The sequence below is a fragment of the Lissotriton vulgaris genome, chromosome 2_1 (genome assembly GCF_964263255.1).
Source record: "Lissotriton vulgaris chromosome 2_1, aLisVul1.2, whole genome shotgun sequence".
Taxonomy (NCBI): Eukaryota; Metazoa; Chordata; class Amphibia; order Caudata; family Salamandridae; genus Lissotriton; species Lissotriton vulgaris.
This window is the reverse complement of record NC_141687.1, coordinates 1918963576-1919107754: the sequence shown is the minus strand read 5'-3', so window position 1 is coordinate 1919107754 and position 144179 is coordinate 1918963576.

The window sequence follows — 144179 nt, the reverse complement described above, 5'->3', positions numbered from 1 at the left end:
TTTGGTATATTTCCTCCATAACGTGCTGTACATTATGGGGGAAAGACCAAACTTCACATACATGTCCCTATTTGGCGTCCCTTCCGGGGGAGCCGACTGTGATTCTTCAAGTACCAACCGGTCATTTCCAAAACAGCAGCACCACTTACGGCATGCGCTAAAAACAGGCATGTTAAAAATAGTGCAGAATATGCAATATTATAATTAAAAATGGCACTTAAAATGTTGCGCCGCTCAAATCCAAAGTTCAGTAGAAATATCCCCACATTGCCTGCCTATATGTGTTGCAACGCATATATGTACAAATTCAAACCAAACAATGTGACTAGTTACCTCAAACAAACAAAGAAATCAGTCGCGGCAAGCGTATCCTAAAACTGCCTTGCCAATCAAGATTACCAAAGGCTCACGGCAAGTACCGTACAACCATTCTTACCAATCAAGAGTGTCCAGATTCCAACTGCCAAGTTTCAAATTCGCCCAAATGGCCACTACACGGCAAACCAACAGAAGAGGTCTCAGTTGAAGACCGGTGCCACCCAGATGGTCAGATCGGAAGGGAAGGAAGAATACCTCGGGATGCCAGGACTAAAAGGCGCCGCTGGCAGTGATCACGTCCCCGGCAAGGTTCCAATCCTTCGTCACGACCAATCCTTCGAGCTTCCGAGTCATCGATGAGCCCCACGTGACGGGTACCAATTGATGAGTACAGGCCTCAGCACAAAAAGAAGGGGCTCATAAGTAGGCGGTTACAGCTCAAAGCATGATTTACGAACATATATGGACATTTCTTGAACATGATCGATACATAGGTGGAGTTAACGGTTCTTGAGACCCGCTGAAATGCACATTCCAATCTACGATAATCAGAGACAGATGTGACTTCTACTGAGCATACGCTAGACACGCACGAGGAACTATTTATAGCCTGTTGCTGGGCAAACTCCAGGGGTGACAATTAGTGAGGTAGGACTCGCCTCGTGGCAAGCACATGGCAATGTATAGCACACAAGATGGACGCCAGAAAACAAAATGGAGTCTGGCCGTATTTCAAGTATGAGCGGAAAAACTAGAACAAAGACACGATAGCATGTCTTCAGTGAATGCTTAATACTATCGCTGTTTTATCTATAACACCGCCGCGATGTGAAAAGGAGCATGTCATGCATATCACTGCACTGCGTGGCAGGCACTGAACATTGCAAGCCAGCTGGTACAAGGACATGCAGGGGGGTACACCCACACCCCCAATACATTGGGGGCCCACAATGGGCCCCTGGAGACATTTTCTGCATGCCTTTCCATGGCGATCCCACTGCCGTGGAAAGGCTGGCTACCGCCAGCATCATCATCATACCGACGGAGCTTGGCCCTGCACCAAAACCATTGTAGCAGTCCAGTACCACCCGCTAGGCAGGTTTGCGGACTGGTACCGGCGGAAAAGTGGCGGGCGGAAAAAGTCACCTCCGTGCTAATGGGACCGGTGGTTTTCTGGGTTGCGTCCTCGGGTGGATGTCCACCGCCGGCCAGGTGGTTGCCACCCGGCGGCGGCCATCCTTCCGCCATCCTAATAAACCCCTAAGTGTGTGTTCAGCTGTCCAATGTGAACTTGAAAAGTCTGGATGGTTCAACCCGTTCTGCATAGTCTGGATGTTTGTTCTGCCAAAATTTAGGAAACACAATATTCATTGGAGTTTTTTCAATGGTATTGGTGGTTGAAGAAATGCACACTTATCTTGGAAATGTGTCACAAGGCTTCTGCCTTCACTTGACAACTTATATCTCAAGAACAGGACATCAAGCTTTAAAAAAATGTACATTTAAATTTGTAGGCCATGCGAGCAAATCCCAAAACTATGTGATATACTGTTGCCAAGTGAGTTGATAGGTCATCATCTGCCAAGTATATGTCATCAACTAAGGATAATGTCTGGTTGTCAAAATCTTTATACGGTTCTATTACCTGGGCTGAAAACAGCCCGGGCCATTCGTATACCCTTGTAGCAATTGACAGAACTGTTTTTTGAGAACCGAGAGTGCTGAATGTCGTCAAATACCTGCTTTCAGGTGCCGTGACCTGCCGTGACCTACCTTTCTCTCGGAGCTGTTGTGACTTGCCTCTCTCTCGGCTAGCGCTGGGACGCCATCGGCTAGCCATACGCTCTATAAATATCCATAACAAAACATAACATATTTAGCAGAATCAGGCATTTGAAATGTGTAATGTGGTTTTGTGTTTTATACGCTCTATATTGTGCATTAGTGTCTTGCTCTGCATGTTTCGTACAACAAATATTCTTGTAGCACTGTTCAAGGGTCTGTAATCTAAGACTAGACAACATGAATGGTGTGGTTTCATTACTGGAAATAAAGGATTATTCATAGGGCAGGTGCAACTTTGTATTACAACTTGGTATTCAATGTGTGTATTTCTCTAACTTGTTTTTTGCCTCATGTTTAATGGGGTATTGTCTTATTGGTTGTGGGGTAGACCTCACGGGTATGATGCGATACGGGGATTTGTCATCCCAACCCACATAGTTGCTGTATAATGCTGGAGTTTGCGCCAAAGCCAACTCCTTGGTGAATGAATTTTTAACTGCATCTGGAACGAGGTAGGAAAGGGTCGTAAAATTACCTTTTCCTCTTTGGGGCAATCCTTGACAAATTCTGGTGGCCAATCCTTTCAGCCAGGAGGATGTCAAAGCCGAATGACAAGTTCTTACAAAAGAGAACATTTAAGGTACATGATATATCTCTCTCTATCAGGAGTTGCAATTCCTATAATTGACCAGGGACACTCAGTCTCTGGTCCGGTGTTTCCACCTGGATGTAGTCACTCATTGCTACTGCTGCCAGACACTCCATAAATTCAGTTGAACTGTTGTGACTTCTGCCGTGCTGTCCAGCATGGTCAGAGCGCACTCACCGTTCAGAAGCAGAATCATAAATGTCTTGGGCATGCTTGAATTTGATGCCAGCTACCTTCTTCTTTTTTAGTTGGGCGTTGGACTGTGTAGGTTTGTCTTCCTTTGTTATTATAAAGTCAGAAGAGCATTGTGAGCACTTCTTCTGTTTCACATACTCCTCTGATCTGCATTTTTCAGAAGATTCATGAAAGGAACGAGAGGAACATGTGTCAGTATGCTGATACCTATCAGGTATTTTAATTGTATCACTGGACTGGTATTCACAGAATGTACTTACTACTTTTGGCATTCACAGAATGAACTTACTACTTTCGGTATTCACAGAATGAACTTACTACTTTTGGTATTCACAGAATAGACGTACGACTACTAACTTTACGTCCGCACCCGGGCCGTAATTTCCGCCTCCGGGCTGGAATTTATGACTCTGTGGTGAGATTTAGGATTCCGGGCCGGAATTTACGTCTCTCCATCAGAATTTCCAATTACGGGCCTGAATTTCCGATTCCAGGCGGAAGATACGAATTATGGCAGTTGATCATGTTAGCCAAGGGTAAACACCTGTCCAAGTGTCTACCACCCCCCACCATGGATCAGCTGACACACTGCAGCCAATCGCAGCCAATAGCTCCATTTTGCCATGATGAATGTTGCAAGTGCCTACCATCCCCTACCACGCTCCAGCTGAAGCCAAATATTACTTATTGACCTGCACCACAAAAACACATAAAAGCAGCACACATTGGAGGAACAGGTTTGGCCACAGAGAGTTCATGTCCACAACGCTCACACTGCCAGAGAAAAATGGAACTAATGAAGTGAAAGAGGAATTTCACTGCAGAGGAGACCACCATGCTTGTGGAGTTCATAGTCAGGCACCACAAACGCCTATATGGACTCCCACCCTACTGCACCAGTGGGACACAGAAGGCAGCCCTAGGGCAGCAATTAGCCTTTGCTGTCTCAGCATTGGGGGAGGACTGGCGCACAGTACAGGACATCAAGAAAAAGTGGCAGGATGAAAGGCAGAGGGTGAAGGAGAAATACTCCAGGATCGAATTAAGCAGGATCCTCCCTGCTGCATACCCTGGACCCTGCATCCATCTCACCCCACTGGAGGAGGATATCCTCACCACAATACACCCCTACTTGGTCCATGGGCTGCCTGTCAGTGACGTCCACTACGTGGTACCAGGTAAATTGAATGAAAAGAAAAAGTGCATGAAAAGATTGTCTGTGTTGCACTGTCATTGTGAGTAAGGAACTTGTCCAAAGTGTATATAAAAATATAGTCAGTCAGAGGCTCATGTATCAACCACAATATGTAGAACCACAAGTCCCAGAATCCTTTGCATTAGAAATGGCTAATCTCTCCCCCCTTTTGAAAACATGGGCACAGTACTGCTGCCGTCCATACACAACCATGCTAAGCAGCAATTGACAAATATTAGCAGGGAAGCGCCAGTACCAATGTGACATGCCATTCAACCCTTGCGCAACCACGGATGTGTCGCATTTACATTGCGGTGCACTGTGGCGCAGGGATAGACAGATGTGTGTTGCATCTAATGGTGTTTAGGGGGATGCTTTGCTGGAGTTGTGTCACAAGTGTGATGCAACTCCAACAATGTCCATGGAGCACCCATACCTCTCGTGCTGCGCCACTCCTTACGTCTGCTTCAAGCAGGCGTAAGCTTGCTTCACAGCAATTTCTTAAAAGTGAATCACTTTTACACGGCATATCCTAACGGAATGCCCACCCTGCCTACATCAAAGCTGACGCAGGTTCCATGTTGCGCAGGGCCTCACAACGTGACGCTTCACCATAGATGCATCACGTTGCGAATAATTAAAAAATGTTTTGTCTGTTTTACACCACAGCAGTGTAAATCTTTTTCAAGGGGCGTGTAAACCTGACACAAATTATCGAAGAAGTAAATCACCCTGTGCCAGCCAAATCACAAAGCAGAAGATGAGAGAATCATCAGATCAAAATATGTCATACACATATTCTGTTGTCCATTTCCCACTCTGCCATGCCATTACATCCCCAACACACCACTGCTCCTACCTGCCCAGTCTGCGGCAGTACTTAACAACACGCAGAAGATAGGAGGAAATCCCTGAAAAGTTCCACAAGCACATTTCCCTTTTGGTTACTTTTCTCTCTTCTCACTTATTGACACATCCAGCCAGAGCACAGACAACTGCAGTAGCAGAGGTCACCTCATCTACTGAGAGGAATTAACAACGTACAGAGGAAGGCATTACAACCTCAATAACTGGTAAGTTGAACTGGCCAGGAGATGGTCAAAATGCATACATTGTCACAAGACGACTGAGGGACAAATAGTGCCCACCTACGAAAGTCAACCAGAGATGCAAAAATTGCTTCATTACAATTGGAGTTGTCAAATGACATTCACCTTTACCATATGACATTTGTGAACAGCGAAAGAAAAAATATAGCATGTCTTGGCTCATCATGACTTTATAATTGTGGTAAGTAAAATGTGTTTCACAAACAGTACCAGACCAGGGAATCTAATCCTGTAATCGAGTACCACAACTAGTCAAAAGGGCGTGCCCACTATATTGTAATAGTGTCTGTAGACCTAACCAAGAAACCCTATTTGCCCAGATATGGAAATGATGAACAAGCAGTGAGATACCAGTCTCAGTAGTATTGACAATGCATCCACTGTCCAACTTCAAATCTTTCCAATATACATTACATTGCACAGTCAGCTAGTCATGTACTTCTTACATTGGATGGATTATTTGTTGGGCATCAACAAAACACGATAGTAGACCTTACCTCTGGATTCGTAGGCATGTAATTGTGATTTAGGTTGCATCTAGGTAGTAGGCCCATTCTAAGTCATATGTGGGATCACTCAGGACATTATGTATGACACACTTCTGCAACGGTGGTGCCCACAACTGCTTGTGCTCGTCCTTTGTGTTAGAAATTGAGTGCATCACATGTGGCAGAAGAAATGTAAAGTTGCAAAACACACTTATCATTGTAGGTACAATGCGGTCCTCCTAGAATCAAAGACGCACAATGACTTCTGCTACAAGGTTGGACATGACATTTGCTCATGGACCACACACTGCTCCGGTGCTGGCCAAAGGTAAGTCAACCCTAGAATATATCTGGCTGAATGCTCATTAAGTGGGCCTTTTACCTCCACCGTCTGTTGTATGTGTTGCACAACACTGTTGTTCTGCAAACCAATATGCTCACATATGGCATTTCAACACATGGCAGATCAGACCCTGTTGGCAAATGAGAGGCCGACACAAAATGAATGCCAAGTGAGTGCAGAATGGACATACAATAGAACAATGTGTCATATGAACTGACCAAAACACAACAGGCTTGCAATTCAATGATAAGATAAAACCCTAGTAAAATATACTGGTTAAATCAAGATGAAATTGGTATGGCTGAGGCACACACTGATGCCAGTTGTGTACCTTTGAGATGGGTGTAGGGGCGGCTAAGGTGAATCTTCATGCAGTTACACCTGCAAAATGACTTGGCTGAAAAGCAACTTGATAATTCAGTGCAGGCGGGAAGCCTCAAAGCTTCTCACCTCATCTGCAATATGTGATCATAACCAAATGTTGTTTTCTTCTTGCCTCCCTTCTATCGTATTCACATGTATAGGTGAGTGTTTGACATATGAGGTTTGGATGTCTGCTGAACAAGACACCATCCGTTATCAGCTAAGTAGTACCATGATGTTGGCAATAGAGTATGGGAACAGAGGACACTCAAAGGATAGACATAAGAAATCTGTGTTCTCTCATTCAAAAATGAGCTGTGTGACCTCATAGGTAGGGAAGCACAAATGAGCAACATCATGGCCCTGACTACTGCACATCTCACACATGAACTCCTTTCTGACTTGTCAACAGACAACATTACACTCATGAAAAATGTTAGTCTCAATGGTAAAGGTGAAATCAGTGTGATGCAGATGAGTCCGGGTCACTCATCCCCTTCCTTGAAATGTTAGTAACCTTCTCATACAAGTTTGTCAGTTGATGTGTCATATTATTAAAATCAGTGCTGCATGGAGGTAACAGCTGACAAATGCTGCATGTGAGCAGGTGCCCACATGTAAAGTCCATGAGGTAAACCTGCTGCACATTGTCCTAGATTATCCGCAAATGGTTATTGAGAATGACATTTTGGCTCATAGCTACAATCTGTTGTACTAAAATATGGACATGTATGTCTCATCACAGCTGCTGACAGGATGATACCACTGCAGCGGACAACATCCTGGCTGCAGCAGTGAAACCCTTGCGGGCCTGTCCCTCAGATAAATCTGGCATGAGGTGTATGGAATCAACAGTTGTTGTTTACAAAGTGAAATACAAATCAGGAGTGTCACATGTGTCTGTCTGTCCATTGGTGATGCAGATCATTGAGAATGTTGTCTCTACCCTCTACAGCTATGTCTACCACATCTATGAGGAGACAGGTTCAGCAGGATACACCAGGGGGAACGCGAAGGGACAGAAAGTTGTGGCTGGAGCTGGTAAGTTTGCTAGTATTATGAACATCTCCGTGTAACACCTCAGTGCTATGGTGTGAGAGGTCATTTGTGGTGGTACCCTAACCATGTCACATGATCCTCATCTGCTGATGCAAAGTGCAGTTAATACAACCCTGGTGTTGCACCACATGTAATATCAGGTAAATCACTAATAAGGTTGCAACCTCTGTGTTCCAGATGATGCTGAGGAAGAGGATGACTGACCTACGACCAGTGCTGGCTGATGGGGAATCAGAGGGGAGAATCCCCTGAACCTCCAGCCAGTAATGTCCGCAGCAAGTCATGCTCAAGGGGAGGACGAAGATCATGAGGACGTTGACTTTGTGGATGATGATGACCACATATCTAACCACTCCTTGGATAACGATTCTGCTGTCACTGCATCACATCCTCCGTCAAGCAACATTTGTCACCTCCTCCCAAACAAACAATACCATGTCCTCAGCATATATCAAACCAGCCACCGCTCCCACACATCCAATCACAGATATCACTCCCTCAAAATCTCACTTCCTGGACCGACATGGTGGTTCCCCTACCCGCTCTTCCCTACAAAGTATATCCCTGCCATTCTCTCCACCATCTGTGGGAAGTACCAGCCCTGTTGCGGTGCAGGTATCCCCTGGGTACCATTCTCCTGCCAACAGTCTCCCACCTGCCACCCCCTCTGGTGTTGGACCTGCTTTCCATCCCTGGCAGACACCTGCAGAGGTGGCTTGCACCTGGCGATGGTGGCCAGTGGGAGCAGGACTTCTTCAAACAGAAGGCAGATGTGAGGCAGGATATTCGTGCCATAGGGGCTACCCTGTCAGACATGTCTGGGTCCCTGCAGGACATGGTCCAATTCCCTCAGGTGGTGGACAGGGTGAGCCAAGCTTTGGATAGGATGGATAGAACTTGGCAGGACATTTCCAGGAATATGACAGACCTGATATCCATCCAAAGGGAAGAGAGTGCAAGACACCATGCCTTGGCCATGAAGATGATGGAGGGCATGTTCACACTCTACAGTTGTCAGGGGCCGATTTACAACTTCTGGCGCATCTCTGCTAATCAGCAGAGATGTGCCAGAAGTGTTGCAATGCATGTGCCCATCCGTGCGCCACCACTGATGCGCATATACAGTATGGCGCTTGGGTGGGCAGATGAGTGACGCATGCCTGGCGGAAAAGCGGCGCATTGCTGGAGTTGTGTCACAAGCATGACGCCGCTCCAGCAAGGCTCGGGGGTGCCCTTTCTCTAACATGCTTCGTCAATCCTTACGCCTGCTTCAAGCAGGTGCAGGGCTGTGACGCAGCATGGCCCTAAAAGTGACTGAGTGAAATCTTGTAGATTTCACTCAGCCACTTTTAGGAGGCCTTCCTGCACTGGAACGCCCACCCCCAGTGCCAGAACACCTACTTGTGGTGCAGGGCTGTACAATGTGAAGCATCTCCCAGATGCATCACGTTGTAATTACCCCACGGCAATGGCCTTGTAAATCTGCCCCTCACTGTTTATGGACTTACATTACATGTATGTTCACTGTCATTTACTGAATTGAGTCTGACATGGACACCTCATGTGTATTATTGTGGCTTACGCAACTGTATTGTCCAACCCTCAACCTTGGCATTCTTGTGATATGTGTGTCCTGTCACTGCTACACGTGCCAGTTCAAAAACCAGTACACCAAAGGAGAACATGAAGAGTCCAGATTTAATTGAATTTGGCCATTGCAGCTATTTAACGTCTGGATAAGTGTCATCTGCTTTGTAGCATTGTATGGGACAATGCGAATGCTGAATGTGGGTCACACATCCACATAGGGTTTGGGCTACATCTCTAGCTACATTGTGAGTCTAGCCTTTTGCCGTCCCCACACATCATATGACAATCCAGGGCCACATATTGGCTTTGTTGACTTAAAAGGTAGTGCCGTACACCGGTGAACGGTGGTGGGTGATTGTGATAGCTACCTGTACTTGTGAAATGTCACACAGGCCACTGAGGGTGAGATATCTGTCAGTGGACACATCTTGCAAAATTAGGAAAACTTAGGAGTGATGCAAGGATCTGAAAGTCTGTCTTGACTCCATGGCACATGATGATCTGTCTCAATTGGAACCCAAACTCTACAAATGCAATGCAAGTCACAGCATCCTATACCCTTTGGCCTGCCATGCACACACTGGACAGTGTCTTTACCATTGCTCATCCAATGCACACATCAGTTATGATTTCCTTGGTTCAATGGTAGTGGTGCTGGCAGAGCAAAATTCAATATGAATGCACAAGTCTGGCTCATTTACCCAGTTGTCATGAAGAAACTACAACTCCCAAAATGCACTCTGCCCTGTAGAGTCCATATGCCACAGTGTGCCTTTTTACTCTTGGTGACTGCTGCATGGACACGGAATTGGTGAATGGAGGCATTGGACACACAATGGTACAGCACTGTTTCACTCACATCATACTCCCAGACACATTTTGCATATGATGCACTTACTAGGTCCCTGCTGCTCATGCTCCTCCAGCTGAGCATGAAGGGTTGGCCAAGCTGCTTGCAGGACCTCCTGTACAGTGGGGAGAGGCGATGACGATGCACATGGTGTTGGGAAGACAGGCTCACCAGCTCCGTAGCCTTGTGGTGGGACCAGCGCTTTAGGTCCTCCCATCGCTTGCGATATGCCCTAGCACTCCTGGTGTACACTCCCACTGTGCTTCAGCGCTCGCCGATGTTGGCCCATAGCCTTGAGGTAATTTGAATTTTATGGTCAAGAAATGTCCCCTACTGTGTACCCCACCGTCTCCATGTACGTGCTTCAAGTACATGTAATTTCCCTCCATGACCAGATATGAAGACGGAAATACATTTGCGTCCAACGTTAACCTGTCCTCTTTCAGATCCACCATGAATGGATCGATATTTCAGTTCCTAAGTATGCCTTGCCAACGTCTTTACATGGTGCACTTTCACATTTTCCTGGCTCTGTTGAGCTAGGCGCTGATTTCTGCCATCGAATCCTTTCTGCTCTCTGCCTCCTGAAAGCTGCAGCCTGGATCTGCATCCCTGACCTTTACCTTACTCCCTGCGTGGCGAGCGGTGCCCGGCTCGGCCTGCTTGCCTGCCAAAGACAGTATTTTGCCTTCAAGTTATCTGCTCCGCTCCTCGAAAATACATTCCTGTCTAGTGACATAGGTAAACATATCCTCAGCTGCAGAGCAAAGGGCCCGGCCTTTCTGTCTCCTTACAAGTAATTCATTTCTCCCGTTACCATGGTAGGCCCATGGCCCCTCGCATTACACGTAGACACGTAGTCACATATGCACGCACTAGCAGTCAGTATAGAATAGCCTCTGCCCGAGAGACCTTTCCTTCTAGATAATACAGTTCTCCAAACACAAGATATCAGATATGATTGGGTTTAGGTTGTTCTGACATCCCAGACTTCTGTCTCCCCTTGCAATGCTAAATGTCAAGTCCCCTGCACTCTCCAGTTCCACGTCAATCACACGGCATGTTGCCTGCGCGCGCATCCCAGCCATATATTTCTGCTGACTCTGCAGGATTCCTCTATGGATCCACCCACCTGTGACACTTTCATGTGACGTTTCTAGCACACACCTCCATGTACGCCCTCATGCACGCCTTCTGTTACGCACATGTGTTCTTATCTTGTTTCTTTCAGCTGTTACGCCTTCTGTATCCATCACCATTGTATACATTGACTATATATATTGTGCACTGTTAATAAAGCATTGTCTATCCCTTCCTGAACCTTCGTGGTGATGGAACATGATACCATGGTTTGAACCATTCCATTACATGGAATAAAACCCTTATAACTCAGACTTCACGGACTCTGCCTCTCATTTTGATTGAGCTATTTTATTGAACTTATACCGCATAGAAATTAAGTATACAGTAAATATTTATTTACCACATAATTTGGCGCCCGAATAGGGACCCCTCCCCCACCCCACGCGCCGGCGATGCGTCGCAGGCACTGCCCCCTGCCACAGCCGTGACGGACAACTACGCGTACCCGCAGGTCTTCCTGTATCTCCCTCAGGCCTACGGAGGTGACGGAGACTGTGATCGACATCCAGACGAGGCGGTGAGGAGTGCGGAGGATCCCGACCAGAGCCCAGCCGAGAGAGCAAGGTCCGAGGTGTCTAGAGGCCCACCGGTTCCGAAGTACCTACGTCACGAGTCGAGTCGAGTCCAGTCCGGTCCAGTCCAGTGTCGAGTTCCGAGGCCTTCCGTTCCGTGCTTCCTGGTGAGTACCGTTGCTGGGGACGCATCTAGACGGGTGCATTAATTTGTGTCCGGTCAAGACGGGTTTGGGTACACAGACCCGGTCTGCACGGTTTTAGCAGTGTATCTGTGCTGTTTAGCAGTACATCAAGTTGCTATAGAATTTCGTTCATATTCAGTATTTGTTCAAAATGTTTAAATGTGTTTTAATGTCGTGGTATGAGTGATTGTTTGATCTTCATTACTGTGTTTAGTGTATAAATTGTGTTCGAGTTCGAGTAAGTATCAAGGATCGAGTTTCAGAATGCCACTGTTCGGTAAACTACGTCAGATAGGAACCAGAAAAGGGATATTAGAAGAAGCGATTCCTGTCCCACCTAGGGACACTCCAGGACATTTTATGTATCATAAACATGGCTTAGATGCCATACTGTATCTAGACTTATGGGTTGATTATACTAAGAACTTAGACGAGAAATATAGATGGCCTGTTTCAGGAACATGGGATGCCGAGTGCATCATGAGAATAAAAGAAGCGCTCTGGAAAAAGAAAGCCAGACAGTCACAGAAAGATGCCATAGAATTGTGGCGTAAAGAATCGCATAGACGCACAGAGAAAGAATTCAGAAAAGCAGAGAAACATAGAGAAGATTCAGAAAAAGACAGAGAAAAAGAATTAATAGCAGAAGCTGAACGTGTTAAAGCCGAACAATTAGACTGACAACGAAATACCCTTATGAATGGCATGTATCCTCTTCTGGCCGAGGGCCTACCTAAGGCCACCCCGGAAGTGCCAAGTACTTTACCGCCACCATTAGTTCCGATTAAAGTAGGCCATAAGAAAACTGCAGCAGATATTTTTCTTTCCTCCTATTTAGATGATGTCGCTCCAGCATATACTAACGTACCCGTACCACCCGTTAATAATGCACATCTGCCCGCTCCGGCTGATCAACCTGCTGTTCATGTTACTACCCCCCCCCCATGCTCATGTCACGCTTCCCCCTACTATTCCCCCTGCAACTGTTCCTGGCGTTGGGCCTGGGAATCCTTTTCCCCGGGGCCCATCTACTGTACATACTTTACCAGCTACGATGGCTGACGGTCAAGCTGACGGTCACGCTTCAGGTGGTGCAGCAGGAGGTCACTTTCGGACCCCGCCACCAGTACAGCGATTAACAGTAAGAGAATTAGCAATGCAACGCACTCCGAAACGAGCAACAACTGAAAAACTTAAAGAGTATCTCACAGACTGTAGATATGATCCAGTACCAGGTAAAGATGGTCGCATGATGCTAGCATCGCTACGTATACGACGAGCTTCAGACTATTTAGTGTTATTGCCAGAAATGACGAACCATCTAGATAAAATATATCACTTTATACAAACGGGAGAGGGTCCTGAATGTATTTCCGAGGCAATGGCATATCAGAAAGTAGACACTCAAGGTTTAATATTACGATTCCTCATAAACTGTTTCATAAGAGAACGAGATCGGCCTGGTGTAAACAAAGAAGAGATGGATATACTAACTACATGGGGTCAGAATATAGCAGACGGAAAACATGATAAACAGAAGTGCATAGAGGCCATGTACAGAAAGATCCGTAAAGACATAGTGATATTTCATGAAAGAGAGAAAGCTACAAGGGAAGCAGATACAGACAAGAATGAATCCTCAGAGGAGGATGAACCGGAGAATACAGGAATAATAGCATATGTAGGTAAGGGAAGACCCCTTAACAAAACAATACGTCCAGAAAGTAAGAGACTTTTTCTCTCTGCTATGTCAAATCCGAGAACTCCTGAACATCTATTCCAGGCTACCGATAAAGTACTTCAAGAACGAATGGGGTACCATGTACTCAGTTCTATGGATGAACAAGAACTAGCCCGGTCAGCAGTACAATGGGCTGACAATTCCAATATATATAGTGATGATGCAGTAGCGCAAACTTTTTTAAACCTCTCCCCAGACGAACAGCGATTAGCTGGTATGTACATGATTCAACATCTCATTTCGTTGTACAACGGTCAACATTCTGATCCAGGTCCCCTACCTGATGTATTAGTAGAGTTACTCACGAATAAATGGAGAGGCCTAGGTACCGATTTAATTAAAGTAATTTTAGAACATCGACACAGATATAGTGCCTTCCTGAATCCACAGTTTGCTTCAGCTCCACCCCCAGAAAGGAAAATGTTTTACATAGACAGACAGAATCCTTTGCGAGAAGTTCATCCAATCCGGAAACCGGATGACACACTAGAACGCGTGTTTGTATACACGCCCATAACTAAAATGGAATTACTGGAAATGAAGAAAATAGTGCCTAGTCATGATAAAGATCCAGCAGGATTTCACCGTGAAATAAAAGACATGCTTCTCATGAGAGATTACACGTATTCCGATATTATGAAAATACTGAAGGTACTATTGCCTGCTGGAATTTACGAGAAACTCAAAGAGAAAGAATGGGAGGTGGGAGATAAAAAGATTAATTGGACAGAATTAGAAGACGAGGATAAAGGTCGAACCCCAGGTTTAGGTCTTGGGGAGAAAACTAAAGCATTACCAGGATTATTAGTACAGGTTTTGCCAAGATTATAGAAAACTAAAAAGGAAGACTGGGATGCAATCTCAGCCTGCAAACAGAAACAAGACGAAGACACTAGTGATTTTTATTCTAGATTTGAGAAATGTTTTATCATTAATAGTGGCATGAAAACAAGTAGCGAGTCTTACCCGCATCTTTTTGTAACCAAATTAGTTGAGAATTCCTTACCCCAGGTTAAGAACCGTGTACTGAAAGTCGAGAGCACATGGCAAGCAAATACGCCTTCCCAGATGTTACAAATGTTACAGTACCACCAGAACAGAATCAGGGAGGAACATGATCATGAACAGAGACGTATGAAGGACACGAAAATGAAAATGCTCGTTGCTCAGTCAGTTCCAGCTGACGGTCAGAAAAGGGGTATGACACAGTCCAATAATTCAGCGGTTCCAGTTAAAGGGACATGCAACTATTGTAAACAGCCAGGTCACTATGTAAATGATTGTACAGTTCTGAAACATAATATAGCAACAGGAAAAACTAAAGAGAGACCACGTCCTCCTAGACAGGATCAGGTTCAACATCAGGTCCAGCAACACAATCCACAGAATGTACAGCCTATGCGTGTTCCACAACAGACAGTACAGACCGTAGCGGTACCACAGCCACAACCGATTGCCGCGACACAACATGTCACACAGCAGATGTACCAGTATGCACAATCCGATTACCCCGATTACCAGCAATATACATGAAACAGCCTAGAGAGGGAGGTTGGCTTGCCTCTTATTGAGATTCCTGTAGATCAAGAGGGTCCATATGTACATAGTCAAGTATTAGGAAAGGACAGAAAGTTTTTGATTGACACAGGGGCAAGCAGGACAACTATTAGTCATAACGAGGTTCCAGGGGCACCCCTCTCAGGCTCGCAGAATGTTTCCCTTGGATTTTCAGGAAAGCCTATTGTTAATGAAGTATCGAAACCAGTTCCCCTTGCAGTTGGTCCGTTATCACGGACAACAGATTTGTTGCTTACGAAATCATGTCCTGAAAATCTACTAGGTATCAAGACGCTGAAGGCTCTAGGAGCAGTTATATGTTGTTCTCCGGAAGGAGTTAGACTGTTTTTACGTGACTTTAAGGGTCACTATGTATTACGAGATTTTGATGCTAGATTGAAAAATGTACCAGAACATTTGTGGGCACAAGGCCCCACTGATGTAGGTTGTATGCATATTACACCATATCGAGTTACACTCAAGCCAGGAGTTATATTACCCCGAATCCGACAATACAAGTTACCACCTGATGCTGTAGTGGCTTTACTGAAAATCATTGACGAGCTCATTGCACAAGGAGTGGTTGTAGAAACCGACTCGAATGTTTGTAATTCCCCTATCATTCCGATTCTTAAACGCACTGATCCAAATGCACCTCCAGTTTATCGATTAGTGATCGATTTACGAGAATTGAATAAATGCATTGTACCACAGTACCCTGTGGTCCCAGACATTTCGTCTTTATTGACTACTATTGATTCCGAAGCGACGTTCTTTACTGTAATTGATCTCAAGAACGCCTTCTTTAGTGTCCCCATTGATCCGGAAAGCCAATACCTTTTCGGATTCTGTTTAAATGGCCGTAGCTTCAAATTTGCACGCGCATCTCAAGGATTCACAGAAAGCCCCAGCATCTATAGCCAAGCATTGAAAAGACAACTTGACAGTATCCACATGCCTGCTAACACTGCCCTGCTACAGTATCTCGATGATCTATTGATCACCGCCAGAAGTGAACCAGAATGTGAACATGCTTCACTGACAGTCTTGTATTTCCTGGCTGACAAGGGACACAAAGTGTCCCCTTCGAAGCGGCAATTCTGTGCCCAGCAAGTGGTGTACCTTGGGCACTTGCTGTCCAAGTGGGGTAGGCAGCTAACACTTGATCGTATTCAGTTAATTGCACACTTACCGCAACCCAAGACACAAAAGGAGGTACGGGCTTTTATAGGCCTCACCTCTTACTGTAGGCAATGGATTCCTCAGTACGCATACCTAGCCAAGCCACTTATACAATTGACAACACAGGAGGCAGCGTCATCGACTGTCCTCCCTTGGACTCAGGAACATACACAAGCTTTTGATGAATTGAAGAAAGCTTTATGTCAAGCACCAGTTTTAGCAACGCCATGTTACAACAAACCTTTTACACTCTTTGTTACTGAACGTGATGGTACAGCATTGTCTGTCCTCACACAAGATCAAGCAGGTTCACACAAACCGTGTGCTTACTTTTCCAGTACATTAGATCCAGTAGCCCAGGCTCTGCCTGCGTGCTTAAAATCAGTTGCAGCTACAGCTCTAGCAATCAGACAAAGTGACTCCATAGTGTTAGGACACCAATTGACAGTACAAGTTCCACACTCTGTGGAAGTTCTTTTAAACAGAACACAGACTCAGCACTTGACTATAGCACGACTGACAGGTTATGAATTGACGTTATTTCAGCCACACATAGAAATCAGACGCTGCAATATCTTAAAATCCAGCTACACTGTTACCATCAAACAAGTCAGACCCTACTCCACATGACTGCGTAGAGATCATTAATGCAGTAACAAAGCCCCGACGAGACTTGACAGATGTCGCATTGACCAATCCAGACCTGACACTTTACGTGGATGGTTCATGTATGAGAACAAGCACAGGAGAATTAGTGGCCGCGTATGCAGTGACCACTGAAACTGAAATCAAAGAAACACAGCGTATTGATACACTGTCTGCTCAAGCTGCAGAGCTCATTGCTCTGACCCGAGCCTGTATAGTAGCTAAGAACAGGAACGTTAACATATACACAGATTCACGTTATGCATTCGGAGTTGTACACGACTTCGGAGTCCTCTGGCAAGAAAGAGGGTTTTTGACCTCTCACGGAGCCAAGATCCAGCATGGTCCCCTCATTCAAGCTCTGTTAGAAGCAATACATTTGCCTTCAGCCATAGCCATCATGAAGTGTAAGGCACATACTAAAGTCATAGACTCTATTTCCCAGGGTAACGACCTGGCAGATCGAACAGCGAAACATACAGCTCTGACTCATCGACATGCAACTGATATGACAAAGACAATAGTACCGACACCGACACATTTCATGACAGTTAAGGATCCCGCACTAGATGTAATTGACATACAGACACATGCTACTCCAGACGAAATCAAGAAATGGACTGAACTAGGAGGGATCCAGACAGACCAGGGATGGATGACGAAGGGAAAAGCCACATGGTTTCTCCCCGACTCTATGGTTCAAGTTATGATTAACACAGCACATAGTCCAGCACACTTAGGAGAAAAAGCCATGTTAGACAGTTTACAGAACCTTTGGTACAATAAACATTTACGAGCAGCAGCAAAACAGAAAGTGCGTACTTGCATGATCTGTTGCCAGTTCAATCCAGGTAAAAGCATTCCCGTAGAGCAAGGTGGATTTCATCCTCCCGATCACCCTTTTGAAGTCCTCCAGATGGATTATATCCAGATGGAACGTTGTCGAGGATTCAAGTATGTCCTCGTAGTTGTATGTGCACTTTCCCGATGGACAGAAGCATATCCAGTCCCAGATTACACTGCTCCGACCACTGCCAAGCAGTTGGTTCGTGAATTCTTCCCACGGTACGGTTTGCCCCGTATCGTGTACTCAGATAACGGTCAGCCATTCTCGTCCGAGCTTATGAAGCAGGTATCACTCCTGCTAGGATATCAGTGGAAGTTTCACTGTGTCCGACATCCCGAGGCAGCAGGTCTCGTAGAGAGACATAACCAGACCCTGAAAACGCGCCTTGCTAAGATTTGTGCCGAGAAAGGTGTAGACTGGATAGTTGCATTGCCAGTTGCACTCTTTTACATGAGAATGGTAGCTCATTCCAGGACAGGGCTATCCCCGTACGAGGTGGTCTTTGGCAGGCCACCAAATATGTGGGGGACGCCTATACCACGAAAGATTACCGATGTTGATAGTAATATGTTGACAGATTACCTTGCCTCCTTGATGTCTGCACTACAGTCATGTCGTTCACAGGTTGCAGCAGCCTTTCCCGACAACACCGAGGTGAAGCCACACAAGATCGTCCCTGGAGACCTAGTGTTTGTCCGGAATTTTGATCGGAAGAGTCCGTTGGAGCCCCGCTGGAAGGAGCCGAAGATTGTTTTGTTAACCACAAGGACTGCGGTAAAATTGGAGGGCCGCAAGGGATGGCTCCACTCGAGTCATGTGAAAAAACATTATGGACTGCCGCCAAATACTGACTCCCAGCCCTGCCCCATTCCAGAGACTGATACTAAACTCCCCCTGTTAGAGAAAACTCCTCAGCAGGAGTACAAACTGAAATTGAGATCTAGCAAGTCAGACAGTTTAATTGTTTAAGTCCTCCACTAGGTGAAGCGGTTAGACAGGTTCCTGACATGTACAAGTTAGATCCCAATAGAGAGAGAGATAGACAGAAACAGATCAAGAAACGAAAATATTGTAAATCTCTCCGAAGCCATTGCACTGTTACATTATTGATTATGTTTTTTTCTGAGTCTTACGATTATTGTTACAAGCTTATTGTTACACATTTACTTTCCTATTGCTACACGTGCACATTCTTCCTCAAATGACACTGTCGAGCATACTTTCAGTGAACTGCCCCCTCACGAGTTATCTTACCGACTTGCGCTGCGCAACAATACTTTCATCAGTATGTTACACCATTCCCATCAGACCAACAATGCTACTAATTGTTGGATATGTGGCCGAATCCCTCCCTATCAGAACTACAAGGGAGTTCTGCCCCTCTTTCCGTATCCGTTCACACACAATGGTTCCTGTGGTGCATGGTTCAGTTTAATAAATTCTGTAGATTCCGATTCCATAGTTTACCAAGGCAATTGGGTGTGGGGAAATCTGAACACAGTTATGAATAACGCATGTTTCCCAGACAAAGAAGGTCTTCCACAAAGGACAGGGACCGATCTAGAAAACTAAGTGTATGGATTAGGTAATTTTACACTTAACCTCATGATTCTGAATGTCCAGTCCGAAACCAAACCAGACTTGCCCTCTATGTTAGTGTTACCAGTCAAAGGTGAATTATGTGTCAGAAAGAAGGGTTCAGTACATCTAGGTCATAGTGAATGTACTACTGTGATCAAATTCAGTGATAAAGGCAAGTCTACATTCAAAGCTTCCCGTCATTCATATTTTATTTGTGGTCAGACAGCCTACATACGTTTACCTCTAGATTGGGATGGGACATGTTACATTGCATTTCTTTTGCCACCAGTTTTTCTAGCTCCACCTGATTATCATAGGAATTCCCATCTAGTACATACTAGACACAAGAGAGAACTCCCGATTGTCGACTATACTGAAACCGCATGGGAGCAATACACAGACTTCAATAAAGGTTTCTTTCCTTATTTTGGCACTGTCTCAAATAGTAAACTGATACGCAGATTAACCAGAACCCTTGAAGCAGTAGTGAATGAAACTACTTCCGCCCTAGGCAACTTAACAGAGGAACAGTCTGCAATGAGACTTGTTGTTCTTCAGAATCGTCTTGTCCTTGACGTCATCCTGGCCGATAGGGGCGGAGCTTGTAGAGTCATCGGATCGAGTTGTTGTGTTTTCATTCCAGAAAACGCACCGTCAGTGTATAAAGCCATTACCCGTCTCCATAAGATAGCTAATCAGATACATCAAGATCCAGGCACCTGGACTTGGTCCGGCTGGCTCTGGAGTACAATATCAGCATGGGGATGGAAAATCCTGTCATTTCTAGGAGTCATACTACTCATAGTGTTCAGTTGCTGTCTCTGCTTACAATGTGGGCCAGCGATTTGCGGCTTGTGCGCCACATCATGTATTCCCCGTCCAAATTCACGTTCTAAATCCCGCCTGAAAAAGGATGAGCAAATGATGTTATATGAACAGATAGATGGACTAATGAAGATCGATATATCATGAAGGGTCCGTAGGGGACAAGGAGGGAATGAGGTAATTTGAATTTTATGGTCAAGAAATGTCCCCTACTGTGTACCCCACCGTCTCCATGTACGTGCTTCAAGTACATGTAATTTCCCTCCATGACCAGATATGAAGACGCAAATACATTTGCGTCCAACGTTAACCTGTCCTCTTTCAGATCCACCATGAATGGATCGATAATTCAGTTCCTAAGTATGCCTTGCCAACGTCTTTACATGGTGCACTTTCACGTTTTCCTGGCTCTGTTGAGCTAGGCCCTGATTTCTGCCATCGAATCCTTTCTGCTCTCTGCCTCCTGAAAGCTGCAGCCTGGATCTGCATCCCTGACCTTTACCTTACTCCCTGCGTGGCGAGCGGTGCCCGGCTCGGCCTGCTTGCCTGCCAAAGACAGTATTTTGCCTTCAAGTTATCTGCTCCGCTCCTCGAAAATACATTCCTGTCTAGTGACATAGGTAAACATATCCTCAGCTGCAGAGCAAAGGGCCCGGCCTTTCTGTCTCCTTACAAGTAATTCATTTCTCCCGTTACCATGGTAGGCCCATGGCCCCTCGCATTACACGTAGACACGTAGTCACATATGCACGCACTAGCAGTCAGTATAGAATAGCCTCTGCCCGAGAGACCTTTCCTTCTAGATAATACAGTTCTCCAAACACAAGATATCAGATATGATTGGGTTTAGGTTGTTCTGACATCCCAGACTTCTGTCTCCCCTTGCCATGCTAAATGTCAAGTCCCCTGCACTCTCCAGTTCCACGTCAATCACACGTCATGTTGCCTGCGCGCGCATCCCAGCCATATATTTCTGCTGACTCTGCAGGATTCCTCTATGGATCCACCCACCTGTGACACTTTCATGTGACGTTTCTAGCACACACCTCCATGTACGCCCTCATGCACGCCTTCTGTTACGCACATGTGTTCTTATCTCGTTTCTTTCAGCTGTTACGCCTTCTGTATCCATCACCATTGTATACATTGACTATATATATTGTGCACTGTTAATAAAGCATTGTCTATCCCTTCCTGAACCTTCGTGGTGATGGAACATGATACCATGGTTCGAACCATTCCATTACATGGAATAAAACCCTTATAACTCAGACTTAACGGACTCTGCCTCTCATTTTGATTGAGCTATTTTATTGAACTTATACCGCATAGAAATTAAGTATACGGTAAATATTTATTTACCACAGCCTGGCCCGGGCTGCAGTGCTCAGCTGGTACTCAGGGTCCCCATATAGCTAAGGAAATTTGTCCAGCACCCCCTACAACAAGATGTCAAATTCCTTTTCGGAGAAAGGGGTTGATCTCTCTTCATACTCCTCAGCCATTTTGGGGGAAATAAGTGTGAAGAGAGCAGCATGATGTCTGAGGATCTGATCAGTGATAGAGGATGACTCAGAATGAACACAAAATGGCTACCAACTACTTCCTGTGATGTATTTCCTGTCTCCCACTTCCTGTATAACATTGCCTGTAGGAAATTATGTGTTCCAGTTTATTTTCGGATATTACGGCCCGAAAACGTAGGTTCCAGGTCCGGAGCGTTGTTTTCGTGCATGGGCATTACTCCGCAAAACCGAAAATTGCGTTTTTGGACTGTAGTCTCCGAAAATGACCCAGAACTTCATACAGGAAATGTGATACAGGAAGTGGGAGACAGGAACTACATCACAGGAAGTAGTTGGCAGCCATTTTGTATTCATCCTGATCCATCCACAATCAGTAATCAAATCCACTGCCATTCTGCTGTTCGTTTGTAGAAAAAACTGAAATGACAGTGCAGGTGAGACTCATGAATATGTAACAAAAGGGGGAACAGACCATTTAATGACATTTCTGCTGCATGGACAGGGGGGTGGGGGGGGGGGGGGGGGGCTGACACAACATCAAACCCCAGTTTCATTTTTTCCTACTTTGCATTATGGTACATGTAGTCCATATTGAGTGCTCATTATCAGAGTTGTGTGATGTGTTACGTCACATTGGGGTGGAGCAGTGTGGATACATCACAGACACATGAGGGCAGATTTACAAGCCCCGTATGCCACTTTTGTGCCACAGTTGCATCCTTTTTGTGAAGCAGCCGGGTATTTTCAACATGACGCATCTGGGAGATGTGTCACGTTGTAAAACCCTGCACCACAGTTGGGCGTTCCATCGCAGGAGGGGGTGTTTCGGCACAGGAACGCCTCCTAAAAGTGGCTGAGTGAAATCTACACAATTTCACTCAGTCACTTTAATGGCCATGCTACGTCAAAACCCTGCGCCTGCTTGAAGCAGGCGTAAGGATTGACGCAGCATGTTAGGCATAGGGTCCACCCGAGCCTTGCTGGAGCTGTGTTGTGCTGAGACGCGACTCCAGCAGTGCGTCACCTTTATGGCAGTAGATGCGTCACGCATCTGTCGATTCTTGCGCCATGGTGCAAAGTGTCTGCCGTGACGCACAATAACTGGCACATACCTGCTAATATGCAGGGATGCACCAGTTATTGTAAATATGCCCCATGGTGCCTTATTCACCCATGAAACTTCACTCACATTCTGGACCCATAATTTGTGAGGGAATCAAATCTGTTGAGGTCACAGGCCTGAGAATGCAAGGGTTATGGCCTTTTGTGATTAAGTGACCCATCCTCATGAGGTCCAGGTATGTCTCTCAGGACATGTATTGTTTGTCATCAGTGTGAGTAGTTGTTTTTATGGACGTCTACTACACTGATCACTGACATTGGCACATGACCTGAGGCACACTCCACCTTTTGACTACTGTCAGCAGCTGTGATTTACATGCAGTTAGTGTGGCTTGCAAAGTCGTCTCAGGGTGGGATTTATTGACACAGTCGGGTCTATCCAAGTTTCATCATTGACAACAGACAGCAAACCTCATTATGTCCATGACACTACAGGTTGCTCATGTGAAAAACGTGGCAACGAGCTGATCACGGACTTGCATGCACTGACGTTGGTTATGTGCAATGGCCCGGTTTCCCAGATTCAGAGCTAGCCGAGGTGCCAGAGGTATGCGTAAGCCATGCGTTAAAGCAATGTTGTGCAAAACACAACAGGCTAATATGATCTTGATTATCAAGAATGAGAATGGACACTTGTATCTACCATAACCATTGGTTATGTGTTGACAACCCTCATAGACGCTAAGGTGTTAAGCGTGCGGTTTATCTTTTGTCCGCCCCTTCTCTTGCGTCATGGCATATTCATCGGGTTGACAAACGACGTGCTATATGCCAGCCTCACAATGATCTTGCACACAACTTCTGGGGAGTACAGCAGCACACCCCCTGTACGGTCGAGACATCTGAATCGCGACTTCAACAGACCAAAATGCACTCTATGATGGCTCGAGTCTGTATGTGCATAGGACATGATCTACACGTTAGTACATGCGGGGTCTGTTGGGCCATGATTCTTATTGTGCAATGGTTAATATTGGGGGGCATTCAGACATTTCAATGACACATATCACTAATTTTTAGTGCTTGGTATATACCCAGTAGCCACATGTTGCCAAATTCTCCAGTAGCCTTCCGCCGGGCAAGATATGACATGCGGAATATGAAGCTGTCATGGATACTGCCTGGGAACACTGCATGCACATTGATGAACCTCCCACTGGCATCACAGACAGCATGCACATTGATGGAATACCATCTGTGTCTGTTGGAGAAAATGTGTGCAATGTAGCGGCGTGGCTGAAGGGCCACATGGGTGCAATCAATTGCACCCAGCACACGTGGGAATTGTGCAAGGAGATAGACATCTTTTGTTGCCCTTTGTCTCTTGGCCAGTGTATGTGGCATTTGTATGTGGTTCGGGGCCCTAGTAGTGATGCATCTCAGTACCTGATGCAGGCACCGCGACTGGCTCACCTGAGAAATGCCCACATGGCCACTGGAGACCCTTTGGAAAGACCCAGTGGCAAAGAAATGGAGAGCAGAAAGGATCTTGAGATATGCTATTATTGCATGTGAGCAGCAGGTCACAGAGTCAAGTTCCTGCTCCCACTCACATACCATATCCAAGATGAATTCTGGAGGGGAAGGGTACCTGGCCCTTACATCTTGGCTGGACATTCCAAATCGGTTGATCCTCTGTCTGAAGATCCTCTCTGCTCTCCTCCTCCTCCTCAAGTAGTTTTGCCGCATGACAAGGGGCAGTGCTACAAACAGATTCAGTGACATCCTGAAAGGGTTTGTTTGTGTCTGCTCTGCATTTATACATGCTGCAGGGCTAGGATTGGCTGCAGTGTGTCAGCTGATCCATGGTGGGGGATGTTGTGCACTTGGACAGGTGTTCCCCCTTGGCTAACATGATCAACTGCCATAATTCGTGTCTTCCGGCCCGGAATGTAAAATTCTGGCCCCGGAATCAGAAATTTCGCCGTAGAGCTGGAAATTCCGGCCCGGAGGCGGAAATTCAGGCCTGTGTGCGGACGGAAAGATAGTAGTCGTAAGTCTATTCTGTGAATATCAAAAGTAGTAAGTTCATTCTGTGAATACCAAAATAGTAGTAGTTTAAGATGAAGTCTTAAGTTCATTATGTGAATCGGGCCCCTAATCTTTATTTTTCTTACTATCCCACTTCTTCTTAGAAGACTCAGTTGCCTGCTTCAAGTTATCCTCTTAACCTGCGGTTTAATAAGTCTGGCTCCCAAATTGTTGATACATAGGTTTCCTCATTAATTTTAGGTAATTCGCACTCCTGGTCTCCTCCAGAAACCTATGCGAGTCTCTCGCGTATAGTCAATGTTGCTGTTTTTCATTTTATATTACTTAGCATTATTGCGGATACTGCAGCAAAGTTGCCCATCAGTCTAATTCCCAAATCCAGGGCAGGGACTTCTCCATACTCATTTTGGATCTCTTTAAGCCCCACTGGCAAAACACTAATGAGGGTTTACAGTGTGTTCTAGTATATACTGCAGCAAAGACTGTGCCCCAAGTGTTGTAGTCTTCCACAGGGGGAGCCATCCACATTGGCAGGCATATTGTGAGAATACAATGTTTTTCTTGGGGTCCCGTATGAGGAAACACTGCTTCAAGCTGATTATTTTTTTCTGCAATCCACAACAGAATCTCCTCCCACCTGATAGAACCTTATCCTTGACTGCATTGATGATCAATGGTCAATTGACTAATTTCAAGCGTGGCCAATTGTGGTTGCGCAGCTTGAGCAGCCCCTGCGGGATTTATTGTCATTGTTCGCATTGACATATTACGTCAAACATTTGTATATTTTGATCAGTGTACATAGATCTACTACTGTCAGATTTGCTATATCTGGGTATTATTTGTAATCAGCTAAGACTAGCCAGGTTGCTCCCTCATTGCTGAGGGGATGGGTATAACATTGTTTCTTATATGTGATAGGTCGCCTTTAAAACAATGGTTTTCTTGAAATATTATTGGTATTTCCAGTGCTTTATAAGCTGTGCAGGTGTTAACACCTACAACCATAGTGTAAGCATGAACATGTCTTGATTGTGCATTTACTTCTAGGAATGTAACCCAGTAATAGAATACCTCTGTCCTGCTCACTTTGTGGGCCTCTACCACGAAGGTTATGTCTCGACTTGTAAGGGGGAGCCCATGTTGTTGCAGCATTTGTGTAACTGCATGTCTACAGTTTACTGCTATGTTAACTGGTGCTGCATTAACCATTTTAATATGATCAATTCCGAGAGGGTACCTCTGTGGGGTGATCCTTTGAAAGGATCACGCTTGAACAAGATACATCCAATACATAGGGGTTTTCTATTCTGCAGAGGAGGATTTGTCCCTAACACGATGGACGTCTCCTGTTAGTAGGTGGATATTGGGACTTGGGTACAAAAAAAGAAAACTACTTTGGCGATCCATTAAATAAGAACACACACTAAAATGTTAGTGGTCCATGTCATACGGCTTATACTTTTTCAGTATAACTGTGTTTGTTGGACAACATAACTGTGCAAGACTGAGTCTACACACACACTCAGGATATGTTCGCCTTTTTGCTGCTAGCCTACAGTGCACCATCTGTACCCCTAACCTGGGAAGATAAAAGGTGGAACGTTCAACCTCAGAGCATGACAACCTTGACTCCCCAAAGAAATTTTGGAAACAGGTCTAGAATTCATGCATACCCAAAGAAATCCACAAGAAAGACACGACATGGCGTTCCAGTATTTATTGGAACATTATGATTCTTATGTAAAATAAGTGCACTGCAATAATCAATAGAAGATAACAGAAAAGCTTAGTCAGCATTACCATAATGGTGAAGAAGATTACCAATTCAATCATTGTGTTGTTACATAGAATATATATATACAAGCGAATACTTAACAAGTCATGGGTAGCTGCAAGCATTGGGGACGTAGGGCACTCAGCCCTTTATTGTCAGATGGAGTGTCTCCATGCCAGTTACGCATCACAAGCCAACTCTCAGGTAAAGAGAGGGTTGACTTAACACGCACGTGTGATCACGCGCGTCAAAAAGCGATATTGCCCTAGTTAACTGAGGGCCCGCTTTGAGATGTAGTAACGCTAAACTTGCCCCAATGCAGCAAAAACCCATGGTTTGCACTAAAAAGTGATGGCCAGAAACCATGTACACTACATGTCCCAGCATGCCTCACAAACAGGGGCGTGCTTAACAGGCCTAAATGTATTGAAATAATGAAGGGACTACACACTATAGATACCGTGAACACGAACTACGGTTCGAAACGCGTAGGTGTTTTGTCACGTTTTGAAAAATAAAGAAACTGCAACATAACCAAGGCGAGTGCGGCGAGTCATTTGGTATTCCATGCAAATTGGGACACTGCCCTGGTCCCGTCGCTGGCACCGGCTGAGAGGCGCTCCCGCTGCGACAGGACAACTCGTATGCGATATATATATATATATATATATATATATATATATATATATATATATATATATATATATATATATATATATATATATATTCAATGAAAAAACCATTGGTTATATAACATATATAGTTAGGAATTTGCATTTACAAAACCTTATTTTACTCGCATAAAACCATTGAAATTCCATATATAGTTAGATGCGCTAACTATATATCGCGCACCCGCAATCCACTGCTGATGATGTCACATATTACATCATTCATGACATGGTCAGTGACATCACTGATGACATCACTGATGACATCTCAAATGACATCACTGATGACATCACTGATGACAACATCCAGTGACTGTATGTTTCTGTAAAGTTAAAATATGTCTTACATATTGAAGAATGAGTGGATGTATAAGTGTCTGGATGAAGGATTTAGTAGGTGCATGACTGACTGTATGAGTGAGTGATTAAATGTGTCTCACTGAGTGCATGGGTTAGTGACTAAACTGTCTTAATTTGTGCATCATTATGTCTGTTGTTCTGTAAACTGTTGCATGTGTTGATAAGTAGCTATATGAGTAACTATATGGGTTATTGATTGGTTGCCCGACTATTTGTATGGGAGACTGAGTATGTGTGTGAGTGGCTGGGAGGTGTGTGACTCTGTGCATAGATGTGTGAACAGCTGATTCACTAGATGTATGGGTTCAAAACTGCATGTGGAAACAACTGTATGGGTGGTTGACTGTGTGTATGAGTGTATTGGTGAGTGAATGGATATCTCAGTGCTACATGTCAAAGTAAGTACATATGTAAAAGACAGTACATGTGAGAGTTGACATATATAAATAACTGTGCATAAGAGCCAGTGAATGTGTGAGTGGCTGTATGGATCATTGTGAACTTGTATCAGGGATTGTATAAGAGAGAAAATATGTGTTAGTATATATTTGAATAAGTAAAGTTTGTATAACTGTATAGTTCAGGAAATGGAGGTGTGATTGATTGTTTGCATGACTGACTAGTTGTGTGAGTAACTCCATGGATGAGTGACAGTCTGTGAGTGTCTGTTTACACTGATTGTATCTAAGGTTATATTAGAGTCTGAAGAGGTTCATTGTATTATCACATGAATGATATCATGAGTGATGTCACCAGTGATGTCATTTGAGATGTCATCAGTGATGTCATCAGTGATGTCATTTGATATGTCATCAGTGATGTCATCAGTGATGTCATTTGAGATGTCATCAGTGATGTCATCAGTGATGTCACTGACCATGTCATGAATGATGTAATATGTGACATCATCAGCAGTGGATTGCGGGTGCGCGATATATAGTTAGCGCATCTAACTATATATGGAATTTCAATGGTTTTATGCGAGTAAAATAAGGTTTTGTAAATGCAAATTCCTAACTATATATGTTCTATAACCAATGGTTTTTTCATTGAATTTTCAAGGTTTTGTAAATGCAAATTCCTAACTATATATGGACTATAACCTATGTTTTTTTCTGTGAATTTCAATGGTTTTTTAATAGCAAATATCAAAAGCTGTCAAATGTGAAGTACGTGATAGGTAAAAACGTTTTCGTGTTTATGCACGCTGATGTGCTTTGAACGCTGCCCCTCCCCTCCCTTCTTTTCTCTTAGTAGTACTCTCTCTTTGCAGATAGTGAACGGTAGTTAACGCAGACCTTTACCCCCGTTGTAATCCGTCGTACCTGCTTGTCTCTCCATTTGATTGATTGTTATCCAAGCATTTACTGTTTTAGAATTGGTTCTCTTTGGATCATTCTCTATTTACAAACAAGCACAAAGTCGCAATACTCTGTTTAGTCTTTGCAGATAGTGAAAAATCGTGTAAAAAAATAAAAGTAATCGAGCAAAATCAGTAGACCACTAATTCGATCTCTTTTTGACCTCGGTAAAATACAAACATTAGGAACAACCCTTCATGAGAAATACGAAAATAGTGAAATGAACTGAGCTCCACACCATGAGGGCTGCAAAACAGCTCGACTCCGCCACCCACCCCGCCCAAAATAACGACAAACCCTATGCAAATATTATAAATATAGACAACACACCAGCAAAGAAACAGGGTAAAACATTTTATTAAATAACTTTTTACATAACTATTTTATACTTTTTATTGCCCGATCCGGCTAGCTCAATTGATCGAGCATGAAACTCATGCACTGATAGCAAGCGTTGAGAGTTTGTAGAACGATGGCTTCAGATTTTCCACATACGGTGTAGTAGCGCGAACTGGGAGGGGGCGTTTGGATCCTGCCCCTTCCCCAAATAAGATTTTCATACGTGAATGTTCGTTCATGCTTTTTGTCCCTGAGTTGCTTCGATGTCACTGCCTTACACAAATGGCATAAGTCCTGGATGTTGAGTGCCATACTTCAGAGTTCTAAGCAGCGCTTGTAACACTGTTTAAACCTTATTTGCACCTGCTGCAGCTTCACTATTCAAAGTAAGTGGGGTCCGTTTGTGGACCTGACTGCATTGGAAAACAATGTGATACGGTGCCTCCCTAAACCGCTTGACGGAGGCCCCCGAGGGGCGGTGATATGGCGCGGACTGAGAGGGGGCGCTTGGCTCCTGCCCCCTCCCCAAGTCGTGTTGCCCTGGTGTGGCCTGAGATCGCCCCCGACATAGGCGGCCGGCTCCCGGGGTCCGGCAGAATTTTTTCCCTTTTGATGACTCTTCCATTCTGGACCTTGTCCCACAATCCGTTTGACCTGAAGACACGCTGTAGTGGGGCGCCCCTTTACCGTTTTAGTTGCCATTCAGCCCGCTTTTGGTACTCTGTGCCTCTTCCGCCATTCAGCTGTTTACCGCCCGCTCTTGCGACTACAGCGTCTCGCTCACCATGTAGTTGAGTTGCTCCCGCTCTTAAAATTTAACCGAACTTTTTGGACTGCTGAAAGCGGTTGTATTCCGACCGCTGGTTGGTGGAGAAATTTTGACTATATTCTGGACCTGCGTTCTCGCGTAATGCGTCATATGACGCGCCGCGTTAGCGCACCCGGAAGTGCTCCGGTGCGCAAGGCACAGCTTCCCGGAAACGATCCAGAGCGTGCCGCGCAGCGCGTAACGTAAGCATAACAGGTCATGTGACTTGTTAATAAAACTTTTCATTGGTTCATTTTACTTTTGTTTTCCTAATGATGCAAGACTAGGTCATGTGACCTAAAAATAACACTTTTCATTGGATTAAAACATTTTTTTTCCCAAACGATGAAAGCCCCACCTTGTTTCTGGATGTTTCAGACTGAAGCTGGCGTCACCATGAGAGCACCACCATCTCGTAGCTCCGTCGTGGCCATTCCGCAAGCAATCATGGCAGCCGCTCCCCACCGGAAGCCTGCGGGAGTCGAGGGCCCCCAAGACTTTTGTACAATCTTCAAGGCTGAGGGGACGCTTTCGAGAATGGAACCCAAGCCCTGGCAGACAAGCGTCCGAGTTCCAAGGTGTCCCAGGGCCATTTTACTGGACCAGGCCCAAATCCGAAGAGCCGGCCGCCATTTTAAGAGTCCTGTGGCAGCCGCCTATCGCTGCACCGCAAGAGTGGGAGCAACTCAACTACATGGTGAGCGAGACGCTGTAGCCGTAAAAGCGGGCGGTAAACAGCTGAACGGCGGAAAAGGCACAGTGTAGCAAAAGCGGGCGGAATGGCGACTGAAACGATAAAGGGGCGCCCCACTACAGCAGACGAGCCTCCGCCATGTGCTTCAAAACTGCATACGTATCTCGTGATATCAAGGTTGGGCAATCAGTACACAACAAGCAGTTACGAGTCCCATTTACACCGGCGCCATTTTGGGCGCGGCCGGGCAGGTCCAGGATCTAGTCAAACATAACAAATGAGGCTGACGTCTCTGAAGCAGTTGATGCACAGCAGGACATAGCAAATAAACATGAAGTCTCTAAAGCTGTTAACTCACTACAGGACAAAACAAGTGAACCTGAAACCTCTGGAATAATTGTCGCTCAAGAGAACAACACACAAAACTCTGTAGAGCCTGAAGAAAGAAAAACAGAAGGGCACTGTAGTTTCAGACACACTTAACACTAATGACTTAACAAAGATATCGTCTGTTTATGAAGCAGTTATCATATAAACAGAATTGACAAAGAAGTGTGCAGACACCAATGCTATTAAGAAACACAAGGAAATCCCTAACGCATCAGCATACTCGGAAGAGGTTGACACAGATAACATCTTAAGGAACAAAGAAAGACAAAATAAGGATGAGGAAGTTATCACTTTAGTTTTTTCATCAGCTAGCGACAGCAAGAAACACATTGTAATGGAGATTAGAGAGGCTACGGATGGATAAATAAATATAGTGCTGCATCGGGAATACGGACAACCCTATTGATGTTGATTTTTCATTATTGATTATTGTAAAGAAATGGCGACTCCCCCCTTTAGCAAATTAGCTAAATCTTTGCGTAATTTGGACATTAAAGTTATATTATTGTTGTTGTTGTTGTTATGGTTATAGTTTTGTTTGTAGATGTTTTCCCATTAACAATCCCAGTTCCATCACCCGCCCAGGATATCACCACTGTTCCCCATGTCATAAAACCTTAGGATGTTCAATAACTGAAACAGCTAATATGGGTTTACTTACAGGGGACATCTTTTGTTCTGTTTTGTAAAGTAAAACTATTGTGAACGCAAGTATTATACATAGTAAGTGTTTAATATAGCATTTGTCAGTCATTGGTTAAGCAGCTAGGACCTGTTCACTCTTGACACCCCAGGTGCTGTGTATGTTGCACTATAGTGCTGCATCGGGAATACGGACAACCCTATTGATGTTGATTTTTCATTATTGATTATTGTAAAGAAATGGCGACTCCCCCCTTTAGCACATTAGCTAAATGTTTGCGTAATTTAGGCATAAAAGTTATATTATTGTTGTTGTTGTTGTTATCGTTATAGTTCTAGTTAATTTCCATTCAGAGTGTCCTACACAGCACCACTCTAGGTAAACACTACTTTATGTAAAACCTGGGACATAGCATTCATTGAAACTATAGTTGGTCACCATGGGGTTTAAAGAAGGGATGGTTCTTCACCTGGGTGCCTTCCACAACTCAGCACGTTGTGCTGCCTTGGGACTATTCGCACAAAAGACAGCTTCTGACCATTGTTGTTTTTTTTAATCAAAAAATGTTTAAATATATTTACAGTTTTTGTTGCGTTCGTTATATTTAAAAGTTAATAAAGTTTTATAATCCAACTTTCTTGGAGTACTATATTTTTTTTAAAAATCGGGTGAATGGGGCCTTGAATCGGGTTATTGTCATGTGTGGGCTTTGCAAGTGTACTGCTACAGGATCGGACATTTCAAACTCAAATGCACGTTTTTTTTCTTACCTTTCCGAAGCATGGAGCGCAATAGCAGGCAGAGAAAGGGTGATGCACGTGTTGAACACTGCCTGGCTTGGCAAGTTGCTGCCAGTGCCCCCCCGCCCGCTCCTGAAAGAGGGCACAAACACACCGCCGCCCCGAGTACTTCACAAATCTTTAAAAGACCATGCGCTTGTTCATGAGGCTTAAATGGTTTATCACCCCTTCTAGAACCCCTGCATCGACCCTCTGACGTTTCCTGGAAGAATTAGCACGTAACACAATACCAAACCCTGTCAGCTGAAACCCCCGAGGAATCGTGGGGCATATTATCAAGGGGCTTTATTTCCGCTTTTTTGGCTTTAAAAGCCAAAAAAAGGAGATAAAATTATCTCCCTATTACCAAGCTGTCGCTAACACCAGTTAGTGACAGCTAAAAGGAGATAGCGACCATCTTGGGCCCCGCTTTGCATGTCAGTGATATTTATCACTAATGACATGCAAAGTGGGCGTGCCAAGATGTTAGCGACTGGAAACAGTCCCTAACCATCGCTATCTCCTATTACCAACTTTTGGAGATATTCGCGCTAAGCGCGAATATCTCCAAAAGCTAACACCTGCCCTGAGCAGTTTTTAGCCATGTTATCCAATGGAAGGTGGATAACATGGCTAAGAGCATTTGCTGGATAATGCATGAATATCGCTGACTTTTCAGCGATATTCATGCATTGCGGCCGTTTTTTATCGCATTTGCGATAAACCTTGCTAATAGCAAGGTTTATCTGCGATAAAATTCGCCGATGTGCGGCGATAATGTTTGTCTCTAAACAAGTTAGAGACAAAAATTATCGCTAGTTGTTGGTAATATGCCCCCGGGTTTTTCCTTGCAGGAATCGGGAGGCGGAAGACTAGCACTGAAATCAGTAGTCTCACGCCTGAATCGGGAGGATTGGTATGTCTGGATTCTCTACAGCTGGGGCCATAAACTACATCCGCAGGGCTAGGTGATAGGCTGGGTCCGGCCTGGACAATCGGACACAGAGGAAGAGGAGTGTCAGAGGGTGCGGTAGTGAATAGGGTGAAAGGGAGGTGTCGGGCGGGCACAGGGTGTGATTCTCAGGGAAGAGCAGCGCAGATGGGGGAAGTATATGGCCCATGCATGAGAGAGAGAGCGGGGGTGACCAGTGCGTGGGGGAGATGCTTGCGAGGGTGGGGAGCCGTGCTGAGAATCGACGGCGTGCAGAGAGTGGGTCTGGTCAAGGCATCTAAAATGGCTGCCGTGCACGACAAAATTGTGGCATTGGACAAAAAGGCAAGATGGCGCACACAATGTTTATCAATAAGGATTCATTTATAACAAAATATTTACTCGCAGTGACAAAATGGTGGTCAACACTTCCTGATTTCCATCGAATCGAACGTTAACAGACGTCACGCAGCAAAAAAAAAAAAAAGCTCATGCACAGCCGCTGGAAGACATGTATCAACATATTCAGAAAACATAAGGGGTCAGGATACTTCTCCCGCACCCCCTTATACCTAGTAATTTAATTAAAACGAAACACAAAATGGCGAATTCCCGTTTCGCTACCAGTTTGCGGCCCAGTTCGCGGCTCGGGAAGCGCTTCTACCGTGAAAAATATATATTTTTTTATTTTCCCCACGAGACCCTTTAATAACCCCAACATCATTCCTAGGGGGTCAAGAGAGGTATACCTTGCCCCCTTTCATTAAATTCCCCCTTCGTTTTTCACCTCTTCTTCTCTCTCGATCCTACCGAGAGATAAGATGGCGGCCGCTCCGGACTGTTTAGAATGTTGACAGACACCGGAGGGCCAATCAGCTTCGCATCGCAAAGTTCCGATACGCGAAAAGTTCGCTAACCGGATCGCTGCCCGGAGCGCTGTTACAGATATATATCTTGATTTAAACGTTAATTTCTCAAAATCCACTGAAGCACATATATTGAGACCTAGCAAAGGCACATCGGGCTAACAGTCCCTACAATTTTGCCAAGTTTCGTGGAAATCCATTCAGCCGTTCGAGCTAAAAGTGAGGCCAACCGCCCTATGGAAATTAACATGGGAAAAACGCGTTTTGGGACCCCCCTTTTTTCTCGGCCCCCCCTTGACAAACCCCCCCCCAAATTTTCAAGGGCTGCTCAGAAACAAAATATGCCATTTTCCTGAAAATTTCAGCCGATTCCGTCCACAAACGCCAAAGTTATTAGACATAGAATTTTCAAAAGTTCCATAGAGAATTAATCCTAACTATATATACCTACTGGCGATAGCCAGTAGGTGATATATATATATATATATATAGTGTGAGTTCTGCTCCTACCTAGCGCTCCCTATCCTAGTGTACCTAGGGTCTGTAAATCTGCCAGAATCCCTGCAGGGTGATATAACTCCCGTTCCCTGTGGGTAATTGTCATCAGGGAGCCCATCTTGGTGGCGAGCTAGGCATCATCCCTTGCAGGAGGTAAACAGAAATCAGCTGGCCTGGAATTCTGGCTGGGGCCACCTCAGCAGTGCCAGTGAAATGCTTCTCTAAATAAACAAGCATTTGCAAGGCAATAGGTCTTGTATTATTAAAGTTTGAGCTATTGGCATTGCTAAATAATGCAACACCAATTATTCAAACTTTAATAATGCAAGACCTATTGCATTGCAAATATTTGTTTGTTATGGAGGGTGGTAGGGGGTGAAAGCAATACGGACATGGGCAGAGGGGTAAAAGGCAGCATGGACAAGGGAGTTAAAAGCAACATAGATAATGGGGGAGTGAGGGGTTAAAAGCAACACGCACAATGGGGTAAGGAAGGAGGTTTTAAGGCAAACACTGACAATAGGAGGAGCAAGAAGGTTTAAAAGCAGCACAGACAAGCGGAAGAGGAGGTTAAAATCAACACGGACAACTGGGTAGGGGATGAAGCAAAAGGACACGAAGAAGAAATAAAAATAAACATGCTACCTCAATTACTGTGAACAGAGAAACAACACTAATCAAGATTAAGCAATTAGTACTTGGTCCATGCTTCACCCCAAAGAAGAGGATGTGATAGCAGCACTTGCCAGCCAATTAGGAGGCAGCAAATAAGAGTGACAGTAAAGTCAATGAATGGTAAGAGTGACAATAAAGTCAACAAATGATAAGTAATCAGTGGGCTCCGAGTCTCTTCTTCTATAAAATATCTCTTGCAAGCAAGAGCACATGTTCTTTTGTTGGCAAGGCTTGAAATAGACCTTAAGAATCAGTGGTAAGTTCATCACTGAGAATGAGGGGACAAGATTTCAATTCGCACCATGTAGCAGAAAAAAGGAAATTGTGAGGGCTCACGTACATGCAAGGAAGGTGTGAGGTTTATGAAATACAGATGCATACTTGGTACTGGTATGCAAACGTGTGTAATAAATCAAGTAGGAAAACAGTCTCTAGTGGGTGGCAGGAATACCCACAGCTGGAGAATGAGGAAAGCCAGGATGTAAGAGAATCCTTAATTGTGTCAGATGCCCACAAAAAGTTCCATTCCATTCCACCTGCATGTTCCCTAGCGCTGTGCCAAATCTGTCCGTTGTGTATGTGGTGTAGCTTCTTGAACATCTCTACCAACAGCACCTAATACTGTTGCGATTGAAGCCAGATCATATTTCTGTCTACATGACTTGTCTGATTATTCATGTTGCTCTGCGTTTCAGTTCACAGTGAGAAAGGGACATATGTTGGGTACAAAATTGAGTTATATCTGGGTTTTTCCCCACTTCGGGAATCCGGGGATCTCCCGCAAGGCTCAGCGTGGCCCCCGTGTACATCCATGACAGATCCGTGAATCTTGATGCACAATGAAAAGGAAAAAAACCTTTCAGACCCACTCAGACACCCACACATTAGTCCCACACCCATTTACGGACCTGTAGAAACAGTCAAACACCCGGTCCCAGACCTACGCAGGGATTTACACACCCACTCACAGAGCCATGCAGGCACTCTCTGACCCACTCACAAACCCACATACCCACTCATAGACCTATGCAGGCATTGACACACCTACTCACAGACCCATGCAGGAACTCACAGAACCACTGAAATACCCACATAGGAACTTACACACCCACTCACAGAACCACACAAGCACACACAGACCCACTCATAAACCCATGCAGGCACTCACAGACCCACTCACAAGCCCACAATGACACTCACACACCCAGTTACTGGCCCATACAGCTACATAGACTATTATCTGCTGCATAATCAGTAGATTGCAACAAAAAATAATGTTTATGGTTCAAACAGATTAGAAGTTACTAAAAACATGGAGATGTGTTCCCTCACAGTGGAAAGTCCTATCTTATTGCTGTATTTGGATGTTAAACTAGTCCTAATCAGGTGAACTATTTTCCCAGACAGTGTCACCATGTGTAAAAGTTGCAAAATAATGACGTAATACTATCAGAAAACGTGCCACATTACTAGGCCTGGGTGGCAAATTCCGTTCCGTTTGCGGAATTTGCAGAATTTGGGTAATTTCGCGGTCCATGGAGAACGCGAAATTGCCCAAAATTCTGCGCTCCGCGACTTCGCGAAATTTCTTGCTTGTTCGTGTTCTCATATGCGTGTTCGAGAGCTATTTTCCCCTGAGCACGCAAACAGCGATTGCGAAAAGTAAAAAAGCATCGCGAACAAGCAATTCCGCGTGTTTGCGGAATTTCTGCGTGTTCGTGTAGATTTTTTACAGTTTCGCTGAGATTTGCGTAACGCCATTACACAAATTCCGCCCACCCCTACACATTATGCTGCATAAATTTGCCTTTTCTTGCTGTATAATTCAGTAAACCCTGCTGCATAATTTAGTCATTCCTTGCTGCATAATTTCTGTAGCCCAGGCTAAAGGACACCATCTTTGGACAGGGAGGTGAATGTTCAAACAATGTAATTTGGCTCTTGTTACTTTTTTCAGTAGCTTATATAAAATGCAAATCTAATTTTTCAAAACACATAAATAGAGTATGAAATAAAAGTGAGGCGGCCTACGCAAGCACAGCGGAGGTTAATAGGAATTTTTAAAACCTTAATAGTGGATGCCTGCAATGATCCAACCTAAGCTGGGTAATCATAATAGAGGGCATCGAGGGAGGGATTTGTGGTGTAAATGAGACATAATTTCAGTCTTGGGTGTTGTCATAAAAACAATGCTCGTACACTCTGCCCCCCAGCGAGTGTCACATCTGTCACTGCTAAATCTCGGTAACACCGTCAAATCCACCCCCGGCAGCGATTGTTTCTGTGCGTACGCTCCCCGAGGGCCCGAATCTTGTGATCGCTAAACACTTAACACTCATTTCAAATCTAAGAGATACTAAGGAGTCTCAACAGGTTTGCCAGGCCCACGTCGTGATTGGACGCTGCGAGACGAGAGGTACGCACGCGGGCCTTGCTTTGTGCAAGGGGGCATTAGCTTATCGACTTCCAGCTGGGTCCAATCATCACCGGGGATGGCCACAACAAAGGTGCAAAAAGCCTCTTTCACAATGAAAGCAGCTCCGCAGGGAGCACGCGCATAAAAAGGAGCTTTGATGGAAAAATCTGAACAAGGGGCTCGGAGAATCCGTCTCAGCATAGTTACGGCCATTATCAAATGCTGTCAGTTACAATGCAAATCTAATTAAAAAGGCTTTAAGCATGGCCCTTAAATAATGAAGGAGGGCGAGAGATGGAAATCCCAGAACATTATTTACTGCAGTTTCGTTCAGTCCCAGTTCTAGGCTTACGTCATGTACACAAAAGGTGTTGCATTAATTACTATGTATGAGAGATAATTTGATTCAGCACCAGATCGACGTCAATACTATTGTTCATTATAAGATTGCAGCACAGCGAAGCATGCAATAGTTATGTCAGAAAGAGCAGAATCGCCTAATTACAGCTTACTCATCCGCATTAAGCAACAAGCCATGACACATCAGACATGCCCCAAACTCCCACCAACGCCGGCACCAGAGCAGAGATAGGGCACAAAAAGCCAGCGACTGATTCTCCTGACAGCTATCACGTAGGATTGGTAACAGCATGCTGCATCAGGGAAAAACAGACCACTGCTGCTCCCTAACGCGCAGCGCCAGAGCGGTGGTACCAGGAAAAAAAAGAAGCTTGTGAGTGGTGTGCACCAGCGCCACAGCGAGACGTGCTTTCAATTATCGCACCCGTGTCTATGCACAATAATTGAAACCACATGGCCTATTGGTGTCTATTACGTGCACCAAGCACATAATAGACACCAATAGGCCATGGGCGGATCAATGCGCCCGCCTTTGACCAATTGCGTGCAGTCTTTAATAAAAAGGCGCACGCAAAGGTCAACCAAGTAGCAGAAAAGGAAGTGCACACGCACGAGCCTGTGCAATTCCTAGGTTAGCTACCAAACCCCGTTTTTCCTTTACAAAATGTCTTGCGCTGCGCGAGGACTGCTGCTCAGTGCATCGCTGGGCGTGAGACCTAATAAAGGAGTTTGGTTGTTTATATGATAAACATCACCCTTGTTGCCCTGAAGAAGATCCAGTCAGCCTGTCATTATTGATTTCACCCTAACAAAGCTGTCATCGACTGAACAATAATAAACAATATCATTTTGCGCATTTAGCTTTCGTACAGAATGTTCAAGGCTCTGAAAATGCATGTACAGAGATGTGTAAATGTAAGCAAAGCTATTTCATGGAACATTACCTGTACAAGCATGCAAGTAAAAGTGTGTCAAGTGTCAGTGTTCAAGAAAAGAGGTCAAGTTTAAACATGAACACATAAAATGGTGGTGTTCCCGGCCGGGCCTCATTTGACCACATCACAAACCCCCTGTACTGAGACTGAAGTCAGGGCAGGCCGTAGGACCTCTGTGCACTTCAAAGGCACCACTAGGTATAAGAACTGGACTTCTGACCATACTAACTCAGTCCACTTAAAGACCTATAGATATTCTGCCAGGAAGAAGGACTTCTGTGCTGCTGAAGAACTGCAACTCTGCTGGACTGCTGCTCTGAAAGAACTGCTTCTCTGCTGTGCTGACCTGCCTGCTGCCCTACTTGCATTGGTTAGAAGGACTGGACCCACATCACTTGAACCCAAAACCAGAGTCACTCCAGGGGTTTGCTGGCTTACTTCCCGAGTGAAGTCTCAGGCACATAAAAGACTTCCAACTCACATGCTACAGTTTCTGGGCTCTGCCATCTGATAGTCTTGCCCTGCCAAGTAGTGCTAATCCAGTCCTGGGCCCTTGGAAGTGGGTATAAAGTGTTGTTTGAACAGAAATCCATGCATCAATGCCTTTGTGCCTCTCGGAGCCAGTGGATCACCCTCGACACAGATGCATTGCCTTGCTGCGAGGATCGAGGACATTGCATCACCAACGGTGCAGTGCATTGCCTCCATTCCCAACACATCTCTGACTTGCACTATAATTCAAGATATTCTTTAATAATGCATTGCTCTGGTTCTAATTATTGGAGATATGTTATTTTGGAATTGTTTTATTCAATACATTAAGCTACATTCTTCTAACCAAGTGTGTTATCTTTTTGTGGTGTTTTCACTGTGTTACTGTTTTTAATTTTTTAACAAATACTTCACACATTGCCTCTTATGTTAAGCCTAACTGCTCCTTGCCAAGCTACCAGAGGTTGAGCACAGGACAATTTAGTGTGTGTGGTGAGTAACCCTGACTAGGATTGTGGTTCCTGCTTTGACAGGGTGCATACCTCTGCCAACTAGAAACTGAATTTCTAACAGTGTGAAAAAGAATGAATATGCACCAGCTTTTTGAGAAGGAAAAGGAACTTAAGGACCTTGGATTCCCATCAGAAATAAACTGGTAGATTGATTTAGGAACATCTAACTCAACAACATTCTGAGTTTTACTTTATTTGCAGTCATATATGCCACAAGCCCAGCACAAAGGTTTTGGAGCATGTTAAACCTGTTACCCTTAGCATGTGCTCTTCTCAAACTTTCTGCCGGCCCCCTTCATTTTTTTGCTGATGTCATTGTTGCTGGCCTTAGGACTCTGGGCACTTTACCACTGGTGATCAGTGGTAATGTGCATGTGCTCACTCCTTAAACCATGGTAACATTGGCTTATCACCAACGGGACTACTTAATTTACTTGTAAATCGCTAGTAAAGTAGAACTACATGTACCCAGGGCCTGCAAATTAAATGCTCTTAGTGGGTCTGCAACACTGATTGTGCCACCCACTTAAGTAGCCCCTTCAAACAAGTCTCAGTCCTGCCATTGCAGCCTATGTTTTCAGTTTTAAATAGTCCTTTTGGCCTGGCAAAATAAACCTTTTGCCAAGCCCAAACATTAATTTTTAATACATATGTCAGCATTAGGGTGGGCCGTGAACAGCCCGGAGGGTAGGATGTAGTGTGTTTAAAAAGTAGAATGTATACTTTTAAGTTGTATATATCCTAGTAGTGAAAAACATATACATCTGTTTTTCACTTCTACTAGACCTATATCCCCCATAGATTAACATTGGATGTATTACATTTAATAGATTGTAATTTCCAAATGGGAGCAGGTAACCAGTGCATGTTTGGTGTCTTTGGAATTGTAATTGAAAATCCTAACTTAAGGTGAATTTGGACTTTAATTATAACTTTGGAAATGCCACCTTTAGAAAGTTTGTTAAAAAAGAACAAGGGTCACCCTACTCACAAGGAACCAAGGTATCAATTATACAAGACGGAACAACAGTTACTGTGGACTATATGCATAATATTTGATATTTATGAAGCTGAATGGCATATTCTCATGGGAACGATTGTGAGCGGGAGAATCAAAATCATACACTTAAAGAATTTGTGTTAAAATTCCTTTATTTTCCTCTTTTCCTCCTATATTCTGTTTATCTTAAAATTAATAAATTAAATAATAGTGCGCCCTGAATAGAATTCAGTTTTGAAGAGGATTGCTACACGCACAGGCTTATCTCCTCAAGCGATGTCTGGCATGTCGCACCATTGTGGTCCTGCGGGCGCGGCTTTATAATAAATTCGGAAAGCCACTCGCTGCCTTTGCTACTCACGTACGGATCCTGCCACTTAACGGCCCCAGGGGAGAAGGGTGCATTGCCACCTTCTCTCTGCGTCCTCCATCTGACGTCGGCAGCCCTGTTTCGACATTGCTCATAAGGAGTTCCATTAGCCCGCATCTGGCGAGTGGCGTTTCACCTAAAAGCTGGTTAGACTACTGTTTTTTTGTACATAGGTAATGCTATATGGTGCATCTGACACTCTATTTTTGGCTTCACTAGACAACATTTTACTTTGATGATTAATTACCCATAAGGGTTGACGTTTGGGATCCCGTCTGACCATGGTGGCCATTGTAATTGGGAAACATGAGATGACTTCTCTCACCTTCAGGTGAGTAGAAGTAAAACTCTTTAGATAATTTGTCATTCTAAATCGGCTAGCATTCACAGCATTAATTGTTTCCTCCATATAATTTAACATTTCTACTCCTAGATGGTACTCCTACATGGTAATCCTTAATTTCTTTGGAATTTGGACACTGTAACTCATATGCAAAAAGGACCGTCAGCCCCATTTGCTCTCATATTGGGTGATAGCTAGAATGGTCACACTAGTCATTTTTAGTGAGATAATTCAAATGGCACTATATATAATTGTTCAAACATTTCTCTTCTGTTGTTAGAGCACGGCTGGGCCCCATGTGAGTACATTCATCTCTTACACTTTGTCTTGTGCCACATTTTTAATGGTTTGTACTTTCCACACTGACAGTCAATTATTCTTGCTTCAGGTAAATCCCCCAGTTCACATTACTACAATATAGAGTTTCTCTTTGATTTAGCAGACTTAGGGCCATATGTAGGTAAACATTGACAGATTCTAAAATACCGAATTTTACTGATTCAGTATTTTAGAATCAGTAAGTTCTATGTAGGAAAAAATTCGCTAAATTTTACTGAATAGGTAAAATTTGGTAATTACCAATTCGGTATTTACCGATTCGGTAATTCCCATTCATTCCTATGGACCTGAGAATTACAGATTCGGTAAATACTGAATCGGTAATAGGGGGAAGACTTACAAGGGTGGCAGGGTGGAACATTGACACCCTGTTGCACCCCTGAATAGAGCATGGGTGCACATGTGGCACACATACATGTATGTCTGCCACATGGCACTGTTAAAAATTGTTAAAAATTGCAAAAAATAGCTTTTTTGACGGTTTTCGATATTTACCACCAACTTGTAGTTGGTGGTAATTAACGAATCTTGAAATGAGAAAAGCACTCATTTGAGTGCTCCCTACATTAAGGATTCGGTAATTTACTGATTCCTTAAATTACCGATTCAGTAAATTACTGAATCTTTCAATTTGGCCTCCTACATCTGAAAAGCCTAATACTGGTCGGTAACCGACCGGTATTATGCTACCTACATCTGGCCCTTAGTCATTATTTTAGTTATTTTAATTCTGTTGTCCTGCATTATTAGGTCCTGATGAGACCCCCCCCTATTTGCCTTTGCCGCTGAAATGCAGTCGACACATATTTTAATCGAACCAACTTCCAGCCTGTAGCACTGTGTTAGTTGGATGTCAATAATTGGTATATATGTACTTTGGGTCGTTTTGTACAAACTGAAACCTACTGTATGTCACAAACTGTCAACTTTTTTGAAAGGGTAGGTTCTAGTTCACTTCGGACACCGAGCATATTTTTTAGTATACTTTACTACACAAAGTGCACAAAAAGTAAAGAAACTTGAAATTCTTGGTGTATATGCTTCTGATTCTCCCTCTGACAATACGTTTGATGAGTATATGCCTTGGAGATTTATAATTATCAAATAATATGCATATAGTCCACAGGAAGGGTTGTTTCTTGTTGTATAATTGATACCCTGGTTCCTTGTGAGTAGGGTGACCCTTGTTCTTTTTGAAGATACGTTTAGAGCGGGGGCTGTACCGCAAGGGTTTAATTCTGGTCAGGATTTTTCCCATTACCCTGTACATTAAGGGTTGTACATGTCCCTCTTTTCTTGGGAAGGATGTCAGACAGAGAAGCACCATTATACACAGATGAATACATTGCAAAGATTATGAGTGGTCTGTCGTTGTTTTCTGCATAAACCAATAGAACAAGAACAATAGGTCTTAAACAGTTAATCTTAGAGAAACTTGAAAATGCTAAAAAGAAGCATGCAAGAACAGAGATACATGTACAGATGCTTACTGAGTACCTAAAAGATGGGATTATACCACAAGGTCTACTAGTAATCAATGTACTGGGGATCTTTAAAGATGACCAGAAATTTAAAGGTGGCTTTTGCCATATTTCCACGACTTGCTTGGTCCACTAGATGGTGCTAGGTGTGGTGACTGCACTGGAACATGCAAAGGCGGAATTGAAAGAAATAGAGGAGCTAGAGCGAGAACTCTTAGAAGGTGAAGGAGTGGCAGAAGCCAAAGACTCTCTGACAAATTGAATTGAAGCTTAGACAAATTCAATTTGTACGAGCTTAAGAAAAAGGCTGACAAAGTCACGAAAGACATAAAAATCACAAGGGAAGATTATTATACCACTACAGCCACCCACAACAGACAGAATATGTGGGATAGATTTGGAAAGAACCATTCAATCATGTTTTCGGAGTCATCAGGTGGCTCTGAGGACTCAGACATACAGGCAGGTCCCAGTCGTACGGATACCCACCCAGGACAGCCTTTGTTAGAGAGAAGCCAGAATGGCAGAGGCAAAGTGTGGTATCAGTAGCCGAGCGAGCGCCAGACCAGGAGAAAACTTTATCATTGGTGACCACAGACATATTAAAAATGAATGAATACAATTCCAATATGAAAGAGATATTTATTTTTAATTTGTCACACATCTGCTTTCCTCTGCAGATATTTTGTTACTGAACAAAGGTCTATCCTACATTATTACAGAAAAGACTAATTTCTCCACCTTGAAGACAGAGTTATTCCAATTTGTTCACAAAATAAGATTAAAACTCTTTTTCATGGACAAAAAGGAGCCAATACAAGATTCTTTCACAGGTCTTCAACCAACGTCCAGTTTCCATCCTATCAACTCAATGATGTCACCTGAATTATTGACTTTTGAAAAACTAATTTTGAACGGTGCAGACGAACTGAAATCAGAAAAATACTTTATCTAATACAACATCTCACTAGCTGAAAGTCGAGCCCTACAAGAATTAAAGAATGACAAAGCCATAATTTTAAAACCAGCAGATAAAGGAGGTGAAATTATGATTCAGGACCATCCAGATTATGACACTGAATTAAAAAAATAAATTGCAGACACAAAACATTATAAGAAACGGGCCTCACATCCCTTAACTATGACCAGGACAGAAATCCTGAAGGTCACCATTGAGGGCAAAGAACAGGGCTATATAACAAAAAAATAATTTTACCATCTTAATACGGATACACCCCGGACCCCGGATCCCTATAATTTACCGAAAATTCACAAAAGTGTTACAAATCCACCAGGTCACCCTTTTTTATAGGGTTGTGGGTCGGTTTTAGAACCAATTGGAAGGTACATTGACTTTTTCATTAGGGACTTTGTCCCCATACAAGAAACTTACTTGAGAGACAGCAGTTTCATGATAAATCTTATCGACACAATGCCCATCAATATTGAAACAGATTGGCTTGCCACGTTAGATATATCATCTCTATATACTAATATACCACAGGAGGAAAGCATCCTGTTAATAAGAAACCTGTTGGACACACGCAAACCCCCCAGAGAAGTTCCTACTAGTTTCACTGTTTCTCTTCTTAGAATTGCGTTACAGCATAATTACTTCCTGTTAGAGGGTGACTTTTATCAACAATGCTCTGGGACTTCGATGGGGGCAGTTTTTGCTCCCAATCTAGCAAACATCTACATGGACTACATAGAACAAATATATGCACTGTCCCAACAAAATAGATATTGTTCCAACATTTTATGTTGGAAATGGTTACTGATGATATTTTTATTAGTTGTTCAGGGACCGATTGTGAATTTTATGGTTTTGTAACATGCTTGAATTGTGTCCTGAAGCATTTGTCTTTCACATCGACCATATACATATTGGAAATTGCTTTCTTTGATTTAGCTATCAAATATCAGCAAGGGAAATTATTCACCAGTCTCCACAGAAAACCTACAGAAAGGAACACTCTTGTTTCCTACTCCAGCAACCACCCAGGAGCCCTAAGATATGGCTCAACCCTTGGCCAATTTCTGCGATTAGGCAGAAATTGTTCCAGAAAGAAAGACTAGATGCAGTAAGCCCAAATTCTGAGAGCAAAATCAGTCAATAGGGTTTACGCAAATATGATAGTGAGAAACTCCATGAAACGTGCGTGGTTTTGTCCCAAGGAGAATTACTCATTACCAAACAGAAAACTTCCCCAGATAAATTGATTTGAGTCACTACTTTTGGCACCCACACAAATAAGATTCACAATCTGATTTTAAAAAAACTGGCATCTGATCACACACATTGACTCCACTATAGAAGCTTCTCTATTTGCATTCAAACGTGGAAAAAACATTAAAGACCATCTGGAGCACTCTTTTACACAAAGCAGCTCCAGCCAGAAAGTTAGAACCCTGGAAACAGCTTAGGGCCTGCTGCAAGTGAAAGGCCACTTAAGATGTGGTAACTATATTGCCAGTACATTTTCTTTTGACACAAACATTTTTGAATATGAAAACATCAGACAAGAGTTGAATTTTTTTTAACTGTAACTTACGTAATTTGGTATATTGTATATGGTGTCCATGCAAACTGCTGTATGTAGGGCAAACATCACAACCCATCAAGACACGCATCTGCCAACACCGTAGCAGAATAAGATGCATTGTATTGAATGTTCCTTTGGTCATAAATTTCAATGAAATGCACAGCACTGCTGATGACATAAAATGGCATGTAACTGAAATGTTCATCACTAAATGAGCCTCTCCTAGTTATGTGATCAAGGTGCACAAAAGCTACTTTGTGAGTGCAGACAACTCACAAAAAGTGTAAGACTGGTCTCACACACCACCTGGTGTCATACTTCATCATCGGCTAGTTCTCACCGTCTAAAAACTGGGTTTGATAGAGGGCGGGCATACACCTGATGACAGGGATGCACTTCTAAACTAAGTGGGGGCCCATACAGAGTGAGTGAGGTTAAAAACCATTACAGTTACAAAATGAATTTTGGTGTGACAAGTAGCTCTATGGTATTAAGAAATGTGTGAATGGTATGCTGTGGAATTTATTGTACCGTTACCGTAATGGGTGTGGTCGACACGTTTCTGCTTTAAGGCCCAGTTGGGTCCATGGCATTCATCAGGACCTTAAGAAATGGGGGCTCTGTTCCCACCAGCCCTGCGGTGGGAGGTTACTACTTCGTGGGGTGACCTGTGTCACACTGTTCAGAAGCTCATAATAAAGCCCAAAGACAAAAGAGATAATGCCCCATGGAAGGAGGAGAGAGGGAGATCCCTGCAGTCAGACTTGCCTCAAGGTGCGTCTCCTGTATTTGCACCTAGGTATGTGCTCCTTGCCTCCCCGACGGGGAAATTCTCTTTTGACACAATTGTTTTTGAATATGAGAACATCAGACAAGAGTAGAATTTCTTTTCTAACTGTAACTCACGTAATGTGGTATATTGTATATTGTGGATTGAACAAAACCATTAAAATAGGGTCCAAGGGATATATATTTTGAAGACCCACACCTGATTTTATCCCCAGCAACAACTGAATGTATAACACACGAAACACAGGGGGTCTAACAGCCAAATTGAGAGGCTACACTGTCGATACTGAGTCAACAAGATCTCAAAATATCTTCATCGCACACACATAACGTATTAATAAAAATAAAGGCTCACACTACATGCATAGAGGAGACCGATAAATCATCGATTATTCGTAAATGGTTGATTAATCCACAACAAATTGTAAAGAGTTTCCATCAAATTAGACTCAATGATCTGTCCTATCATTTGGCCAAACCCATGTGCAAATGAGGCTGGTCCCCTGATCAGTGGGACATTCAGCTTCTCACCTTATTGTTGTTTCAGGATTTGGTCCACCAAATGCACGAACCGTCCATGATGACTGATATTTTGATGGTAAAGTAAAGAAAAATAGTGCAACAAACAAGAAGTGATTTAAAATAGGATGGAGACCCCGAGGTAGCAGCTCCGAGATTCCGTGCGGGTCTCTTGGCAGTAGCCAGCTGGCTTCGCACCAACTGCCTCCAGTTGAATGCCACCAAAACGGAGGTATTGGTGCTAGGGAAGCACGCTGAGCTATGGGGTAACCAGTGGTGGCCGTCAGAGCTTGGTGTCACTCCTATTCCAGTGGCTGGAGTGAGAAATCTAGGAGTCTGGGTGGATTCAGCGCTCACCTTCAGGGACCACACCAAGAAGGTGGCTGCCACGTGTTACGGAATATTGCGTGGTATTAGGCCAGTCTTGAAGTACTTTGATCCCCCTACCAGACAGCTTGTAGTTCAGGCCTCAATACTATCTAGGCTGGACTACGGCAGTTCACTGTTGTTAGGGGTGAATCAAGCGGAGGCCTCTAGGCTCCAAAGAGTACAAAACGCCGCGGCACGAGCCATTGTGGGCCTTCCCAGACACTGTTCAGTGTCTGGTACCATCACGGCCTTGCATTGGCTCCCGGTCAGACAGCGAATCATGTTCAAGGCGCTGTGTCTGGCCTTCAAAATTTTGAAAACTTCTTCGCCACCGGCACTCGTCACTCTACTCACGCCCTATGTGCCGTCGAGATCTTTAAGATCTGAGGGGCTTCATCTGGCTGTCTGTCCACGCTTCAGGTTGAGCAGGATGGGTGGCCGTTCTTTCAGGGTACTAGCGGCAGGCCTATGGAACTCGCTCCCAGTTCACATTCGAGCTCTTGAGGATATGTTCGCCTTCAGGCAGGCGATTAAAACCTTCCTCTTTCCAGTTTCTAGCTAAATTCCTTTTGTGTGTTATGTTACAGCATCTGTCAAAGCGCCAGGACGCCCCTTTGCTGGGGCAGCTGTGCGCTATAGAAATTTTAATAACATAACATAACAATGTCCTCCTTCTAAATACTTAATTCTGCAGACCAGACACGCCTCCTAATTAAAAAATAGAACAGTGCAAGAAGAGACATGTCCATGGTTGCTACAGGTTGTACCGTTTCCAACCAGTTTTATTATAATTTGTTTTGGTGATGGTGGTGATTTCTATATTCCACTAGTAGGAGTGCAACTATCATACGAGCAGAGGCCCTGACGAATGCCATGGGATTAAAAAACCCGTTAGGCAGAAACATGTTGGCCCTTATGTAGACAGATATTTGTTACTGTCTCTTCTTGCACTGTTCTATTTTTTAATTAGGAGGCGTGTCTGGTCAGCAGAATAAAGTATTTAGAAGGAGGACATTCCATCCTATTTTAAATCACTTCTCCAGGCCCATAGGAATGAATGGCAATTACTGAATCGGTAAATACCGATTCGGTAATTACCGAAACTTACCAATTCGGTAATTTTTTAGGAAAAATTACCTACATCCCATTTGCCTGTTCTTAAATACCGAATCGGTATGATTCGGTATTTAACAATCGCTAATCTGGGATTACCTACATCTGGCCCCATGTTTTATTTTGAACTACATGAGAAATGTTTTCACAAACTAAACATATGTATACTTCTTTTTCATAAACCAACAGGTTACTACTACTAGTACTACTCCAAAAACAAAATATCCTGAACATTTTCATGAGAATACATATCGAAATATCCACAAAAAGTTGAGAAAAACATATTGCAAGGTAATTTCCTCATATATAAAAACCAAAAAACAAGTAAACAAATTAAACAGTTTACCTACACAAATGAAACCAATTTCAAAACATCATCATAACAAATTATAAACAATATCCAAATATTTTTCTTTCAGCTTTCAAAACTTTCAACGGTCATTTAAAAGAAAAACATAACAAGGTAATTTTCACATCAATAAAATATTATATTAAAAATTGTATTATAAACAATATTGTTTTTTCTTCCACAGAAAAATACAGTTAAATAGATAGCTTAGACTTAATTAAAGAAATTTAGATGAATAAGCACAAAAGTATTTCTTCAAACAAAAATTAAAAACTGTTGTTCATTACCCAAAATTACATTATTATATTTCAGACAAATAATTTTAAAATATTTTCAATATACTAACAATAAAAATCTTTCTACTTTTTCAGAACACAAATCAACTAAAACTCACATACAAAATAAAGAAACAACCTGAACAATAGAATAAAGGTAAGATTTCAGAAACAAAAACCAATTGAAAAACATTAACAATATTTCTCTCACTAGGAAACTTTAAAGGAGCAATATATATATATAATATAACGAAAAAAATATATTTCATTTCAGAAACATCCTAGAAAACCAATAAATGTACCAAAGAAGAAGAATCAAACCACAGCTAATTCAAAGTTAAGAAAAATTTAACTGTTTTTCTATACAACAAATTCATGTTTTTTTCTCCCAATAAAGCAGGAATTTTAATGTAATAAACCAACTGAAGTCGAAAAACAACACAGTTAAAACTTTAAACAGAACATGAAAATGCATGAATTGTAAACTGCAAAATTTATTACATAAAATATACACTCATTTTCCCTTGAAACAGGTATACACAATAAAATATTAAATATAGTGACATCAATTTTTTTCTCTCTTTTAAGAAAATATAATGACTACCCCATCCAAAGAAGCAAAATACCTGATTTCAAAAAGAGGGAATTGACTACTGCACCATAGTAGGTATGTTTATTGTAAGTAGAGACTATCTGAACCCAGGTGTCATTGGAGGTATGTGCACTATTACTCAACCCATTGCACAGGCAGAGCGGTAAATCTTGGTGACACTGTTTTAAGAACCACAGACCATAATCCCTCTGTCTTTGCAATGGAGATTTAAATTAGAGATAGAATTAACGAAATAAAAGATATTGCATCCACCTCCAAAGAAACCTGTGATGCAGTTTTAAGGGAGGTATCCCAACACATTCCCTCACATGTTGCAAGTAGTATGCCCACCATACCTAATTTGTGAAAGATTATTCAACGTCAACAACAGACAAATAACCCACAAAGAGTCACACCCGAGGGGGCGTGGCTTGGACGGCAAGCATGGCGGACGTAGCCTAGTTGAGCTCCGTCCCTGCCAGCCGATTATCCGCCGATATATCCTTCTCTCCCCCATCTAACTGCGGCCCCGAGGGCTGTGCTTGCTGCGGGGGCCGCGGAGCTCACCTCGACCCACTTTGGGCCAGTTCGGAGCCGCTGGAATGAGCTGAGGCGGACGGACACGGAGCGGCCTGGGCGACCGCGGAGAGCCGGGCAGCTCGAGTTTCGCGACCTGGAAAGACACCCTGAGGAGGCGGACGGAGCTCGTTTGAAGGGCGGCAGACCGGTGGCGGCTGGGGACGGCGCCTGGCTTTGGGCGACTGAGGGAGACATCGGCTTGCTATCGGAGGGCACTGATCCCTCTCGGCGGCCCTACGGGAGGCGGCTGAGCAACGCGGCCTGCCTGACACGGGACATCACTCAGGTGGAGCAGAAAGATGAGGCGAGTGCCCCCTTCCCTCTCTGTGGGCCCCGGGTGGCGAGGTGCATGATCCTTGAGCAGTGGTGAGGCCGGGGGGGCCCGGCGGCAGCGCGGAGGCCTTGAGTGGCAGAGGCAGGCAGACGAGGATCGGCCTGGGTGGCCTTGGGGAGCCGGGGTGCTCGAGTTTTGCGACCCAGACAGACACCCTACGGAGGCGGCCAGAGCTGGGTCGAAGGGTGGCAGCCGGGTGACAGCTGGGGACCCGGCCTGGCATTGGGAGTCTGGCAGAGGCATCGGCTCTCTATCGGAGGGCACACGTCCAGCTCGGGGGCGCTGCAGGAGGCGGCCAAGCAACATGGCCCGCTTGGACGACGGACATCACGCAGGTGGAACTGAATGGCCAGGCGAGTGCCCCTCTCCCTCTCTATGGGCCCCGGGTGGTGAGGTGCATGATCCTGGAGTGGTGGTGACCCGGGGGGCCCAGCGGCAGTGCAGAGGCCCGGAGTGGCGGCAGTGGACCGGGGCATCGATTTTCGCGACATCCAACAGTGCGTCAGTACAAGGGACCGGGGCCTGGCAGCAGAGGACATTGACCGCTTACTATCATGGGACCGGACGAGCTCGGCAGCCAATACTGAGAGCCCCTGGGAAGTGAGGGGCCGAACATTCATTCCTTGAGGTACCGGACAGGGGGGCCTCCTGGGCAGCGGCGGAACGAAAAGCGCCCCGCCAGATGCAGACAGGGGGTGGCTGAGATCTGCCCGTGAGTCAAGGAGATCCTGGTGGCACAGGCCGTGGCTGGGCCCTGACCCTGAGGTATGTAATCGGGGCCACTGGACATTGAGTTGGAGTGCCTGGCCTGATTATTCAGCGGTCAATTCGGACCGTGGAAGGGGGGTCCCCCTGACAAGTGGCATCGTGAGTGGTGACCCGACGAGGGCCTGCTAGACTGCCCCGGATTTAAGTGCAGCTTAATAGTCATGACACGAGGGGCAGGCGGAGGCGGAGGGGTCCCCAAGCAGGGACCCATTGACAAGTTCACAGGGCCGGGAGGTGGTGTGGGGGCCTCCGGTGGATCCCGGGCGTCCGGGCCAGACAAGGCGGCCCTGATGGTGGCCATCACCCAGTCCCGAGACGCGTTAGATGCCAAAATTGGAGCAGTGGGATCAGAAGTTACGCTCCTTCGCCAGGACCTTTGGAACGCGGTCTCCTGCATTACGGAAGCCGAAACTCGGATCTCTGGGGTGGAGGACGATGTGGTGACCCTCAAACGCAAAGTGCCTGCCCTGGATTCCACACAAAAGGGCCTGGCGCTCCGGGTGGAGGACGCAGAAGGATGCGCCAGGCGCAACAACCTCCGCTTTGTAGGACTGCCGGAGGGTTGCGAGAAGGGAGATATGGAGGGCTTCCTGACACAGTGGCTCCAGGGCTGGATTCCTCCGGAGGCCCTCTCCAGTTGTTTTGTGATAGAAAGGGCGCACCGGGCCCTGGTGCAAAAACCGCCAGAGGGAGCGAGACCGCGACCTGTGATTGCAAAACTACTCAATTATCATGACAGAGATGTGATCCTCAAACAGGCCAGAGCGAAAGAACCGCTGCGATACGAAAATCACACGATCCTGATCTTTCCGGACTATACCCGCCTAGTACAACAGCAACGCCAGTCCTTCACGGCGGCCAAGGCACGATTGCGAGATCTGAAAATACATTATGCGCTTCTTTATCCAGCCCGCCTAAGAGTTATTTTCCAATTTCGCACCCACTTCTTTGATTCCCCGGAGGAAGTGTTCCGATGGACAGATGAAATCAGACCTGTGAAGGCGCACACTCCCCCGGGTCGGGACTCAGACTCTTCCCACGATGACACACAGGCGCGATCCTCCCGACTCAAGGGCAATTGGAGGTCCCGATCCCGACAGCGGTCGGCGTCAAGCACAGCATCGGAGACTGCGACTGGCGCGGCCGAGAGACAGAAGAAGGGCATGTGAGGGCACTCTGAGACATATTGCGGAAAATTTGTCTTACTTCCCTCCTTTTGGGGATAGTGTGTGGGGGTAGAGCGAGATGCCTGTGCCCTATGTGAGGCTGAAGATGCAGATGAGGGGCGATGGTGGATGGGGGGGAGTACTTGGGTGGGCGGGGGGTTCCTTTCAGGCGAGGGTGGGAGGGAGTGAGTGTTGGGTGAGTTGATTGCAGTTATGGGGATTCATTGGTGGGGTGGGCTGTCAGTCTCATGTTGGGGGCAGAAGTCGTACCGCACCGCGACATATACTTCAGCGTTACTTGAGGTATGGGGTGGGGGTGGGGGTGGGAATTTTGGGAAGTTGGTCGATGTTGGATTGGGGGGGACTGCATGGCTCGGATGTGATCGAGTAGGTGGTTGGAAGCACACACGGATGTTATACGTCATGTATGTTGGCTGCGTAGGGACTATGATGTCAAGCCTGGATAGATGGACAGCTGGGCCAGGGGCCACACTTCGGGTCATTAGTTTGAATGTGAGAGGGATGCTGGACAAAATCAAGCGGGGTGCGATCCTGAAACAGGCTAAGAGGGAGGGGGCGGACGTTGTCATGCTGCAGGAAACGCATCTTCTGGGGACTAAAACACTATGCCTCCAGCGCTTTGGTTATAGACAGGTTTTCCACGCAGGTTTTGCCAGGGGGTCCAGAGGCGTAGCCATATTAGTACACAGCAGAGTCCCATACATGCACTCCACTCACTGGCAGGACCCACAAGGTAGATACATTTTTATTCAGGGTACACTTGGAGACGAAGATGTAGTGTTCGGTTGTGTGTACGCCCCACCCCCCTTGCAGTGGTCCCTAGCTGAAAAGATCTTGGCAGTGTGGGCGACTATTCCAGATGTGTTGGCTGTTATAGGGGGCGACTGTAATGATGTGATTGATTTGACGCATGACAGGTACAGACCTGGGGGGGGGGACAGTAGTGTCCGGGCATACCAAACTGCATGACCTGATCAGAAACCTGGGATGGGTAGACACATGGAGACACATGCATGGCACACAGCGTGAATACACTTTCCTTTTGGCAGCACATCGTTTATTCTCCAGGCTGGACTACATCTTTGTCCCCCGGGCAGCTCAGGGAAGGGTGGAGGCCGCAGATTTATTGCCACGGGGGCTGTCGGACCATTCTCCGGTGGCGGTAACTTTGAGGTTGGACAGGAGGCAACAACAGTTTCGTTGGCGCCTGTCAGTGTGGCACCTACAGCTTGTAGATTACCAGGCTCACATGAGGAGAGCCATAGCGCAGTATTTGGCCGAAAATACTGGGACGGTGGCGACTAAGACGACGCTCTGGGAAGCCATGAAGCCCACTATGAGAGGCATAGATATAGCGTGGTGTGTGGCGGCCAAGAGGCTGCGCAGGGAGGCTCTCGATCAGGCGGAGGTGGCCATAATGGATTTAAAGCAGCGTAGTAGCTCGGGTGGGGGAGACCAGGTGCTGGAGCAGCTACTGCTAGTGCAACAGTCCTACGCCTCATTGCTACTTGAGGAAGCGCGGCAGATGTGGCTGGCGATCCGGAGCAGGGTGTACCAATGGGGGGACAAATATGGGACGATGTTGCACAGGCTGTGCCAGGGCCAGGTCCAAACCCAGACTCCCCCGAGAATACAAGATGAGACCGAGGCCCTGATAAACGATCCCAGGTTGCTCTCGGAAGGCTTTGCAGCCTACTATGCCGACCTATACTCCCCGCATGAATGCATTAGTGAGGATCTGATAGACAAATTTATTGCGGATCTACCGCCACGAGCACTATCAGATGAAGCCCGCGATATCCTAGATAAACCTTTGACTGAGGAAGAGCTGGGAACTGCCCTGGGGGAACTCAATACGGGGAAGGCCCCTGGCCCCAATGGCTTCCCAAGTGAATTCTTTAAGAAATTTCACCTTCAGTTAGGAACCCAGTACAGAGCGGTTGTGGAGGAGGAGCGGGAACTGGGTTGCATGCCCCAGGACTGGAGACATGCTGAGGTGGTTGTCGTTCATAAACCCGGCCGGCCCCCCGAGCAATACGCGTCGTATTGCCCAATCTCCTTACTGAACGTAGAGGCCAAGGTGTTAGCTAAGGCTCTGGCCAATAGATTGTTGCCATACATCTCCGATCTCGTACACCCGGACCAAGCCGGCTTTATGCCCAAGCGGGCAACGCGGCACAATATCAGGCGGGCTCACGTCGCGGTTGCAGCGATTCGGTCCTCTGGGGAGCAAGCGGCGCTTTTTTTGGCAGACATGGACAGGGCGTTCGACTCCCTCAGCTGGACATACCTCTTCTCCCTGCTTCCGCGGCTGAACTTAGGGCCGGTTTTCCTGTCCTATGTGAAATTGCTCTATACTAACCTTACGGCCTCGGTCCGGGGGTGGCATCCTCGACCTTTCCCATTCAGAGTGGCACCAGACAGGGCTGCCCCCTCTCGCCCTACTTATTTGCCCTGGCTATGGAACCCCTGGCCGCCTGGGTTCACATCGATGCGCAGATGAGGGACTTTGAGTGGACAGGTGACTTGTCCGACCTCATCGCACTTTATGCGGATGATGTATTGTTTTTCCTCACGGACCTTAACAAGTCCGGGCCCCGCCTCATTCGCATACTACAGATCTTCGGGGAGACATCGGGCCTGCACGTGAATCCGCGTAAATCCACTCTCTGGGTGTTGGGGAGGGGGCCGCCGGTCGGAGACTGGGCAGCAGAGCTTCAACAGGCCGCAGGGGGAATTAAATATCTAGGGGTGCGCAATGTGGTGCCGGTTTGGGAACGAACTCAGGCGGACATTAAGGTGTGGTCCCGTATGCCGTTGACCATCCATGGTCGATCGGCCATCTTTAAGATGGTAGCCCTGCCCAGGCTGCTATATCAATTGCAGAACCATCAGTACCCGATCCCGCCCCTGTGGTTTAGGCACATACACGCGGTCCTGGGACAGTTCCTTTGGGAGGGTGGCGCTATCAGGGTGGCGCTGCGTACATGTTTTCTATCCACAAACAGGGGGGCTGGCAACCTCGGACATGCTCTCCTATTACCAGGCGTCCCATCTTCTCGTCTTGAATGACTGGTGGTATGGGGACAGGAGAGACCCTGCCTACGCGCTAGAGAGACTACTGATGGAGCCACACACTCTGCACACTCTGCTCCACGCGCCGAAGGTGCGCAGGGCCTTGCCGGCAGTGACGTAGGTAGTCTTTGACGTATGGCGGCGGGCTTTGCGGTGGATGGGTTGGTGGCGAACCTTGACCGAAGAGACTCCCCTCTGGCACAATGGCCGCCTCCCGGGCCTTCCTTCCCTGGCAGGATTCGAGGGATGGGATGCTATCGGCATCTCTCGACTGGGGGAAATTATGTCCAGGACGACGCTTAAATCGTTTCAGGAGTTGAGAGTGGAGTTTGACATGCCCAGCACGCAATTTTTTCGCTACTTGCAGTTTCGCCATGCTCTGACTCCAGATCTGGAGGGTCTGACTTCACTCCCAGAGTTCAGCCCGCTGGAGGCCCGAGTCTTCATGGGGGAGTTGGATACCAAAATAATCTCTCGCATATATCAATCCCTGATCATACATTGCTCCTCTGATTTGTGTTCCCTCAAGGAGAAATGGGAGGGGGACGTAGGGTTACTGGAGGAAGAGGATTGGAATGAGGCGCTGGCGAGTTCCCGGGGCGCTGCCATCTCGATTCGCCTTCGGCTGATTCAATTTAAATACTTTCACAGGGCGTACTACACGCGACAGAGGCTATGGAGGGCAGGACTCATTGCATCCCCAGAGTGTACTCGGTGTGGGACTGAGGAAGGTACGTTCCTTCATACGGTGTGGAGTTGAGAGCGTTTAGAGAGATTCTGGCGTGGTGTTAGGAGTGGTTTGGATGAGGCGCTCGGATGGGTGCTTCCGCGCACACCGCGTTTGGGTTTATTACATGTGCTGGAGGGAGTGGGGAAACTTGTACAAGAGACACCTACTATTACTGGGCTTAACGATAGCCAGGCGCGACATAGCTAGGGCTTGGAAGGACCCGCAGCCCCCATCACTTCTCGCATGGAAGAGAGGCCTAGTCTTCTGTATGGGGATGGAGAGGCCCATATTTCTAGCTCGCGGATGCCCTGGCAAACACTACAAGATATGGAAGAGGTGGGCCGACTACAGGGGATTTTGGCTGGAGCCCCCGATAGAGCAGGATCCGGATCCAGACGTATGAGTGAGTGCGATGACTGATTGGATGTGTGTAAATGGCTTGATCGACCGAATGCCGTGCGGGGGGAGGGGTTTGGGAGGGTTAGGAGGGAGGTTGTTGGGGATGGGGTTAGGGGGAATGGGTGGGGGGACTTGTTTCATGTGATTGCTCCTATTGTTTTTCTCACGAAAGTTACGATGGATTGTGTCACTGTATGACGTTATTGATTCCTGGCAGATACCTCTGGGGTACAGAGATCTGTGGCTATGTATATGATCTAACAAAAAAGGACACTTGTAACACTGCTTGACCTTTGGTTCAGTGTAAAATAAGGAAACCCTCAAAGAAGTCAATGTTAGATGGAATTGCTGTATATTTGTTTCATCAGCCCCACATTGACATTCAGGCAGTTATCATAGGGTTATTCCTATTTGTGTGAACTGCTCGCCTCATCCAGAGGCACCTCCAGTCTCGAGTGCAGTGTCCGGAGACAAAAGGATTTCCCACAGAAAGGGTGAAAGAAAAAGTTAAAAAATGGAAAAAAACCTTTGCAGTTTTATTTTACGGCAGATCTCCATTAATTAAAATGGTAGGTATACTATATGAGGGCCAAGTTACTGAGCCGAATAGTATTGAAAACAGGGTGTCGACATGTTTCAGCTCCTTGGGCCAAACGGTCTATGGAGCTTTCGTCAGGACTTATAAACAAAGAATAGACGTACAATTTACACAGAAGGTTCTACTCACACTACTTGTGCGGTAATCCATCTCTCATAAAACAAATATTTTATGGACAGTTATGTACTCTTCACAATCTGCTGTGTAAGAGTGCTCCGCTTTCAACGGGGGACCGCAGAGCCGCGTGGAGGATGCGTTACGCCTTGTGCTGACTCTGCCCCCGGATGAGTCAGCACAAGGCATAACGTATCCTCCACGCGGCTCTGCGTTCCCCCGTTGAAAGCGGAGCACTCTTACACAGCAGATTGTGAAGAGTACATAACTGTCCATAAAATATTTGTTTTATGAGAGATGGATTACCGCACAAGTAGTGTGAGTAGAACCTTCTGTGTAAATTGTACGTCTATTCTTTGTTTATAAGTCCTGACGAAAGCTCCATAGACCGTTTGGCCCAAGGAGCTGAAGCATATCGACACCCTGTTTTCAATACTATTCGGTTCAGTAACTTGGCCCTCATATAGTATACCTACCATTTTAATTAATGGAGATCTGCCGTAAAATAAAACTGCAAAGGTTTTTTTCCATTTTTTAACTTTTTCTTTCACCCTTTCTGTGGGAAATCCTTTTGTCTCCGGACACTGCACTCGAGACTGGAGGTGCCTCTGGATGAGGCGAGCAGTTCACACAAATAGGAATAACCCTATGATAACTGCCTGAATGTCAATGTGGGGCTGATGAAACAAATATACAGCAATTCCATCTAACATTGACTTCTTTGAGGGTTTCCTTATTTTACACTGAACCAAAGGTCAAGCAGTGTTACAAGTGTCCTTTTTTGTTTGATTAAAGTGCATTATCGTGGGGAAAGAAACGGACACTGAATTTCCTCATCCCTCCCTGTTGATTAACCGCTATGTATATGATCTGTCAATAAAACCTGTTTTGAAAAAAGAAAAAAAAAAAGAGTCACACCCGAAACCTACTCTGACATAATAATTAAACCTGAACTCTCTGTTACTTATTCTAATGAACCTTTTCTCTTGCATGACAACGGAAACCCTCAAAAGAGAATAATAACATTTAGCACACCCCGTAACCCAAAAAGATTAGATAACAGTGATATTTGGATGATAGATGGAATGTTTAAAAGTAAACCCCATCCATTCACCCAAATATGCACTATGCATGCATACATTAACAATACTATAGTTCCATTAATATACAGTTTACTGATAAACATTCCTCAACATATACTAAATAATTATTAGTGATAAAATCTAAAACATCCACCAAAAGTGCTAGAAAAGTAATAATTGGCTTTGAATTAACTTTGAATAATACAATAACAAAAACATACCCAGATACCCAAATTCAAGGATGTTTCTTTCACTTTTCTCAGGCATATTGACGTAAACTACAAAAAACATCCTTAATTGAGGATTATATATAAGATATCAAACTTCAGTTTGAACATAAAAAAGTAACTGCCCTTTGCTTTGTTCCTCCTGAAAGTGTAGACGAGTACTACACTTCAATTACAGAATCAGAATATTTTACAACAAATGAAGAAAAATTGGCACCCATACTAAATTATTTTGAAGACACATGGATTGGCCATCTAAGCAGGTCGGGTCACAGGAGGAGACCATGTTTCCATGTGGAGTGGTGGAACTGTTACTCGACCTGCTTAGAGGGAGGAGCAAAAACAAACAATGCCATAGAGGGATGGCACAACTCCTTCAACAAATCAATTGGCAAACATCATCCTAACTTCTATCATTTTTGGGAAATGTTGAAGAAGGAGCAAAGTTTCCAAGAAATCAGAGTGTCGCAATCATTATCAGGCAGTCTGAAACCACACATTTCTACCAGAACTAAGGAAATGTCAGAAAGACTATTGGCCGTAATACAACAGTTTACGTTTGCAGTGGCTTCTGACTACCTTGATAATCTTGCTCACATTCTGCAAATCTAACACACAAAATAGTTTTACTTTTCTGTTTTGCCCTAAAACAACTTCCACTAATTCAATTGATTATTTCCCAAAAATATTCAAATTAATTATAAAGGTCGAGTGTCCTTACCTTAAGATGTTTTCTTTCTTTAACTCTTGGACTGACATTCCATCCTTTACTTCACCAAGAGTCCTTTACAGTGTTTTATAATCCATAGAAAATTAAAAAAAATCCATTTGAAAAATCCATAGTCCAAAATTTGTCTTACCTTAACGCAGCTCTCCCTTGCTTTTGTTCTCTCCAGCGGAAATCTCCATAATGATGAAACTCACATTAACACGTCGACGTCATATCATTCTGTAAAGATAAAAAAAGGACAATTTCTCCAGTTGAAACCAATGGAAAAGCGTGAGAAAGTTGTACAAAAATGTATTTAAAAATGTTACTGGAGATAATAAAATACAAATTTTATATTTATAAAATATGTATATTTATACTGTATTTTTTTATATATTTTTTAAATTTATTTCAATAATTATAAAAATGTAAAATTAATTTTTAAATAGTTAAAAATATTAAATTGCTAAATACATTTTTTTAATTACACATATAAATATAATATATTATATTTTTTAAACATAAAGAATTATAAATTTAAATCTACTTTACATTAATCTTCTTTTTTTTATTTTCCCATTAAAAATGTACCCATCATAATAATAAAACATTCCAATACCTAAATTTTCATTACAAATTCTTTCATATTTAGAATATTAAATATGATTTTATAACTACAAAAAACGTGCCTATCCATTTTTACCTGACAATTACCTACTTACAAATAATATTAATACCTGAATATTAACTTTCCAAACATCATACCTAATCCATGAAATATTTAGTAGCATAATTATCATAAATAAAAACTATTTAATACAAAAATTAACACCTGAGTATTAATCTTTTGCCTAAATATAAAAGTAATATTTTCTATCAATGTTTCCCTAATTAATAACAAGTTGGTATTAATATTAATACCTGAGTATTAATTAACCAAAAAATATACATATTACATTAAATAAATTATTAGTCTCATAATCAGAAATATTAACTGTTTAATAACAATATTAATACCTAAAGATTATTAACAGGTTGGTATTAATATTAATACCTGAGTATTACTTAACAGAAAATATACCTGTTCCACTAAATACATTATTATTCTCATAATCAGAAATATTAACTATTTAATAATAATAACACATACATATTAATAACTTGTTGGTATTAATATTAATACCCGAGTATTAATTTACCCAAACATATACCTACGCCATACAAACTTATTATTCTCATAATCAGAAATATTAACTTTTTAATAAAAATATGAATAGCTAAATATTAATGACATTCATAAATAAAAACAATATTTATAAATTAATATTTGCTAAATTTTAAAACATACATTCTCAAAAAGTTAAACAAACACTTACCATATAATACTTACCAATGTGTTGTAAAAGCATGCGTTGTACTTGTACATGAGTTGTAATGGCTTGCATTGTAAAATCATGCTATGCAAGTGTATCTGCGTTGTAATGGTTGCGTTGTAAAGGCATTGCATTGTAATGCCTGCGTTGTTAAGGATGTCTCCCTCTCTTACATTTTGTCTGGTGCCCGATTTTTACTGGTGTTCACTTTCCACACTGACAGTCAATTGTTCTCACTTCAGTTAATTCCCCCAGTTCGTATTACTCCAATACAGAGTTTCTCTTTAATTAAGCAGACTTAGTCATTATTTTTGTTATTTTGTTTCAGGTGTCCCTCATTGTTAGGTCCTAATGCGACCCCCTATTTGCCTTTGCCGTCAAAACGTCATCTACATGTATTTTAAACAAAATACCTTCCAGCCCGTAGCCTTGTGTTAGAAGGCTGTCAATACTCTGTATATATGTACTTGTGGTTGTTTTGTACAAACTGAAACCTACTGTATGTGACAAACTGTCAACTTTTTTTTAAAGAATAGGTTCTAGTTCACTTGGGACACCGAGCACACTTTTTGTTATACTTTATTACACGAAGTGCATAAAAAGTAAAAAACCTTGTAATTCTTGGTGTGTATGATTTTGATTATCTCTCTGACATCCTGTTCCCATGAGTATATGCCATTGAACTTTAGAATTATCAAAGATTATGCATATAGTCCACAGGAACCATTGTTCCTTGGTGTAAACCTTTAGAAAGTTGCCATTTTCCCGCTACCAATGTAGTGCCTGTATCCTGTATATGGGTGACATGACAGATTGTAGCTGACAGTTGGACCTTGTGCATTTCTCATAGACAGTCACACACAATAGAGAGCTTAGGTGTGCTTGGATAGGCCACCACTGACGGGGTGGGAGGATGGAGCTGGGCCCAGCAGTACTTACACTTGAATAAGTTGTGTCCTGCCTCCACACAAAGGGCTCCATACCCTCTGTAGTTAGTCTGGAGCTAGGACAGGGAAGGCAGGATGCCTGCAGACTTCACATGGAATTTCTAGAGTGCCACTGTAGTCTTGGACCCTTGAAAGTGGGCTTAAGGTGCTCTGCCAGGCTCTGTGGATCTAGCATCTCTTCTGCTGTGCGGCGCATCCCCAAACAAAACCGACACATATCAATTGCTGCGTGGATTGACCCATTGCATCCCTAAGAAAAACCGGCACATCTCCACTGCTGTGTGGATTAAGCCCGTCGCAAAAAGCCTCATTGCCTCTGCAGCCTCTTCAGAACTGTCCTTGCGAGACGCAACCCCAGCAGAGCCCCACGCATCCCTCTTGGCAGGCAACCTTAACAACGATGCTGGACTCCAAATCCCAGCATTGCAGCTCCTCAGAACTGACGCATCTGCCTGACTGCACAATGCATCATCGACGCTAACAATGCATAGCAAGCCCTCTTCGACGGGATTGTCAACAACGATGCAGGACCTCACATCGCAGCCTCGCAGAACCTCGGAACTGATACATCAATTTGGCTGCACAACCCATCTTCAACAAGGATGAATGAAATGCTCCGCATACCAGGAATGAAGGTACTTAGTTCAGCAAGTCTAGCTCGGTCCCTGTAGCCGGCCCACACTCCATCGCCGTCAGCCTGAACTTGTGACTTTGTCCCGATTTGACGCTACCAGATATCTATATTTGAAGCTTTGTGCTTTTAGGCACTATTTTCACTAAAATCTTACAAATGTTATTATCTCCAGTTCTACTGATTGGATTTTTGCCATTTGTGTCTTGTTTCATTCATTAAAAATTACTCTTGTTTTTTTTTATCTGCTCTGGGTTCCTTTTGTGTGTGTTTTTATTGTGTTACTGTTTGAATTGCTGCACAAATACTTCACACATTGCCTTTGAGTTACTCCTGACTGCTCTGTGCCAAGCTACCCAAGGGTTGAGTATAGGTTAATTTATAGTTTGCTTGTGACTTCACCCTGAGAAGATTTGTGGTTGCTGCTTAAGAAGCGTTTCACCCCTCTCAACCTGTAATCCATTTTCTTACAGAACACTTTAAATGTTCACCAGTTACATTAAACAAGGACACAATCATTTTAGTTTTTTAGGCACAGGAGATTACGTGATTTACCCAGAATCACAGAATTTTGAGCCAGATCCCAGAATCAAACCGTGTTCCCCAGTTCCAAAGTCAGCAGCTCTGGATGTTAGACCATGCCCTCTGCCCCTGGTGGTGACAGATTGTGAATGTGTTGTGCACGCTCCACTGACAGTGTCTCTAGTAATTCGGGATTGCTGTGCTACCCAGTGAATGTGCATGAGAAAACTTACCCCTCTTCACGAACACCTGGCAACTTCTTCTTGGATTTCTAGTGCTTATTTATATGGCTTCAAAATAGGAATTTGTGGAGCTTTGATGGTGTAGGGTGAAGCACCGGAGAAAGAGCTGTTTCTTACGAGTAGTTTCAATGTGGTCGCCAGTGCTTAATTTGAGCCCGTGGTTGTAATGAGGGCCACCGGCACTTATTATGAGGGACCATCACTTATTATCCAGCACCAGATATTTGTGAGTGCAAGAGAGGGGAAGAGAATGACAGCAAGCCCTGTCATAAAGGCATAAAGCAGGAACCTGCAAAAGCAAGAAAAAGGGCCAGAGGGTTTTTGGTTGTGGATTAAAGACTACCAGCCTTGGTATTCAGTGTGCCTGAGTTTAATGGCACCGGCCGCCATCATTCATGCAATCAATCAATCAATCAGTGACACTTATAGAGCGCGCTACATACCCGTAGGGTCTCAAGGCGCTGGGGGGGGGGGGAGGAGGGGAGCCGCTACTGCTCGAACAGCCAGGTCTTCAGCTTCTTCCTGAAGGAGAGGTGGTCTTGGGTCAGGCGCAGGTCGGGAGGGAGGGAGTTCCAGGTCTTGGCGGCCAGGTAGGAGAAGGACCTTCCTCCTGTAGTCGCTCTTCGGATGTGGGGGACGGCGGCGAGGGCGTGGTTGGCTGATCGGAGGTGGCGTTTGGGAGCGTAGAAGTTGACTCGGCTGTTGAGGTAGCTCGGGCCTTGGTCGTGTAGGGCTTTGTGTGCGTGGGTGAGGAGGCGGAAGGTGATTCTTTTGTTGACGGGGAGCCAGTGAAGGTCTCTCAGATGTCCGGAGATGTGGCTGGTTCGTGGGATGTCGAGGATGAGTCTGCTTTGCACACCGGCACTACTTCTTTAACGAATTGATCCCACGGGGTCTTGTTTAATTATGATAGGAATCATCAGCCTTCTAATCGTGAGTCATACTTCTGGAGAAACAGCTATTTCTTGTTGTTAAAATTTATACAGCAGTTATACTCACGACACAAATCATGAATTTTCAAAGAGTGGGATCTATCTAAAAAAAATGTCTGGCCCTGTGTTTCACAATAGGAATCATAATGGTCATTGTATTTGGTTAAACAAGGGTTACACATGCCCACATCAGCAATTATTAATACCTTGCAGGTGTGCCAACGTGTGGCAGAAAGTTCCAAGCAGACGTGCAATATTGTCATTTTTGCTGCTCTAAAGGAAATTTCATGAGACTAGAAAGGGTGTCTTCAAGATTCCTTTTCAGTCTGTCTCATTTTCAGTCTGATTTTCAGGCAAATGATCTAAAGTACACACATCTGCTGCTTAAAAGGAGACGAACTCACTGACAATGTCACTGCTACTGGCGATCGGGACCACAAATGAAACAGACGTTTTGTTTTCACGTTTTTTGTAATTATAAAACTTTATTTTTGGGGTACTGACGGTCCCTCGTGATCATAAAACAATTTGACCCAAAGCTAAAATATTTTTTGGTCTCAAAAAGCCAACATTGCTGTAGTAGTCCCTCTCACTGAAGAGATCTACTTTAAGGGGTGATATGCTCTTGTGTAAGAGCCGAATGCAATAGTAATAGTGAAGTTAGCCAATGGGTATGGTGGGTTGACCTGTTACCCCAAGCAGTGTGCTGTACTCGGCGCAAGAACAAATCTAATAACACAAAATGTGATGACCCATTAACCCTGACACAGTCTGTATGCTGTAGTGGGTGGAATAGAAATGTGAGTTATGTTATGTTATGTTATGTTAAATTAATTTATTAAGCGCGCTAACACCATTAGGTTTCTTGGCGCTATACAGAGGGAGCAGGGAGGAGAGACAGAAAATAACATAACAGAGGATGACAGCTAATAGTACGCTTCAGTGAAAAGCTGCGTTTTAAGAAGAGATCTGAATCTGGAGTAGGGGGAGGACAACCTAAGAGAGAGGGGTAGGGAGTTCCAAAAAGACGGGGCTAAGAAAGAAAACCTAAGGCCACCGTGTTTCTTCCGCTTGAATCTGGGGACAGAAAGTAGGGCCATTTGAGATGACCGAAGGGTGCGGGAGGGAACATACGGATGAAACAAAGAAGAGATGAAGGAGGGGCCGTGACCGGTGAGGGATTTGGAAGTGATGCAACCAAGGTTGAATTTACAGCGGGCAGAAACCGGAAGCCAGTGGAGACTTTTTAGGAGAGGTTGAACATGTTGATCTCTAGGTTGATGGAAAATCAGGCGGGCAGATCAATGAATGAAGAGGGCTGGCTCAAAGTGTCTAAAAGTGTGTTATCTGTTTGTGTCTGTGTGTGTATAAATACTTATATAAACACACACTTATAGGCTCTTTCAGCAGTCCTCTTCATCCATTGGTCTTTTTATTTAGATGTTTGCATTGCTGATGTGCCTAATATCGTATATCCCATACGTTTTCAAGGATACATCTCATGTCGTTCTTACTACTTCCCTTCTTTATGATATCCTATGGGTGCATGTCCACAATAGATCAAAACATCGGGAGATTAGAAAAAGATTACCGTGTGATGAATTGGACTTTAGTAATACCCAGCCCTGCTAACTCTATGCCCGATTTAAAGTTTGGCTGGTGGGTACTCACACAAATGTGACGGATCCTCTCCGCCTTATTACAAATCTTGGCGGTTCGAATAAGGCGGACGGGCTACCTGTCACGTTTGTGACAGAGTCTCCATCTGCCAACTCTGAACCCGGCCCTGTGTTACATGGTGAAGAAAGCCCTGGATTCACGCTAAACATATTAACATTTAAACATCGAGCAAACGGAGAGGATAGAACACGTGCTTGTGCATCTTTCACTTTATGTTACATATTCCCATGAAATGTTTTGTAAATAATTCAAACAGTTTAAATAAACTATAAGCTCTAGCTACTAGAAAACCTCGCGCTTTTTGGCCCTGATGACGTGGCTGCACTAAGCAATTAGAGTTCAGTGTATTTAAAGATGTGCACTTATCTGCTTTTTAGGATGAATTAAAATCATTGGTTTAAAAGTATCAAATAAGGCTATGCATGTATTTGGTCTCGACGTTTCTTTTGTCTCATAAAAGACTGGAAATGAACAGTTGAGGCATCCTGTAGTCTGGCTGCTAAGCGCGTTCCAATTGTACTTCCCATATTGTGTTTGTATACTTTGCTGGGATTTGTAAGGGGTTCAAGCAAAAAAGCTTTTTTAATCCTGAGACACAGAAGCTCACTACGGAGAACACCTGCAAAATCAAATGCATTTTCGCTAATCCTTAAATTACTGGCAGACCTGTAACAATCAGGGGACATCATGTGAAGAATTATAAGCTATTCTGAATCTTGAAACCAAAACACAACTGCCTTGCATCAGAGCTGGCAGAGGGCTTGAAAGCGGCCAGCACATCCTCCTTTCAAAGTAAAACAGGCACAGGCATCCATTTGTAAATCCTCCGATAATACTTTGGCAAAACAGATTTGTGTTGTCCATTCTTTCAGTCGCTGACTCATAGGGTAGAGTTACAAAAACAATTCTTAATTTACTTCCCAGCGCAAAGCTTGTTTCGCGCTGGAAAGTACCCTTAAATTAACGCAAAGTAGCACTAAGTACTGCTTTGCGTTACTTGGCGCCAATGGGGCGTTAGTCAGAAACAGACTCTGTTAGCTCACAGAAGGAAAGAAGGGGCATATTATCAAGGGGGTTTATCTCAGCTTTTTTGGCTTTAAAAGCCAAGAAGGCAGAGATAAAATTATCTCCCTATTACCTAGCTGTCGCTAACACCAGTTAGCCACAGCTAGTAGGAGATAGTGACCATCTTGGGCCCCACTTTGCATGTCAGTGATATTTATCACTAATGACATGCAAAGTGGGCGTGCCAAGATGTTAGGGACTGGAAACAGTCGCTAACATCGCTATCTCCTATTACCAACTTTTGGAGATATTCGTGCTAAGCGCGAATATCTCCAAAAGCTAACACCTGCCCTGAGCAGTTCTTAGCCATGTTATCCAATGGGAGGTGGATAACATGGCTAAGACCATTAGCTCGGTAATGCATGAATATCGCAGACTTTTAAGCGATATTCATGCATTGCGGCCGATTTTTATCGCATTTGCGATAAACCTTGGTAATACCAAGGTTTATCTGCGATAAAAATCGCCGCAGCTCTGCGATAATTTTTTCACGCTAACCAAGCAATAGCGATAATTATCGATATTGCTTGGTAATATGCCTCGAAATGTTTATTACTGTTGACACGGACACAGTTGGCCTGACGACCAAATGTCCAAACAGGAAAAGTACACCACAATATATCATCACATATCCAATGAAATGATAAGCATAGCAGAATTTCTCAATAATTATATCGAACAATATATCACAGTTCCATGGTCAGAGGGTAAATATTACACAATCATTATGTACAGAACCAATCAGAAGAAGCTAATAGCATGTGATGCCTGCCTGATAGATTGTGATACTGGGGTATTTCCAAGTCTACACAAACCAATAAGCCAATCAGAGGTGGATGCTTTGTCCCAACAATATATAGTATGCTGACAGGGCCTCACGGTCCCTACATTTGCTGAAATTATCATATTGTTGCAAATCACGAGTAGTGTTCTTGAGCAACCTTTGCATTATATTGTGGTATATGCTGCTTTTATTTCAACAGGGTACATTCATTCATAAAAGGTTAAATGTAGTCTTTGTACGTTCTACAGGCCTTCTCATCATTGAGTATCACATAGCTTAAGCAAGACAAAAATGGATTTTATGCTTAACAGAAGAACATGCTTGCACGGTATATGGGCGTTTCCATGGACCACCCATGCCTGTTGATGCAAAACCCTATCTACAAACAAAAGTAGACGGGGTTTAGCACCAAAGGTTGACACCATTTCAATGGAGGCGTTACAAGTTGAAATGTTTTTATTTCTCCTTTCTTTTCCGACTTTGCATGCGTGCTGCACTGTGCAGCACAGATACAATGTAGGAAAAGTGTTTAAATTTGTCTAGGCATGGTATTATGTATAGGTAGGGCACCCTTCCTGTACAAAACCTATGGTAGACTCAGGCATGCACACTAGCTCTATGGCGCTAAGTTGTGTGTCTGGCGCACAGCAGCTGAAATCAGTGTCGCTCGGGATAGGGGAGGAGAGAGCCATATCCCTGTATATATGGGGCTCTCCTGCTCCCTCCCTGTCACGCAACGCAGCGCAGCATTTTAGGATGCTGCGCTGATTGACAGTTTTAAAAATCTGCCCAATCATATCTATCTTTTTTTATCTGCTAAATTGATAATTTTTTCATTTTCTCATTTTCCTAAAATGATTCAACCTCCGTCAAACACCTAAAAAAGTATGTTATATTGGGAAAAAGGTGCAACTTTGACTGTGTGTGGCACAATGACTGCTCCTGTACCTCCTCATGCACTTAATGGAATCAGTCTAATTCCACAAGGTTCTTTAGTATGGCAGTAGGGGACATGCTGGGGAGGTGGGACAACATCATAGGGGTGGAACTCTCAATAATGGCCCGATTACGATGCAGTTAGGAAGGCATCCCTACCTAAGGCCCGATTACGATGCTGTTAGGAAGGCCTCCTAACGGCATTTGCTCCTTCCAAATCGAATTGGGAACGTGTTTTCCCGACCGAGGGCCAGATTACAATGCTGTTAGGAACATAGGCTCCCATCGAAATTATAGGGAGTCCAAACAAATCGTGTCTGGAAGGATCCGGATGCATCATACTTGGTCGGTTGGACTCTCCCGATCCGAGTCGGTCAGAAACCATTTCCAAACCGATTAGATCAACAAGATTTCCTAACTGCATCGTAATTGGGCCCAAATTCGTAAATCGCTAACTGTAGAGCGGTTATAGAGACCAGTTGCGGCCTGTGGGAGAAGTTCCGTGGGGGGGAAAGGCGGGGTGGGGGAGGGGCAGGGTGGGGGGGGGTAGTAAACACCGGAATATGGATGATTGGAGGTAAGTAAACAATTAATTAAATAAAACGAATTTCGTTGTGCACTCTGCATCGCAAAATGCGAAGCAGCGCGCTACAAAATGTGTTTTATTTATTTAATTGTTTACTTACCTCCAATCATCCATATTCCGGTGTTTACTACCCCGCCCCTCCCCCACCCTGCCTTTCCGCCCCACGAAACTCCCTCCACAGACCGCAACTGATAGAGACTGGTGTTAGGAATGTTTATGTTCTTCGGAGAAGTGTTTCAATATTGCATTACCTCTCCTACAATTGTCCTGCATATAAAGACTGTGGCCCTCATTAGGATGGCGGGTGGATTTAGCCTGCCCACCATCCCCGTGCAAAACGGGACCGCCCGCCATAGGAGCGTCGGTCCCGCCTTGGCAACTAGGATGCACCCACCACACTGGTGGGCACATCCTGTATTTTTAACATTGCAGCGGGCGGTGCTGAAAGCGCCGCCCGACCCAATGGTAAAAATGCACAACCTGCATTTCAAAGCACAACATGACAGGCACCGTGCGGTGCCTGCCATGTTGCACTTTGAAATGCGGGGGGGTACCATAGGTACCCCCTTCCCCCCGGAGGCGCTAGGGGCTCGCAACGGGCCCCCGCAGGGATTCTCCGCATGCCTTTTCGAAAGGCATTCAAATTTGCCCATCATAATATGGCTGGTGGTGTCTATCAGACACCGCCAGCCATATTATACCTTTTCCGCCCCGGTCGCCTTGCGACCGGGTTGGAAAAGCGGCGGTCTTACCGTCCGCCGCGGTCCCCCCGCCATCCTAATATGGCGGGGAGTCTTTAGAGCAAGGATGGCGGGCGGATCGCCCCCGCCAGGCCGGCGGTGGCTACCACCAGCCTAGCGGGAGCGATCCGCCCGAGTTCCCAGGGCCTCATTTATGGCATTTTGATTTAGGACATCTTTGATGTAGACACTTTGCTGCACTGGGTTCAGAGACACATTATCAAAAACACTAATTTCGTCCTACAAAATATTGAGACAAAAATATCAACCCCAAAAATATTGATGTCCTATAATTATAATGTAATAGTTTGGCTAAAACACAAATATCTTATACGCAATATGTGTGTAGAGACATACACGTTGGCAGTATAATGACTATCACCCATAACATTGTTTAAATTATATCGTGAATCGGATGAAAACTAAATGTAAACAATGTATTTGGAATTGTATAACTTGGTAAAAACTACATTTCCCATCTAACTTCCTGTCTACAAACAGGAAGTGAGATCAGAATCTTTGGCGGGTCCTTCAAAATATAGGAGGAGTATGTACATTGCCATTTTGACCGTGATCAAGCAACTGCTGTTGCGAAACGCGTTGGTTTGTACTTATGCTGGAGTATTGACAAAAGAAATAAACAACTGGGAAAGTAACCTGTCCTGTGAGTTCTGACTCATTCTCTTGGTGAAAGGGATTTGTGTACAATAATTTGAAAGCGGGGCTCTGCTTTGGAGTCTCGGCACCGGTGGAGAGAGCGCCAGAGGATTGTGAAACTGAGCCAAATTGTTGGATATATATATATATATATATATATATATATATATATATATATATATATATATATATATATATATACAAAGTCAATCCAAGTTTTTGATGCACACTCGGAATCTGTTTGTTTTAACACAAATTCATTTCTGTAAAGCCGCTACGCGTTTCGACACGCGAAGTGTCTTGATCACACGAATATTTACAGCCAAACCTTTACGTGCATAAATAATTAAACAAAATAGGTGAGGTACTCAAACTCTCCTCCTCTTAGTGACGTCAGCTTTGGCCGCCATCTTAGAGTGGTGCATACAATGTCATTAGCGTTAATACTAAAAATGCATGTTTCCAAATATTATACTTTTGTAATACAGTAGATACAAAGAAAAACTTGAACATTGCTGCAGCAAAACATAGTTATGGCGTAAAATATAATCTCTTAGTAAGTTCATTCGAGGTATGTACCATACGACTGTGCACATTCCAAATCAAATTTCTTAAATGGCCACAGTTCCCACTCTGCATATTCACACATATATACTAGCGAGCACGTCTCTATGCCTTACGTCATGCTGGGTAACTGATTGTCTACATAGCCAGCAGAGTTGAATTGAATTATTGTACACTCGGACTAGTGCCTGTTTGTGTAAGCTTTAAAGAACAAAAAACAAACGTGAGGAGGAAAATTCATGCCAAGTGGCTGTATCCGGAGACCTCATCCTATGCTTGTGAAAAAAGTGACACCAACTAAAAAAGACATGTTACTACAAAAGTGCTCAATTGTTATCTAAATAGTCTCTTATCTTAACAGAAGTGCAGTCTCTTCATCTCAAAGAAAAGGGTAGGGAACCCGAGAGGTGTCCATAAAAGTGGAAGTGAAGGGTTCCTTCCTTTCCTCCTAAGAAGGAATCAAGATAAGACACATGATTAAAAACAAGTTATCTAAAAACAATAATGTCAAAAATGTTATAATACTACAGTCATAACAGTTGTATAGAAATCAAAAAAACTCCAAACATTCAATCCTCATGTAAATGAGTTGCTAACTCTTCATCCAAATTGTGCCCACCTGGGAATTTAGTCTCAAGCTCAATGATCCATTTGGATTCTCTCTTCCTAAGAGCTAGTTCTCTGTTACCTCCGCTCTTGTTTGCATTAACTTGTTCAATTGCAAAAAATCTGAGTAGTGAGTTGTAGGATTGATGTTTTTCTTGGAAATGTCGGGCGATTGGGTAATGTGGGTCATGATTAGTGATTGCACTTAAGTGCTCTTGAACGCGTTTTTTTACCATACACGTTGGGCTGCCCACATATCGTAATTTACACGGGCATTTAAGAATATATATGGCATAGCTGGTACTGCATGTTAGAAACTGACCTATGAATTTGTTTTGTTTAAGACCAGGTACTTCAAACTCCATGACCATTTGACTAGTTTTGCACGCTCTACAGTGACCGCATGGGTAGAATCCCCTGAGATTGTGTACATGGCTGTTATTGGTTTCCGAGATGTCACCCTTCACCAAGAAATCCCTGAGGCTTCTTCCTCTGCAGTATGTTATGAGCGGTCTTTCACTCAGAGTTGGGCCTATGATGTTGTCAGACTTGAGAATCTCCCAATTATCCGCTAGTACTTTTTGCACCCTTTTTGATTCTTGATTAGAAGTTGTAATTAATCTGGATTCTACATCTTCTTTCTGTACTTGTTCCTTATCTTGTAAGGTAGTACTTCTGGTGGTGTCGTTGACCTTAATTTTGGCCTTTTCCAATACCCATTCAAGGTAGCCTCGTTCCCTGAACCTGATAAGCATCCTGTTTAGCTCAAGGTTGTACAATGCCTCTGTGCTACAGTTCCTCCTCGCCCTCAGTAGCTCTCGATAAGGAATGCTCCATTTGAGCACCTCTGGATGAGCACTGAGGGCATGGAGAAGGCTGTTACCTGCAGTTTGTTTTCTATGGAGACTTGTAGTCAAACCTTTCTCCTGGACCATAACCATGGTATCAAGAAATTCAATGTTGGTAAGGCTCATGGTCAATGTGAGTTTAATGTTATAGTGGTTTTTGTTATGTTTCGAAATGAAATTACTTGCTCCAATTTCAGATCCGCCCCACACAATAGACAAATCATCAATGTATCTGATCCAGACATGGACCAGATCAAAATGAGATTTGAGGGTTTGGTCCTGTCTTATCTCCTCCTCCCATTTACCCAAAAAGAGGTTCGCGAAACTCGGTGTGATGCTCGAACCCATCGCGGTCCCATGCACCTGATTATAGAGATCACCGTTGAACATAAAGATATTGTTGGTTAAACATATCTCTATCATCTCTATAAGTATGTGCGTGTGTTCCATGTAACCTATGTCCCTTTCTTTTAGGAAATGAAAACACGCTTCAATACCTTGGTTGCGATCAATGATAGTGTAAAATCAGCTTACATCGAGAGTAATCAACATAAGCCCATCCTCCCAGCACACTTCCTCAATTTTATTAAGGAAGTCTTTGATGTCCTTAATATAAGACAGTAAGAGTGCTACATATTCCCTCAAAAAATGATCTATATATTTTGAGATGTTCTCATTCACGCCTCCCAAAGACGACACGATCTGTCTTTCTGGTGGTCTAGTGGGGCTCTTATGTATTATGGGTAGTAGGTAAAGGATAGGTAATTTGGGATAATCTTTTTTCAGGAAGCAGAATTCAGGCCAAGTTATAATGCCCTCCTTCTTGCAAAATGCCAATTTGTCCCATGTATCAGTTATACTTGAGTTATATTCTGTGGTGTTGCTCCTGCAATAGAAGCTGGTATTGCTAAGTTGATTTTGTGCTTCTTTAATATACATCGTTCTCCCCCACAGGACAATGTTACCCCCCTTATCTGGGGGTCTTATGATTACATTTTTGTCATCAGCAAGATCAACAATGAAGTCTCTTTTTTTTTGTTAAATTGAGCCTCATGTTCTATGCTCAATGTTTTGCGTTTTTGTTTAATCAATTCTTTTGTAACTACCACATGAAAGGTGTCTATTGAATCATAAGGAAGCACTGGACAAATGATTGATTTGGGTTTAAAGGGAGTGCATGTTGCTCTGCCTGTACTCATCCCATCCAAATCTCTATGTAGCCTTTCTCCCTCATTAGCTAGTGTCTCATCTTCCAGCAAATAAAGGGTTTGAAGGGCTGCTCCATCACTCACATTCAATATTGGTACATTATCATCCCCTCCCTCTACAACAGGTAAATCAGGAGGTCTGTTGTTGAACAAACAATGCAATTTTTTAAGTTTCAACTTTCGTATGAATTTAAAAATGTCTATTCTTCTGGGGGCGTGGCTAAGATGGCGGCCTGAACAGACGTGTCCCCCGAGGCTCCCCAGCCCTGAACCCCAAATAGCCCTTCTAACAGAGAACACTGCTTTTTAACTCACGCACCTCACATCCACCAGGACCGGTGTTCAGCCTCCGGACCCATTCCTCGAAGAAATAAGCTGTGCCGCCCGCAGGAGCTCTGAAATGCGCGGCGGGTGCTCCCTGCGAAGAAAGGCGGCAAGATGGCGGCTTTGGGTGCCTGGCGCTCCTGTGATCCTGTGTGGCATCAGCAACACGCCGCGTATGACAGCCGCTACTTCCAGAGCAGAAGACAGTCGGCAGAGACCACCCGCGTCTGGGGTGAGGCTGGAACGGCCCGCGGCGGCACCCGGGAGCGGACGATCGAACTGCGGGCCTAGCTCCTTTGAAGGCGGCGCGGTGCTGCAACTTCCTCGCCCGGAGCGGTTGCGGGCACTTGTTCATCTGCGTTGGACCCCCTGGCCCGGTGAGTGACTGCTGGTCTCATCGCCTACTGGCGCCTAGGAGAATCGATTGGAGTGAAAACGAGGCGGGCGCCGAGATGGACGGGGATCTGGACCCGGGCCCGAGGGGGGTCCTTGCTGCTGACCGGGGGCCTGAGATTGCTGGACATGATGTGTGCCGCCCCATGAGTGTCCGGGGAGTGGAGGGCCCCCGTGCATTTTCTGCCCAGCGCCTCCCCTGAGGCCACCGAACGAGGAGCACATTCCCCCGACCTGCATGGGGGAGTGTCCGAAATTGAGGCCCAGGCTTTGGGCCTAGAGAGACAAGACTCTGGCGCTCGCCTGGAGGGGGGGAGCGTCGTGCCGCACCTGCCTTGAGACAACCTCCCCCGACGGATGCCCAGCGGCTGCTGACTGCGACAAGGCCCCCCTTGGACCTGGTTCGGAGCCTGTTTCCACGTATGGCCATCGAGGGTTAGCCATCACGCCGGGGTCTCCAGTGGCAGCCCCCCAGACCGGGCACCCACCCCAGCTTTCCAGGTACAGGACAAACCAGGACAAACCAAACCGGACTGCACACGCGGAGCGGGGCTGTCCCCCACGGACTCGCCCCCCTGGACTGGAGGCGATAACAGACCCACTCGCTCACGGGCTTAGCAAGAGCACAACGGTTTAGGACCGGCACAAATCACTTTTTGGGTCCCATGACCGGGTTGTGATACCCAACGGCACATCGGGGGCCCGATCTCGGCGCATTCCCGGATAAAGGCGTAAACACGCGAGACAATACCGGAGCACCACTCGCGGCCATCCGGGGAGCACCTGTCGGACTCCAACCGGTACTACATAACGATGGCATGGCCACCGCGGGGCGCAAGGGTTCCCGCAATATTGCCGAGATGCTTCATAAAAACGCCCCCAAGGGGGAGAAGACCCAGGGGCCCCCGTCCCCCAAGAATCCTGTCAATGCTTCTGGCCAGGACGATGAGATTGCTCCCATCACGAAAGCCTTTCTGGCCTCCCTTTTCAACACCCTGAGAGACGATTTTCAGGCCCTGAAGCAGGAACTTGCGGGGGAACAACGTGAGCTCCGTCGCGACATCGATGGCCTAGGAGAGCGCGTTGCCACAGTGGAGGGAGCGGACCAGACCCGCAGCATGGAGGTAGAACGGTTGCAACAAGAGATCCTCCGCCTACAGGATCAGCAGGTGGACCTTCAAGCGCACTCAGAGGATCTTGAGAATCGCTCTCGGAGAAATAACATACGGGTCCGGGGATCCCGTTGAAGGCGGAGGGGAACTGTTTGGTGGGCTACCTGCAGGAGTTGTTCCGGGAGATCATGGGGGAACCCACGGACTTTGACATCCGCATTGACCGCGCACATAGAGTGGGCTTAGCATGATGTGCACCGGTCCCCCCTCCGGACATATTGGCTTTCCTACCAGACTTTCCATTGAAGGAACGCATTTTGAGAGAGGCCCGACTTAAGCAACCTATTCTCTTTCGGGGGGACCCTATGGCCCTCTTCCAGGACCTCTCTGCTATCACCCTGCAAAAAAGGAAAGCTTTTAAAGTTGCCACGAACTTCCTACGAGATAAAGGAGTGCCTTACTCATGGGGTCATCCATTTCGCCTCGTTTTTAAGTGGAAGAGGACATTACACCAGCTAAGATCACTCCAAGATACCTGTGCATTGCTAGAGATTGACTTACCGGAGGAAGCGAGGTCTAGAGACGCTTACCCACTGAGATCTCAGGACGGACCAACACGGCGCCCCAATGACGGATAGCAGACAGTGCGACGGCGCCGGTCCCCTAGGATTATTCTGAAACCTGACCCTATCACAGCTGCTCTGGAGCGAGAAGCGGACGGTGCAGGAAGTGGTTGAGAACACGGCGGCCAAACTGTAAGGTGTCGTTATCACGGGGTTTGTGTTTCTGCTATCGCATTGTCACGGGGGATGGGCGGGGGAGCCACTGGGTCAGCCGCTGCCACGTTATCCTCCACATTGACTTTCTACGGACCTGAACTTTGTTCTGCTAGGCCCGAGACTATGAGTAGTGTTTCGAAGGGTTGTTGTGGGTGGGATGGTTGGGAAGATGGTGGTGGTGGGTGGGAGGTTCACTGCTGCCTGGGGGGGGAGTTGGAAGGGGTCGGGTTGGGAGAGTTGGTTGGGGAGTTGGGATGGGAGGGGGTGGGACCCAGTGTGCCAGGGGGTTCTGTGAATATGCAGTGCTCATTGAGATGCTGAGGGCTCCGACAACGGGATCGCATATACACAGCCCGCAGAAGTCTGATCCCCTATGATGGAGTCTAATGTGAAAATACTAACTCTTAACTTGAAAGGATTGAATAATCCTATTAAGCGGCGGACTGTGATCTCATTTTGGAACACTCAGGGGCCGACATATGCCTGGGGCCTTTTCCATTCAACGCCCTAAAAACTAGTACGAGGGCCTTGAATCTGACACGAGCGGTGATAGGGAGCCAATGCAACTTCCTCAGGTGGGGGGAGATGGAATGGCGATAGGGGACTTTACAGATCAGCCTGGCTGCGGCGTTCTGCACGATCTGTAGCCTGTGTAGTATGTAGGCAGGCAATCCTAAATACAGACTGTTCGCATAGTCTAGGTGTGAAGTGATTAAGGCGTGCGTCACTGACTTTAGTGACTCAGTGGGAAGAAGGGGGAGATTTTTTTTAGCATGCAGAGTTTACCAAAACATGACGAAGTGACTTTCTGGATCTGTGTTTTAAAAGATAACTCGTTGTCGAATTGGACTCCAAGATTGCGTGCCGTTTTTACCGGGGAGGGCGGCGGGTTGAGTTCCGCAGGCCACCAGGTGGTGGGTGGCATGGGGATTGCTTGGTTAAAAAACAGCACCTCCGTTTTGTTCGTATTTAATTTTAGTGTGTTCGAGGTCGTCCAAGCTACAATATTGGATAGACAGGTTCTAAAATTTTTAAAACCCAGGGGTGAGTGATCTCTGATGGAGAAAATAAGCTGAGTATCATCAGCGTATGAGATCACTCTAACCCCAGATGTCTCAATCACCTTTGCCAGGGGTGCGACATACACGTTGAAAAAAAGGGGACTGAGAGCAGATCCTTGCGGCACCCCGCAGCCAAGCGGTTTCTTGTCTTTAGACCAGAATGGTCGGCACCATACTGGGCTCCGGCCATGATGTCAATGGGGAAACCCAGGAGGCGGAGGCGTTCCGGACATTCTACGCCACCTTATATAGGGCTGACTCTGTGTCATCAGAGGACGCTGATGCCTACTTGAAATCGGCGAAGATTACGGAACTATCTCCAGCCAAAGTGGCTTACCTAGATGCTCCTATCCGCCTGGATGAGGTACTCGCTGCTATCTCATGCCTCCGCCCTCTTAAATCCCCAGGGCCGGACGACTTTTCAGACGGATTTTATAAGACCTTTGGTCAGCTCCTGGCTCCGGTTCTCACTCGGCTCTTCAACTCCTTTGAGGGCCCGAGCTCTATTCCCCCAGATATGCTTGCAGCTGCCTTCCAAAAGGCGATATTGTCATTTTTTTGGCAAGCTAAGTGTAAGTTTTCCCATAAGTCTCTTTTTAATTCCTTCTTCCTGGTATCTAATGCAGTTCTGTAAAGCTTACGCGCCTCTCTAACGTGGGCCACGGATCTTGGGGTTTCATTCAAAACTGCTATTAGGTGTGAATGTGCTCTAGAGCATTCCTTGTTAAACCAGCCCTTTTTTTTGCTATGGTGTTTTTTGGATGGCTTCACTAACAGGTTATTTATCTCCTTAATAGTCTTACTAAAAGAGTCTAAGATTTTTTCTGGTTGTTAAAAATCACTCAAGCAGATTAAGACATGATCGAGATCTCTGGAAAATAAGGTTATCAGGAATTTCTCGGGGTCCACCTTTTCCCACTTAAGTGAATACCCATTTAATTTCCCCAGGGTTATGGGTATTGGGTACTCTTTGTTGTAGCTTGCAGTCGGTCCCTTTGCTAGCAGCTCCATAGAGATCGGGTAGTGGTCCCCAAAAGCGAGTTTTAGTGTCTCCCAGGAGAGGGCCAACCCTCGGTAGCGGTGTGATAGGAGTGAAAAATCGATTACCGAATTAACACCCCTTCCGATAAAGGTTGGCTCAAAGCCCTTCCTAGTTACACAAATTTCATTTGTAAAACCCAGCTCTAGCTCATAGATCACCTCGTTCATTTTATTCCCTATACCACAATGAATGAAATGGGACGAATCACCGAACTCATTTCCCTTCAGTGGGCAAATGCCCAGATCACTGTTAGTACAGATAGTACAGTTAAAATCCCCTACCCAAAGGAGTGCTATGTCTCCTGTCCCTACCTTTTCTAGTGCCCCTCCGCATTTCCTTAGCCTGAGAAAGATGTTGTCCCATTCACTACAGTGGGCGTTGTTATAGAAATTAATTATGGCGAGTTTATTCACTCCTGGCCAGCTGACCAATAGGACTTGGAAAAAGTCATCTGAGATATTTCTGACGACTTTAATACCAGCAGTGTTGGAAATGAAGGTGCATAATCCGCCCCTATTTCTTCCCCGGTTGCTTGGCCTCCCGGGGGTGTTAAACGTTTGGTATCCCAGTAGGTGGATTTCATTAGTCAGCCATGTTTCCTGTATACACAGGATACTATATTTATGAATAATTTTTAGCCAATCAGGGTTATCCGCTTTACTCTTTAAGCCAGCCAAATTCCATGATAATATAAATTGGCTGGATTTAATATTTGCCTCGCTTGGTGGTTCATCTCTTCTAGTTTTACTCTCTCGGTCCTTACTGGTACCCTTTGCTTGCATGTTTGTTGGTCTGAGTTCTATGCCTTTTGAAGCCAGTTCCCAGGCTGGAGCAGTGCCCTGTGTCTTCCCTATGTCTCCCTCATTTTTAAGTTCTCCGTCCTCCCCGTGTTTTTGTGCCTGAGGTGCCTTAATGTTCTTTCTGATATCATGTAGTGGTGACATAGAGGCGTTACTCACCTCTAAAGGGTCGGCCTCTTTAGGGGGGGGGAGTCAGTCGACCCCCTCTAGACCCATGAGTGGGGCAAAGTGGTTTGTAGTTGGTATATTGAAGACTAAGGGCATGCCTGATCTGTGATACCATTTAGAAGTCCCGGAAAGGTCCCCCACCAAGGCTTTCGTGTAAAAATAGCTGAGTTCTCTAGCCCTTATGCTACCCTTGTATCCACCCATGTACCAGTCTTTGATGAAGTGAACTGTCCTATGATCTCTGAAGTTTATGATGCCTATGTCACCAGTGGTTGTTTTGGGTCTCTTCCCCAGCCATCCTGCTCGTCGGACATGGAGAATTTCTCCATTTAGATTAGCAGGTAGTGGCCTGTGTGTTCCCAGCCAGTGCATAGTCTTATTCTTTAGGATTTGATGGTTTTCAAACCTTCCGTCAGATATTTCAGGGACCCCTGTTAATACTATGACGTAAGGCTCGGCCTCGGGGGGAAGATTAATTTGCCTACGCCTATATATGTTGTGTCTTGTCACTGATGATGAGGGAATGGAGCGGTCATCAGGTGGTTTGGTGTTAGGTGCGGCCCTTTTGTCGCATTTGCTCTCACGGGGTTTTGACTTTCCACCGTCCTGGGCCTCTCTTGCTGTTGTTTTAGCGTGTTCCCCTGGTGGTTTTGAGGGCTGAGGTCTCGGAGGGTTGTGATTACGCTGGGTAATGGGTTTTAATGCTTTCTGTGCAGTGGCTGTAGAAGACGGTACGGGCATTATTGCAGGGATTGATTGATCTTTGGGTGCAAGTTTGTTCTCTGCTAATGTCTGCTCTATAGTACCCAGTTGTATAGCTATTCTCTTGAGTCTCTCGACTACAGGGAGTAACAGTGATTTGATTAAATGTTCCAGTGTACCCATTTTGTCAGCGTTAGATAGTTCGTTAGTTGGGAGAGTGGGGGGAATTACTATATCTGGAATTGTAGGCATATGTGGGGCAGGGTTTTTTTTCTTTCCAAAATTGAGATGAGTGTTCCTAGTCTTGTTGGTCTGAATAGGCTGAATACTTGACCCCTTTCTCCTCCATTTTTTCGGGTTCGGGGGGTATTTGCAGTTGGTTTTGGCTTTTGGGCAGACTCTACCTGGAGAAGTGATATTTCTAGTAGTGCATCTAATAAGGAGTTATGGGTGCTGTCTGCTTGCGGAAGTGAGGTGTCTGTCATGATCTGTTTGTCAGGGTTATGATTAGAGTTAACCGGGGATGTTAGGGCACTTATAGTTCTGTTGTTAATATCGACCAATGTGGAGGTTATGTCCTGGAAGAGCAGTGGAATGCTATCGTTGAGGGGAGCCTCATGTCCCTCGCCCTCATGAATCGTGGCTGGAGGGGGTGAGGCAGCATGTTGTATACCTCCGAGGGATGATCGCTTAAATTTGATTAATTCCACAGAGCGACGTCTCTCAGAGCTTCGCTCAGAGAGAGCAAGTTCCCGATCAGCTACTGTTGTAGACCGGATAACAAAATTATCAAGCGTACCTCGTTTTTTACCTCCAGACGTAGATGTTTTATCCTTGGTGGGTGACATCCTCGGTGTCTGTGCGTTGATGAAAGGGGGGTGGCCCAGCCCAGGCTCCTCAGGCCTCTGAGAGCCCAGAGGGCCCGCCCTTTGCCCGGGCTTCGTCCGGTGCTCCTGCGCAGCGGGTATCAATGATTATTATTAAGTACCCTCGTGTCGGCCGGTGGGCGGGGCCTGAGAAAGCAACGCTGACCAGGTGTTGTGGTCTCCCAGGGACTCCTGGACAACGGAGATCCTGCGGCGTTTGCTAGTCCGCTCGCTCTCCCTTTGTGATCCCTGGCACCAGCTCTACACAGTCAGCAGCACAGCTCCCGGCGTCCAGGCGATCGAAGCGGCACCCGCGGAGCGGGTGCTGCGAGGCGTGGGCACAAGGCAGCAGGGAGTGTCCTCTCTGGAACACAGCCCCAAACGGCGTCCTTGTAGTCAGGCAAGTTCAGCAGTTCCCGCTTTGGGTGGGCGGGTTGATAAGTTTTGTACCGTGCTGGCCGGTGGGCAGGGCGGGGCCTGAGCAAGCAACGCTGACCAGGTGTTGTGGTCTCGCAGGGACTCCTGGACAACTGAGTCCCTGCAGCATTTGCTAGCCCACTCGCTCTCCCTCTGTGATCCCCGGCACCAGCTCTAAACAGTCAGCAGCACAGCTCCCGGCATCCAGGCGATCGAAGCTGCACCCGCGCAGCGGGTGCTGCGAGGCGTGGGCACAATGCAGCAGGGAGCGTCCTCTCTGGAATACAGCCCCAAACGGCGTCCTTGTTGTCAGGCAAGTTCAGCAGTTCACGCATTGGGTGGGCGGGTTGGTAAGTTTTGTACCGTGCTGGCCGGTGGTCGGGGCGGGGCCTGAGCAAGCAACGCTGACCAGGTGTTGTGGTCTCGCAGGGACTCCTGGACAACTGAGTCCCTGTGGCGTTTGCCAGCCCGCTTGCTCTCCCTCTGTGATCCCCGGCACTAGCTCTACACAGTCAGCAGCACAGCTCCCGGCGTCCAGGCGATCGAAGCGGCACCCGCGGAGCGAGTGCTGCGAGGCAAGGGCACAATGCAGCAGGGAGTGTCCTCTCTGGAATACAGCCCCAAACGGCGTCCTTGTAGTCAGGCAAGTTAATCCTGTATACAAAAGAGGGGACCGAACAGAATGATTGCTTTAATAGACTTGGAAGCAAAATACTATGCCTCACTGGTACTTAGATACCTGGTAGAATGGTCAGATAATAACAACATAATTCCTATTAACCAGACTTGATTTTGCAGGAGCTCTGGTACAATCACAAACATTCTAGCTCTAGGATTAATGGCTGACAAGACCATCCAACATCGGAGAAATCTTATGCTTTATAGACTTTAAGGCGGCATTTGACCAAGTCAATAGAGAAATCTTATGGAACAAACTAAGGCAGTGGGGCCTTTCAGGTCCAACTCTTCAAGCCATAATGCAGCTCTATACAAATACTATCTCAGCCCCCTGAGCACGTAGAAAGTCAGGAGAGGTATCATTGTAAAGGGGAGAATCTCTGCTTGGGGTAGCCCCAGGAGGGCGATCCCCAAGCAGGGATCACCCTCTAGGCACAAGGGATGGGGGAGCTGCCCCTTGGGCAAGGGTCTTTGCTCCCCCCCAATAGATTTTGGCATATTCAGTCTGTCTGCCCCCCTCCCCACCCAGGGGGTAGAAAGCCCACTAGAAGCCAGGGACTTCTTTTTGCAGTTTGATTTAGGGGTGAGGGCTGCCCAAGATGTGCATGCCAATGCCCCCCAGAAACATTCCAGTCTTTCTGCCCCTCCTGGGGGGGCAGAAAGCCCACTAGAAGTCAGAGATTTCTTTTTAGATTTGCATTAGGGGTGGGGGCTGCCCAAGATGGGTATGCCAATGCCCTCACCCACCCCGCCCCCCAGCAATGCCAGTCTTTCCACACACCCTAGGGGGCAGATGGCTGCAGTAGCCCCAAACCTCCCCAGTGGGGGCAGAAAGTCCATTAGATGGGAGGGATGTTTTAAAAATTGGATTTAGGGGTGAGGGCTGCCCGAGATGGGCATGCCCATGCCCCCACCCTCACAATATTCCACAGTCTTTCTGTCTCTGTGGGAGGCAGATGGGGGCAAAAAGACCACTAGATGCCGGGGATTATTTGCCTTATTGTATTTCGAGGTGGGGGCTTCCACAGTCTTTCTGCCCCTTCCTTGAGGCAGATGGGGTCAATAGAGCCTGCTCTAGTCACCGGGGATTTATTTTATGTATATAGGGGTGGGGCTGCCCAAAATGGGCATGTCAATGCCCCCACACCCCCCCAAAAAATTAACAGCCTTTCTGCCCCCCCTGTGAGACAGATGGGAGCAATAGCCCCCAATCTGCTCTCGGAGGGGCAGAAAGCACACTAGTCACCAGGGATTTTTTCTATGTATATGTGGGGTGGGGGCTTTCCAAAATGGGCTTGCCAATGCCCCCATTCCCCCAAACAAATCCCACAGTCTTGTTTAGGGGCATGCCAGTGAGAAGCCACATAGGCAAGGGTCACTCCCTTTTTTAGGCACACATTTGGGCTGTTTCAGTGATATTTTTATTCTCATCTGCACCCAAGCGGGGGCAGAAACCCCTAGAAACCAGGGAGAGTTTGTGTGTTTACACTCGAGTTTGGCTGACGGTCTGCATATCCTGGCATTTTGCTGGCAGTGTGTGTGAATCTGCACTTGGCCAATGGTGTGGGTGAACCTGCGCTTGATGATGGTGTGTGTCGATTGGTGCATGTTTGGTGGTGTTCGTGGAGTGGTGCTTGGCTGACTGTGTATGTGGACTGGTGCTTGGCTGCAGGTCCGGACTTGCCACAGCGGCCACCGGACGATTCCCCAGTGGGCCAGAGGGGTCGGGCCCGTTTTCTGGCTGTGGGGGCGGTTTTGTCACTGGGGGCCTGTTTTACAGCAATGCTGCAATATAGGGCTCCAGTAACAAAAGCAGGAGCAGTACTGTTTTTACTAGCACACCCCCCCTCCCAGGGTTAGTCGAGCAGCAATCTTCCAGAACGTGTTGCTGTTCCTAGTCCTGCCCTGCTTGGCTGGTGGTGTGCGGGGATGGCGCTTGGCTGGCGGAGTGCGTGGGTGGCGTTTGGCTGGCAGTGTGCATGGATATTGCTTGCCTGACTGTGTGCATTGATAGCATTTGGCTGCCGGTGTACATAGATGGCGCTTGGCTGGTGGTGTGCATGGATGGCGATTGGCTAGCGGTGTGTGTGGATGGCACTTGACTGACGCTGGGTGTGGATGGTGCTTGGCTGAGGGTGTGCGTGGACAGTGCTTAGCTGGGGGTGTGTGTTGATGGTCGTATGCATGTACTAACTCTTTGCTGGCCGTGTGGCTTGTATCAATCCCCCAGCGATTTCTTACCCAGAATCCCTCCAAACCTCAAATTAACTTACATAGTCAATTTTCCTCAAATTTCCGTGTGGGGAAGTTGTAGGATCATCGCGCAGGCACAAATTTCCTACTACACAGTATTGCCCTTGGTCTCCCAAGAAAAATGCTGCCTCACTTATCTAGGTGCCCAAAGTAGCGTGAGCTTAAAAACGTGTAAACAAACTGCACTTTTGACCAGCTTTGGGACCCCTCAATCTCTACAAGTTTTGGCCCTACGATGTCATAGGCACTTGGCCCATCCACACAAGTAAGGATTCATTTTTATCAGGAAACTGAGGGGAATGCTGAGTGGTAGGATATTTGGGCCGTGTAGTGATACCACAACTTTCCCACATATATAGTAGAGGAAAACATCACTTTAAGCTAAATTTAAGGTTTGCATCAAATTCTTGGAAGGAAAATGTTGGGTGATCAACGCAAGCCACACATTCCTGGACTCCCACGATTGTCTAGTTTTAAAAAATGTCTGGGTTTTTTAGGTTCCCCTAGATGTCTGCAAACCCGGGACCAAAATCACAGGTGCCCATCTATTTATCACAAAACAACCTGGTTTTGCAAGGGGTCACCTGCATTTCTGGTCCCGGGCTCAGCGGCCATCTAAGGAAGTGTTAGACCTGGCATCATTGGTGTGAATCTCCCTTCCATTTTGACGGATTGCCTTGGGCACTGTGCCACTGCTAATCAGTGCCACAGTGCAAGTGCTCCCTATGTTAAATTGATGTACTAATTGGTGATTCCATGATTGAGTTATTTGATTTACTTGTCTGCCCCTAGTTCAGTGCACCATGTGTGCCCAGGGCTTGTACATCAAATGCTGCTAATGGGCTTGCAGCACTGGTTGTGCCACCCACAGAAGCAGATTTTAAAGTGTGTCTAAGGCCTGCCATTGCAAGGCCTATGGGCAGTCTAGCACTGTCATGTCAACTGGGCCAGTGCACCCACTTGCCTGTCCCTAAAGCTTCCCTTTGCTTCATGTTAGACACCCCCATGGGCAGGGTGCATTGTAAGTACAAGGTAGGACATGCTCTGGTGTGTCTAGCATGTTCTAATAGTGAATTACAGCCATTTTTGTTTTTCACTAATGAAGGCTACCTGTTCTCCATAGGCCAGAATGGGCAGTTAGAATATTACATTCTTATAATCCTAACTGACTCAGGGAACATGGTAGAATTTCGAAGTGGGTATGCCTGAACACAGAATGATAAAATACAACTTTTAGTAAAGTTGGTGTTAATATTCTGTGTTTGAAAATACCACTTTTAGAAAGTAGGTATTTTCCTGTATTACTGTCCAGGCCTGCCTCTGCTAGGTTGTATATTCCTTGTCTGGGTTTGTGAGTGACAGGGATGGGGGATTCCAGGAGACAGGTTGGGACAGCCCAGTGGTGAATAAAGAGATATGCATCTAGATGGTAGGGAGGAGTTGCACCTGGGACCTGAATAGGGCTGGGGCTTCCGTCTACAATGCTGGCTCCACCTCCTCTGGCTTGTCTGATGTCTCTGCCCTGCACTGTGAAAGGAGAGAAGGAATCTTGTCAACAAAGTGCTCCAGAACTGTATCTTCCCTCCCCTATGCTGGCTCCACCTCCTGTGGGGCGACTGATGTCTCTGCCCTGCACAGTGAAAGGAAGAAGAGAGTCATGTAAACAAAGTGCTCAGGAACTGGTTTGGACTAGGCAGGGGCCTCTCTGCCTTCAGAGAACAAAGGATTTTGGGGTATAAATATTGGGACCCTGATCCCAAGAAATTAGATCACTTCTGGAACAAGAAACCTTTTGCCAAGGAGAAGAGCCAAGGAAGCTTCGGGAGTTTTACTGCCCCCCTGGCAGTGTCCTGTTTGCTGGGTTGGCCTACAGTGGTTGCTTCATTGCCAAGGAAAGGAGAAGGAACTTTTTAAGGACTTTCATCATCTCCAGAATATTCTCCATGGGCTTGAACTGTGCTTTGTTGCCTCCTGATGAAGTCTCAGGGACAAAAGACTTCATGTGGGTGGTGGTGCATGGCCGTTCTTAGTTGGTGGAGCGATCTGTCTGGTTATTTCCGATAACGAACGAGACTCCTCCATGCTAACTAGTTACGCGACCCCCAGCCCTTCTGATTAACTTGCTATCCTCTCTTGGTACAGAGATAAGATGAATTGCTAATACTTAACTTCATCCCCTTTTGTCTTTCTCCTTCCTCTAAATTCTTACTATTTACACTCTTTTGATTTCCGGTCTTGCGAAGGGAATGATATTCCACATCTTTTTAATTATTCCCTCTGTAACTATTTGAGTCAGCTTGACTGTTTTTGTAACAATTATCAAATATAATGAACTGTAAGAAATATGAATATCAGATTATACCAGCCATGTTATGTTTGAGACAAAATGAATAATGATGACATAAATGATGAAAAAATATTGAATACATAACATACTACCATAAAGGAAACTTAATAAGAGAGGGATATCTCTAAATAGCTGCTTTTAGAAATCACGTAATGAATAGGAATGAATTATTGGTTACAGCCTAAAGCTAGAAATGTGTGGTGTAACGACCTAGTAGATATTCTTATTCAACAATGTTTTTATCTGAAAGAAAATGTAATCACTCAAAATAGAGAAAAGTGAGAAGCTGTTATAACCTAATAACCATGAAACTGTACTGACCCTGACTATTTACGTTTACATATATTTGGATACAGCAATTATTGCTTTAAACCATGGTTATCAAATGACTGATATGTTTTTTTGCTTTTTTACTGATTTTTGTGCAATTTTTTGTCTTGTAACTGTTTTGTGTTGAATATGTAGGACGGTCACCTGATGAAGGCCACAGGCCAAAACGCGCGTTGTTTAACAACATATTGCCTACATCTATAAAAACATCGACCTAAATTACGTTATGTATATGTTTTTCTATATATTTTTTTCTGTCTATGTATGTATGTTGATATAAAAAAAAAACATCTTTTATGAAATAAGAAAAGAAGGAAAAAACTAATGGATAAAATAATAATTTTTCTACTAATAAATTTTTTTAAAAAATAAAATTATATATCAAACTCACAGTTTATTCATTATGTGCTTTATTTGAATGTCATTTGTTATATGTAAACGATATGTGGATCAGACTAGGGCAGTAGATATCCCATTGTTTGCTAATTAAGTTCTTTACTTACCTGTTACAAAAGACTTCATATCCAGCTCCCCTCTGAATTTCCTTGCTGGGAATTCTCAACTCCAGACATTTGCGTGTCGCTGTGAGCTGGAAGCACGAAGCATCGAGAGGAAGAGTGTCGCCGCAGCTGAAATTGTCGCATCGCAGTAGAAGCGTGTGTTCATCGAAGCTGCCTGCTGTCGCATCACCGCAGAAGCGTGACGCCATCAAGAGAGTCGCCATCGCATCACTGGAGAAGCGCATCACAGGGCCTGTCGCGGCTCCAAAGTACAGAGTCGTCGAAGGCTGCCAGGGCGTCTACGCATCATCATCGCATCGCCGCATCAAGGGCGCCATCTTCTCGCATCGCAAATGGACCATCGCATCGCATCAAGGCACCATCTTGCGCACCGCAACGGGCCCGCTCGCCGAGAATCTACGCATCACCTCCGCACCTGTAAGGATGACGACGCATCCCCTACTCTTTCGCAAGCATTGAGGCACGACGCATCATCTCCCCGGATCACTGAACCGACGCATCTCCTCTTTTGCGAGCCTTTTGTTTAATTTGCGTTATGCATCCAGGTACTTTGTTGAAAACTTTGTCACATTTATCATCAACTTGAATTAAGCAACATTTTATCAGCTTTAAGCAATCTTAAGTGTAGTATTGTGAATTTTTGTTGTTTGTGGTCTTGTGTTAAGTCTATATAAAGAATACCTATTGTTATAAAACCTGTGTTGTGTCCATCTGTAGTGTTTTCACTGTATTACTGTCCATATTCACAAATGCTTAACACACTGCCTCTGAGATAAGCCTGTCTGCTTGTGCCAAGCTACCAAGGGGGTGAGCAGGGGTTATTAAGGAGTGTAATCCCTTTATCCTGACTTAGAAGTAAGGGCCCCTATTTGGACAAAGGTGAATACCATTGCCAACTAGAGACCCCCAGATCTAACAGGAAGCCTACCAAACCCAGACATTTCTGAAAACTAGGCACCCAATATAAAAGATGTTTTATATGCCAGATGAGCGAAAAACTGCCCATTTCATTTTTGCCCATTGTAGATACTTAGCTCCACAGGCTAACATTAAATATTTTATTTAGTTATAACTATTGTTAGGAAAGGAGAAAATATTGTTCAAGGACTTAAAAGATTGGTGTTGGTATATGTAACAACCTGCCGATGTTGAACTTATCATAACTAGTACAGAAGAGAAGTTATAGAACATTCTCTCCTGTAAACCAAAATCCAGCCTTCTAGCGGTCTCTGCTAATTGGTCAGCCTTAACAGACTTAGCCAGGCTGCTTTGATTAGGTGATAAGTGGCCTGGCCGGAGCAGAGGTGATCTGATGGAGAAACTCTGAAGCTGAGGAGGCTGAGCCCTACAAAGGGGGCTGGGTAAATCAAACTGAGCTCAAAGAGAGAGCAGATCAGTAAGGACTGCCAGGGATTCCTACCCCCACATCCCTTACCCCAGCTAAATGGTAGGCTTAGGACAGGAATTTGCAGACGTCAGTGGAAGGAGAGGTAATGGAAATGACTCACACTGTGGGTTGGTTTAGACAGTTCTTACTCCTCTTGAAATAAATCATCCATGCTGGATTATGGAAGTGCAGTGCTTTTTGGGAGAAGATGCCACACTTCAGAGGACATTGTCATGGTTTTGGGTGGCACCCACCATTCCATTGGGCAGGGTGTCCCCCCAAAATATTGAATAAATATGTGAGAGGTGCATAGGGCCGCATTTATGAAAAGTGACGCTTCGCTGCGTGAAAACAGCGATGCGTCACTTTTCATTGCGGCCTCCTTGCGACACCAATGATGCGTCATATTTACATTATGACGCATCATTGCGCAAGGAGTTACAGATACGTCAGTATTTCTGATGTATCTGTAAGCGCAAAAGTGACGCATTGCTGGAGTGTGTCACAAAAGTGACGCAACTCCAGCAATGCATCCTTTCACATGGGGCAAGCCCCATGTGAATGGGCCTGCGTCAGTCTTGCGCCTGCTGTGAGGCAGGCGCAAGATTTTGACGCAACGCGTCCTAGAAGTGACGCAGTGAAATCTCATAGATTTCAATGCGTCACTTCAACGACCCTTTCTTGCGTCAATACGCCTCCCTTGCATACATTATAACTGGTGCAGGTATAATGTGGCGCAGGGGTTACAAAGTGACGCATCTACCTAGATGCGTCACTTTGTAAATATGGCGCAACAAGGCGCATTTTTTATGCCACTGGTGCGTCACAAAAAGTGACGCACCGGTAGCATAAAAGTGACGCAAGGGCTCATAAATGAGACCCATAGTCTCTCAGATGTTCAGCCTGAAACTACAAGAATAAGAAGGACTGCCCTGCTGCACCCAAGGGAATGCACTCTGATTGACTGCACCTGCTGCACAATCTGGTAATGCAGCCATGGGGACTGTGCCTTGCTTAAAGAAGGATAAAGGAGTGGACTCCATACAAGCTATGGGTTAACAGAGCCTACCTGCATCATCTCCACCAAGAGTCCATATCCTGGAGTGCATCCAGTGGACTTTTAATGATTTGGACAGATGATTGTAGGAATTGTGCTCCAGGCATCCCAGTGACACTCTTACCATTGGTGATTTGGGCACTTTAAAACCTATTAATAGACTTTCTGGAAGCATCTCCTGGAGTTTGGAAAAATTTGGTGAACCTTTGTAAAACAGCTCCATGAGGTGATCGACCCGATGTCGAGAGTCAAGCTGACTACCTTTAACCGCAACCTGGTCAGGATTTCAGCTTCATCTTGGTGAAAGCTCTGGAGCTTTGACCAGGCCTCACGGAAAGTTAAGCCGGTGAACCCTTCCTTAATCCGGACAGCCAAAGAGGGTAGAGCGACGTCAGAAGAAAATGCTCCAAAAAAGTTTTTAATGTGAAGGTAAAATTTTGATCGGGCCTCCTGCATAGTGTATCCAACCAGAGCTCTGTTGTGGCAGGCCCTAAACTTTGACTTTGTTCCAGTCAAGTGCGGCTAGATGTCCCAGAGTAGCACTTTAGGAGAGTAGGATCTGATTAATTTGGATATCCCCACTTTTTGCTAAATGTGATACTGTTTTTGACTAGTCTGACTGGGATCCTGCTAATCAGGACCCCAGTCTATCTGCTATCTCCCTGAACTGTAATGTCATGTACTTATGTACACTCCAGTTTTTTTAATGGGGTACCCTTGTCAGTCCCTAGTATATGGTATCCATGTACCCAGGGCATAGGTACCCCAGAGGCCTCCCAGGGGCTGAAGCATGCATTATTCCACCCATGAGAGGCCATGCAGAATGGAACTACAGGCCTGCCATTGTAAAATGGTGCATGCACCATTTACTTAAGATATAGGTTTACTATATCTAAGGGTCACTACACTTAACACCTATATGTCACCCCCATAGCAGGCCTTACCAATCCTGAAGGCAGGGTGCTTGGTTCGAAGTGAGAGGGTGTCACTGCATGAGCAGGACACCCCTGCAGCCTGTGGAGTCCATTCTCCTGGGTTGTTAGTGCAAGAGACATTTACAACATATATACAAGCTTTTTGGGTCCCTGGTGTTCCCAGTACCAGCCTTCAAGTCCCGGGCAGCACAAAATGGTTGCAGCTAACCACAGACACATTTCTGCCCTCCTGCTGCTGAGTCAAGCTCGAACAGAGGAAGGTGGAACAATAGGCATCTGTCACAGGGAAGTGCGACCACCTACCAGACAGGATTTAGTGTATTAGGGCTGGGTGGGTGTGCTTGCCAGTGACCGAAAGTCTGCAGGAGAGGCACACGTTGTGTTCCTGTGCATAGTCCAGTTCAAACCAGTCCTGGGAGATGTTTACTCCTGCTCTGGTGCGAAACTGGACAAATGACAAGAGCGTAACCTCCCCACTGTACAGACCCTCTACTGGGAGGGTCTCCTGGATCTGTTCAAATCTCTCCCGTGGGTACAAAAGGGCTTACCTGGCTGTAGGACCCTAGATTTGATGTGGAGAAGATTCTGAACCAGAAACCATTGAACTTCGATGGTCTGGACACTCTGGACTTCGCTGGACTTCATTTGGGCCGAACTTTGTCTCCCTCTCAATCTGAAGCATTGTATGTGCCCATGCACCATACAGGATCTGTGCAGGACCTGTGGAGCATCAAGGACAACCAAGGACTCCCTTGGAATGAAGGAGTCGCTCCCCTGCATTTGCAGGCACCACATTACAACTGACTGGTCTGCTGCTCCTGAGCTCCTACGGACTCTGAAGGCTCCAGCAACACAAGAGGAAGACTCCTACATTTCGCGAGGTCCAAGCTGTCCTCTTACCTGGTTTGAGGCCAGAATCCCTTGTGGGGCTGCAATACCTGTACCCCTGTGCACTGCATTTACTTGAAGTTGCATATGCTTGCAGGTGTTTTCCGAGCAAGTGCATTGGGCTCCGAGTAGCCACAACCTCTGGCACCATTTCCTACCAAGAACTCTGCCCTCTTTTCAACGAGTGCTCAGTGGACTGCTGTTTGGTGAAATCGTTCAAGGTCCTCTCGCGACTCCTGTGCCTCCTGTCTGTGAGTACTCTTGAGGGTCAACTTTGCTTTAATTGGGCTTCTCTGATTGCTCCATGCCTGCCCTGACTCCCTTTGCTTTTGTGAGTGTCCTGGACCTTGCTGGTCCAAACCCTCACCTTCCTCGACCTTCTGCGTGGGTTGCCAGTGCCAAGGCTTGTTGGTGCTCCCGTCGGACAATGACCCATCAGCACCCGACATCATTTGTGGGACAGCTTGTATCCGGCTCCTGGTTATTCTCAACATCTCCTGGTCCCTGTGGCTGCAGAGTCAAGAACCCCCTCAACTCACCTGAAGCACCCGACATTGGTGGGCATTCGTCTACCGAGACCCTGGTCACTCCTGAGTGACCCAGACTCTGTCCCCTCTGCTTTCAGGTACTCTTCAACCAGAATCCACCTTTGCATTCCAACAGACACTTTTCTTCATTCCAGATGTGGCTCTTCTTCAAAATCCTCCAAAGAGATCAACAGCGTTCCTGACGCCACTTCAGACCTAATCACCCGGCTCCCCTGGGATAGGTAACCATGGGTGGAGTGGCTATGCAACCTCCTAACTTCCACAGAGTTTCTTCGAAGTCCACTGGGCAGGGTCCTTAAATTTTAAAACTTCAACCGCGACTTTCCCATAGAATTGTACGGAGCACGCAGTATTGTTCCCACACTGCAACCATCCTCCGTGGGGTCCCTACTTACTTACCTTTGGTGGTTCCTTGGGGTCCCAGTGATTCTACAACATTTAGACACTGTCTTGACTCGAGTTGTGGTTCTTATACCACTATTTTAGTATATGGTCTTGTCTCCCCCTGGAGCCCACTGTGTATTAATGCTCTTTACCATTATTTCTGTGCTACAGTATTGTGTACTTTCTGAGTATCTTAATGTAGAAGATACTGTGTCATACTAGAGAGTGTTATATTCATGAATACATATTTTTGTAACTACTGTGTGGTTCTCCTTTCATTTAACCGATACTATAAGGTTGCATTCTGGTAAAACAAGCTGCTTAACATTCCTTCAAGTCGAAGCCTGAAGGCTGCTCTCCACAGCTACGCACACACAGTGTTTGTCATTTTATGTATGTGTTGTGTCTTGTGATCCTGTACCATTTTTTATTGTTTTCCCCCTCCCTTAAGCTCCACCCTGAGTGTGGCTACACCAGGGCATATTTTAAGCAGACCCGATGATGAAGCATGTCACACACCTCAGTGTGTGAGTGAGGGCAGTTTTTCAAAACAGATGAAATTTTCTCTGTTTTGTATTATTATACGTGTATTCTAGTCCTGCCACCCCTTTCTTTGTTGTGCGTAACTTGACCTTGGGGGTTCAAGGGTGGTAGAGTTTATGTTCGACTCTCTCCCCTTCTTTGTGAATGATGATGTTTTGAGCGGCAGCTTAGCCGCAGGAGTATTCTCCTGTGTTTTTTATTGGGTCTCTTAATAATTGCTATTTCTATTTGGGACTTATGTTTCACTGCACTCTTTGTTCCATATCTTCCTAAATTTGAGGCGGCCAACCCATCTCCACTCCTTCGCTTTTGTGGCAACGGTACTCTCTCTTGGTGGTAGTTCTTTTGTGGACACCACTAATCTCTCTTTGAGATGGCGCTGATACCTGGATTGTCTTTTGGAGAGGACATAGTGTCTGATATTCTGGCAGGGCCTTCTCTTCTGGGTGATGCAGCTGTCACAGAGGTTTTAGCGCAAGGTGAAGGTTGGGATACTTTATTAGAGCTAAAAAAGACTCAAGTAAAAACCATCTTACATGGGGCTATTTTTACTGAATCCTTACGGGTTAATGCGGCCCCAAGGGGACTCCTAGTGACGAATGAACCCCTGATATTTCTAGAGGATGAGGCATTTAGAGGGGACTGGGCCCTAGTGGCCTGGAAATGTACCTGTGAATGGCTAGTTTTAATCATCAGTACGGCCAAACGATTAGCAGATGCCCTCCTAATTCAGATCCAAAGTACGGAATCAGGTCTTCAAACTGACATCGTAATGGCGACTTTTGACCACAAACTAGACCTCATAAACACAGAATTATCCCAATATAGGGATCATCTGATACATTCAAAAATCTCCCAATTACAAAAGGATTCCAGGAACTTCTCTAGGGAGAAGGTCTACCCCTATACTGATAATGAGTATGCAAAACAGAAACTGGCAGAAAATAATAAAAGTAACCAACAGGGTCGTCCTCGCCACTATACCACCAGTAGCTCGAGTGAGGGCAGTGAGGGTGATTACCAACAGAAAAGGAGAGGGAGGGGCCGGGGTTACTGGCGAGGCCCAAGGCCACCAGTGTTCCATCAGCCGTTCCATCAATATCCACACCAGGCCTATAATTGGCCGGTAATGGGATACCCGCCACAAGCACCCTTTCAAAACCAACATTTTGATGACCCCCGTTTTCAGACCCACAGTTTCAAACCACCCAGTTCCAAAACTACACGGGGCCTTTTTTATGGAGAGGCCGGAACAAGGGACGAGGGAAACAGAGAGGCCAACCACGAGTGACCAGGGACAACCAGGACCAAGAGATCACCCAACGGGTGACCAGGAGTATGGCACAGAGCGGCCTACCGAGTACGAGCCACGGGCCACCCTAGTGGTGAATCTATCCTCCTGCCCCCTTACCTCCGTGCAGGAACAGGTACTTAACAAGGGGTTGGGTTTCGTCCCGACCAACTATCCTGATCTTTTTAAACTCCGTCAGGATTTGGCGGCTTTTTTTCGAAACCTTAGATTAAAGGTCTTTTTCCAGGGTAAAGAATCCTCAGACTTAGACAAAGGGGATAAATCTCTCCGTCCTAAATCTACCTTCACTCCTCAATTGTCACTGCTTCCTCCACAAGTGGCGGCTTTTGAGCAGGCTGTGGTCCGTGACTTGGAGAACTCTAACTTAACACAACACCATCACTTTTCCAACCCGTCTAATTTAGAGAGGTTGTCACTAAAGGAATTGGTACAAAATAAGAACATTATCCTAAAGCCCGCAGACAAGGGTGGTGCTACGGTGATCTTGGATTGAGACACCTACCACACAGAATGCATCCACCTATTGTCTGACTCCAGAACTTATCGTAGGCTAATGGATGATCCCACGGATGACACCTCGAGAGAAATCACCATGATGGTGGAGGAGGCTCGATCTAATGACTGGATCTCTGGACATGAGGCAGAGTTTTTAATTAACAAACAAACTAAAACCCTGTACTTTTATATTGAATACCACATGTCCATGGGCGTCCCACTTGAGATTGTGGCGGCGTTACATCGATGACTTTCTGGACTGGTTAAATGAGAGGAATCCGCTTCTCCACTTCACCTCGACAGTCACCAAGACCACCTTACCCTTTCTGGACCTACTGATTGAATCAAAAGAGGGTTTACTGACAACAAGAGTGTACCATAAGCCCACAGATAAGAATGCTATACTGAAATTCAAAAGTTTTCAACCTAAATCCCTCCGGGAGAACCTGCCGGTGGAACAATTCTTCTGCATACGCCGTAACTGCTCGGAACGAGCTGATTTCATCACGGAAGCAGGGGTCTTGTCTCAAAAATTACAGCAAAGGGGGTACCCCTGGAGGGTCATTAAAAGAGCCCGGAAGAGGGCCATCAATACTGATCGCGAGTCCCTCCTCTACAAAACGATTAGACCGAAATCAAATAAACCAGTGTTTGTGTCTACGTTCAATACTGCATCCCAGCAGATGAAACTGCTGGTGCTACAAAATTGGAAAATTCTAAACTCGGGTGGCTTAAGTATGGAGAAGCCTTTGTTTTCCTTTAAGCGTAGCCAGAACTTGAAAGATCTGCAAGTTCGTACGAGACCAAGGGCATCTATTATCACGAGGGATAATCATACAGTGACGGGACTACCAAGACCGATGGGACACACACGGTGTGGCTCGTGTTGTGTCTGTCACCTGACCACTAGTACCAAACAGATTGACATGGGACTTCGAACACGCTGGGAGCAGAGATCCCATACCAACTGCAACTCACAGGGGGTGATCTATCTAATCACCTGTCCTTGTCAAAAACACTATGTGGGCATGACAAGCAGAAAGGTTAAGACAAGAATTACAGAACACCGAAGTACTATTAGATGTGGCAGATCTAATACTAGACTCACAGCACACTTTTTGGAGGTGGGTCACACTTCGGAAGACATCAGGTGGACTGTAATAGAGAAACTACAATTAGGTAGACATGGGGCAGACGACCAACGCACCTTACTCCTACGCGAGCAGAAATGGGTCTATCGTATACAGAGCCACATAGTGGGACTAAATGATGATATCCCGTGGCAAGCGTTGGGGAGGTGATTTATTGCCTAGAGTCCATCGGCCTATTGCCGCTGTCTATGATTGGTCCTTTAGAGGGTTCACTTGAGGGGGGTCACATGGACTGGTAGGGGATCTGACTATGGCTTTAATTATGCTCCTCTTGCCCCTAGGTGACCTGGCGCTGCCCTGAAGAGATCACACTTATGGGAGACTTGTATTATCTTCTGCTCCCCTGTACACTTTTTAATTGTTGGCTAATTGTTGTAGGCAGGCTATTTCTGTCCTCCCTGTCCTGTTTGGCACCATGACATCTGATTGCCTTTGGGACGCTGTTTGCCAGGGTTTTCCATCTGTCATTGGCTAACATAGACCTATTTTTGAAGGGGTTCTGCTGGTATGGTGCAGGGCTTTGCTTGTCCACCGCGTCTGACATTGTAAGACTATTAAAATAAGACTTGATACTCAGAGGAGTACGTTTGGCACTTTGGGACTACCTTTCCCAGCATGCCTGTACGTCATACGCGATGATGCAGTCACGCAATCACGTTTGTGACGCGAGTCACGTGACTGGGCTGAATCATCGATCGACGACGCCATCAACATTTAAGTCCCGAGCACCGCAACAGCTGCTAACTGCACGGCAACTTGGATTCAGGCAGTGACGAGAGGTTGCTCCCGCAGAACAGTAAGGAGTGATTTGGGGTGACGTATTAGGGTAATTTGGGCCGGCAGTGCCTGTGATATCATGGCGGCTTGGTCACGGGTTAGCGGGCAATTTGTCGCGGATACCGGCAGGTAATAAGTTTGTGCTGGGTCTAACCCCCTATGACGTCAATGTAAGATAAACAGAGCAGCCACTCATTTCTCTTTATTCCGTGACACAGGTTGTGTTCTTGGGATACCTCCCTGCCGGGTGCCATTTCGGGTTTTGTACTTTGGTAAACTTGGTGAGTACATGGCATGTCCATTCTTTCATATCTATTCAGTGTGGGTATGCACTTATCCGATAATGTGACAGACCCCTGGAGGTTGTTCTTTGTAGGAAGATATGTTGATCTTTTCCGCGCAGTGAAATATATTTTAACGATTTCTTTTAAACATATCTAATAGGGTGGCAAATGAGGTTACTCTTGATATATTGTGGGGGTCTAATGAATGTTACAGGCTGCCCTATTTGGGTTACTAGTTGGATGCAACATATTCTAATGTTTTTGAGGGGCTTACTCGGCTTGGCACTTTGGAGTAAGTATATACATCATTGTGCTTCTTTTCAGTATATGCATCCCGTGTTTTTGGGACTCTCCACTACACATGACGATCAAACTACGATCCTTTTCAAACAAAGATTTTATTCACACTTGGCACATTGACCGAATTGCGGCTTGGCCAGGTTCAGGACCTTCAGACGTCCTGAAGAAGACCAGGGTGACCTTTTGAGGCACAGTAAGTCGGTCGAAACATGTTGGCACAAGCAGTATCAGGAGGGGTGTTTTTGAGAACCTTATTTCTCCTTTAAACACTACCCATCCTTTTTTCTTCTTAATCCTGGTTGTGGAACCTAGGAATAAAGGTTTTTGATTGGTATCCCGAAACCAGTTTTAGAGCACTTTCCCTTTAACTGCACTTTTGTCGTATCACCATTCCAAGTCACAGGGTGACAATTGGCACTTGACCACAGTGTTTGTCATTTTATGTATGTGTTGTGTCTTGTGATCCTGTACCATTTTTTATTTTTTTTCCCTCCATTATGCTCCGCCCTGAGTGTGGCTACACCAGGGCGTATTGTAAGCAGACCCGATGATGAAGCATGTCACACACCTCGGTTTGTGAGTGAGGGCAGTTTTTCAAAACAGATGAATTTTTCTCTGTTTTGTATTATTATACATGTATTCTAGTCCTGCCACCCCTTTCTTTGTGTGTGCGTAACTTGACCTTGGGGGTTCAAGGGTGGTAGAGTTTATGTTCGACCCTCTCCCCTTCTTTGTGAATGAAGCTCTCCACAGCTACCAATTGGATAGCTTTCTTAGGTTATCTTTGACCTCTTAAATCACCATAAGGGTTGCTTGGACAGGTGCAAGGTTCCCACTTTAATTAGTGGACAACATATACCAGGCCAACTTCTCACAAGCACTTTCAGGCACATGCATCAATCATTTTTGCGAGCGCAAACGGTGCAATTCGCAAAAAACAGCCATTTGCACCCGCAAAAAGGGCATTTGTGATGCATCAAGGTTCAAGGCCCTCGCAATTTGAGATTTCGCAATTAATTGTGATTTCTCAAATTGCATTTAAGGAATCGCAATTTGATATCCCTTAAATGCAATGCAAGAACCACTTTGGAATAGCGATTTCACTGCTAGGGGGCGCAAATTACCATCAAATTGAACTTGATGGTAATTTGCAAAAACTTAGAAAAATGCACTAAGGTGCATTTTTCAAAGTTGAAGGTAACACACACACATGCCCTTGGGGCATGTGTGTGCGCAACATGTGTGCACTAAGCCATTTCAAGGGTGCAATAGTTTTCCTTTTGACATCTTGCACCCTTGAAATTGCATGCGCAATTTGCGAATACCTATTGGTACTCGCAAATTGCGCATGCAATCTACCATTCATTCCTTTGGACCTGTAGGCGCCTAGGAATGAATAGGAAGGCATTCCTTAATTGCGACTCGCAATTAAGGAATGTTTGGGAATTGCTAATTTTATAGCGATTCCTACATGCATAGACTTTTGCAATTCCTTAATTGCGATTCCTTAATAATCGCAATTAAGGAATCGCAAAATCCTACATTGATGCATGTACCTATATTTATTTTAAACTCTATAAAGTGGTTAATCTTGAAAAATTCCTATCTCCGGTTTCCTACGTTGGATTTTTATTGCTTTGGTGTCTATTTGCTCATAAAAATATTTCCTATTTTTATAAATTGGTGTAGGATTTTTATTGCATGTTGTGTTTTACTTATTTGATGTATTGGTGTTTTAAAATTACATTCTTTACAGTCTTGTCTCCTAAGTTAGCCCTGACTGCTCGTTGTCAGCTACAAAAGGTTGAGAAAGGGGCTAATTTACTGGGACCTTTACTGGTCCCTATACCCCCTTGGTAGCCTTACTACTAAGTAAGTAAGTTTATTGCTTGATTAATTAAAATCTTTGCAGTACACACATCAATATAGAATTTATAAAAAGGATACATATATATAACATAATTTCATATTAACTTAAAAACATAATGAATATACTTTAAAATCAAACGATTTTCTAGTTAAAAATACATACAGTTTATTTATGGTAAAGTTATAAAATTTAAGTAAGAGCTATAGGTGAGTTCCCTTCTGGGGGTAACACCAGTGTCCGTAAATCTAATAGTGGTCGTAGACGACTGACTCAGGGTCGGGCGTAGTGGGAGTCAAAAAGAGTTGCCGGATAAAAGAACTTGAGTGTGCGGGACTCTGCTCAGGCTGCGGCAAGAAGCTTCATCTGGGTGGTTTTCAAGAAGCGGACGAAGCTACAGGTTAATTTGACGATGGCCCCACTGAAACACGCCTTCACTGCCTGTCTGCACGACCGGATATGCATTTCATTTATATGCGGTTTTAACAGTTCTCTCCTCTCCCGGTCTAGGTGTTTACATATGCATAGGAGATGCAGCATGTCTTCTTTTGTTTCGCCGCATAGTCTAGTACTACTACTAGTGGTAGGTGCATACCTACCCCTACCAATAACCATTCAATTTTGTATTTGTATTTGTATTTGTATTGGTTATTTGTAGAGCGCAACTATCGCTCCGGAAGGAGCATCCGGGCGCTAATAAAACAAAGTGCGTACAATTGCGGGTTCAGAGTCAAATGGCTGTCATTACGTACTCGTCTGGAAGATTGAAAATCCAGGTTTTCAGATGTTTCCTGAACTGGTTTTCCTGAGTAAGCAATCTAAGGTGTTTGGGCATTGCATTCCAGGCCTTGGAAGATAAGAAGGTTAGTGTCTTACCCCCCTTAGTTTTGAGGTTGAATTTGGTCAGTTTAATGAGGTTTTCTCCTGCGGATCGTAATATCCTTGTTGGATTGTAATAGGGGAAACGCTTGATGAGATATTTCGGGCCGGCGCCATTGAAAGCTCGAAAGGCAACAATCAGGATTTTAAATAAGATCCTCTTGTGGAGGGGCAGCCAATGTAAAGTTTTTAAGGCAGCTGACGCTGAGGATTTTCTTGGCAATTTGAGGACCAGTCTGGCTGCCGCGTGTTGTGCACTTTGGAGTTTTTTTAGTGTGGTTTTCTTAACGCCAGCCATCAGGCCATTGCAATAATCCAAGCGTGCGAGGATTAGGGCTACAGTGACAGCTTTTCGTGAGTCGATGGGCAGGAAGTCAAAAAATTTCTTTAAGGCTTTGATGGTGCTAAAGCAACTTCCTGCGACATTCTTCACGTGTTGGTCAAATGAAAGCTCGGTGTCGAATAAGACCCCTAGATTTCTTGCTGATGCCACAGTTTTTGGGAGAGTCTTCGGGCCACCATTTACTGGGACAGACATGTAGAGACTTTCCCATAGGAAGAATCTCTGTTTTACTGACATTGCATTTAAGATGGTTTTTATCCATCCAGAGAAACACATCCTTCAAACAGTTCTTAAGGTTTTGTTCAGCATTGGTAGAGTTCTTCTCCAGAGGAACAATGAGCTGAGTATCATCGGCATACGATGTTACAAGTATGCCGTATGATTCAATGAGGGAGATGAGAGGAACCATGTAAATATTGAACAGGAGTGGGCTCAGAATAGAGCCCTGAGGAACTCCTGACAAAACCTTTTTTTCCTTGGAAAGGAAAGGGCCTAAAGCGATTGTTTGTGATCTCTCCGTCAAAAAAGAGATAATCCATGACAATACTACCCCTGAGATTCCGATATCTCTAAGTCCCCCTATCAGTATTGTATGGGAGATGGTGTCGAACGCCGCTGTGAGGTCTAATAGGATTAGAACGGCGTTCTTTCCTTGGTCCTGCAAGATTTTTATAGAGTCAGTAAGTTCAATCAGGGCTGTTTCTGTGGAATGGCTTGGCCTAAAACCCGATTGTTGAGGATGCAAGATATTGTTGGTCTCTACGTATCTTTTTAGTTCTTTATATACCATCTGTTCTGTAATCTTGCCCAGAACTGGGAGAAGTGATATTGGGCGTAAATTGGCCAGCTCTGTGGGGGGGTTTGTTGGGTTTTTTCATCAGTGGTTTTACGACTGCCTGTTTTCATGCCAAACCAATTCCAGCATTATGTAGGTTGACTTGATTAACGCGTGAAAGTCTAAAGGATTTTTTTTCTACAGCATTGTATTTTTCTGTTTTTTACCACATCAGTTTTATCTGTGATTGTTGATGGAAAGCAAACTACATCTGAAAGATGTGAATTAGTCTCTGCTGTGAGTGGGTATTTATGTTTTGAAAAGGCCCCTAGAAAATTAATGTTTTTTGTTCTATGCCTAATTTTGCAAACAAGCTTCAAATTTCCGCAATCACACACAGTCATTTTCATCTCTGGCTTATACAAGCATACTAAATGTGCTTTTCCATAAATCGCAACATTCTCAGATCATAGCGACCCAAATGTAGTCAAAGAGAACAACTTGCTTTAAAATCAGAATAAGAGATAAATCAAAACCTAGACAAGTTTTAATAGGCATCAAAGAGACTTCAGTAAATTCTGATATGGGAGTGAAGCTGCATAAATGTTGTAATAACATGGTGCTTGATTTGTAGCGCAATAGCATTGTACAATGGTTTATTAAAAAACAGCATGGAGTTGAATTATTGGAGGAGGTCTGAAACACAGGTAAAAAATAGTGTGTGTTGATTAAACTGCTTTTATAAGATGTTGCAACCAAATAATGCGCTTTTTGGCAGTACACAACATGACATAATGCAGAGAAAAGCAATACGAATGTTTCTTCTTAGTTCTCACTGAAATGTAATTTTCCTCGAGCCAGTAGCGGCCCCACATTGTGAGTGTCCTGGGTTTCTCCCTTTTAGGCCTGTGACACTGGAGTTACAATAAAAGAGGTTCCAGTAACTCCAGGGGCAGAGATAAAGGAGATTAAAGATGGACTCTTGAAGATTTGTAATCAGTAATTCCAGGTCAGATCCGACTGGTAACGCCTCATGTCACCCTGGAATTAAGTATCGGCTGGTAACTTCGGCTACTTGTCCCCTCGGAGCCTAAGCCGCTCTTAACGAAGGATTTGGACGTCAGCATCCATGACGGATTGTGTTGCAGGCTTAAACTCCCCATAGCAAACCAGTGCACTGTTCATTACAATCCTCATGTCTGCTCAACAACGGAAAAGCAACCATATCATACAAGTTACTATATGTGAAAAGGGTACATCTCTGCTTGAATGTACTTTTAACTTGTCTTTCCTATTTTCTAAAAACTCCCGTTAGTAGGCCTGGAAAGTAGCGCGGTGTGCAGGTTTACAGGCATACCACTCAGAATGTCATGTGACAAGTCCCTCAGGGCCCTATTCCAGGGGTGGCTGGTGTTAGTGGGCAAAAGGGGCGTTGCCCTGCCGTTTTTGAGAGGAAAGGCAAGAAAAGAATTTAAAAAGCCAAGAAACGGAAAAGAAATTATTACTTGCTGGCTGCTCTATTATTTTCAATGCTGCAGCTGCAATAAACTGCAGACGACGTCCTACTGAGCATGTACCTGCCAGGGGGAGGTCATCTTTCGACCAGCAGGCACAAGCTACACTATTCATTCCCTGGACAGACTTTTACATTTCGCAGTATCACATTCAGGGGAAATTGAACCTCTAGTTCAAACGCGCATTTTTTTCAACTTGTGGTTAAAGGGATTCCCCTACACTCCTGACAAATCTGGCAGTGATCTGGTCACCTTCCCATTCTCAAAGAGGTAAATGAATCCCTGACCATTTCCAGGGTGGAAAGAGGTCAAATAGAGTTTAAGTAGTGCCCATAAACATACATGTAAAAACTTCCAAGGCATTGGATCACACCCCTAACTACCACTTAAGTGGGATGTATTTTGCGGATTTCTCCACACTCAGAGGTGAAATCCACAGTCGTAAATGCATTTACACCTGCCTTTAATCCTTCTGTGACTTTCTGGCAGGCATAAATTAGGTCTTTTCAGGCCATAAACCGATACCAATAGCCTAAAAATACCTTTGTGAATAAGCCCTAAGATTGGGTTATTGCTCTATGTTGCTAATGCTGCTGAAAAACAATTCCATGTTTAAAACATCAGTTGTGTGATTTTTCTATCTTCAAGGTTGCTAAAACACTCAGCGTTTTCATCACTGCCCTTGTATCGTAATAATGAAAGTATGATTATTCTCAATGCATATTTTTTTTAATGTTTCTCCATGCATGTTGGCTACAGTAATATAAAAAAAAAGGTAAAATGAGATAAAATAGACACAATCCAATAAATTCCATTTTTGCTCCACAAAGAAAACAGTACAAACATGGCAAGTATTTTTCAGTCACAAATCATTTCTAGGTCTGGCTTGGCACCTTTGCAACTGTCACCTGGCCTTATTTGATGAACAAAAAAAAGCTTTTAGACTACTACGAGAGAGGGTCTTTAGCTACACCCATATGTTGGTTCTCCTGAATGCAAGAATTGATTGGGCAGTATTTGTGTGCTTCCTCTTGCACTTTTTGGTGTGCGTCAAACCCTATACACAATACAGCAATCCAATGATCATAGCTATACGCTTGATCTTTTTTATTAAGAAATGTTATAATAAAAGCATTAGGCCTAAAGTATTTATAATGACAATCATATGGTAATGTCAATACGCATTTAAGTGTGGATTCTTATTACTCTATAATAAAGCCTACAGATTGGTCTTTCGTTATTTAGTACCTCACAAATTACCTTAGTAGTAAAAGGCTTTGGTGTTAGTTACCTTGGATATATAAGATTTTCTCTATGAGAGTCCTTGTTAGGTCCACAGGGAGAAAGGGAGATAATATTTTCTTAAGGGAGATAATATTTTGCTTAACCAACTGAAATGTTATGACAGTGTGGTTGCCTTATGGAAAAGCTTGCATTCAAAACTGTGGACTGACATGCATTTGTTAAAGTCAGTAAGGCTTTAATACTTGGTTGTTATTACAGTGTGTGGCAGGCTATCATTGGGTATTCTGTTACAAGTAATCGCACAGATTACCGTAGTAGGCAAGGGTTTTGATGTTGGCCACCCACTCTGACAAACCCTGTGGATTTTCACTGTGATGATTCTTGTTAGACCTGGTTGAAAGGGTTTCTATATTTTTTGCCAACTGTAATTTTGCACACATTAGTAATTTTATAATAGAATGCCTGTTGGTTGTCAGTTTATGCACATTACAGTAGGCCCATGCTATATATAGTGTCAAACTCAAAAGTCGAGAAAATATCCCTGCAGGGAAAAATAAACCACAATTATGCATCTACAAAAATACATGCAAACATTCACTTTGATGGTCTCATACATCATTCCATAGCATCGCCAACACCAATCAAGTCAAGTACCACAGGGTTACCAAATAGTTCAAGTCTTTAATATCAAATATTTACCCATAAAATATAGCATCCCGTCACTGGTAAAGGCTAGAGGCCTTATCTGTTTACTTGCAAAGGATTTGTCAGATTCCTTAGGTCTGATCTGTTTATTATGAAAATGTACGATAAATGAAATAGGCCAGACATATTAATTGTGAAAAGCATATGTTAAAGTCAATAGGTATAAAAGAGTGAAAAAAGCCTACCTAAAGGTATTTTGTTACATGAAATGTCACAGATTACCTTTGCAGGGAAGGATTTCGGTGTTGGTTACTGCCTCTAACAAACCCTAGGGGGAGAAGATTTGCATTGTAATAATTATTTATTGAACTTCTATTTAGCTGTCTGCTAGGATCTTGAAATAAAAAAAAACATTAAATAATACATACATATATAAATATATATCCCTACAACTACATAGACAGCCCTTGGATCAGCTCTGTTCTGCCACTGGTCGGAGTGTCATTTAGGTTCTGCTGCAGTCCATGAAAGCCTAATGCATTGGGTAATGGTTCAGTCCTCAGTAATCATTGTTAGTCTTGCCCTGTGAATGTGGGTATTTTCTGGTCACGTGTACATCCACCTGAAAATTGTGTTTTTAGTGTCAGGGATTTGGTTGGCCAGTCATTTAGTTTTTAATTTGTTCCTTTTATAGTTGTTGTTATATCTGTCAGCCTTAGGGTGGTCTTCCACCAAGCGTTTTTCCGTCATGTCTCCTGTTTTTCTGAATGAATATTTGTTGGCCTTGGGACTCTGTGCACTTTACTATTGCTAATTAGTCCAAACGTTCTTATGCTCACTCCCTAAAACATGGTAAAATTCGCTACACCTGATTAGTATAATACATTTACTTATAAGTCCATAGTCAGGTGATATACCTTATACCCAGGGCCAGTAGGTTAAATGCTACTAGTGGGACTACAGCTCTTCTTGTGCCACCCACTTAAGTAGCCCTTTAAAATCTTTATCAGGCCTGCCATTGCAGCCCGTGTGCAGTTTTAAAATGTCAATTCCACCTGTCAAAAAAAAACACCTTGCCAGTCCTAAAACTCCTGTCTTTTAGTACACATAAGTCCCTCCTATAGCAGGCCCTAAACACCCCCACAGGGCAGGGTGCAATGCATATGAAAAGTTGCACATGTACGTTTGAGCTTTACATCTCCTTGTAGTTAAAAACTCCTAAATTCATTTTTCACTACTGTATGGCCTAACTCTCCTATGAAGATAACATTGGGTTCACTTATTACATTCAATAAGAGATACATTTTCTTTGGAAGCAAGTGGAAATACCATGTTTAGTGGCTAAGGAATTGTTCTTTGAAATCCTCTTTCATGGTAAAGTCAGATTTTAAGCTAAAATTCTGAAAATGCCAGTTTTAGAAAGTTGCATATTCTTTGCCTAACCATTTGGTGCCCACAGCCTGTTTCCTGTGTCACATGCCTTGATGCAGTTGGTCTTTGTGTATTCCTCACAGAAAACCATACAATAGAGGGTCTGGGTGTTAGCAGGATGGACTATCTTAGCTGGATGCAGAGCAGAGATGTGCACAGCCACACTTGCACCTCAAAGACGCTGCCTCTGCACCCACACAAAGAACTTCACACTAGCCTTTTGTTACTCAAGACATCCTGGGAGAAGGGCAGAGAGGCAGGGAACTCCAAACACTTCTATGGGGGAAAACTCCAGAAGTTTCTTCCAATTTAAAGCTGGCATCAATTATAAAACTAGGACCTTATGACCCACCTTTCTGTTCACTTCTGGACCTGCGAAGGACTGTCAGGAGACTTCCCTGCTGCCTGAAGCCTGCTCTGTGCCCTCAGAGGACTGCAATCCTGCTTGAGACATACTTCTCTGCTTGAACTTAGAACTTGCAGCGTGACTCCAAAGCTAGTTGGCTGACATTCTGATCAGACCCTCAAGGACAGAAAAGGCTTCAGCACCAGGAGTGAGTCCTGACCCTCGTAGTGGTGCCCCTCTGTATTTTTTTAGCCAAAGAGTGCCCTGAGAATCGAGAGGAGACTGGGACCCACCTGCTCGCCCATCCTCCAAGGTGTATCACTGATAAGTCTGACTTTGCAGCTGCTCCCACTACATTCTTCTCTGCAGCAGCAAATCCTGTTCAACGGTTCCTCGGACAAGGGTCATCTGACCTTATAGGAGCCCTCTATAGCTACAGCCTGCAGCTTTGTCCCACTGGAGATTTTCAGCTTCCATAAAAGAGACTGATTTAGATCTTGGCAGATTTGATCCCACTGTTACTTTTCAGCTGGTTTTACTGCCTGCAAAATTGGTAGTCCGCTCGTCCTATTTAGATGTTGGTGTGTCTATGTATGATAGTCCGTCCGAGGTCCACCTTCTCAGCCAGAATTTTCCTCTCGCGTCAACTGCATCATATGCAAAAGAGGCTGTCAGAGGCAGTCAAGGCAAGATTAACCCCCAGGCCAACGACAATGTGCCTTTCCATTGAGGAAACTGGCAGGGACACCTCCAAACTTGAGTTGGCGGGATCAAAGAAAATGATGTAGGAACTTACCTTATTTTTTGTTTTCCACTTCCATTTCTGTCTTCTGTCTCGAACCCCATTGTTCAGGTCCTTCCTTTGCTGCTACTACTTGCCCACGATGCTAATCAACTCTGTTGTCACCTGGATCAAAGTAAGCTTCGTTTTCACTTGTCTTACTATGAATGGTGTGATAACATGTGCTTAGGCCTTGTATATATTTTTATATTACTCTTACATGCAATTTATTTCTTATGTGTAATGAAGTAGGATTCATTAAAAAAATATATAATGGTCAAATGAACACACTTTTTATTAACACTTAAAAAAATATGTATTTGTTGTGGGTGTTGTGCTTTGTGTGCCAATCGGTGTACATTCAAAAGTGTGTATATGTTATTTATGTGCTATGCTATTTGTAAAAGTAAAGAGGCATAACACATTACCTACAGATATTTTTGAGGCAAACACAACATATATGTGTAGCGTCACATTAATAAGAAGTATTTACAACAAGGGGTGGTGAGGGACAGAGTCTCTGAATTAAACAGAATACTCTCACCCAGTCAAGAGATCAGGGCTAGATCCAACACCGTTTTTTAGCTCACTGCACCATCCCAGTTTCAGAACCTGGCTGTATGTAAATTAGTCTGTTCCTGTCCCAGTGCATGATGGGAACAGGGCAAACCAAACTACAAAAGCCAATTCTTACACTGGGAAGGAAACAAGCTACCGGGGACCGGTTTCTGGCATTTCAGCCTCTTCGGCCCGGCTTGCTTGAATCCTGATGGTGCAATGAGCAAGGGACTCACATCTGAGTATACCCTTCCACGCTTAGGGTGGACAAAAATATTTACAACAAGGGGTGGTGAGGGACAGAGTCTCTGAATTAAACAGAATACTCTCACCCAGTCAAGAGATCAGGGCTAGATCCAACACCGTTTTTTAGCTCACTGCACCATCCCAGTTTCAGAACCTGGCTGTATGCAAATTAGTCTGTTCCTGTCCCAGTGCATGATGGGAACAGGGCAAACCAAACTACAAAAGCCAATTCTTACACTGGGAAGGAAACAAGCTACCGGGGACCGGTTTCTGGCATTTCAGCCTCTTCGGCCCGGCTTGCTTGAATCCTGATGGTGCAATGAGCAAGGGACTCACATCTGAGTATACCCTTCCACGCTTAGGGTGGACAAAAATATTTACAACAAGGGGTGGTGAGGGACAGAGTCTCTGAATTAAACAGAATACTCTCACCCAGTCAAGAGATCAGGGCTAGATCCAACACCGTTTTTTAGCTCACTGCACCATCCCAGTTTCAGAACCTGGCTGTATGCAAATTAGTCTGTTCCTGTCCCAGTGCATGATGGGAACAGGGCAAACCAAACTACAAAAGCCAATTCTTACACTGGGAAGGAAACAAGCTACCGGGGACCGGTTTCTGGCATTTCAGCCTCTTCGGCCCGGCTTGCTTGAATCCTGATGGTGCAATGAGCAAGGGACTCACATCTGAGTATACCCTTCCACGCTTAGGGTGGACAAAAATATTTACAACAAGGGGTGGTGAGGGACAGAGTCTCTGAATTAAACAGAATACTCTCACCCAGTCAAGAGATCAGGGCTAGATCCAACACCGTTTTTTAGCTCACTGCACCATCCCAGTTTCAGAACCTGGCTGTATGCAAATTAGTCTGTTCCTGTCCCAGTGCATGATGGGAACAGGGCAAACCAAACTACAAAAGCCAATTCTTACACTGGGAAGGAAACAAGCTACCGGGGACCGGTTTCTGGCATTTCAGCCTCTTCGGCCCGGCTTGCTTGAATCCTGATGGTGCAATGAGCAAGGGACTCACATCTGAGTATACCCTTCCACTCTTAGGGTGGACAAAAATATTTACAACAAGGGGTGGTGAGGGACAGAGTCTCTGAATTAAACAGAATACTCTCACCCAGTCAAGAGATCAGGGCTAGATCCAACACCGTTTTTTAGCTCACTGCACCATCCCAGTTTCAGAACCTGGCTGTATGCAAATTAGTCTGTTCCTGTCCCAGTGCATGATGGGAACAGGGCAAACCAAACTACAAAAGCCAATTCTTACACTGGGAAGGAAACAAGCTACCGGGGACCGGTTTCTGGCATTTCAGCCTCTTCGGCCCGGCTTGCTTGAATCCTGATGGTGCAATGAGCAAGGGACTCACATCTGAGTATACCCTTCCACGCTTAGGGTGGACAAAAATATTTACAACAAGGGGTGGTGAGGGACAGAGTCTCTGAATTAAACAGAATACTCTCACCCAGTCAAGAGATCAGGGCTAGATCCAACACCGTTTTTTAGCTCACTGCACCATCCCAGTTTCAGAACCTGGCTGTATGCAAATTAGTCTGTTCCTGTCCCAGTGCATGATGGGAACAGGGCAAACCAAACTACAAAAGCCAATTCTTACACTGGGAAGGAAACAAGCTACCGGGGACCGGTTTCTGGCATTTCAGCCTCTTCGGCCCGGCTTGCTTGAATCCTGATGGTGCAATGAGCAAGGGACTCACATCTGAGTATACCCTTCCACGCTTAGGGTGGACAAAAATATTTACAACAAGGGGTGGTGAGGGACAGAGTCTCTGAATTAAACAGAATACTCTCACCCAGTCAAGAGATCAGGGCTAGATCCAACACCGTTTTTTAGCTCACTGCACCATCCCAGTTTCAGAACCTGGCTGTATGCAAATTAGTCTGTTCCTGTCCCAGTGCATGATGGGAACAGGGCAAACCAAACTACAAAAGCCAATTCTTACACTGGGAAGGAAACAAGCTACCGGGGACCGGTTTCTGGCATTTCAACCTCTTCGGCCCGGCTTGCTTGAATCCTGATGGTGCAATGAGCAAGGGACTCACATCTGAGTATACCCTTCCACGCTTAGGGTGGACAAAAATATTTACAACAAGGGGTGGTGAGGGACAGAGTCTCTGAATTAAACAGAATACTCTCACCCAGTCAAGAGATCAGGGCTAGATCCAACACCGTTTTTTAGCTCACTGCACCATCCCAGTTTCAGAACCTGGCTGTATGCAAATTAGTCTGTTCCTGTCCCAGTGCATGATGGGAACAGGGCAAACCAAACTACAAAAGCCAATTCTTACACTGGGAAGGAAACAAGCTACCGGGGACCGGTTTCTGGCATTTCAGCCTCTTCGGCCCGGCTTGCTTGAATCCTGATGGTGCAATGAGCAAGGGACTCACATCTGAGTATACCCTTCCACGCTTAGGGTGGACAAAAATATTTACAAGGGGTGGTGAGGGACATTAATAAGAAGCACTTACCAGTCTACACTCCACCAGGGACGCACGCCATCAGAAATCTGCTGCTAGGACAACGCCCGCACAATGGGGAGAAGTAAATAGGCTCGGTGCACACCTGCCGGTCGGATCGCAACAGAGTACTGTTAACCCGCAGAGGAGTACGTCGCATCGATGGAGGTGCGCTGCTTAAGCGAGAGAAGACAGTCTGTTGATGCGGATGGTGGTTTAGACAGCTCACTTCTAAATAGGGGGCAGGACTTAGCCAGCTCAACAGAGTACTTGTAACTGCTGTTACGGAGGGACGATGGGGGTCTTGCCAAGATCTAAATAAGTCCCTGAGTCTGAATGCAGAAACCTTCACTGTGACTTTTTCCAGTGGCTCCCCGGCAACAGTGCCTCCTCCACGGATACCACCGACAGCATTGTTCCACGGAACTTTACCTTCTCAGACATTTTTTATCAAAATTTCTTCTAAGTCCAAAGGTAACTGGAGACCGGGCCCAATCTACTTTGTGAATCTGAACTACGATCCATTCCGGTCAGCCATAACCTTTGACTTTGCCCTGGTCTTGCACAACTAGATGTCTGCGGTTGGTACTTTGATCTTTTAGGCACTATTTTTCATATTAAACTTTAAAAATTACAAATTTTGGTTTTACTGATTGTATTTTTGTTGTTTTGGTTTCAAATAATTTATTAAAATTTACTCTATTTTACTTTAAATTGGTGTGGGATTTTTCTTGTTTGTGTTTCCTCTTTATGAATTTTTAAGTGCTGCATAAATACTTTACACATTGCCTATAAATTAAGCCTGACTTCTTTTGTGCCAAGCTACCAGAATGTTAAGCACAGGTTAATTTAGTGATTTGTTGTGGTTCACCCTGACAAGGATTGTGGGTGTTGCTTGAGAAAGGTGTTACCCCACCTCAACCAGACCCAAATTGCAGCTGTTGTTTGAGAAGGGCTCACACCATCCCAACCAACAATCGAATTTCTCATAGTTGCCCTTTCATTTGTTTGCTTCTCTTCTTTTTATGTGAATGTTTCTTAAGAAGACACTACAGAACTCCAGGCAGTGCAAACCGTTTATTTCATCTGCAGTGTGTCTCATCGCATGTGGCCACTTTTGCTAAACCATGAGACCATAATTTAATTCTGTTGTTCATAGTTTTTATCATCATTGCTTTGCCATTGCAGTATGGCCAACACATTGAATCTAAATGTGGTGAGCATGCTGGAACTTTAGAACACCGATAGAGTAGTTACAATATCTCTGCAATATGGACACCTCCTGCTGTGCGTAGATTCGTTATTGCACGCATATATTCTTTTGTACGTGTATTATTTTAGTTTATGTTGCATATGTTGTTGTTTTTTGTATGTTTTATTGTGGTTGCGTTAGACAGTGAATGCAAAAATGAGTACTTGGCTGGATGAATGGATACATGTATGATGACTTATTTAGTGCCTACACCCATCAATGACATAAAAGGTATTTTCATTCATGAAGAAGCTCTATTGCATTTGCCAATGCTGGCACAGTGTTATAGATATTCTTCCATTATTCTTCCATTATGAGGCATTGTTTGTGGGTGTGAATTACGGGCACACAGTCAGCATAGAAATGGAGCTGTTCATCACACCCTTCCATGAGTCAGTCAAAATAAATTGGAGGTCTCAATTGAGCCCACAGGTCCCCCAAAAAAGTGAGAACGCGCAACGTCCTAGAGCGATGCTCTGATCTGAGCCATCGCGAGACTGTCGAAGCCTGTCATGCTGAAGTGCCATGTCTTGCTTCGTTGCAGTCAGTAATAACATCTGTCTTCCTTTCCTCTACCTGTCACTCCCAGACTTTTCCAGACTCTACAGGGGAGGCTTATTAAGTACAATATTACCCGTCGGCTCAGATGCTGCTCATTCGGCTAGAACCGCGGCGGCATGTACTGATCAAAGAACAGCGGCACACCTAGACCTGGGCTTTGCCAATGCATGCAGTACAGAAAAGGCACCGGAAACTGAGGAAATGCTGCCTGCATTATGAGGAGGGACTTGTGTAAAAGAAGGGCTCCGAGGAGTTCTGACCCGCAAAGAAAATCATTTCGCCGAGATTAGCCTTTCGCAGAACACATCAAATTATTCAGGTGAGCGCAAGGGTGTATCGTAGGTATGACAGTCCCCACATGTGGATCCTGTGATTCATGTGATTAACTATAATGTTTTTCATGTATAATAGGAACCCAGGCCGCCCAAAGAGTGCACATAACTGACTTGCCTCTTTAGTTCACTTTTGAAATTGTTGGCAGGGTGGGGGGGAAAGAAATTATGTTTATAAATTCATCTTTGAAAACTATCACTTTTAAATTATTACTTATAATAATCAATACACTGATATATTGTGATGCATTAAGGTGAAAAGGTAGTTCTGCATGTTAAATAAATATATTTTTGAATTTTGAAAAGACTTCGTCATATTTTTATAATTTGCTGCAAAGATGTCTTTAAAAATGATTGTGAACCGGGAAATAAGCCCCAAGCAAGATGAGACACCACTGAATAGACTACTAAAATCGCCCACTCTGTTAACTAGCCGAGCCTCTCTACTCTCTTTCTCTATACCTCTCTCTCTACACCACCGGGGGAACAGGAAGACAATTGGACAATTAAGCAAGGGGGAAGGGGGAATGCCAAGAGAAACTGAAGAAGAAGTGAGAATAAAGTGGACAAACGGCTGCAAACCAATACCTAACACCCCCCCCCCCCCCCCGGGTCCCTCTCCCTTGTCCTCAGTTATCTCCCGTGTATATATCCTGTATATCCTCTGCACCATGTAAATACTATTTTCAATAAAAATCTACTGAAATTAAAAAAAAAAAAAAATGATTGTGTTCCTTAAGGCGAGCAGTGCAGGACTCCATAGGTACCTGTAAATGTAAATGTAAAGGTACTTGCATAGCGCACAACTACCCGGAGGCCTCTCGGCGCTTGTACGACTACCACTGAGGAACCCTTCCTGACCTTTCCCTGTGAAGTGCCCACTCCTGGGCACCCCCAAGGTGAAGCCAGGCATCCTAGCGTTGTTAGGGCCGTTGTAGAGATTAAGCAAACTATTGCCCAGAGTTGCAGAGTGGGACCCATGATTAGAATAGGCACCGAGGCGAGAATTAACAGGCCCAAGGAAATTGAGCCCAAGACCCACCGAGGCAGGAATTGAACCCTGGTCTCGGGCCAGACTTCTGCATCAGGGTCAGCCACTCTAACCATTGAGCCACACTTCTCCAGGACCTCCTTTCTTTATCATCAATCAACCTTTAAATAAATACTTGCCTGTTTATTTAACATATTTTAATTGTTAATCCTGAGTCGAGTAAACAGCAGCCCAGTGCTGCTGTTGACCAGGGGGGCCACATGTAAAGGTTAGGAGGGCCGCTTGCGTCCCCTAGGCCATACTTTGAGTATCAATGCCCTATTATATGGTACCACATGGCCTGAAAATTAAATACTACTAGTGAGCCTGCAGAACTCATTGTGCAACCCACTCAAGTAGCACTTTAAAACTTCCCTCAGGCTTGCCACTGCAGCTTGTAGTGCAGTTTTAAACTTCTATTTTGGACTGGCAAAATAAACCTTTTGCCAGGCCTAAACCTTCCTTTTTAATACATATAAGTCACTCCTAAGATAGGCCCTAAAGGCCCATAGGGCATGGTGCATTGTATTTAAAAAAACAGGACATGTGGGTTTAAGTTTTACATGTCCTGGTAGTGAAAAACTTTAAATTTGTTTTTTTCTAAGGTAAGATCTGTCTCTCCCAATGGATAACATGGTGTTACCTTATTACATTTAATCAGTTCTAATGTTAAAGTGGGAGTAATTAGGAATATCATATTTGGTCTCAAATGAATTGTAATGTAAAACCCTCTGTAATGGTAAAGTCAGGTTTTAGGTCACAAATCTGAAAATGCCACTTTAAGAAAGTTGGAATTTTTTTTCCCTTACCAATAGTGCATACTGCTAGTGTCCTCGGTCACATGACTGTGAATGGCTCTGCAGTTGGGGTTTGTGTGTTCCTTCCAGACAGTGACACAAAGGGGATTAGGTTTGGAAAGGATGTGCCATCAAACCGCGATAGTTGGGGGCAGAGCTGTACCCAGCCCCACTTACATTTTAAAGGGCTTTGCCTCCTGCATACACAATGTTATTGTTGTGTTATGGTATGTTAATTGCATTTCTTGAGCGCACGGTTACCCAAGGGTGTCCTGGCAATGGCTACTGGCTATCTAAATTACAGAGTATGTATTGGCCTATGTGGCAAACAGCCATGTTTTCAGCCTCTTCCTAAATGTACAAAGGTACCTGAAATCAATCTTTTGTCACCTCAGACTTCTTGTACTTTTGACAGGCAGACCAAAGAACTTTCGAGAAACAGATGTGGGGAAAGTATAGGGAATCCACCCCATCCACTTCAGAGGCTGGCACCAGCTATAAATATTGGACATATTGAGCCACTCATCAGAAAACTCCAACACCTGTGCACATTACTGAAGATGGACTGCCTGTTCCCTAGCTATCCCACTGCTCTGCTGCTTAAGGCCTGTCTGGTTCCCTAGAGAACTGCCCTGCTGCTTGATACCTGCCATGCCCTCTGCGAAGAAAGACTGGGCCTGCTTCTTTCATCTCAGGCAAACCTGAGTGGTTCCAACGGTCAATTGGCTGACCTCCTGTTCTGAGCTACAGGGACACAACAATTTCCAGAGACTTCCCTCCAATTGCCCAGCTCACCTGCTGCAAATAGACTTGCAAATGGGCATGTCTGAGCCTGCTGGTCTCTGCTAGAGTTAGTCCCTGATCCCTAAGAGGTAAATCCCTGGGTCCTTTGGCTGGCATCAGAGTGCCTTCATCTACAAGAAAAGTTGAAATCCTAAGGTTTTGGGTTCTTCGTTACCATGAACAGGCCAGTTCATGCCGAAGCATTGCCGCCCATGACAACCACCAACTCAAAGCTCTGGTGAACCTGACTTTTCGTGCTACAGCAATCTCCAGTGAAGACCGGCAATGCGAGAATTGCACTTCACGCTACAACGACAGCCCGCAGTGACCATCAACACAAAGCTCAAGTGACGAACAAATGTGAGTCCCAATTAGATCTTTGCGCTACAGTGCTGACCATCTGTGGGACCCGGCCTGCTAATCGCAACCCAGTAATAACCATCTGTGATGTTCTCCCTACTCCTCACAGCCTCTTCTAACGTTAACTGAACTTTTTCAGAGGACTGACCTGGTAACTTTATCCGGCCGGCGCTCCATTGCAGTTGGCGTAAACGTGTGATTTTCCCCAATCTAGCATGACCAGCGGACAGCAAGTGGCGATTTGTGATTTTAGGTGCTATATCTACCTAAATATTTGAAACTGTATATCTCCGTTTCTACCAATTGAACTTTTGTCATCCTATTATCATTTTATTTATTACAATGTACTCAATTTTTCTAAATTCATTTTTTTTTTCTTAGATCATGTTTTCACTTTATTGCTGTTTGTGGGCTGCATAATACTTTACATATTGCCTTTAAGTTAAGCCTGACTGCTTTGTGCCAATTAACCAGAGAGTTAAGCACAGGTTAATTTAGTGTCAAGTCAAGTCAAGTTAAGATAGCTTTATTCGGTATTATTAAAAGACCATAAAAGCACATAAGAAATTCATACCACATAAGTAATACAGTTAAATAATTCTAAATTACAAAGAAGAAAACATTAAAAAATTCTAAAATGCATATATAAAAACCTTATAAAAAGGCAATCAGAGGAAATCAATTAATTAGGTATGCTATTAGCTACATATGTATAGAGTCCAACACTTGCATTAAATCATAGTGCCTCTTGTTCTAACCACATATTTCAGATATTTAGCTGCTGCATTCACAGTAAGTTCGTCGTGTAACATATACAGTCTAATTAGGGCAGGTCTGCATTGACGCAGACCCCACAGCCTTAATAGGGGTAGAAAAATTCTCTTTCTCCCCCACTCATAATATTTACAGAAAAAGATGCTGTGGATGTTTGACTGAGTCGAAATATCATCACATGGACATTTTATCAGTAGCGCCGACCAGTCATTTGGGGTAGGGAATGTTACCAGCCTAAAAAAGCAGTCGGTTCTCATCCTGGTTAAAAGCATTCTTGTGTAACTGGAGATTTCCGGAGCCAGATACGGATGTAAACCTGGACCGTAAAGAATGCAGCGGTGGGAAATGATTGTTGACTTGTTACCATCCAGGTACCACCGTCTATCTTCCAGCAGTTCAAGGCAAGTGTCTTTTAAAAGTTTTTTCGATATTAATGAACATGTACTCGGGGTTGCGAAGAGTTCGGGATGCCCAATGGAGTTCATAAAACTTTTAATGTATTGAAGCCAAATAATCGTCTTAGCCGCTGATTGATTCATGCAGTCCTGGATCACGTCCCTGCTGAAGGCTGTCTCATCCGAAGACCAGTTCTTATGCCACAGCATGACGGGTGTAACCTTTATCAGATCTGTAATATGCACTCGATTTAATTCTTTATGGCAAATAGTGGTAGAAACAGATCTTGGAACAGCTAGCAAATATCTGAAAAAGGCGTTTTCTACTAGTTGGATTTGTGAGCAATCGGCCGTCCCCCATATGCCAGCGCCAAAGGTTGCAGTCGATACACATTTAGCTGCATACATTTTAATCAAAGTGTCTATGGGTTTCCCACGCAGGCGTTTGGCAAATTGTTTTACCGCTCCGATGGTACGGGAGAAGGCCAAATTACGTGTAGCTATCGCTGTTGACCAGGTTCCTCTATTGTTAAAAGTGATGCCTAAATATGAAAATGTTTTAGTCAAGCTTATCTTGGACTGATTAACGAAGGTACTGCAGTCTGTTTTAAAATTTCTCTTGGGGGTACAGCACATGGTAAAAGTTTTTCCCACGTTGATCTTCAAACCTCTGGACCCCATAAAAGTTGAAAAACCAGTTAATGCCTTTTGAAGGCCCATCTGAGTTCGAGATATTATTGCGTCGGCGTCGGCGTATAAAAGTGTTGGGACCGACGAGCCATTTATTTTGGGATAATCAACTTCTAAATTGGTTAAAAAGTCTGCCACTTCGTTAACGTAAAGATTAAAAAGAAAGGGTGCAAGGATTCCTCCTTGCCTGACCCCCTTTTCTATGGGGAATTTCCTGGTGCATTCACCGTTTTTGCCGTAGCGGACCATTGCTCCTGCACCTCTATAAAGTTCCTTAATAAAATTCAGAATGGGGGGATCTAAACCTAACTTGTTTAAAGTTGACCATAGCAATTTGTGATCCAAGCAATCGAAGGCCGAGCTTAGATCGACAAATGTCATGAACAAGTTGCCTTTTTTAGCCATCGTATATTTGCTGGTTATTAGAGCCAGATTCAGGCCCTGCTCAACTGTGCCCAAACCTCTCTTGAATCCATACTGAAATTTTGAAAGAACCCTCTCTTCATTGGCCCAGGTTTGTAGTCTAGTCAATAATACTCTCCCTGCTACTTTCATCAAAGAGTCGAGCAGGGAGATTGGCCTGTAGCATTTAGGATCCTGCCTGTCGCCTTTTTTAAAAATTGGGATTACGATGGCTTCTTGCCACGTAACAGGAAAACCTACTTGGCTATAGGCATTTAGGACATTTGTGAGAAGCGGTCCTGAGCATACTTAGGTGACAAAAATTAATAATATAGATCACAATGGAATTCTATACAGTTTAAGATTCCTTGACCAGCCGGCCAGGGAATATTTATTAGTTCAATTGTTTAGGATCTTAGAGATACAGAAATTAACCCAAATAGTGAGGGTTAAATTGGGGCACAGTCCTGTGCCATATAGAGAAGAGCAAGACAGGAGGGTAAAGGTAAGTGAAAGAAAGTTATCAGGCAAAAACAAGTGAGCTAGCAGGTCACTGACATTAAATATACATTAGCAGTGTATCCTGGAGTCATTCATACAAACAGTGGTATCATATAGGTACATGTATGAACTACTCTGAGGTCGACGTTTCGATCCCAAGCTCGAGTATCACGGGATCATCATCAGGACAAGAGATTAATATTGCCTGAAAGTGATTATTTTTAACACCTTGATTCAGATTAATATTCCATATGATATTCTAGTAAAGTGGTTCGGCGTAGGTGCCACTTAATTCAGATTGCACTTTCATCTGAGGGTCAGCGGGTGCGCAGGTCTGGGTTGAATGGCAGAGCTCAATCTTGTGGGTTGGGATGGGTTAATTATTTACGAAGTCACATTCCTGTGATGTGTTCAATTTATGAAGCGTCTGCACCTCCGCGATTATGTACCTCGTTTGGTGGGGAGTAGCATAGAGGTCACTTCGGTCCGTGGCAATTGCTAAAGAGTATTGTCTGCTAAATAGCGGTGAGGCGCGACACGTTGGTCGATCAGATGGCTCCCGGGCGGGAGCGCAGTCCTACCGCGTCTTGCAATGGAGCCGGGTGGAGGGTTGCGGCCAGGTAAATAACTGGTCCGCTGTGGGAGACAGCAGTTCTCCTCAGATGCCGGCCACGGAGCTGGGGTCTGACCGAGAGCAGCTCCGTGGCCGGCATCTGAGGAGAACTGCTGTCTCCCACAGCGGACCAGTTATTTACCTGGCCGCAACCCTCCACCCGGCTCCATTGCAAGACGCGGTAGGACTGCGCTCCCGCCCGGGAGCCATCTGATCGACCAACGTGTCGCGCCTCACCGCTATTTAGCAGACAATACTCTTTAGCAATTGCCCCGGACCTAAGTGACCTCTATGCTACTCCCCACCAAACGAGTTACATAATCGCGGAGGTGCAGACGCTTCATAAATTGAACACATCACAGGAATGTGACTTCGTAAATAATTAACCCATCCCAACCCACAAGATTGAGCTCTGCCATTCAACCCAGACCTGCGCACCCGCTGACCCTCAGATGAAAGTGCAATCTGAATTAAGTGGCACCTACGCCGAACCACTTTACTAGAATATCATATGGAATATTAATCTGAATCAAGGTGTTAAAAATAATCACTTTCAGGCAATATTAATCTCTTGTCCTGATGATGATCCCGTGATACTCGAGCTTGGGATCGAAACGTCGACCTCAGAGTAGTTCATACATGTACCTATATGATACCACTGTTTGTATGAATGACTCCAGGATACACTGCTAATGTATATTTAATGTCAGTGACCTGCTAGCTCACTTGTGTTTGCCTGATAACTTTCTTTCACTTACCTTTACCCTCCTGTCTTGCTCTTCTCTATATGGCACAGGACTGTGCCCCAATTTAACCCCCACTATTTGGGTTAATTTCTGTATCTCTAAGATCCTAAACAATTGAACTAATAAATATTCCCTGGCCGGCTGGTCAAGGAATCTTAAACTGTATAGAATTCCATTGTGATCTATATTATTAATTTTTGTCACCTAAGTATGCTCAGGACCTCCTGTTGTTTTGATAAATACTTGCTACCCAAGGTCCTGAGTGATTTAATGGGTTCCCCTTGTCCTCTTTAATGATTTGTGAGAAGCGGAGCCCAGAGGTCCAAACTGTCTTTAAATATATCGATGGGAATACCATCTGGGCCTGGAGCTTTTGAGTTTGCGCTCTCACAAATGGCCTGCTCGACTTCAGCAGACGAGAAAACTATATTCAAAGGGAACGTATCTGCGTAATAAGTTACCTCAGGCTGTGGGTCAATGGGATTGTTTGCATAGATTTCACGATGATTTATCTCCAGTAGATCATCTTTTTTATATAGTGCCGTGAAATAATTGACCCAAACGTCCTCAGCTATCGCGATTTTGAGGGAATCAGTCCTACTTTCTACAAAGAACGGGGCATTGACTTCTCTCCAGAAGGAAATATTATCACGAAGTGCGCTAGCTCTAATTAGTGCTTCCCATGCATGCTTTTTAAGTTCATTTTTCCTATTTGATAGGGCCTGTTTGTACACTAACCTTGCTTCTCTAACTAGCTTATTATCCTTCGGGAGTGTCTTTACAGCCTGCAATAAAGATGTATGGGCTTTGGAGCAGGCAGAATTGAACCAACTGTAGTTTAGTGACTTTTGTGGCTCACCCAGACAAGGATTGTGGCTGTTAATTGAGAAGGGTTTTCACCCCCCTCGACCAAACACCAAATTTCATACATTGATGTTCTGTGGTATGACCCAATACTTGTATGTGTGCCGTGCCACATAGTGATTTTCTATAACACTAAAATCTCAAAACTTTTCGGACATCAAATTTGATTCTTTTCAGTCTCCTTAGTATTTGATTTAGTTATTTTCCTTTTCCCAAATGTAGGTTTTGCTACACATCCTTTTTTGCTACAATGGAGTTGGATCTGAGCGAAGCTGCCAGCCTCAGAAGGGTGGACCTGCAGAGGTTCCGCAAGGAGAAGGAGCTGAATGTGAGGAGGAAGTCTACCAAATAGGATCTCCAGATAGTCCTCAGAGCCTTTGATGAGGATGCAAGCCCCACCAGAGGAGGAAAAGGAGGTGGACTTAAAGGAGCAGTGTGTCCTCCTGAGAAGCAGGAGGACAGGAAGGGTTAGAGGGAACTCAATCTACAACTGACCAAATTGAAACTAAAGGCTGCCAAAGAGGAGGCAGCTGTAAAAAAGGGCCTTGGAGGAGAGGGGATTAGCTGTGGAGGAGATAAATGCAGAGGCAGAGAGAACCTAGGCAATGGAGACACCTAAGGCAGAGAGAACCTTGGTAGAGCAGAAACTGTTGCTGGCTCATGAGATAAGTCATAAGGAGCTGGACCTAAAAGCAAAACAGCTCACAGAGTCCAGCAGCAATAGTGGCAGTGATACCTGCGTGCTCAGCAAACCAAAAGATCTGGATGACATTGAGAAGTGGTTTGAGGCTTATGAGGTTGCCTCAGAGATGTACAGGGTATCTGAGGGGCAGTGTGGATACCATCTCTGGAGTCACATTACCAATGTGCCCTAGGAAAGGGGGACAGTATGACGTATCCACTCATAAAGGATGCCCTTTTTAAAAAATATGGCCTCATCCTGAGAAGTATAGGCAGATTTTCAGAGACAACCAGAAGCTGCCCCACCAGTCCTGGGTAAATTATGTGTATTACTTTTGCAAGGCATTGGATGATTTGGTGAAGGGCAGTGATTTGAGTGATTAAAAGGGGCTGTATAATCTCATTGCCTGAGAGCACATGTTCAGTAAATGTTCTGTAAAGCTGTTCCAAAACCTAGTGAAAAGTGAACTCACTGACCTCTGGTAGCTTGCTATGGAGGCGGACTGCAGGCTCAGCATCAGGGTCCATAAGAAGGTATCTGGGGGAATTTCCAGAAAAGTGGACTGGTCCCCCAACAAAAGAAATTCTCTAAAGGTCCCCAAAGCACTTCTCAGCAGAAGGAATCCCAGACCCAACCTGATCAAAAGAAGAGAGAGTTACCTGAAAATACGTTCTAAGGGATGTACTCTTCCAAATGTTATGAGTGCTACAGGTACAGGCACATCAAAGGACGCACCAAATGCTTCAAGAGGGGCAGCCCCCCACTGGTGAGCAAACGGCAGGGATGGCTAATGCAGAACTTGGGGAGGAGGTTGCCCCAATTTGCATTGGGGTAGTACAGAGCCCTGTGCTCCTGAGTGACAAGGAAATGGTGCCAAAAGCCCAGATGCCTAACAAGTAAAGACAGTGGGTGTTAGACCCGGCCTCGTGGTGTGGTCCTCCCTGACCCGTAGCGACCCAACCCTGACCCGTGCACCACACCATGCCCCTGATTATCACGGCCTACCCGGCCCACTCCCTCCATGACCCCACAGACAGCACTGGACTTCCCCTTTCTCACCCCCCCATCTTCCCGGTACCGGACGCCTCCCCAAACCCCATCAGCCCCAAAGGCCTCCGGTGACCATTCCCCTGCACCTAAGATGGCCGCCCCCGGCCCAAGCGTGACCTCGGCCCTAGACGCGCCATGCCCGGCTGGGGGGTAGAGAGCTCCCCATGAGCAAGAGAGGGAGGAGCAGTTTCTATCACACCTCCAGCCTCCCCTTGAGAAATGGGTTTCGATCGCCCCTCCGGCCCCCCTGAGGGCTGGTTCCACGCCTGCTGTGTGTCTGGGATCCCTCCAGACCCAACTTGAAAGGATCAAAGGGCCGCGTGGTAGGAAACCCCGACAAACGACCCCCAGGTGCTAAGACCCCTACCGGAGAGGACTCCGGACATCAAAGAGGAGCAGACCTATAACAAAGGGCGCTCTGGGACTATCGGGAGATTGAATCCTGGAACTAAGAGAGCCCTGCTGACGTGGTTGCGGCTCACCGTAGCATCGAAGAGGAAACTACCTGAACCTTGGACCATTGGTGAGCCCTGCTGACATCGTCGCGACTGCCACCTGGCAGAGACAGACTTCTGCCTGAACCATCTGAGCCCTGCTGGCGTGGTCGCGGCTCCCTTGCAACCTTCAGAACACCTGAGCCCTGCTGATTGGATCGCTGCTCCCCGAAGATCGTAAGACCTCCAACGTCCTTGCTCGAGCCCTGCTGACTTGGTCGCAGCTCAGAGACTGTTCTGGTCCGGCTGGACCCAAGATCGTATCGTATCCCCCGGCTCGAGGATTGAGAGCTGTGTGCGGGATACGCACCTGCATTGACCCTGATCCTTAAGACTGTCCCGCTACCCCTACCCTTACTGAGACTCTGTGAGCCCTTGCTCTACTTGTAAATACGAACCTTGTGGATCATAAAGATCCTGATACCTTGCTAGATAAAGAATACGTTCTTCCGAACCTACGGTGTGGTGTCTCTTTGTCGAGTGGTGCTAGCTCAGCGCGTACAATCCTAGATACGAGACTCCTCCCAGAAGGGTCTCCCGCCAGTGCTCGGCTGCATTTCTGGGAGAGGTGGGTCACAGGGTGGTCAGGTTCATATCCTGCCCTCCCCTGGGATCACCCCTTCTAACATTGGTGGCAAGCGACGGGATCCGAGCCCACAATCTAGAGATCGTACAGTAAGCTGCTTACGCACTACCGAACAAAGACGGCCAAAGAAACCACCATGAGTCCCACTGAAACCGACGCGAGTCCTACGTTCCGCGCGGAACAGTTGGAAGAGTATACGCACAAAGAACTGAAGCAATTTTGCAAAGAACGGAAAATCGCTACCACTGGTCTAAACACCAAAGAAGATATGCAGAAAGCCCTGAAAGCCTGGGTGGAGTCTGGAGCCCCCCTTCCCCAAACGGACGAACCCGGACTCTTCCAGGGGGGAAACAGCAGCACCCAGGTACAAAGCAACGCACTAGATGGGGGCCTATCCCTGGAAGAGCTAGCAGACAGAGAGAGAAGCCGCAATCACGAACTTGAAATGGCCAAACTAAAAATCGAGGGCGAGCTAAAATTGGCAGAGAAAAAGCTAGCGGTGGAACAATTACGAGTGCAAGGAGAGTTGGAAGAGAAGAAACTCCAACGAGAACACGAAGGAAAAAGACTTCAGCTGGAGCATGAGTGCAGCATAAAGGAGATCGCCCTCAAGACGAGGAGCGAAGAAGCCCGGCCCCCGGGGAACCGAGAGACAGTTCCCCCGGTAGAGCCGAAAGTCCACACCCCCAAGGATGTGGTCAAAGAGTACTACAAGAACGACAACATCCAGCAATGATTCAAGGCCTACGAGGTAGCCATGACCTCCCACCGAGTCCCACAGAAGGATTGGGGAGCCGGGTTTTGGGGTCGGTTCCTGAGCGAGGGGAGAGACACCCTGCTCGACCTGCCGTCCTCTCTGCAGACCTCCTACAGCCACATGAAAGAGACCCTCCTACTAGATACGAGCTTACCCCTGAGATGTATCGCCAGCGGTTTCGAGACTGCAAGAAGATCCCTGGCACCACGTGGGTGGAGTGCGTGAAGTTTTACAGTCGAGCATTAGAAGGGTGGATCAAGGGCAGCAAGGTCACCACCTTTGAAGGACTATTCAATCTCATTGCTTGGGAACACTTGTCCACGAACTACTTTTTGGAACTACGCCAGCATCTGCTCGACAGCAAGCTCGCTAATCCGAGGAAGCTGGCCATCGAAACAGTCAGGGACCTCCGCGACCATAGAGGGCGGAAAACCAAGGAAGACAAAGGGAATTCCAATCAGGTCCCAGCATAGTCCACCGAGGAACCAACCCCCAAACTTCCCAGCCCCTCCTCCAGCCAGTACCGGTCCTCCAGGTAGGCTATCACCTGTTTCCGCTGTCAACAGCTCGGGCATTACGCCAGTGACCCCCAATGTCCCATGGCCCATCGACCCACCACAACAGTTTCCCCAGCCCGACAGATGGCCACGTAGCCCTAGGGGAAGAGTTTGAGGACACCGAAGAGTGGGAACCCGCTGCCATGGCCCTAGTCTCCCTAGGAGATCGAGAAATGGTTCCCGGAGCCCCCCTACCCGCAAACACCAAGAAATACCGGCAGCTAGTGACGGTTAATGGCCACCGAGTAGAGGCCCTTTTTGACACCGGGGCGAGCATCACAGGTGTCCTCGGTCATCTAGTCCAAGAGGACCAAATCATACCCAATGTCTTTTGCCCCGTAATCTCCTCCGACAATACAGAGAGCTTGTGTAAAATGGCCTTGGCACCGTTCGAGTGGGGGGGAGTGACCGGCAAATTACGAGTGGCTGTCCGAACCTCATAACCTGTGGACTGTCTCCTGGGCAACGACCTAGAAAGTTCCCCGTGGAGACAAATCAAACGCAAAACCCACCTAGGAATGATGTAGGGAATGGTGAACTTAAGACAGAGTAACGTGTAGAAAGGAGCATCTTAGAACGTGTAAGAAGCTAAGGCTTCTTACAGGAAAGTGAGGGTTCTTCTTAAGAAGTCATCAGTGCTGACACCTTTATTCTTGACTGAGTGCAAGGTTAAGTAGGGATGCCACTTTAGAGTAGAGTAGGGACAGTCTAACCAAATTCTTCCTTTCTGCAAATGCAGTCGAGAACTCAAGTTGGGATTGTCATTCTTTGCCTAATGATCCTTGAATTGATTTTGCTTTTCATCTTGAGTCGTTTGAGACTCCTGCGTAGGATCATGTATGTATTAGTTCCGATTTATTTCCTGAATCTTTTGCTGAGATGTCTGCACATCCAATTATTTTTGGCTATGTAATAAACCCTTTAAATTTCAGTCCGTAGTCAGTAGTTCTTTGAACAAAATTGGATTCGGTGGTAAATCGTTTAAAGTGATGATTGTAGAATTCTCCCCTCTACGCTTTCAAGACAGGTAAAAAGGTCTAGCCGGCCTGTTCTGGGATTCTGGAGATTGGTAAGAAAAACTGGATGAGAATCCCAGCTTCCCCAGTTGGTAGCTACAGAGGATGGTTTCCCTTCTAGAGCGAGGGGAGATCTAGATTAGGACAAGAGTTCCCCGAGGTCCGTAGTAATTAGGTGATGATCGCCCAGTGGATTGTGGGCGGAAGACGGCGTTTCATGGAAACCGGCGGAGAGTGACGGTGTGGCGAAAGCAGCAGTTCCGCAGAGAGTGAGTATGAATAGGGCTATATGTTGTTAGATTGCGGTGTTATGTTTTGTGCTTGTGTAGTGTCTTGCGGAGTTGAAATGCCTGTTATATGAAAGGAGATTAGGCTGTGAGCGCGTGCAGCCCGGGAACATCTTAGGCTCAAGGAGTAGCTTAAGTGGTTCGGGTGTATCGAACACCCATAGTAATTGTCGACCATTTAAGGTGATCGTGAGGTACCATCGATCGCCTGCAGGACCGAGATAGGGGGAGCGAATGTGTGAGTTTGTGAGTAACTGACGCTGGTCGTGAGTTGCTATGCGGTTGTAAGCTATCATTTGAGGTGATTGTCTGGTCGTTTCGTGGACAGACAGTTGCCAGTTCGGTGACAATTACGAGACTTTGGACGTACAGTCAGACTGTGGACTTACAGTCAGCAAAGTGATTGCTTGGTCGGAAGTGATAATTTCAGTGTATGATTGGGACGTGTATGAGAGACAGACGAGCTGCAAAGGAGGGAACTGCTGTGAAGCGGAGGCGATTGACGTCAGAAGGTGCCGCGCTGGGATATGGCTGTTGGTGTGAAGCCATGCTGGGATTGGTGGATTGTCATCAGGAAGTAAAAGAGCGCTGTAAACAGGGAAATGTTGGGTTTCATCCTGAAATGTTTTAAAGTTTTGCGAAATTAGTTCAGGCACGAAAAAAGGTTAGAACCCGGGGGGTTGGGAAGCCCCGCCCAAGGATACGCCGGTTCATGACATGGCTATGAATGTTGGGTTACATACCATATTGTGGCTCGAAAATTGGTGTAAGATGACTGATGTAAATGAAGAGTTGACTTTCCCCAAATATGGAACTTTTAGATTGGAAGTGTTATATCAGTTAAAGTCGATTATGCCTTCCTTGTGACCACTACCAAGACCGACACAGTTTGAGGCATTGAATGCGTGGATTAGAGCGGCACACGAAAGGAACAGGGACAGGCGACAGGAAAGAGTGAAGAGATCAGTTAGGGCTGTCCAAGATGCGAGGTGGGACGCAGTGGAAAAGAGATGGAGAGTGCAGACGATTGTACCCCCTGTTGGTTAAGACAGGGGAGGCACAGAAAAAGAATACTGAGGATGATGGAAGTGATACGGATGATAGCTTAAAAGAAAGGCTGTTGTCTGAGAGACCACCTCCATACAACCCAGAGGCAGGGGAAGAGAGATCAGCCCCGGTAGAGGAATTTAGTGTACCGCAAATTCCTCCTAAAAATGAAGTAGTGGGAAAGCTCTCGACAGGAGAAACGCAGAATGTAGAGTGTGTCAATTCTTAGAGATTGCCAGATGCTCTTACAGTACCGGTAACCATTGGTCCCATAGTGTCAGTATACAATCCAGAGCAGACGCGAAGCGGAAGTCCACCACAGAGGGGCATGGAAAGGAGTATTAGTTATGTAAGGAACAATGTGGTGGATGGTCTGAGCCAAATCTCAAGACCTGTAGAATCAAGTACCCCATTACCAGCAACAGCATATTCATCGAGAGGACCTATGGATCTGAGGGGACCAAGGTCCAAATCCCTTGTGGAATTGAGGCTGGATTTCAGAACATGGGAGGCAATTGAAGGGGCTCAGAGCGACAGGCCAAGAGAGGACTAGGATCATGGGAGTATTGAAAATAGCAGAGTCCCTCACAACACCCCTGAAATGAACAGGCGCAGGGGACAGGACAATGATTGCAGGGAATCGAGTGGCACATCTAGTCTAGGTACTTTGAGTGCAGCAATTAAGACGAAGAGAATTGATGTGATGCGGCTAAAAGCAGAAGTGGATAAGATTGTTGAAGGAAACTTGCCTTCAGAAAGAATTGAACTCTATGAACCAGACAAGTTGCCGTTTGTAGTGAAGGATGTAACTCGCAAAGCTAGGTCGACCAATGAGAAATTGACTGAATTAGCGAACAAATATGATGTGGACTTGTCTAGAACGAAGATGTTGCAGGGTAATCGCAGACTGCAATACACGGATCAGGATTTAGAATAGAAAAGGGTGATTGGTCTAAAGACTCACATTAGAGAACTGATTATAGGAATTCGAGCTTGGAGCAGACTTGACAAATGGGAAGAAAGGTGGTCAAAGAAAAAGAGCGGTAGAAGGAGTGTGATGGAAACACACTGTGGAAACTGTCCCAACCCCAACTCTCTCTCTCTCTTCCTAGACCGCTCTCTACCCAGACTGACTAAGACTGCCGCTCCACCCTTGGGTGCTGTCCCTAATACAAAACCCCAAAGACAGTTGACACACCTTCAGACACACCCCTCTGGCAGGTATTGATCCATGGAGTTTTCCAGCATGGAGTGTTCTTGGGTCCCAGGCACCTTCTCTGCTGAATGTTGCGCTCCCAAATTCCTTGCTCTGCGCTCGCTCCTACTAACCTAACTTCTAAACAATGGCTCCTTCTACCTAACAGGGCCCATGGCCTTGCACCTGCAAGCTGGAATACGTGAGAAGAAACCGTGCAACATTTAAAGTTACAATTCGCATTTTGTTGAGGACAGTCTTTCTCAATAATAAGAAATTATTTTCTTCAACTAAAGCTAACCAAGGAAAAATACGATTAGACCTCTACTGGCTTCAACATAACTCAGGCCTGTGCACATTTTAAATGCGTTTCTATTATAGCATGAGCATTACATTTCATCGGTAAACCCTAATTCTATTTACAATGCAAGCAACGTCTCTTCACATAAAAACCTATGTTAAATCACTCATTAATAAGCATTTTTATTCTTCACTAAGGCACTTCAATGTTAATACGACATTTCACATGAGATTACATTTCCACATTTCATCGGTAAACCCTAATTCTATTTACAATGCAAGCAACGTCTCTTCACATAAAAACTTATGTTAAATCACTCATTAATAAGCATTTTTATTCTTCACTAAGGCACTTCAATGTTAATACGACATTTCACATGAGATTACATTTCCACGTTATGCAAACATTAATTCCTGGTTACGGCACTATAATTATCTACGGTTAATAAACGCTGCACTATATATTGCACTGATCCCTGGCCTACTGTTACATTTCTAAACTATATTAGTAAAAGTCCTCTAAATATGTGGGTGCTGACCACGTAGGAATATGGTGCACCCCTACAAATTTGGCCAATGTGGAAAGAAGTAACCATCTTGGAAAGAAAGGAAGGTCTGGTTCTTATTACAACCTTGTCCGGATGAACAGCCAGGAAAGGAGGTTTTGAAGAAAGAGCCTGGAGCTCACTCACCCTGCAGGCAGAGGTGATGGCAACCAGAAAGGCAGTCTTTAAAGTAAGACGTCTGAGAGGACAATTATGAAGTGGCTCAAAGGGAGCGCACATAAGGTATGTCAAAACCAAGTTCAAGTCCCACTGAGGCATTACGAAGGGAATAGGAGGAAGAAAAGAAGGAAAGGAGTAATGACCTTGAGAAAGTGATTTACAACAGGGGACTTGAAAAGAGAGGGCTGATCAGGAAGCCTAAGAAAGGCTGAAATGGCCGAGAGGTAGGCCTTAAGAGTAGCCAGAGCAGAGCCCTGTTGGGCCAAAGAGAACCTCAGAAAGAGGGGCAGAAAGGGGATCCACAGCCTTTGCATCTGCAGGAGTGTACCGTCTTAGTGGAGGGACGCCTGGCTGCCAAGATAACATCACAGACTTCGAAAGGAAGATCGAAGGCTGTCAACTGTCGCCACTCAATCACCACGCAAGGTTTAGTTTGAGGACCGTCTCCCGATGCTGCGACAGACGATCCTTCCGAAGAGGCAGACGGATCGGAGGATCGATGGCCATGAGCAACACCTCGGGATACCAGACTGTTTGTACCCAATCCGGAGCCACAAGAATAACTTGGGCCCGGTCATGCTTGATCTTCTTCAGCACTCTGGTCAGAAGTGGTATAGGTGGAAAGGCGTATAGAAGACCGCAATTCCACTTGCGACGAAAAACGTCACCTAGCAAATGCCGCCTTGGAAATTCCAACGCGCGGAATCGCTGACACTGCGCTTTCTCTTTGATGTCGAATAGATCTAACCAAGGCTCTCCCCACTGCTGAAAAAGTCCTTGTGCCACCTCCGTGTGAAGATGCCATTCGTGATGTTATGTTATGTTATTGCGTATTTGTAGAGCGCGCAGCTACTCAATAGAGTGTCCCGGCGCTGGTGGAAAACAGGGCCAGGTAGGAAGAATAGAGCACACTCTCAGACAAAAGGGAGAATATTATTGCTGAAATAGCCATGTTTTAAGATGTTTCCTGAAAGGCCAAATGTCAGACATGTGATTGCTGTTGGGAGTTCATTCCACAAGTGTGCAACCTGAACTTGAAAAGAGCAGCCGCCTCTACGGGAGCGAGCGAATTTAGGCATGCATGATCCATCATGCACCTGCGGCTGAGTTCGTCTGCCCTGGCATTCAGAGAAGCTGCCAGGTGTTGAACCACCAGGGATATGCCCTGATGATCCAGGCATGTCCAGAGACAAAGAGCCTCTTGACATAGGGTACACGACCCCACCCGCCCTGTTTGTTGCAATAGCACATGGCAGTGGTGTTGTTTGTGAACACCTGCACTACTCTTCCCCAAACAGAGGGAAGGATAGCCTTTAGTGCAAGACAGATCGCCCGGAACTCCAGAAGGTTGATGTGGAGCTCGGAATTTGCCAGAGACCAGAGGCCTCTGATCTCCACCTCTCCCATGTGGCTGCCCCATCCCAGAAGTGATGCATCCATCACCACTGTGTATTCTGGTTGGGGACGGGAGAGGGATCTGCCTTTGACCCAATTCCGGTTTGCTAGCCACCACTGCAATCAGACAGATTCCCCTGATGCTGCATGCACTGGAACTTCAAGTCCCACTGCAGAGCCCGCATATGCCATCTGGCATGATCTACCAGCAGGATGCAGGAGGCCATGAGGCTCAGCTGCCTCAGGGTCCTTCTGACCAAAACCCGGGATAGAGGCTGAAATCTCAGGATCGCAGCCTGAATATCCTGGACTCGCTACTCAGGAGGATAGACCCGTAACTGCGTTGCATCCAGAATCGCTCCAATGAAAAGGAGCTCTGAGAAGGAGTCGGTGTAATTTTGGCACGTTGATAGTGAACTCCAGTGAATGCAGGAGATCTGCCGTAGTCTGGAGGTGGGAGGCGACTGCCTGGGGCGAGCCTACCTTCAACAGCCAGTCGTCGAGATAGGTGAAGACTGGAACCCCTGATCTGCGCAGATGAGCTGCGACCACCGCCCTCACTTTCGTGAACACCCGAGGGGCACTGGTAAGGCCAAAGGGGAGCACAGTAAACTGAAAGTGCTTGTGACCGACCGTGAACCACAGGTAACGCCTGTGGGCCGGCAGGACGGGGATGTGAAAATAAGTGTCCTGCAAGTCTAACGCTACCATCCAGGCTCTAGGGTCGAGAGCAGACAGGACATGAGCTAGCATCAACATTTTGAACTTCTCCTTCCGGAGGAAGCGGTTGAAGTTCCTGAGATTCAAGATAGGACGCAGGCCTTTGTCCTTCTTGGGCAACGGAATGTACTGGAAATAGCAACCATGACCTACTTCTGGGGCAGGTACTTGCTAAATGACTTTTCTTGGCCAAGACAGCCGTAACTTCCTGTTGGAGAAGGGCCAGATGATCCTCCGACATGTGACGGTGCCGAGGTGGCATGGATGGAGGGGTAGTTTCGCAGGGGAGGGAGTAGCCCCTTCAGACTATCTGCAAAACCAGCCTGTCTGACGTGATGGTGCGCCAGTTGGGGAGGTGAAGGTGAAGGTGAAACATGCCGCCCACTGGTGATTTGTGGTCCTGAAAAATTGGACTAGGAGGGTTTGGAGGCTGCTGCAGAGCGGGCGGTGGTGGACTGGCCTGCTCGCTGGCCCCCAGACCCATGAAGGTGGGTCCCATGAGTAGCGTGCGCTGGCCTGTCGCTCTGGGTGCAATGTGGCGGGGCATCCCTTACGTAGCCATGAAAGGCAGACTGTGCAGGATGGGTGGTGGAGAGGTCCAAGGGCTTGGCCATAGACCGAGAGTCTTTGAAGCACTCTAGTGCCCTGTCTGCTTTGCCACCAAATAGGCAACTGCCATCAAAGGGCATGTCCATCAGGGTACTTTGGACATCCCCGGAGAAACCAGTCGACCTCAGCCATGCGTAGTGTCGAAGGGCCACCGACTGTGAAATTGTGCTGCCTAGCGAGTTGGTGGTGTCCAGTCCACAACTAATCATAAACTTGGCTGCGTCTCTTCCCTCGGTGACAGCACAAGAGAGCACTGGCTGGGCCTCCTCAGGGTACTGAGGCAGCACCTGCACCACTGTATTTCACACGGAGTGGGTCTAACGGCTCAACAGACATACAGTGGTTATGGACCGCAGTCCCAAGCTGGAAGAAGATAACATCTTCGTCCCAAGATGGTCCAGCTTTTTGGATTCTCTATCAGGTGGTGAAGTAGGTAAGGCGCTTCCTGTGGGCGTGGAGGCTTGGATCCCCAAGCTCTCAGGGGTGGGGTATTTGGAGAGGAAAATGGGGTCGCCCGGTGCAGGGCAGTGGCGTCGGGCAATCATCCTATCCACTGGAGACCCACTGTTGGGCCTGGACCAGGTGCCCAAAAGGACGTCAGTGAGGGCTTCGCTGAACGACAGCAGGGGCTCCAAAGTGCTCGCTACTGGCTGAAGCACCTCTGTCAGGAGGTTAGTCATGACTGCCAACGTAGGTAGCTCGAGGTTGAGAGCCTCGGCCGCCCTACACAACAACACTGCTTAAGACGATCCCTCCTCTGTAGCCACGGTAGGAGGAGACAACATGCCAAGGTCTGGGGGGGGTATCCAAAGCACTGGCATCTCCTAACTCCTCTCTCCAGTCTGTATCATACAGATCAGTTAAAGGGTCTCCAGACCCCTCCCAGTCCTTCTCACCCTCCTCTGGTTGCCAATCTGGCCTAAAAGAACCAGGGTAGAACAGGGGCCAAAAGTACCCATCGGCGCAAAATCTGGCTTCTATGTCTACCGGCTTCTATGTCTACCGGCTCTGACCCCGGTGGAGGCCGGGGTCAGAGCCGGCTGGGGACACAACCGCCATTGGTAGCAGACGTGGTGCCGGTGGAGGTGTTACAAGGTCGAGCAGCACCAATCTAGATCGAGGCCTGGATCCAAGGGAGCCCTGCAGTGCCAGAGCCGGAGCCGCCGGCGTCGAAGGCGCAGGGCCCCCAGTCAAGTCAGAAGGGCCCTCAGGCATGCCAGTGGAGCCAGGCTGAAGAAAGATGGCATGCATCGCTTTGTAGAAACTCCGAAGCTGGGCAGGGTTCGCTCCGGGTCCCGCAACTGGAGGGAAACTCGGAGCCGACCCTTTGGGCTTCGCACACAGAGCAGCAGGAGGGGCACCACCGCATCCCTCGTTGAGTCTGCCAACGGACAAGGAGAATTCAAAGAGCGACAGTGCTTCTTCGACTTCCTCTTGTGCTTCGACTTACCTGAGGAGTGCCAAGACTTCGAAGACGAGTGGTGATGGTGGCTACGCGACCGGGCCCCTCAACCTCCTGCGGGACCGGGCCCTCAAACCCTGGGGAGCGGTCTGCCAGGCTGCGATAAGCTTTAAGGACCACTCCTGAAAAGAATTCGGATTCATAGTCCGGCAGTCAGAACACGACTTGGGGTCGTGGTCACGATCCAAGCACCACAGGCACGTCCTGATCCTTTTGGACCTGTCCGCAGCCTTTGACACGGTCGACCATGCTATTTTGGTCGACCGTGTCACAGCCCTGGGGATAAACGGCATGGCTAGAGATCTTATTTCATCTTTTCTGGCCAACCATACCCAGACAGTAAAGTTGGGTAATTTCTACTCTCCTGTCTCTGCACTCCCATGTGGAGTCCCACAGGGTTCCTCGCTAAGTCCTACGCTATTTAATATCTATGTAGCGGACTTAGCGAGGGTAATAAAGGCCCATGGGTTGCGACTTACATCCTACGCAGACGAGACCCAACTGGTTTTGGCGATGCATTAGGACGGCCCAGTGGTGGCAGCTAATTTTCAAAGGGCCATGCTCGCTGTCAGTACCTGGATGTCCTCCAACTGTCTGAGGCTTAACTCGGACAAAACCGAGATTATGACTTTCGGTAAACTCTCCCCGGAATAGTCCTCCATCTGGTGGCCCAACCAGCTGGGCTCTCCACCTGTCCCAGTTGAAAAGGCTAGAAACCTGGGAGTTATTTTTGACAGCAAGCTGTCATTTAACCTTCACTTCAACAAGGTTGTGTCATCTGCGTTCTTTATTTTAAAGAAAATTAGGAAACTGCTGCCTTACCTCCCTACTTCAGCTGGGAGGACTTTGGTTTCTACCCTAGTGTTTTCCAAAATTGACTACAGGAATGCCCTCTTTCTTAACTCTCAGAAACTCGTTATATCTAAGTTGCAGTCCATACAGAATGCGGCTGCTAGAATCCTTCTTGACATCCCTCGCCGCCAGCCTACTACTCCTGCCATTCGTCATCTGCATTGGCTAAGAGTAGAGGGCCGTATTAAATTCAAGGCCCTCTGCATTGCCTATAAGGCAGTGCATGGCATTGGACCAAAGTTTCTGATTGAAGCATTTCAGCTGTACACCCCTAAAAGGCAGCTGAGATCTGCCAACACCTGCCTCCTACCGGTACCTCGCACGAGAACAGCAACTTGGGGAGACAGACGTTTCCTGGTTGCTGCGCCCAAGCTTTGGAACCTTTTGCCACTCATGATTAAAACCGCCCCCAATTTGATGAGCTTTCGTAGGCTCCTAAAGACATGGTTGTTTAACCAGTAAGCTTGCTGCTCGGTCCTTCTGGCCTCCACATGCGCCGAGACACCTTCGGGTAATTGTATGCGCAATAAAAATATCGAAAATAAAATAAAATAAAATGAAAATAAATGCAGTGTGGATCCGTCACCAACATCAGTATTCGGCAGGACCATCAAGCCTTGAATCCGGGCATCCCTCGCGTGCACCAGGAGTCGATCGACTCAAAAAAGAGTGTCGACAAAAGTCGCAAAAGATTCAGTCAAAATGTGACTGAAGGTAACCGCTCTCTCAGAATCTGCGCTTGCTGGTGCAGAAAAAGAAAGAACGGATGTCAGCGCGGGAGTGCGGTGTCCAAGTAGCTACTTCAATGTCATCCTGGCAATCACAACGCCAACGACGAACACGGAGCCGACCAACGCCACCCGTTCGACCCACAGGGGTACTGCTGATTAAAAACTCTCTGGATCCAGTCTGACGCCTGGGGGTAATTCTAAGGTAAGGAATCTATAACTAACTGTCTCTTTCAGATAGTAGATATCAAGCTAATTGTCTCAAACATCTCATTGCACTCTAAGCTTAGTCATGAATCACAATATTGAGTGCAAACGTTGCCTTAGTAAACCTAGAAATATTGCTTTATTTTGAAAATGTGCATTTTTATTCTCTAGTTGTTACGAGTAGTTATCTACGTATAAATAATGCAAAGTTACTGTAAAGGAGTTGAAAGACATGGGCAATTTTGGCTAACTGCAAAAAAAGTCCAACGACAAAATGATGTTTGCATATTAATACAATTCACAGAAGAAACACAAAATGGTGGTATTGAGGCTGATGCTATGTTCAATCTCTAATATTACCTCCTTAACATAAGGACGTTTTTTTGGGAGAGATGACTAGTCAAAGTTGAGATTCCAAAAATATGCTTAAATATGGCAGTTCACAAAGGTACAATGGAGTTTAAACTGAATTGTTTAAATTCCATTAACTGCCCCTACTTCTTGAAAAACATTAGTAATCTGTTATAAAATAGTTATAGACTGCCTACTATGGGATCAGCCATTATAATGCTAATTACAAAACCTTATAAAGATCTCATCTTATATTCCAGCTGCAGACTCATCCCCTTACCTGCCTTCCAGCTTCGGTTGAGTTTAACAAATGCATTTATTTGAAATTTTAAAAAAAGCTCTGAATCGCACAGTAATAAAGCAAGGTGATCGTCTGCCTTCTAGTAAAGAGTTAAGTTCCTGAGGCAAGATGAAACATGTATTTTTTTACACATACAGAAGTTTCGAGAAGACGTTTTGATACTATTACAAGTCAGCGAACAGATGAAATTTAGTAAGAGCAAATAAACTGATCAGCACACTTTCTACAATAGAACATTTGCAAAGTTTTGCTGTGGATACTAGGACCACGTTGTGTCTTGGTGGTGAGATTAAAGCATATAGTTAACAGGGATATTATAAACAGTACCCACAAAGGGGCAGCTCAGGATACCAGAGTCTCTGTGCCCAGTCCAGAGCCACAAGAATGACGTGGGCCTGGTCGTTCCTGATGTTCCTGAAAACTCAGGGCAGTAGTGATATAGGTGAAAAGGCTTACAGGAGGCCTGAGCTCCACTTGAGATGAAAAGCATATTTGAGTGAGAACCGTCTTGCAAACTCCAGGGCGCATAACTGCTGACACTGCGCGTTCTCTGCAGAGGCAAACAGATCTAACCAAGGCTCTCCACATTGCAGAAAGAGACCTTAGGCCACCTCCGGATGGAGACGCGATTTATGATCCGTTGGGCATTGACAGATGAGTTCATCCGCCCTGGTGTTCAGCGAACCTGCAAGGTGCTGAACCACCCAGGGATATGACCTGCTGTTGCAGACAAGTCCGGAGATGCAGGGCCTCTTGACAAATGTTCTACGACCTCCCCCTAGCCCAGTTTGTTGCAGAATAACCTGGCGGTGCATTTGTCTGTGAATAATTTCACTAGCTTCCCCTTGTTGGCAGGAAGGAAGGCTTTCAATGCTAAACAAACTGCTCAAATCTCCAGCAAGTTGATGTTGAGTCAGGAGTCTCTCCCAGATGGCCGCCCCATCCTAAACGTGATGCATCTGTCACCACTGTGAGATCTGATTGGGCCAGGGCAAGAAGGCTTCTGGTGACCCACTCACGGTTGGTCAGCCACCACTCCAATTCCAGTGCAGTTCCCTTTGAGATCTGGTCCATGTCAGAGAGATTCCCCTGGTGCCTGCCCCACTGGCACTTCATGTCCCACCGCACAGCCTGTATATACCATCTGGCATGAGTCACTAACAGGATGAAGGAGGCCATGAGCCCCAGCAGCCTCAGGGTCATTCTCACCAAAATCCAGGATAAATGCTGAAACATCGGTATCAGAGTTTTGAATATCCTGCACTCGCCGCTTGGGAGGATAAGCCGAAAACTGCATTGTGTCCAGAACAGCTCTGAGGAAAAGGACCATCTGAGAGAGAGTCAGGTGTAAATTTGGCACGTTCATAGTGAAACACAGTGAATGCGGGAAGTCTGCCGTAGTCTGGAGGTAGGAGACAGCCTGGGGCAAACCCCCCTTCAACAGCTGCTGTTGAGATCCTCGACTCTGGAACTCCCTCCCCCTTGAAATCCGAGCCTGCCCGGACCACATGAAATTCAGAAGAGCACTTAAAACCTGGCTCTATATGCAAGCTTACAACTAAAGGTCCTCTCGAGCCACGCACCCTGCCTTTTCTACAGCGCCATGAAACCAATCGGTTTCATTCAAATCAAATCATTCTTAACATTAACATTAACAAAGACTTATTTGAGCAGATGAGCTGTGACCACCGCCGTCACCTTGGTGAACACCTGAGGGGCGCTGGTTATGCCAAAAGGGAGCACAGCAAACTGCCAAGACCTGAGCTAATGTGAGAATCTTGAACGTTTTCTTTTTCAGAAAGTAATAGAGGACTCGTAGATCTAGGATAGGACAAAGGACCATGTCCTTTTTCGGGACCAGAAAGTAGCAGAAAGAACAACCATAACCTACTTCTGCCGCTTGAACCCTCTCTCTGGCTCCATTACGCAAGAGAGCCATGACTCAAACCTGAAGCCAAATAAGATGCTCCTCCGTCAGCCGGCCGTAAGGTAAGACGGAGACATGGGAGTAGGAGACTCGAAGGGGAAGGAGTAGCACCTTAGGACTATCTGGAGGATCCACCTGTCTGATGTGATGGTCTTTCAGTGTTAGAACTGGTAGGCCATGATTGAGAAGTAAAAGAGCTTGGATGCTGGGTCAGAACCAGCCGTGCCCTGGTTACGCAATTCTCACATCTGTAAGGGCCTCAAAAGAGCAGCAAGGGTTCAGAAGAGGAGACACCAGGCTGCAGGACCTCTGTCAAGTTATTAGCCTTGGGCGCCATGGAAGGGAGCTAAAGGTCTAGGATCTCAGACGCCTTCTGATTCACCAAAGCAAGTAATGCTACCTCCCCCACTGCCACAGTAGGGGGAGAAAGAAGGCCAGACTCCAGAGCAGTGCCCAGTCCACTAGACTCACCCAATTCCTCATACCAGTCAATTTCCTCATAAGGCTGGTTTTCCAAAGGTTCTCCGACCCCTCCAAATCTTCTCCCACACCTAGCCCCTTAGAATAGGACTCAGGAAAACAACCTTGGACCTGGAGGTTCAAATCGGCACCAGTATCGGGATCCATCAATGTGGTACCGGCTCCGGGTTGTTGGTGGATCAGAAAAGGTTTGGCACTGCCAGGGAGCACCCGTGATCAGCTACACACTGACCCTCTGCAACCAGATGCATTGCTTCTGGAAAAAGGCGAAAAGCAGTTTGGAGGCCAGTCAAGAAGTTATGAAACTTTGGTATGATTAGAAGGCCACTCTGGTAGAGTTTCAACCTGGCCAGAAGGTGTGGGTTGGGGAGCCTGTGGAATCCAGAGTTCTCCAGGATCACTGGACAGGCCCATATAAGGTGACAGAGCTGACGGGGGAGTTTACCTCCCTTAGTGATCTCAAGACCCCTATAAACCCCTTAAGGGTGTTCCACAAGAACCACCTCAAACCCCGTTTTGAGAGGTCCGAAGTCAATATCTCCTGGTGACAGATGAAGGGATGGAAGAGGAAAGCGAGCCTCTCCATGACCTCCTGCCTGCCTAAGTGCACAATAGGTCAGACAGGGTGTCAACCTCTTCCCTACTCTTGACTCCAGAACAGCAGAGTGACTGCTGCGGGAAGTTTTCCTCTCTGTCCCACCTCACTGCTGGGCTCATACATTTGTATACCTATGACATCGACACTGGAGACAGTTCGCCTGTGAAAGATAAAATGTATATGCTGTCGGACAAGGTGAGGGCCAGAAATAAGGAGGAGGTCTCCAAGATGCTGGCATTAGGGGTGAATGAGCCCTCCAACAGTTCATGATCCAGCCCTGTGGTGCTGATCCTCAACGCTGCCCCACCAGGCATAACTCCAGAACTACGTGTGGCTCAATTCCAGCACAAAGATAGATGCACACCCCATCCCTGGAGCTGATGAGCTCATTGTTAGGCTGGTCTCTGCCAAGTTCCTCAGTACCTATGATCTTACATCAGGGGAGTGGCAGATTCCGCTCACTTAGTGGGCATAAGAGAGGCCTGCAGTCCTGACCCCAGAGGACCACTTCAATTAGGGTGATGTCCTTTGGCTTAAGGAATGTCCCTGCCATCTTTCAGAGGTTGGTCAACTGGGTCCTAGTTGAGAAAAAAGTATTTTGTGGTGCCTACGTGGACGACATAGCTGTCTTCAGCTCCAGCTGGGAAGAACACCTGCACCACCTCCAGGAGGTGCTTCACCCCCTGCAGCAGGCAGGCCTGATTATCGAGGCCATTAAGTGCCAGATCGGGCAGGGTTCTGTGGTATAGCTGGGCCACATGGTGAATGGAGGCAAGGTGCAGCGCTTCAGGTCAAGATTGAATCTATCATGGCAACCCCATAAACACAGACTGAAGTGAGGACCTTCTTGGGCCTCACAGGATACTACAGGAGGGTTGTTAAACGATATGGCACCGTTGTTGCCCCCTTAACTGAGCTGACTTCAAAGAATCTGGACAGAGAACTGCCAGAAAGCCTTTGATACCTTCAAGGAGACCATGTGTACTGTACCTATACTCAAGGCTCCTGACTTCTCTAAGGAGTTCATAGTGCAGAGAGATGCTTCAGAGTATGGCACAGGGGCTGTCTTAGCACAGGTAAATAAGGAGGGTTAAACCAACCAGTAGGCTTCATTAGCAGGAGGTTACTTCATTGGGAACAGAGGTGAAGCGTGATTGAAAGGGAGACCTTCACTGTGGTCACCTATTTGGGACTCAATTCCAGGTTTAGACAGCCCACAGGCCCCTCCAATGGGTCATGCAAATGAGGGATTAAAAAAATGTAACTGTTGAGTTGGTCCATCTCCCTACACAGAATGGACTTTATGGTGGAACATCGTTCCTGGTCAGACCATGCTACTGCCAATGGTTGATCCATGTTCTTCTACCTTAATAATGAAAACTCACAAGAGGTTGAGTAGTTCTCCCCACTTTCAGTTGGGGGGACACATGTTAGACCTGCAGGTCTTAGGACAGTCTTCCTCAAAACTTTTTCCTTCCTCCTTCATTTTTGCTGGCCTTAGGATTCCGCACACTTTACCCACTGCTAACCAGTGCTAAAGGGCATGTGCTCACTCTCTTACACATGGTAACATTGGCTTAACCACAATTGGCACATTTAACTCCCTAGAAAAATGGTACTACATGTACCTCAAGCCTGCAAGTAGGCCTGCAGCACTGATTGTGCCATCCACTTTAGTAGTTCTTTAGACGTAGGCCCAAACCTTCCTTCTTAATACATAAAAGTCACCCTAAGGGTAATCTCAGAGGGCATAGTGCAGTGAATTTAAAAAGTAGAACATATACTTTTAAGTTTTATTTACATCAGTAGTGAAAAACGTTGTTTTTCCCTACAGCAAGGCCTACTTCTCCCGTAGGATAACACTGGAGTTAAATTATTACATTTAATGATCTTTAATTTCCAAATGAGAGCCGGTAGCCAGTTCATGTTTGGTGTCTTTGTAATATTAATCAAAACAACCTCTCCTATGATGAAGTAAGATTTAAAATTACAGCTTTGGAAATGCCAGTTAGCCATTTAGTGACTGTAGCCTGCCTCTGTGTCACATGAATGAGGGTAACTGACAGTTGGACTTTGGATAATCCTCCTAGACAGTCACACACAACAGAGAGCTTAGGTGTGCCTGGTTTGGGATGTGAGGGCGATGTTGGGCACAGCCCTACTCACACTTGAAAAGGCTGTATCCTCCACACAAAGGGTGGCATACACCCTGTAGTTAGTCTGGTGCCAAGGCAGGATGCCTGGGCAATTCAATGGGAAACCTCTATAAGTTTCCCCGTCCTCAGGAGGTGGGGGCGCACCAGTTAGAAACATGGGACCTCAGATGCCACCCCTACAGTTCACTTTAGGACCTGTGGTTACTCTGCCAAGGAGGACTGCTGTGCTGCTAAACACTCTGCCATTCTACTGGCATGCAGCTCTGAACGGTCAATTCCCTGCTACCCTCTTGCCTGGCTAAGGACTGGACTTGCATCTGTTGGACTCAGGATTCCAAAGTAACTCCAAGGGCTAGTTGGCTGGCCTCCTGACTAGAGTCTCAGGGACTGAAAGTTACAACTACCCGGAATCCAGTGAATGGACAATTTGTGGCACTATTTTCACTGAAACTGTTAAACCTGCATATCTTCGGTTCTACTGATCAGTTTTTTTCATTTTGGTCTTTCTTTAAATAAATAATACTCTAATTTCAATCTCGTCTGGGATCCTTTTGTGGTGTGTTTTCACAGGGTTACTGTTTGACGTGTTGCACAAATGAATAAGTTACCTTCGGTAATGCCTTATCTCGTAGAGACAGAATCTAGTCACATATTCCATGCCTTTGAATTCCCCCAAGGAACTAGACTGGATCTGGAAAATATGTTTAGCAGTACCTCTGTGCATCAGTAGAGGGTAATTGCACAACTCCTGGAATCCATATATAGCCCCTCCTGACCCACCAATGTCAGTTTCTTCGGTGACTACATTCCGCACCAAAAACATGGAGCTACTTATAGAAATTGGCCATGGAAACAGTAAAGGAATATCTCTCTCTTAATACTGACAGGTCTGCAAGGAGGAGTATCCCAATCTCATGCAGGAGGAATATATGAATATCAAGCAGGATATTGTAGGGAGGAATGAATCAGTATGCAGAACAGGGAGGATTGATAAGGAATCTGCAGCTAGATCCTGTCTTTACCAGACAAGGCATTACCGAAGGTAAGTAACTTTTTCATCTTATAGAGACATCTAGCTGCAGATTCCTTACCTTAGAACTAGATACCAATGCAAAATAATCCCTGCTAACTGTTAGATCAAAATCCCTGAGTAGAACTAGCCAGTGTCTAGTTGAAGCATAAGAAGAAGGAAGAGACCGGCTGCTCTAAGGCAGGAGGACTAGCAGGAAATTGCTCTGCAGCCCAAAAACTGTGGTAGGAACCACAGGTAACAAAAGCAGAAGAAAGAAAAAGCTGTAGTCCTGTCAGAGGAAGGGTAATGAGTCTGAAGACAGCGTTCCACCTCAACCTAAAAACGAGTGCTCAGGCACAACAGAACTCGAAACAGGGTAGGCAGTGAGGAAGGGAACCAAGGAAAGAGGAAACGTTACTGAGCCGTAGCTCCTCTTCATAGGAAAATATTATTGTCGCCAAACTGTTTCATAGAAAAAGAAAGAACGGAAACCATAACCCATGGACAAGCAAGAGCATGGAGCAATACCTTAACAAGGAGATTGCAAGGACAACAAGAACAGCTGTCTAGATGCAGAAACTACTAACAGAGACAGATGTAGCACCCCTGGAAGCACCCATAAGATACTCATATGGAGAAGAAAAAACAGAACACTGGTAACTGTAAAAGAAGGAAATATATATATATATATATATATATATATATATATATATATATATATATATATATATATATGTATATATATATATATATATATATACACAGACAACTCCCTCCCAACGAAAGAAGCAGAGGCCAAGTAGGGGATTTCAGGAACTTCTTTATTGAAGTTGCAACTCATGTTCGGCGGATGCATTTCGGCATGATAGCCTTCGTCAGCGCCTAGAGTTAATGAGCGGGGTGTGGGCGAGAGATGATTATGAACAATGTCCTGGCGCACACCGATAGGGTTGCGTCTGACTCCACCTCCCAGATAGTCAATCAATCACACCTGTGGACTTGAGGACGCTGCAGGCACTGCAGATCCCAGAATGCAGTTCTTCTGTAAGATGAGTGATGCGGGGGGAATTAGATGCTTGGCACGGATTTCAGGGCTGTTCGCT